At 33.6% G+C, this 117,710-nt stretch overlaps 2 protein-coding genes across 4 annotated transcripts; both read right to left on the bottom strand.

Moving 5' to 3' along the window:
- Positions 1-19,411: 19,411 nt before the first annotated feature.
- On the bottom strand, positions 19,412-109,850 carry LOC134248047 (sacsin-like). 2 transcript variants are annotated; one of them, XM_062730468.1, is made up of 8 exons: positions 109,751-109,850; positions 98,990-99,080; positions 96,632-96,723; positions 45,509-45,616; positions 44,652-44,799; positions 32,712-34,298; positions 21,089-32,073; positions 19,412-20,468 (listed from the first exon to the last, which is right to left on the bottom strand). In XM_062730468.1, the coding sequence occupies exons 2-8, from the start codon at positions 99,015-99,017 to the stop codon at positions 20,172-20,174; spliced, it is 13,245 nt and encodes a 4,414-aa protein (XP_062586452.1). In that variant the 5' UTR covers positions 99,018-99,080; positions 109,751-109,850; the 3' UTR covers positions 19,412-20,171. The 2 variants fall into 2 exon arrangements, with proteins under 2 accessions (XP_062586452.1, XP_062586451.1); XM_062730467.1 differs by lacking the exons at positions 96,632-96,723; positions 98,990-99,080; positions 109,751-109,850 and adding exons at positions 46,710-46,801; positions 48,303-48,386; positions 53,388-53,446.
- Positions 68,500-85,535, bottom strand: LOC134248048 (sacsin-like). 2 transcript variants are annotated; one of them, XM_062730470.1, is made up of 4 exons: positions 84,865-85,535; positions 72,647-83,621; positions 70,906-71,199; positions 68,500-69,064 (listed from the first exon to the last, which is right to left on the bottom strand). In XM_062730470.1, exons 2-3 carry the CDS (start codon positions 82,775-82,777, stop codon positions 70,906-70,908), a joined length of 10,425 nt encoding a protein of 3,474 aa, XP_062586454.1. In that variant the 5' UTR covers positions 82,778-83,621; positions 84,865-85,535; the 3' UTR covers positions 68,500-69,064. The 2 variants fall into 2 exon arrangements, with proteins under 2 accessions (XP_062586454.1, XP_062586453.1); XM_062730469.1 differs by having other exon boundaries at positions 70,910-71,199.
- Positions 109,851-117,710: the final 7,860 nt, after the last annotated feature.

Genomic DNA, 117,710 nt, shown 5'->3' with positions numbered 1-117,710 from the left:
CACCTTTTAGGCAATAAAGGGGTTCTGTAAATGTAAATCAAAAAAAAAAAACAGAAACTTTAAACAAAGCATCATCAAGCTAAAGACGCATAACTTGTACTTACAACTGATGTCCCGAGATCAATGACGACAAAATGACAACCCTATGCTATTTCAGTAAAAGAAACAATGCGTTGCAGAAATGTATCATTCAGCTGTACAATCACTTTCTGGCATGGCTCTTGTAATGCGTGAGCACCATTTTCATGACTTTGAGGAAATCTTTACGCTTCATTCGTCAGACCATTCGTGCAAGCGTCTGAGAGGAAAGAACGGCAACTCTACAGTGGAGATTGCTGTTCGTATCAAATGCAATGGGTGCATTCATTTTTGAAAACAGAAATGTTAGATATAATGTATTTATATTTTATATCTAATTTTGTCAAATTCAATTACATATATATTTTTAACACTTGCCTATTAAAAAATGTCAGAGATAAAGATAGAAATTAAAACAATGATAATTCATCAGGTTTTTGTGTTTGTTAAAATTCGTAGGCACCTGTGAAAAGGCTTTAATTGCAGCACATGCAAATTGTTTTAAAATACAAATCCGCATATTGAGAAAACGACAGTTAGTATGTTATTAGAATACAGAAAACTGCCTGTAACTGGAGAGGAACTAAAGTAAAGGTTACTAGCATATATATTTTTCCGATAAAATAATACATTTTACTTTAGACTTTAATCTTAAATATAAAGATACAATTGAGATGGGCAGTGGATGTGTTGTTCAACAAAATTTCAGAGTTTTCAAAGGAAAAAAAATAGAAAAAATTATCGATTATTGTTCATTATGTTTACTTTTTTTAAAAAAACAAATTCATAATACATTCATAAAAGGGACATTGCCTGACGAAACGATACATCAACTATGAAGATATGCTAATCTATTTTTAATCTCAACCTCTCTGCTATGTTTCAAAAATCAAGTTATTACCATATCACTCGAGCCCTTGATGTAACCGTTTCAAATCTGAGTACATGATAAATATCGATTAACTATTATATAATAATACTAAGGTTTCACAAGAAATGTAGATGATTTTTTCAAGGTATATAAAACAAAAACTCTACTTTAACACAGACATCTAAAAACAAATATTCATATATCATTATTAAAATGGGTCTGCATGTAAAATAACACACAGAAAAGTCATATGTGAATCAAATAAACTCATAAGAATTCTTTTTTAAATCAATACTTCCAGACGGAGAAATAAATGACAAAAATGATAATCTTCAAATAATAATTTTTCCATTCCTAATGGATTTTTATCCTATGAAAATCGTTTACTTAAAAGAGAATGTTTTCTTTTTGAGAATTTTTTCCTGTAGGACGTTTTCCTATAGGATTTGTCTCTCTTATAAGAAAGTGAATTCCCCTTGGAAATTAAATTCTGTCTTGGTATTCTGCAGGAACCCTGAAATATCTCTATGGATTTTCAACTTTTCTTAAGGGACTTTAATTATCCCATGGAAATGCTATTATCAAAGATGGTTTTTTCCCATGGCAGGTAAGATTTACATGAATTTATAAGAAGTTTAGAACTGCGTGAGAGGTGAATTACGACATGGTGAGTGTATATATATGTGTGGTATTTATGTAAATTAAGAGTTTAGAAGTGTGAATTTACCACTTTAAAAGTGAAAGGTTGCAAATGTACATAGCATGATTTGCGTATGCATTTTTAAGATGTAAAGTGTAAATATTAGAAACGTTTTTAAATTAACGTACATTATCGTGGGTAAATCACACAGGCCTCCTAATAAGCATATTGAACTTCATGAAATACATGTATAGCAGGTCTGTGTAGCGTACACACCAAAATCTCACACAAAATGTAAATCCATAACTATACAAAATATATCAATAAACTATATTTTCTAAAGAATTTACTTGTTAAAATAAAGTTTTAAATTGTTATTTAAATTCACATAGTTTAAAAATGATACAACCAATTTTTCAGAATTTCTTTTTTATTTCCGCCTTGAAAATAGATGTGATACTTCACATGAATTAATCTGAATCATCTTTACAAAATTTTAAAGGATGCTTTGAGAGATCGAAATGTGTCAGTGCTTATGCAAAGTTGACCAGAAGCGCCATATTAAACAAGCAAAATAACATCCATATTGTTTGTTTGATTTATAGGGAATTTTAAATAACTGTCTATGTATATGTTTATGTCAAACTAAATGCATGATGCATTCATTATATCCTTGACACTTTACTGTGAAAAAATCTTTTTTTTTCTTTGTTTTGTTAGGAATCTGAAGGCACCCTGTGTGCAGACAGCACATGCAAATTATCAAAAATCGTGCAAAGTCTATACATATATTTTTTTCTGATGATTTTATGTAAAATGATACAATTTAGGTGGATAGGGAATGTGGTGTTCAATAAAATGGTTTTTGTTTTCAATCACGGTTTATATTCACCCTTTTATACTCCCTAGAAGTTTTTATGTCTTTATCCTATATTTGCCTTCCTTTAGAAGTTTTTTGAGAAAAAAGTGCAAAAATGAATAGTTTCAGACGAACGGACAACTAAACAGCTAAACGGACGCTGGACACCGGGTGAACAAAAAAGCAGCTCACATCAGATTTAAAATCAATTGAGCAAAAAAATTATTCTCAATCCCAACTCTCATTAATTTGCCATCTTAAACATAGGTCATAAGAAATTATATAAACTATATTCATAATAATCTATCCTTAGCAAATTCAGAATTTAAAGCTATAGGTTAGATAATAATACTTTCTACAAGACTTCAACTGACATTTATACAGCTCGTTAAGTAACCCCACCTACAGCAGATCAACAATATTATGCTACTACTATATTCCTATGTAGAACTTCGATAGTTCTTGTGGCCCCACTCTACTCCCACGGGTCATGATTTGAACAAACTTGAATCTACACCACAGGAAGATGTTTCCTGATAAGTTTCATTTCTTTCTGTCGGAGTGGTTTTTGAGAAAAAGCTTTTTAAAATGTGCCCCCAAATGTCTACTTTCAATGCGTTACCCTCCCCCTCCCGCCCATGAGAGTAGAAGTGATCATTCAATTGAACAAATTTGAATCCACTTTACCCAAGGGTGCTTTTTAGCAAGTTTGGTTGACATTTTCCTGTAGTTCTAAAGATGAAGTCGAAAATGTAAAGTTTGCAGACAGTCAGACGGACAGAAAGACGGATGCTGGACAAATGTGATCAGGAAAGCTCAATACAGCACAAGTGACCTAAAAGAAATTATTGTTTCCTCCCTGATTGTGCAATCTAAAATTTTATATTTAGAAATTTTTTTTTGAACTATCAATAGGGAGCTTAAGTTTGAAAAGTGAAACTTTTTTAGACGAACTGACAGACAGACTAATGGACGCCAGGCATCGGGTTTTCACAAAAGCTCACTTGAGCTTTCAGTACAAGTAAGGTAAAAAAAATTTATAAAAAATCTTTTCAACTCATCACAACCCTCTTGAATTCTCCGCCTGAAACATGATTAATAAAAATTATATACATGTATCAAAGGCATGTGTTATGAATTATGGTTAGAAAACTCTAAATCCAATGCAAGTGGTTTAATAATTATATTATCTGCAAGAATATAACTAAAATTTAAAAAGCTAGTTTAGTCAGTCTATCTACAGCAGATCCTTCAGCTAATTTTGTTAAACATGTACATTGTAGTTTTCCGAATGTACACAAAATACAAATACAGGTATAACATCACTCTACGTAATCTTAAAACGAACCCCATTCTCTTGAAAAATTAATTTCCTTCGTGTGCATCTTCAAAACATTGTGTAAAAATTTACTAGATGTGGTATATTTCTGTTCACCTTTATACTGTAAATGTAGAACGAAAAAGAAATAAAAACTCTTAACAAAGCATCATCAAGCAATCATCCAGCAAACAAAGCATAACTTGCACTTACACTGATCGATTGCAATCCCAAGATCAAAAGTGACTATACAATGAAAATCCCTCGCTAATTCAATAAAAAAATATGCTGTTCAAGCACAATCTAACATGGCTGTTGTAATGTATTGCAAGATTTCCAAGAATGTCTTTGCAATTGCACCGCTTCAATTATAATTGGGCATGCGTCTGAAGGGTTTAAGAACGGAAATTTTGCAGGGGAGATGTCTGTTTATGTCAAGCTTACTGCATTCATTTTTAAGGCGTAAGATGTAGTCAATTATATTGTTTACACTAAACTCTTAAAACAAAAAGTCATATCGGCAAGGATAAAAATAAAAGAAAATAAAACAATTATAATTTATCGCGCTTTGTGATGTTGACAATCTGAGGCACCCTGTGAACAGACAGCACATGTAAATTGTTTATACATAAATGTGAGAAGTAAAAATATGTACATTCGTCATTTGAATATAGACAGCTGCTTGTTACAGGAAATCACTCCTGTAAAGTCTACATATTTTTTCGATGAAACTATGCATCTACAGGGTGTTTCATAATATATCACACATCTAAATGGGCATAATCTGAATACCGAGTATGATACCAAAAATAACCAAAACACTATAGTAAGCTTATTGATCTAAAATTATGATATTGCAAAGTATTGGGAAAATTATAATACACTATGAAGTAACTTATTATATTATCAGTGATGTCATCATTTCAGCTGTTATTAAAATGGCGTACATCTTGCAGCAAAAATATATTGTAAACTTGAATTATAAAAGCAACATCTTAAATATTGTACAGCGTGTGATGATGAAAATATCCAGACCAGAAATTGCCATCTAGTTTTCATATATAAAGAATAATTAGAAAGTTTGAACTAAATTATATTGTAAAGATGAAAGACAGTTAAATCCAAACTCCCCTACCCCAGCCCTATCCCCCCAAAATCAAGAAGAGATGAGAACATTATCAAAGTGAATCAATCATGGAGAAAACCTCACGAAAGTCAGATCTGAGTTTAGGGACATGGATTGTAACAATACTGGTAAGTGTTTCTAGAAATCTTAAATTTGAATTGAGTGTGTCTGCATATAAGACTTCAGCATTTAAAACCAATTGATGTTCAGAGCCGGTTAAAGTTTGCAAGATTGATTGAAAGGAAGAGCGAAAGAACTATTTTAATGCAACATTAGATAAAAATAGATATTTACTTTGTGGGTTCTAAAAAGCCAGATATAAAACAAGAAATGTCTCAACTATCCTGTGAAACTTACAAAACAGTGGTCAGAATATCTGAGCCTGATCGAGTCTCCTAAGTTATTTGGGTCAATGTCGGGAAAACGCTTGAAGAGTAACATTTAAACATTGGTTGCCATAGTAACTGAAATAGAGAATGTTGGATACTCCTGACTCAAAATGATAATGTTGAATATCTGTTGATTAAAATGATATATAAATGTATACGAGGTTGTCCCAAAATTCCGTAGACAAGCGTTTTTTGTAGGAACCCTATGTCATACATTAATGAAACTTGGTATATAGATTAAACCAACATTATCAAATAAATTTATGGACAAATATGGAGTAACTACACAAATTATTCCATTTTAAAAGACACATTTCGCGTGTTGCAATTAAAATTTGAAATTTAAAATCCTATGGAAAAGTAATTACTACCCTGTATCTTTTGAAAGCCTTTTTGTGTTAATGCTTTGATAAATATGAATTTTATATCGATTTATATACGAAATATTTTTGAAAAATGGCGGCTGCGTTAGCACAGCGAACTGGTCCTTCTTCCAGAAATGTACCAGTCATAAATGTTTGGTAGACTAGGAAACTTTTTCTCCTTTTCTATTAAAAACAGTTAACTAACTAAAATAAAAGAAAAGACTTGTTCGCGAAAATAAATCGTCAAATTACTAAATACCTACTTTACTCCCGGTATTTCACATTTCTAACTATAACCGTTTCGCTTAATTTAAGAATTTGATTCTGGTAATTGCAATATTTTCTCCAAAACTTTGAACCGTTGACATTTGTATTTTTTGACAAATAAATATGTTAGTTGTGTTTACAGTATACTGTATTGTGAAACACCCTGTATATGCTTTTATCTTGAATATAAGGATAATTAGTGGTTCTTAAAAGGAAGATTTTAAAAGATACTTTTCAATGTATTTCATAGTTTTATGTCCTCGCCCTATTTTTGCCTTTTCTTACTTAGATCCCCTATAGAGGAAGCTTGAAACTTTAAAAAGTTGAAAATGTGAATAGTTATTAGAAAAACAGACAGACCAAAAGACGCCGTACCCCGGACGATCAGAGAAGCACAATTTATCTGCGTGAATTGAAAAAAAAATTCTAAAATCCTGCCGCCACCTTTCATGGTTTTCCAATCTAATTTTAAAACATTTGTCATAAAAATTATATTAAAGATTTGCATTATCATATATATGTATGCTTATTAAAGTATACTAGTTATAACACAAACTACGAGACTACATTTGTCATTTAAACAGCTTAATTAGACACTGGCTTCCCGTCAATAGATCCACCACCTAATGCTATTGATCGTATGTTTTCTAAAGCACACAAAATACACACATTACATAACCCTGTGTTATATAATTATCACAAACCTCATATCACTCTCTGTAAAAAAACATTAACTTTCATTATGTACATTATTTTAGATATTAAGTAGTATAAAGTAACTAGTCATGGCATATTTCTTTCCACCTTTAAGGCAATAAAGGGGTTCTGTAAATGTAAATCAAAAAAAAAATTAAACAAAGCATCATCAAGCGAAAGACCCATTATTTGTACTTACAACTGATGTCCCGAGATCAATGAAGACAAAATGACAATCCTATGCTATTTCAGTAAAAGAAACAATGCGTTGCAGAAATGTGTCAGTCAGCTGTACATTCAAGCACTTTCTAGCATGGCACCATTTTTAATATATTCGATCAGTGCATACTATTAGACTCACACAAATTGTTCCGACGAAAATAGTTCGTCGTAGTATTAATAAGTAGATACAACATAATTGTTCATGATAGGAATAATGTTGTGTATGTCATACGTAAAAGAAACCAAAATTAATGTTAATTTTTCCTCCAAAGATCACTTTCCCCACTAAATGCAAATAAAAAAAATTAATATTCCTACGCTTGCTCCCTCCTCAGCTTTTTTTTAACATGTTTGATATAGAGAATATCTAGGTCATTCTTCGGTTGATATTTTTTCACTGATGAATTTGATTATACTGTATCAACAACTGAAGTAAAATCATGTTATTTGTTCGTTAATTATCATAAAGTTTCCTCTTAGAGAAAAAAAAAATCATTCTGTGTGTGAAGTATATTAAATGACGGAATTTTCAATCCCTGAGCAGATTACTGCACCTGTGTAGACAAACTACACACAGGGAGAGTAACAAAAGCCAAACTAGCCGGGGATTTCTAAACTGACAATCGTTTAATTTTTATTACTAGTAATTAGAATTTGTATTAATTCATGTGATCTGATTATGAAAAAAAGTTCTGTCTGCCATCATAACTTCTCTGTTTGCGGGAGTCCGTTTGACAACTCCATCGCACGTGTGTATAGTCCAAGGCTAACTGGTCTTGTGGACATAGGTATGAGTACTGTTTGTTAGCATGGTTAGGAGACTGGATGACCGTAATGCTACGGATCACGAAATTTACACAAGTTCTATAACTAGACGGTGCAGTTTTATTTTTTTTAAACGTCATTAAAAATTTTCACTTTTATGATTTTCAAACATATTATATTCTAATATAAGTACAAATATCTAACATTGGATATTGGGTTTTAACCCATAAAGTAATATTTGTGGCATTTAGAGTTATCTTTTTTTAAGGAAATTGTTACGCTTCATTTGTCAGGCCATTTGTGCAAGTTTCTGAGAGGAAAGAACGGAAACTCTGCAGTGGAGATTGCTGTTCGTATCAAATGCAATGGATGCATTTATTTTTGAAAACAGAAAGGTTAGGTATAATGAGATGTATTTAAATTTTTTTATCTTTTTTTTTTGTCAAATTCAATTATATTGTTAACACTTGCCTATGAAAAAAATATCATAGATAAAGATAGAAATTTAAACAATAATAATTCATTTTTTGTTAAAATTCGATGTGAAAAGACTTTAATTGCAGCACATGCAAATTTATACAAAACTTTTGAGAAATGACAGTTAGTATGTTAGATACAATTGAGTTGGTTAAGGAATGTGGTATTCAACACAATTGGAGTTTTTAACGGAAAAATTATGAAAGTTTTTTTTTAGATCGATTATTGGTCGTTATTTTCACTTTTTTTCAATTTTTTATTTAAAAAAAACAAATTTATGATAATTCATAAAAATGACATTGGCTGACGAGAATTATAAGATCAGTCGATGGACAAGAAAGAACACAAAAATGGAATAAGAACTGGTCACAATTAAACGAAATATCAACTATGGAGATATGCTAATCTTTTTTTTTAAATCTCAACCTCTCTGCTATGTCTCAAAGATCAAGTTCTGCACAGTGCCATAACACTCAAGCCCTTGATATAACCGTTTCAAACTTGAGTACATGATAAACATCGATTAATTATTATGATTATACTAAGGTCTCACAAGAGATGTGGATGATTATTTCAAGGTATATAAAATCAAAACTCTACTTTAACACAGACATCTACAAACAAATATTCAACTATCATTGTTAAAATTGGTCTGCATGTAAGATGGCACACAGAAAAGTCATATGGTAATCAAGGGGATATGGAGATAACGAACAGTATTCAATCTCAAAGTCCATAAAACAATACATAATAAGAGCAGAGCAAACACGGACTCTTTTTGGAGGAGTGATCAATCACACCCGCGGTGTGCTCCTTGTCATGATCAGGAAATAACGGAAAAATCCGTCATCAATTCAGTGTATAAATACAGGGTAATGGACTAACAATTGGTATGAAAAACGTCAGTCAGCATTTGACTCAATGATAAATTGTATTTGCTTACAAGGTCATGGTATCGACCATAGAACATACCAAATGATGACTTTAAACAAGATTGATGATATTCTTATTTCATCAAATTGCTTGTCAATAATATACCTCGTTTATAAAAATTGTTCATACGTAGAGCATTCTCTACCGTATCGAATCAACTGAGATATACATACTGCGATATATATATAATCAAATAAACTCACAAGAATTCTTTTTTAAATCAATACTTCCAAACTGAGAAATAAATGACAAAAATGATTATCTTCAAATAATAACTTTTCCATTCCTAAGGGATTTTTATCCTTTGAAAATCGTTTACTTAAAAGAAAATATTCCTTTTGAGAATTTTACCTGTAGGACGTTTTCCCGTAGGATTTGTTTCTTTTATTAGAAAGTGAATTCCCCTAGGAAATAAAATTATGTCTTGTATTCTGCAGACACTCTAAAATATCTCTCTGGATTTTCAATTTTCCTATAGGCACTTTAAATATCCCATGGGAATTTTATTATCAAAGACGATTTATTTCCCATGGCAGGTACGAATTACATTACATGTGTGTGTGTATATATATATATATATATATATATATATATATATATATATATATATATATATATATATATATATATATATATATATATATATATATGTGGTATTTATGTAACTAAGAATTTGGAAGCGTGAATTTACCACTTTGAAAGTGAAAGGTTGAAAATGTACATAGCATGATTTGCGTATGCGTTTTTAAGATGTAAAGTGTAAACATTAGGAACGTTTTTAAATTAACGTATATTATCGGTGAGTAAATCACACAGGCCTCCCAATAAGCATACTGCACTTCATGAAATACATGTATAGCAAGTCTGTGTAGCGTACACACCAAAATCTCACACAAAACTTAGTTCCATAACTATACAAAGGATATCAATAAACTATATTTTCTGAGGAATTTACTTGTTAAATGTGAAGTTTTAAATTGTTATTTAAATTCAAATAGTTTAAAAATGATGCAACCAATTTTTTTGAAAACAATGAATTTCTATTTTTTTCTCATTTCCGCCTTGAAAATTTAAATTCAAATGATACTTCACATGAATTTCTTTTTTATTTCTGAATCATCTTTACCAAGCTTGCTTTAAAGGATGCTTTGAGAGTTGAAAATATGTCAGTGCTTATGAAAAGTTGAAAATTGTGAAAAACTTACAGACAGCACAACATACAACACACGGCAGGTAGACAAACGACAGATACTGAAAAATTTCGATCTGAAATTTTGATCATTTGAGCTGGTTACAAGTATTAGTTTGTTTGCTTTCTTCGTTATTGTTGCGGTTGTGCACGAATAAATCTCGTGTACACTGACTGCACATTTTATAAATGCATTATTATGAAATAATATTTCCTTAAATATTATGCAAAATGGTTTCAAACCATAGAATATATCCTCAATAGCTGATAAATTACATAACTTTTTTTCAAATTATTGAAATGTAGCTGTAAAGATAAGGGAAGAATTTGTCAAAAATTAAGAACGGATAGAAAAGAATTGGTATCCTGTATTTTTATCACATAATTATCTTTGTTACAATCAATTCTCATGTGATCACGTGCATATGTGTTTCGATTTTATAAAAGAAAAATTAAATCTAAGATGATAAACAGGACAACTCACATTTAACACACTATGCCTTTATGACATCGCAATAGCAGCATCACGCATTTGTGCAGGTTCAATTTGAATTTGATGTTAAAATCTGATTAAATTCAGGTTCCGGTATCATGAAACATCTTGTTAACAATCTGATTAAAATTTTTAACCTTAAATATCAATTGTTTGTAAAATATCCTGATAAAGCATTCTAGAGTAGAAAGGGATTTACCAAGAGAAATTTTCAATATTATTTTTTATTTTATTTTTAATTTTATTACCTAAGCAGAAATTAATTATTAAAGATTGCATTGAAGTCTATGGAAGGAAGGAAGTTTTTAAAGATAAAAAATAAATACTTCAAATATCAAAAAAATGCTTTGGTAAAAAGGTCATTGGGAATATCAATTAGAAATATTATATAATTTTTTTAAAATTAATTTTTATTGAGTAACATCAAAGGGAAATAACTCGTCAAGGGCAGGAAAAGGTCATAAATTAGGACATGTCCACTCTTACCTTCTTATACTAAAAGATGAAAAATTAGTTCTAACTACACTGAGTATTCTACGACGGCGTATTCGTGCCATTTTAACAATGTAGAAATTTTTTTTTATTAAATCCGTTGATTTTTATTACAAGAAACTAATATCGTACGTATTTACTAAATAAGAAATACAATTTTAAATAACATTTGTACGATTTAACAAATATATTGTACCTTTTACTAAATCGTTTGTAATGTTAATAAATCGTTTGTACGATTTACTAAATTAAATCGTACAAACGATTTATTAAATTGTACAAACGATTTATTAAATCGTACAAACGATTTACTAAATTGTACAAACGATTTATTAAATCGTACAAACCATTTACTAAATCGTACAAACGATTTATTAAATCGTACAAACGATTTAGTAAATCGTACAAACGATTTAAAAAAATATTTCTACATTGTTTAAATGGCACGAATACGCCGTCGTAGTATTCAGCCCATACATATCTATTATGCATCCAATTCCATTGAATCCGAGGCTAATATGGATCGGATACCTTTAGTCATTTTTTATATTGTATTAAAAAGTTGTAAGAGTTAAACAAGCCAAAACAAAACAGTTTAACAAAATTGTTTTACAAAAGTGTTGTTCTCTGCGAAATTATCTAATTAGAGCATGTAGAGATAAATTCAATATTTATAAATATTAAATATGTAGGACTCCAAAGTGCGATGGAACTCTAAAGTCCGATGGTCACGCCAAAGTCCGATGGTCTGCGCCAAACCCCGATGGTTTGACACGCCGAAGTCCGATAGTGCGGAAAACAATTAACGTTTATGACGTCATAGTACTACTGCGCAAAAAGGCAATGCCGCGTCATGCCAAAGCTCGATTGTTTAAAATAAATACAAATAAATATTAAATGCAAAGACTAACACTAATCTTTTGGATATAGGTGCGAGACTAACACTTATCAGTCGAAAGATTTGTAACAACCATAAGCTAGGTATCTTGGATGGGTGCAGGACTAATCCAAATCAGTCCAATAGTGTGCGAGGGCTAACCATAAAATCTCTTGGGTGAGTTCGAAGAAACACATTGGTGTTCAAGACCTAACCCAAATCAGTCTAATGATGTACAAGGACTAACCCTAATAGCTCTGGTGGGCGAAAACAATCAGAAAAAGTAAAGTTGTAAGCAGGACAACGCATGACGTCGAACTATTGTGACGTCATAAACGTTGATTGTTCCTTCGCACCATAGCATTTTAGCGTCGCGTGTCTCATAGGAAACGAGCCATCGGACTTTGGCGTGACAATCGGACTTTGGCGTCTGTAAAGACAGCTAGCCATTGGGGTTTGGCGCAGTCCATCGGGGTTTGGCGAGACCATCGGACTTTGGCGTCACCATGGCACTTTAGAGTCTTACAAATATCTTACAGGATATTGAAGATTTGACTTTAAAAGCTTAAGTTCTGTTTCAAGATCTTTGGACCAGACCTCGTTGCTCCTTTTTTAAATAACGATATGCATGTTGCTTACCTAATTTTAATCAGATTGACCGCACAGCAATAATTTAAGTCCGTTAATTTTTATTACAAGAATTCAAACTGATATCGATGTATTATGCTTCAAAGATAAGAAATACAAATTTAATGATAAAAAATACAAATTCAAAGAAAACATTTTGGAAAAAAAAAATGGTATATTTACCTTTATTGGGTTTCTCTCTAACTGTTAGGGTTGGTCCCCACAACTGAAACTCGTGTACACAGACTGCTTAGTTATAACTGCACATCATGTGACATCACCTTACAAATCACGTGATGTCTCCGTAAGCCCGTCAGAAAAAGACTATCCATGTTTGGTAGAATAGATTTAAATTTTCTTTATATTTCATTTAAATTCCTTACAAGTTTAGATAACGAAGTAGGTTTTTTGTCAATATATGTTTAATAGCCTTTACTATTGAATAGGCGCGAAATCAATATTTCTTTGCGTAGGTCTTTCTAAAACAATAATATATTTGCAACGTGCAGATGACCCCAATTCTCCATATTTCACAGATCTTAGTTTGGTGTCCAAGACACAGGTAATCTCTGGCTTTTAATTGAAAAAGGCATTCTGTCTATTTATCAAAGCTACAATTTGTTTTTTGAGTTTTTAGGCCAACTCTCAGAATGAGAGAAAAGTGCAAAAAAACTGTATCACCCTTGTGTTTCTGTCTCTCTGTCTGCTTGTCTGTCTGTCCGTAACAAATGCAAATGCTTGCAAATTTAGCATACGTCTTATACAGACAACCCATAAGTTAGGACCCATTTTTGTGCGACATCGATTCCCTTACCTACTACTAAATACAGGTGGGAGACTTATTTATTTCATTAGAGTGGAATATAACTGGTAAGCATTCAACACAAGTTGGTTCACAATCTTTTTTATTGCATGCTATTGTCAGCCAGGACTGTGAGTAATACATGCAGTTCGTATTAAGTAATTGATTAGCGAGACAGTAAGAAGAGTCGGTAAAACTAATAAATTGAATCTTCTCTTAATCATGTTGGGCACAACCTACCAAATGGTCCTTAATCCCCCGTTTGGTAGACAATCTACCATATCGGTGACGGATTTTACAAACCAAATGGGGAACTTTTTTATTCAATTGCAATTTTTATTAAATTAAATAAAACAAAAGCGCATTCATTTAGGTTTTGGGGAATTTAGTGAACATATTCCTCGCGTAATTAACATAAATCGATCGAATTTCTATGTGCAATTTCTCCGTAACTTCGAAAAAACAATGCCCATAGTTGTCTGCAACAGCCGAAGTTCTTGATCAATCGATCAATAAAAATCTTTGTTGTGTCTTGTTGGATAAAAATTCAATTTTATCTAGTGATTTAACATTTCATGAATTAACTTTCAATCTCTTTTTGGATCTTCATCAATGTTTATCTCCATAAAATCCTTTCAAACACGAGCTCCTCATGCTTTACCGGTATGGTGGGCACTTCCTGCTATAAAGTTAAATTTTTCCAGAGTTGAACGAAATATTTGTTGTCACTTTCTTTTAGGATGAAGTTACTGATTCCATGCGACCTTTTGGGATTTAATATGCATATTACTGGTGAATCCGAAGGACCTGTCTCCACGTCCGACAGTGGGATTCGAACGCGCGACGTAAGGATTGACTCCTTACTTCGCGACTCTAGAGCAGACGCTTTAACCACTGCGCCACGCGGGCGACAATTGACTAATTGAAAATGCTCACAAAGATGTCCCTGAATTTAAAAAAGTAACATGTTTTTACCCATAATATTTCTTCAAACTTCATCTATCATATTATATAGAGAAAATTAGTAAACCTCAAATATATTTTCAGGAATTGCGAATAAAAACACCTGCTATGCATTTTACAATTCAATTTTGATCAATTAACACATTTTAAAAATAAAAATCATAGGTATCCAGGCTTTTGAAGAAATTCAACAATTTTTATACATATAATGTACTTTAATTTCTTTTACTTACTTTGATCATTTTGCAATGCAAAGTACATATAAGGATTCCCCTGTCATTGCAAAGCTCCATAAATTACTTTTAATTTTATATAATGTTAATAAACATTGATATCTATGGTTAGATTAAATGAACATAAATTTCTTGATATATGTAATTTTAAGATGCTTTTATGGGTTAAAAATTTTGACTTTTAATTAGAGTTCTCTGAGAACTTCAAAGAACATTGAAGCATAATGAGAGGTATAGAATGAAAATTGTTGCTGGAAAATATTTAATTTTCAAGCTTCATTTTGAGACTTTTTGAATTAAATTATGAATTAAAGAGTTGTCCTTCCTGGCTGAGGATCGGAGTCCCTTAGAAAGATCATCGATTTGTTTGGTTTGCACTAATTGATTGATTGCCCGGATAATCGAAATAGAAAGCAAACGACATGATGGACAGGTGCATCATCGTTGGAAAAGGATCGATCTATAGAATTTTCTTTTAAAGTAAAAAACGGAGAAATATTGCATTTGTTTACATAAGCTACGTTTTTGTCAAATTTTTTAACGACTCTGCGCAAAAAATTGCACATAGAATTTTTAAATTTTTTCTCCCAGAACACCGATAAATATATATATTTTATTTCAAATGGTTTAAAATTATGAGCAATTTCACTCCACTCCCTGGAATTAAACACAACCAATATTGTACCCCAAATGGTCAGTAAAATTCGTTACCAATATGGTAGCTTGTCTATCAAACGGGGGATAAAGGACCATTTGGTAGGTTTTGCCCAGCCTGTTAATCTTTAATTTTTTAGTTTATCGTTAAAATGATCTAACACGTATAGGATCTAACACGTATGTACTTAGAAAATAACCTACTTTTTATAGAGGATGATCCAAAGTTCAACTTTAATCAATGCGTTTTGTTTAGTTTTTTTACCTTGTAGTCTTTATCTCCCGAAGTTTTACGTAACTATGAATTTAATCGAATACAGTATATGAATTAGGTGATAAAATATCTGGATACTATTGATTGTATGGAAATGAATTACATTCTTCAAGTCTATAAAATAAAATGTATACAAAAATGTACTATCAGTCTCTGTAGAAGAAATTGTACCTCCAAATTGATAGGGGTCTTTCTTACGCCTTAGAGAGTTGTGGTATATTTCACAACAAAAGCTCAAAAGGCTTCTCGAGGAAATGGAAGTGTAAAAACAGACATAACATTTTAATGTAAGACTTTCACCTTTGACACTTTGACCTAAAATCAATAGGGGTCTTCTTTATACTATGGGGAGTTATTTAAAATTGCAATGCAATTATTGCTTATATTCTCGTAATATTGCACAGAAACGAAATTGTAACAGACAGAAATATAGACAGACATACAGTCAGACGGAAATTAAAATCCCACATCTCAGAGATACCGGGGGAAACATAGGTGTCTGTGTTATTTCTACACAAAAATGTTAGACAATAAGCGAAAATAATCAGTGTTGTTTACTTATACTGAGTAATTTTAATCTGTTAATAGATAATCAAAATATGGTTATACGTACAATTCATGTACTGTTTTAAATTCTCTGTGTTCATATTTTGAATTGACTTATCGGGTAAACATATCTCAAAAAAGGTTCTTATGAATTAGAAAGATGCATGCATACATGTACCAACTCAAGAAAGAGTTGGATTTGGATGTTGTTTACATACAAGAGGCCCAAGGGCCTTGAATCGCTCTTCTTATAAATTATACAATCTATCCTAAGACCCAAGATGCATCAACTGACAAAGTTTGATGATTCTTAGCCAGTTAGGGCTGAAAATATTTAATTGTAACCATAAAATAAAATAAGGTCATTGTGTCCTACTTTTTGATTGAAATTTTCTGAGGACACAAAATGCATTAATTGACAAAGATTGATGATTCTAAGCCAATAAGTACTTGAAATATTCAAAATGGGTCACAGTGACCTACTTATTGGTCAGATTCTTCGAAAACCCAAGGTGCATAAACTGACAAAGTTTGACAATTCTAAGTCAATAAGTACCCTAGAATACTTAAATATAGCAATAAACGTCACAATTAGGTCACTGTGACGTATACTTTGATCATCATTCTCCTAGAACCCAAGATGCATCAAATAACAAAGTTTGATGATTTTAAACCAATAAGTACCCGAAATACCTAAATATAGCCATAAAATGACAAAAGTAGGTCACTGTGACCTTCTTTTTGACCTACTTTTTCGTCGACATTATCCGAAAACCCAAGATGTATCTACTGACAAGTTTGATGGTACTAAGCCAATCAGTACCCGAGATATTCAAATGTGGGTTACAGTGACCTACTTTTTGGTCAACATGCTTCAAAAACCAAAGATGCATCAAATGACAAAATTTGATGATTCTAAGCCAATAAGTACCTGAGATACTAAAATATAGCCATAAAATGTCAAAAGTAGGTCAAACCTGTTCTTTGGTCGTTAATCTCCGAAAACTTAAGATGCATCAACTGACAAATTTTAATGATTCTTAGCCAATTAGTACCCTAGATCATAAATCTAGCCATAAAATGTCAAAAGTAGGTCACAGTGACCTACTTTTTGGTCGACATTTTCTGAAGACCAAAGATGCATTAACTGACAAAATTTGATGATCATAGGTCTAATAGTATTCAAAATATGCCTTTTAAACAATTTGAAAACAAATGCCTGCAAAGTTCAAAAAGTAGGTCACAGTGACCTACTTTTTGATAAATATGTTTTACGGCCTCAGCTTACAAGATTTGGTGATTCTAAACCTCTCGGTGTCTGAAATAATGGGATTAAATGTTTTAGGAAAGATCAGCCATAAAATTCAACAAGAGGCCCAGGGGCCACACTAATACCTGAGCACATTTTTCTTCAAGGCATTTCATTTGAACAAACTAAAATCTACATATACTGAGGATGATTCCATATCAATACCCCGGGTACTTGAAAAGAAGATTTTAAAAGGTTTCCCTATATATCCCTATGTAAAACTTGGGTCGGCCATTTTGGCCCCACCCTATCCCCAGGGCCGGGAGTCATGATTTGAAAAAACTTGAATCTACACTACCTGAGGATGATTCCACATGAGTTTCATCTTTCCTGGCCCAGTGGTAATTGAGAAGGATTTTTAAAGATATTTCCTATATATTCCTATGTAAAACTTGGGTCTGCCATTTTGGCCCCATAAAAAATTATGATTTGAACAAACTTGAATCTACATATCTGAGGATGATTCCACATGAGTTTCATCTTTCCTGGCCCAGTGGTTCTGGAGAAGAAGATTTTTAAAAAATTTTCCTATATATTCCTATGTAAAACTTGGGTCGACCATTTTGGCCCCACCCTTGCCCCGGGGGTCATGATTTGAACAAACTTGAATCTGAACTACCTGAGGATGCTTCCACATGAGTTTCATTTTTCCTGGCCCAGCGGTTCTGGAGAAGAAGATTTTTTAAAAATGCCATTAATTTTTAACAAATTCATGATTATCACCCCTTGGAAAAGGGCGTGGCCCTTTTTGAACAAACTTAAATCCCCTTCACCCAAGGATACTTTGTGCCAAGTTTGGTTGAAATTGGCCCAGTGGTTCTTGAGAAGAAGATGAAAATGTGAAAAGTTTACAACAACGACTACGACGACGACAACAACAGCAACGACAGACAACGGACACATATTGATCCGAAATGCTCACTTGAGCCTTCGGCTCAGGTGAGCTAAAAAGTATGTCACGATGACCTACTTTTAAGTTGGTGTTGTTTGTGGACCCAAGATGCACCAACTGACAAAGTTTGATGACCATAGGCCTTCAAGTGTCCAAAATATGCCTCCAAATCAATTTGAAAACACAAGCCCATAAAATCTAAAAAGTAGGTCACCGTGACCTACTTTTGTATTAACACGATGTCAAGTCCTGAGATGCATAACTTACAAGATTTTATGATCCTAGTCTTTATAGTAAGCAAAATATCAACATTTTTAATAAGTGTAAATTTTGGTCAACTTTGAAGTGACCTTGAGACCACGCCCTTTGCCCAAGGGTAATGCCTTCAACAATTTTCACTCTTCAACATATCCTGACCCTTGTATGTAAGATTGGTGAAAATCTGCCTGGTGGTTCTGGAGAAGAAGATTTTTTAGCAACCATTACTTTTGGTTTTATTTTCATGATTATCTCCCCTTGTTTTAGGGTTCAACCCCTAATTTTAGTATAATTTTAGTGTTTTGGTAGCCCTTGGGTCAAGGATACAAGGATGTGACAATAATTGGCCAAGGGGTTCTTGAGTTATGGCCCATATTCTAAAAAGTTAACACATACCGCACGACGCACACCGCACAAATAGCCATAGCATTAGCTCTTTGAGCCTTTGGCTCAAAAGAGCTAATAAAGAGGGGTCTTTTCTTCGGAGTAACAAAATCTGAGGGTTTTTTTTCATAAACGGCACCTTGATTGGCATTTCACATAAAACTGGCAAGTTACCACTTGTGTTTTAGGTCTTCTTTGAACTTAGCTATGTTTTAAAGTCAAAAGTCTTTGGAATATTTAAATCAACTCTGATTATAAGATTCTTCCGTAGATGATACTGAGCAGAACGCACTCAGTCATTATTCAAGTGTGTAGCAAAGGAAACTGGAAAAGATTTATATAATTTATAAAGTTTTATTTATTACAAAATATACATAGGATATCTATAGATAAACGAGGAAAAATTAACATCATTACATTTCTTATTTTACCAAATAAATGATTTTCATCAATCAATTTAATTAAACATATCTAGTACAAACTTATGTTGTTTTGAAAACTATAATTATTTTGTATTTTATCCATGCTTTAAATGGCATAGAATGACTTTTGCCCGATGTCAAAGTTATGTCTTAAAAAATACATATGTACAAAAATTCGAAGAAAAAATATAAACAAAACAATGTTATTTCAAACATACAAAATCTATAAGGCATACTTAGCAATGGTATTTCTTTCAAAGAGAAGCAAATACAAAGAGTTATATACTAAAATGCATACAGTTTACTTATACTAGTAATTTTTTCACTGCATTTTTTTTTTGGAAACATATTTATATTTTCGCGCATATTTCCTACATGTAAATCCTTGAAATTCAATAAAAAAGGTTTAAACTATAGTCTAAAACATCAAAATTATTAAATCTGTACAAACAATCAAACAATTTCATGTACAGAACTTAGTACACGTCCTGGATAAAACAAAAAATAATAACAACTTTCAACACAGATTCATTCCATACACATATTTGGATTTACATTGATTTTTTTGTCCAATATTATATAAAAAATTAAACAGGAAAACATTTATATACATGTACAATTTCACCTAAATACCTGAAATTTTTCTAGATAATATACATCATATACTTCATATAAAACTAACAAAAGAGGGGTCCATCAATATGTTAAAAGAAAAGCACTACATTTTTGCATGCTTACACACGAATCTCATTAAGTATTTGGAATCTTTCTTCGCACAAGTTCCAGAATTTTTCCTGCGAGTTCAACAGCTTGTTCAGCCTGGTTTTGAGTGTAAATGTCAGAGGGAGTGGCCATTCCGTGTCCTCCTGGTACAGCATCTGGATACCGCATCTGGAAATAATTCCCGGTTATTCCCTCCAATTGACAGGCAAGTCCAGATACCTCAGTATCATCAATTCCATAGGAGATTGCAACTAAACTGTGAATGCGCTCTACCTTATCAGCATCAATTTGAAATAACAATGCTTTGAGCGCCTTTTCTGCTGACTACAAAAATGGAAATAAATAAATTTTAGTGCAATTTATAGCCGATAGATAGATTAGATCAAATACATTGTTTACGCAATGTTTATTAATTGCAATGATTAATTGATTTTATGTTGTTTTACGTCCCTCTCGAAAATTTTTCACTCATATGGAGACGCCATCACTTGCCGGTGGAGAGCTACAAATTTTGCCCTATATTCAGCTTTAGTGTAGATTCTAAATTGTGTTCAAATCATGACCCCCGCGGAATCAAACTTTTACGTAGAAATATATAGGAAAAATCTTTGAAGACTCAGGGCCATTGAGCAGTGAGGGATCTTTCTCGTGCCAGCACCTACTACGACACGTGACCTCGGTTTATACGGTTTCATCTGAAGGACCGGTCTCCACGTCCCACAGTGAGATTCGAACCCACGACGTAAGGATTGACGCCTTACTTCGCAACACTTGAGCAGACGCTCTAACCACTGCGCCATGCGGGCGATTCAATTTTAATGAAAAAATGTTCACGTTAAATATCTTACATATACATTTGTAAGCTTATGAAGCATTAAACAAAATTAAGTTAAACAAAAATACATTAACAAAAACAAAATAATGTTGTAAATTAAAAGTTGTACCTGATGGCATTTGTAACATGCCCAGTTGTATGCACCATGCTGCATCTTATCAGTAGAGGAAGCTCGAAGATCAGATTCTGCTTGTCGAAACCACCTCCTTGCCTGTCCCGGTTGAGAACCTCTGGAGTAAAATTGTCTAAAGAAATCACTAGATCCTCCATGAGACTGATAACTGCGCTGGCTTCGTGCATAAGAGGATCCACGATTGTAACAATTTCTTGCAAACGCAGATGTTGGGGTCTGTGAAGAGCTATTGAAACTTTCAAAAACGTCAATGTCTTCTACGGACTGTCCTTCTTCCAGTCTTTTCTTTATGAAATAAATAAAAACTGTTAATTCGTTGAAATACTCCTTGTTTTCTTGATGTTTGTCAGGATGATATTGTAGCACAAGTCGTTTTACAGTTCTTTTAAATTCTTCATCTGACCTCTTATATGCATTTCTAAGAACGTCTCTGATGTAACTCTTGACTTTGTCATTATTCCATTTAAACACTACGGCGCCATCTACAACATCAATGCTCTTTTCGGCACTATCGTTTCTTATAAATTTATATACTTTGGATGCAACCGCTTCAATAGGATCTTCGTTCCCAACATCTATCAGATAACGTATGCTCCATTCATCAGCATTTGGACAACAATCCGAACGATCTGACATAGTTTTCAAAATCCTTGCCAAAATATATACTGGTTCTGTGTCACAAGCGTCATCTTCATCGATAATTGGATCAAACAGTTCGTATGCCACGAATTCCCCTGGTGCAACGTACGTACACGAGTTATCTAAAAGATGGTGAAGAGATATCGGTATTTCTGAGCCAAGTTCTGGCATAAATGTGCGAAATTTTGACAATGTTCCTTCCTCTATCTTTCTTATTTCTAGAATATCCAATTCGTTTTCAATTGCACTAGGATTTTGTATGCATTTCAATACACCTGGTAGATGTATTTGATTATCTTTTAGAGGTTTACCAAGGAATGCATTTATGCTTATTGAAACTTCTGTAGCAATACTGTTTACCCACAACATCAAATCTGTACCCTTGACAACTTTAAAATATATGACTAATTTTGAAACGCCATTTTCGTCACATTCTTCTATTGAAAACAGTAACCTGTTTTTTGAAGTATTTGGCAATGGTTTGTTTTCATACGTCATTACTGTTGTCAATTTTTCAACACAAATGATAAGGACTGATTGGAGTTTTTTCAAATTATCTATTTCATTTTCTCCACAGCTCTTGTTATTATTGTACAGTTCATGCCTAACAAGTCTAAACATGCCAGCAAAAAAGTCAGGACTGTGCAAGAATCTCTGCAGTTTTGTTCCATAATCAGAAGGGGTTATCAATGCTTTACAATCTGATTCTAATTTTTCAATCACAACCTTTGTAAGCAAATGTGGCCTATGTTTCTCTGGTAGTAAAGTTATCTCGAAAACAGGATCCAACACTTCTATATTCAACTCCTTGAACCCCACAAAGAAATCCATATCTGGCATGTTGTCACCAATTCTATCCTCTAAAAGTTTGTGGTCTACGAATACCAAAGAATTACTGCGAATCAAAGTCCCTCTTTTACTGGGTAGATACAAAGTTGGAACCTTCAAATCAACAATTTTCTCTGTTCTGAGTTTCATAAACAGCATTTGTACGGCTCTTTCTGTGCTGAATCTTTCATTAGGTTCCAACACATTACCTTTTGATTTCTTCCATACTTCATACAAGACTTTGGCTAAATGACTGCATTCTAGAGATTTTGCTGCCCCATGCATCTCAAACATTGAATGAAATTGTCCAAAATACAAAGGGGCTTTACACAAGTATGGGGGTATTTCTTCAGATTTGTTGATATCCAACACAACATGTTCAGGTAATGCAAGCATTTTTCTGTCTTTTATGAAAATAAATGGCAATGTTTTCAAATTCTTCTTTGACTTTTCGTTTCCATTACTCTGCAAATATGTGTATATTTTATTCATCATAGTAGTAACGGCCCTCTCAGCTCCATCTTTTTCAGCAAAAAATTCTTCCATTTTATCTTTGAGAGAAGTGAACACAATTTTCATATGATCAAGAACAATATCCATAGACGGTGTTTCACATAGACCCAACTTTCTTGTTGCTATAACCATGTCCGACTTGGTCATCATATTACTCAGATCCTCGGCAATTACATCCATCACCGACCATACTAGAAGTTCATTTTCATTTGTTGTTGAATCACAGAAAGAAACTAGTCTTTTTCCATTTTCAAACTGATGTGCCACTGACAAGTATATTTTTTGCACGCAATGAGGAATAAGAAACTTGATGGTCTGTATCTCTCTGATCAAATAATGACTTTTTAAAAGCTCATTTTCCTCCGAAAAAAGTATCCTCACCATGAGTTTTGAGTTATCCGATACCTTTATTGAGATTCCAGAATTGGATAACTTCTGCAATCGATGTGCAAAGTCCACAAAAATTTTCGGTGTAATCTCATTCTTCATTCCACAATGGACAAGAAAGGATTCCCATTCTTCATCATCAAATGGAGGAAGGGGCAATTCGGATGCATTACAAAGTTCGTTTTCAATTCTGAAAATATCCTTGTGTGGATTAAAAAATTCACATGCACGCGCCAAAGTGCCTGATTCAGTAGGGAGAAAAGCGATTTCTTGTAGTAAATATTCCAACATTTTCAACTGCTGTTTCTCTTTTTTACTTGGATAATAACCAAGTTCTGGTAAAACAATATCCTTGAGAAATTTCAAGTGATGCATAATGGCTGTTGATGGCAAGATTTTGAAATTAGGCAATAAATGATAAATGTAAATTTCCGTCCTCGACAATACTTTGCAACCTAAATACGTCAAGAAATCTTCGGAAAGATTACTCGATCTGATAAACAGAATGTTCCTTTCTGCACCAAACTGAATCATTCCATCATCGGGAATGCCATCAGGCAACACTAGAATGTTGTCTGTTGACAATGTAATATAATTTTTGTCCAGACCAGAATAGAAGGGCAGACATCTAAGTTTGTTTTGACAGTCTTTTCCTTTTTTTAAAGTTCCAATACGCTTGGCAAAAAAATCTAACATTACTGTGCAAGCTTCACTTTCCAACTTCAAATATTTTCTGTTGTTAAACAGACAATCAAGAGTATCCAGAACGCTATCCACTGTTGCTACTAAAGATTTTACTAGTTCAATCACAGGCCGTTCTGCAATAAAGTATCCATGTTTTTTCGATGGCAAGCAGTCCTCGTCAATGACTGGAACATTCAATAACAGCATTGATCCTTGTTCTGGTCCATCAACCTCAGGCATTATTTTCAGAACATGTTTTCCATCTTTAAAAGGATATAGTAAGTGTTCATTATTTCGAAAAACAGGGAGAAGACTGAACTCTCCTAAATGTTTCATGATCCTACCATGCAGTATCACAATTGGAACATCTACATCATTTTGTAGTTTCTCGTTCTCATTGGAAGATGTTTGGTTTTCTAACTTTTTTTTAAAGAGTTGTTCCTTTTCAAGAGAAGCAAGGTTTTCTGCGAGAAAACACCAAAATTTTTTCATCCAGTGTGAATTTAGGATGTTATCTGAATGTTGATTCCAGGACTCCGGTAAACCCCTACAAAATCGCAAGGGAATACTGCGTGAAACACAACTAGCAAAGTCTTCAATTTGCAAATTCCTTACAAAAGGATGAAAAACTTTGTTTTTCAATAAGGAAAATTCTGCCAAATGAACAATTTTGTTCGCAAATGCAGGCAGCAATTCTGGAAATGATGTAATAAAAACAGTGTCTGTATCATTGAACTCATGTATTTGGTGATCTGCTGTTAGAAGAAGAGGAACATGTTCGAATTCAGCAGAGCTCAATTTACTCTCTTTTAAACAGTAATCAAGTAGATACACAACTCCTTCGATGCAACGGAATCTGGTCTCAGAAACATGTATATTTACTTTTTCAATTTTACACTTGTCTATATCACTAGAATCATACGATTTCAAAAACTGTAACACAGAACCTGGGGACACTTTTTGGACCTTGGCACCAACACATTCCATGCTGTCAAATATCCATAATGGTGATTCTATAAGCTTCATCCCAATGTCTTTCAAAACACCTGCTAAAAACTCTGACTGTTTAGAGGCCCAGCTCATGATCTCATTATACTTAAGACCATAAAATATATCGTAATTTTGTCTTTTAAAATCGCTTCTCACCTGGAATTTTATTTCATCAAAGTAAGCAGGAAAAGAACCTGACGCTATAGCCACCCATCTGATTTCCAACGGCTCCTCTTGTATAACCGGTTTATTTGATTTACTTTTTTCCTGTTTGGTATTCATCTCGTTCTCATTCTCATTTCCATCTGCTATTTCCATCTTCTGGTAGTCTCTACGAACAATTGGAAATAAAGAACGGTCGGTTTCTGTAATCTGGTTATATAAAGCTTTTGCTGTAAACTCCCATACCTTGCCTTTTAGAGTTCTCATATAAGGAAATGCTCGATGATATTTGTAAAGTTGTGACCACGGTTTTCTTGAAATTATTTCTGGAAACAATGCAGTTTTTAGATGTTGGAGAGTTGACAGGTAAGTTGGTACAATGACGTTCTCAATCAAGCATTTATTCCACTCTAGTTTGAGATCAGATGATGCCTCATCTGGCCACCAAATATTGCGACGTGCCTCATGATCCAAAGCAAAATGCCCATTGATGTGAACTGGCAAACCTGTAATGAGCGGAAGTGGCAAAAAGCAATATGCTTTAAAATGATTTAAAATCAATGGAGTGATTTTTGTTCCATCTTGATTCTTGTGAAGCGTTTTATTCTTTAGGTTAAATGCAACACCAGAACTTGGTAATAAGGCAAGCCTTTTTTCTCTGTATGCTTTTCTTACACTGTCTGGAATTCTCTTTTCATTCTCAAAACCAAATCCAGCAACAATCAGCCATTCTTGTGTGTATTTGTTGTCAATATCGACTTTTAAACGATACATTATTTCTTTTCTATCTACATCGCATACATATGTTGCATTTTTCTCCATTTGTTTTCGAGTTTCATTTGTGATTTTGTGCAACTCTACTTTCGTCTTTGATTCATCTGTAGCTTCTGCCTTGACAATAAATTCTCGTCTGAGAGTGCCATCTTTTTCCACTGAAGAAACTGAAATTGTCCTAACATGGTTGAGGAATAAAAGACATTCAGCCATTTCTTTTTCAAGATCTCTCAAGAGTGTCTCTAAACCTTCACAAGTAATTTTCCTGTGAGACAGGGATGAGGCATCATTACAGCGTAGTGGAAATCGGAATAAAGTACCTCGTTGTGACTTCCAAATGCTACTATTTTCCAAGTAACCAGGCATAATATCTGTAAATTTTAAACCCACAGTTGTAGATGCATTCTTGAATTTTCGGCCTGGTTTTGTTTGAGATGCATGTGGTATATATCTCAGATGGGGATCTAAAACGCATAGGGTGTCTAAGCCAGTTTTAAAATCTCTTGTAATAAATGAAGGAACATCAGTAAGGTGGTAAACGACATTGAAGCCTACACCATATTGTCCTGTGGATGTTGGATCGTCTGACTTGCTTCCAATTCCTAAGTTCTGAATTCCTTTCAAATCATTCTCGGTAAAAACACTATCATTATAAACACATAATGCCGGTCCTTGCAATTCCTTCCAACTGTCGCTAAAAATGTGCTCAGTACCATGTGATCTAAAATCTTTGATGAAATGGAGCTCTGACGCACCAGCATCGTCAGCATTTTGAAGAAGTTCCTTCAATATACAAGCCTGTGGATATCCGTCCAAAATCCGTTTTATTCGAGTTGTAAGTTCTTCGTGTTGCCCGAATTCGTCACCAAGCTCTTCAGAATCCATTAAGATGCTGTGGTCTCTTTTGGATTTGATTCCTATCACCTTTGCTAATTTAAGTGGTAAATTAATATTTAAAAATCTCATTGATGAGGTTCTTGTAATCCAGTCAAAATCATCAATGCACAAATCATTTACATGACAAAAGAAACCATTTGAATCTGGAAGGTACAGATTTTCTTTTGGAATGCAATCACAATTTTCCAATAGCATTGCAATTCTGCAAACTAAGCCCAAATCCTCTTTAGACATTCTTCTTTCACCATAGTGTTCCTTCATTGTGAATAAAACGTGAATAATATCCTCAGAATCAAATGATTCCCGAACACCAAAGAGTTCCATCAAAGAAAAAAAGCGATCGGCATCCTTTGGTCTTAAACCATAAAAGTGAGGACAGCAATCATGCTTCAAAGAAAAGATGACTTGTTTTGGAAATGCGAATTTCTTTTCAGTAATGATACAACAAAGATCTGAAAAATTCGTCTGAATGAAATCTTTTACGCCTGTTTCCGATATTCGTTGTGCAAAAACCCTATATATTTCATAGCAAATTTCTTCAATATCTTTGTTTTGCGCTCCTTCTGGAACCTTTGTTATTTCAGTAAGTTGATGTTTTAGGGTTTCCAATTCTACATCTTTTTCCTTTCTCACACCAAGTGATTGTAGTGCCCTTTCATAATAATAATACATTTCATATCTACCTATCACAGCTTGTGAAGATCCAACCAGTTTTTGTACCGAAGGAAAATACAAATTGCATGGTTTTTCAAACCAATCAATATTATCTGCATCTTCCACGTGCATTTTACATTTCATTACATGTTGCTGCTTCCCAGTATCACTGTACCATTTTACAGGCCAGTGAACTGGTTTTTTCCCCACTGGTAGAAAAGCAATGACAGATATTTCGTCTAAATTTTCCTTGGTAAAGGTTTCAAATTTCCTATTTATATAGCTTACAATTTCTTTAGATCGGAGCAATGCACACAGTGTACAAAGTTTCGACAAGTTAATAATGTCTAATATTTGTGAATGCAAAAGTTCAAATGGTATATCATATTTCATCATTCCAAGTCCAACAAGAACTTCCAGGTCATCGTCTTTACAAAATTTTTTGTCAGGAAATCGTTCATCATCTGTTTTGAATAATCCAGATACATCACAGTGGGGATGCACTAAGCTCTTAGGCGATTTTTTGGTACCACTTGGACAAGTTGCAATACATTTACTTTCTTTCAATGCTGTAAGAATGACATTATTTCTTGATCTTATTGCGCCCAGAACAACACGGTCATATTTTTCCCCATGGAAAAGAGATACATTTGGCAAGAAGTTTTCAGTTATAAACTTCTCATAAGTAATTACGTGCTTAGAAAAGATTTCACCAAGACAGAGTTCCAATTCTTTATACACGTTATTAGGTATCTCCGTTATGACTCTACTATCTGAGTGGGTTTCCTTCAAAATGTCGATAGCAATTTGATGTAATTCTTTGTCTGCTTTTATATTTGTGTGCAAAAAAACACAATCCTGAAATTTTTTGAATCCAAGATGAGTTTTGAACAAGGGTAATTCACGCTCCACAATGCATCTGTAAAATTCATCCTGAAATGTCTCCCAGAAATACTCCTTACTTTCTTTTGGCCATATTTCATAAAATACATCATCTTCTGTTGTGGTATTTTTCAAAACAATAAGGAGCTCTAGAAGTGCCTCCAACGTTGCATCTGATATCAGAGAGTTATTCCATATTGTTTGTTTTGTATTTTCTTTGTCATCTTCTGTTCTCACCAGTAACCGCTGACGATCAGACGATACAGCAAATGTTCCATTGACATGAAAGGCTAATGAAGTATTGATTGGTAATGGCAAAAAACAAAACATATGGCTTGTATCATAGAATCCATACCTATGAAAATTAGATAAACTTGTACAAAGAAGGCGAGGCAAAAAATTTCCATTCACTATATCCCCTGGAATTGCAACGCTAGATAATGGAAGTGCTCCGTCACTACTTTTCTCTCTGAAGAGTTTTAAAGACTGTTTTCTTCCAAGTGCCCATGAAATTAACCAGTTGGTTTCTTCTTTGGATGCTAAATTTTCAACCCAAGTGTGACCCCAAGAAGAAATTGTTATTTTTGTTCTACATACTAATGCAAAGTGTACGGACTTGTCAAATTTACTACACTGCCTTGAAGCTGCACTTAAAATGTTTTCATTGCTAAGCATTACTGAATTTCCAAAGTTTTCATCCTTTTCGATAGTAAGTATCAGCTCCATATCTTTATCCGGATTTGTACTTCTTTCTCCGACATGAAAGAGTTTAATTTTTTTAACATTCTGAGTGAAGAGGAGCATGTTTCCGCTTGATTTGCAAAACATTTTCATAAGTTTTTCCATTTCCTCTCGAGAGTATTCTTTGGAACTGATTTGACTAGTAAGAGCTTGGTGTTTTGTACGCAAAGGGAATCTAAATATCGTTCCACTATATCCTTTCTTTTCAGAAAACTCTGACGATTTAAATCCAAATACATTTTGAAAAGGCTTAAATTGGTTTTCAAGCTTACGAAGCATGGTTTGATTCAAAAGATTAAGCTTTATCCCTGGACTTCTCTCATGTATAATGGCCTCTCCTAAATATTTTCCATGTGGATCTAAATATACCAAATGATTTCCGCTTGCAAAACTTGGGACATCGGTTAAGTTGTAAACTGCATTAAAACCTAGGCCGAATTTCCCTATCTTTGTAGAGTCCTCTTTCTTTGTTGCTCCGCTAAGTTTTTGAATATTTTGAAAATCACTTGGAGAGAAAACAGCATTGTTGAAAGCCCATAACGCTGGTCCTTGACATCCTTCCATTTTAGGGTCTATGAGGCAACTTCTTGCATCCTTGTTTTTTCTTTCATCATAGAGAAAATACACTTCAGATGCCCCAGCGTCATCCGCATTTTGAATCAGCTCCTTTGGAACAGACAATCCATCTGTGTATCCTTCTTCTAAAAGTCGATTCAAACGCTGGGTTAATGGTTCTGATTGTCCAAATTCTGAGTAGACGTCTTCTGCATCTGACAATGTATATTGTTTTAATGATTTAACACCAAGTTTCTTTGCTATCTCTTTGTCAATCATTGAATGAACAAGACAAATGTTATCGTCTTCTGTGAACGTTCTGCTGAACCAATCTGAATCAGAGTATGCACATTCGTGCGCAAACCGAAAGGTTAGGATAGGTGAATCTTGGCTATGAATTGGTACCAGGATATCCTCCTTAATTTCAGATAATTCCTCTTCTGTAGATTCTGATAGCCTCTTCAAAATTGTCTCAACTTGCTCTATGTCCTGGCGGTCATCAATCGTGACTTCTGCATTCAATTGTTTTTCTTTAATTTTTTCAAGTGTTTCAACGAGCAGATGACAAGATTGTTTTTTATTACAACCTAGTCCAGCAAAAAATTCTTTCAAGCTGCTGTACTCCTTTGGTAATGAAGTGTAATATGGGGCTAAATCTACATCTGCTCTGCTTCGTTCAATGTAAATATCTGCAGCCTTTATAAATCCAAAGTCTGTGAGAACGCATTTTTGAGGAACTGATGAGGCAAAACGTATCCAATTTTCATTAGCTAAATACTGATATACTTCTCTCATTATGTAATTGTATCCCGCGTGCTCATCTTCCCTATAACATTTTGTAGCCAGGCAAAAATGTTCTATGACTGCATTCAACAGAGGTGCCTTATTGGTATCGACAAGTTCCTCCCATTCTTGAGTTGATGTGGGCAGAACTGATCCAGTTATGTATTCAAACTTTGAACTGTAAATCATATCCAAAGAAACTAACTTTTCTTGACTCGAATACCATTCCATTGATGGGGGGTATTTTTCTCCCCTGTCCTGCTTAAATGGCACAATTTTGAACTTGTGAATTGAATTGCAAACTGAATGGAAAAGATTTTGGTCTTGTCGAAAAGTAAACAATAGGGCATTTGACTTTTTCAGTTTGATGACTGGTTCAACATTCACTGAATCAATCAGCTTACATGTTTGCACAACATCATTCCTGAATGCTGAACTGTTTCTATTCTGAAACTGCAAATGCTTCAGCAAGTCCATTTTTTCTGAATCCTCATCTGGAAATTTATGTTCTGTAAGAAAAAGCTGTCGAAGCGTCTGATCATTTCGATCATAAAGTTCATTTGCTGAGTAATGTTTCCCCATTCCATTTCTGATAAATTTGACCGAATTCAAATCGGTTTGAATCTTCCACCAGTTTCTAAGCATTGACTGCCTTTTCAAAACATAAAAACAAAACCTTCGTTTATTTTCTTCACTGAGTGAAATGCGACCTTTTGTAATTTTTTCAAGCGATTCCTGTACACACACTGTGAGATCTACTTTTTCTGATGAAAGTTCAGAGAGAAGTTGCTCTTCTTTTCTTGTGGATGAAATAACCATTACTTTTGGAAACTGAATTGGAAAGTCGTTATCTCCAACGTACACATCACGACACTCCTTCAAGGATTTGTAACCAATTTGACTTGATTTCTGGACACTTGAAAAACATTTGAATAACTTCAGATGCTCTAAATCCGAGATCAATGATTTTGGGAGAGCAACAGGCAAGAATTCTTTGAACCACTCCCTCTCAGCATCAGAACAGGTGTTGTTAAAGGGACTTATACCGTTCTGTATACAACGTTGTAAAAGCTTTCTCTTCCCATCATTTGTACTTTCTTCAACAATTCCCCATCCTGGTGCAAGTAATGGATGATCATGGAAATTCATATCAATTATCCAAATTTTGAATTTTCTCAAGACTTCAACTTGCAAGGCATTTGTGGCAATTTCGCTGATAAATGCATCAGATACTTTTTTGAGTACCCCTGACTCTTTGGTTTTAATAATATTAAGATCACGAACAAGATCCAAAGATGAAGAACAATGGTGTTTTAAATATGACCAAACTTTCTTTAACCAACGTTCTCCAAATATAGCATCGCTATCTTTCAAAAACCCCGGATCTCTGATTCTTTCTGTCTGCTGCTGGATGATCTCATTCAAAAATCGTAAACAGGAATCGACATTCAAGTTGTGGAATGAATATTGTCCTGCAAAATAAAGAAAATATATATTATTTAAACAGTAATTTCGTGATTTCAACATTTCTTCGTTCTTAAACTATATCAGTGAAGTTTTCCAAAGTCGTTTGATTTTAAATACATGTATTAAGCCAATTCTATTTTCTACTTTTCTTTACAGTTGACTTTAACATTTATTAATTTCCCTTTGTCAGCTTAACTCTATATTTTATGACTACAGTATCTAACATTATGTATGTATTTTCATCTTCCATGGCCAATTTTTCTGAAATGCAGATGTGGGACACAATAGTTTAAAGGCAATCGAAGGTTTAAAGTTTTTAAGACAGAACTACAAAGGTACTAAAAATTTTCTTCAAAACGCAAGAGAATGTGATCGGGGAATTTTATAACGAGGTTGAAGATTGTCTTTTCAATGCAACATAAAGAAACAATTTTATATAAAAGACTAATATTTCATTTAATATGTTCAGTAGTATAGATGAACAAAATATTGAAATAATTTGCCCGGTCCCCTGAATTTTAATATTTAGAGTAGGCTGTATGTGTAAAAAAAAAACAACGAGCATTTGATTATATCAACAAAAATGTGAAAGTCAACTTTTGTAATTCTTTTTGGAAAAAGATATTTCTATTATATTGTTTACCTGTTGATGCAAGGGACTCTAAAACTTTTCCAATTTTTGAGATAGTGTCTGTATTCAAAATCAGAAAACTCTCCTTTCCATTCAGAATCTGCAGCTCTTCCTCTTTGCATAAGTAAAAAGTATTTTGAGGCCAATTCCTTTCTATTTGCAAAGTTCCATATTTCCCATTTTGCAGAGGTAGTAACTCTATTCCATCTAAATCTGAAAGACGTCCATCACTACAAATGTAGACAAGAAGATGGCTTTTACTATTGACACCTAATTGTTTGTAAGTAGGGTCTCCTCTAAGAAGATTTCTGGTTTCTTTGGGATTTGTACACTTTAAATGAACATTGCTATCACAATCTCTCCAGTAATAAAAGAGGTCTTCATGTTCTTTCAAAATTACGACCTTTTTTGTACATTTTTGATAAAGTTCTGTGACAATTTTTTTCTCCTCTTCCTGGGTGTTCTCTGCAAAGACGGCAAAATATGCTTCTTTAGTATGAATCCAATTTCTACTCTCAAGACAGGGAATTTGGGACTCAAGTAGATGCTGGTGTATTTTTTCTCCAACACATGCCCAATGACTTCTTACTGTTGACATTCTTGGGATGTGATGATAAAGCATTTCCAGGTATCTCCCCTTCAACTCGGATCCAAACCTATCACTTTGCCACGACTGAAGAAATTCCACGTAAACCACAGGTAAAATTTCTTGTACCACTAGTACATTCCAGAGCATGTCATTTTCTAAATGTGAGTGGCTTATATTTTGATCATGCGATGGCCATTTAAGATGCTGTCTGTTACTGTCAAGAGCAAAGAATCCATTAACGTGAAGAGGTAATCCAGTAGAACTTTCATCTTCAAATGGGAGAGGCAGGAAGCAAAATAACTGACTGCACTGAATAGGTTTGTCAAGTCTGGCTGCAACTCCAATATATGGTCTGTATTTAGATCGCCGATTTCTGATGAGATTTGAAAGCTCTTTATTCATACTTCCTGCATGGAAATATTGAACTATGAACCATACCTGGAGGGTCTCTATTCCATTCATCCTGATCTTGTATGTAACTATACTTTTCAACCATACTGGGTCGCACTGACTGATCCATCTATCATCTTCTGCCATATTTATCTCAATGTCTTTGATTTTTTCCTTATAGCACTGCCTTTCATTTCTAGTTTCCTCTGCACAGCTTTGATCAATAGCAATAGTACACTCAGATTCACAACTATCATTCTCAATTTTGTATATTCCGATTTCTTCAATCGATGTTAAAAACAAGAGCTCAGAGCTCATCTCTTCTTTAAAAGACTTGAACAGATCTTCCACTTTTTCGGGTGAATATGTATTTTCTGACAATTGTGATGGTGATTTTCTAAGGGGAAACCAGAAAAATGTCCCTTTGAACTCCCCATTTCTGGCTGTCTGTTCATTAATTCCAAAGAGATTGTACAATGGTTCGAGTCCCCTTGAACCACACACATTTGAATGCACATAATTTGCTATTGGGGCAATACTGCAAACTTTGTTTGGATCCTGAAGCTCAGACAAGGGGTCGATGAACAGAATTTTGGCTCCACTGATAACACAAATTGTATCTAAAAAGAATTTTTTTTTTTCAAAATTCATGTGTCTTGTTCTCAACCAAACTGAACATTTCAGACATGAGGCCATTGGGCCACATCGCTCACCTGAGCACTAAGGGTATGAAAAAATAGAAAATGGCTTTTTATTGTAAAGTTTAAATCAAAAAGTAGTCCCATGACCAACCATGGTTTTGCTATTTTTTAGAAAATGATTTTAAAGAATTGTCCTATATATATATCTTTAAAAACTTTGGTCGGCCATTTTGGCCCCGCCCTACCCCTGGGGGTCATGATTTAAACAAATTTGAATCTACACTACTTGAGCATGATTCCATATAAATATGATGAATAATGGCTTTGTAATTCTTGAGAAGATCTTTAAAGAATTTTCCTATATATTTCTATGTAAAACTTTGGTCGGCCATTGTGGCCCCTCCCTACCCCCGGTGGTCATAATATGAACAAACTTGAATCTACACTACCTGAGAATGTTTCCATATAAGTATGATCAATTATGGCTTTGTTATTCTTGAGAAGAAGATTTTAAAAAAAATTTCATATACATTTCTATGTAAAACTTTGATTGGCCATTGTGGCCCCGCCCTACACCCAGGGGTCATGATTTGAACAAGCTTGAATCTACAATACCTGATGATGGTTCCCCATAAGTTTCATTTTCCTGGCACAGTGGTTCTTGAGAATATAGCACCAAATTTTCATTTATTCCCAATTACCTCCCCTTGAATGAGGGTGTGGCCCTTCATTTGAACAAACTTGAATCCCTTTCACCCAAGAATGCTTTATTGCAAGTTTGGTTGAAATTGGACCAGTGGTTCTTGAGAAGGAGTCAAAAATGTGAAAGTTTACAGACAGACAGCTAGACAGACAGATGGACGCCGGACAAAATGTGATTAGCCTTCGGCTCAGGTGAGCCAAAAAGTGGATTCTATGTGGGTTAATATACTTGTAGCCCTCTGCTCCTTAAAAGTAATTGGACTCTCGGCTCCATTACTTTTAAGGAATGGAGCTCTACTCATACATTAACCCTTACAAAGTGTATGCATGCCAGCATTAAAAAAAATTTAATTTTTAGTGAAAAGTATCATAAGTGGGAATATGTAAAAATTGGTTAAAATATATATAATTCTGATGCAAAAAGTTCAAATGGAATTGCTACCTTATAAAATACTCAAATTGTGAATATCAGGGAGAGCATTTAATGTGTACGTGTACAATAAAGAAAATGCCTGAATACATGAAAAGTTTTTGCCCTTGGAAAAATTTTTAAATATTGAATAATTGAAAAAAATATAAATTATACATTTTTATAATTCTTTGGGACTTTTACTTTACAATTATTTGCATTACACCTTTTGAAGAGCATTTGTCCCAAAGATATTGTTTTAAGAGGTGCATTGACACAGATTTGAAGTTAATATTTTCTCAAATTTTCTGTATATTATTATGACTTTTATATTGCAATAGCATTTTACAATTATACCTCTATTGATAATACTTGAATTAGATTGGCTGGAAAGAAAACTTTCAAACACAACGACTCCAAATGGTAGTTTTCTGAGCAAAAACGACCTTGGAAAAATTGCAAGTGGTATATAATGACCCGGTCATTATACATGTGATTAATGACTGCTAAATAATGAACTCTTATTAATAATCAAAAATTCCTTTTTGAGTGAAGTTAATGCATAAAATAATAATTATTCGAGAAAAACAACACGTTTTTAAAATTTTGCATGGTTTGTGTTGCATTACCATACAGAATACAGTAAAATTTTATCGTTAACTTAAATGGTTTACTCATTTCAAAAATATTGTTACAATTCAGTTCAATGGAATGTAGAAGCCATTCTTAGGCCTTTTAAAAAGTTGAATTCTGTGTTAGATTTTGACTGTCACAGTAGAGGAAAAGTAATCGCTAGTTATAACAAGGTATTTTGCTATCAACCAAATATTGTTTTAATCGGTAAATCATGATGCAAAAACTTACACGACTTGCAGTCGTCAATGTAAACAACTTCACTATATGAAGCGTAACGAATCCCGATCCCGATCAAAGAAAGAATTGATTACAGTTGGAGATTCATACTTTTCAATATATATCGGTATAATAAAACAATCGATTACCCCTTGTGAGTTCAACATGGTGAAATAAGGACCCTCAACCTGGCCCACTCGATGACCTGCCCTGACCTCGGCCACTACCCAGCCTCGATCAGGTCAGGTCACCTCGTGGGCCAGGTCTCGGGTCCTTATTTCACCATATTGACCACAAAAGGGGTAATTAATTGTATAATAATAAATATCTCATTTCATCTTGAAGTTCTAGTAACTTCAAATTTCTGGTCAAATTTGATTGACATGTGCATGCACTTTCACAAATTATAATTTTATTCTTAATACCCAAGAAAATGACAATTTTGTTGTGCATTAATGAACAAGAGGCCTACGGGCCTTATAGGTCACCTGAGTATCGTGCAACAACTTTCAAACAATTAAAATTGGTTCGTGTTTTAAGGATTTCCATCCCTAATGGGACCTAATTCCCTACCCTTAATTGTCTGTCAAGTACATAATACACTGATATTATATTAAAGCATTTTATAGCGGAAAAGGATTGCTCGCGAGAAAGTTTTAAAAATGTCATTAATTAAGCAGTAGTTAATTAAAAAAGACTGCATTGAAGTCTATGGGGGAAAGTGGTTTTTTTTTCAAAATAAAAATTCAAATAATTTGAATACCAATAAATCCTGCGGTGGAAAGATGCATTTAAACATTAACAAATAGGCCCATAGAAATAAAAACAATTTTTTTAGGAAAAATTTTTTTAATTGTTTTTTTTATTAAAAGCTTAAAAATAGTAGTCCCATGACCAATTTCAAGGTTTGCTATTCATAAATTTTAAAGAATTTTCCCATATATATTTATATGTAAAACTTTGAAATATGATTTGAACAAACTTGAATCTACAATGCCTACATGCTCATATTATGTCAATTATGGCTTTGCATTCTTGATTTTTAAAGAATTTTCCTATATATTTCTATGTAAAACTTTGGTCCCATTAGGGATTGAATACAAACTTAAACACTAGAGGCTTCATATAAATTCACAATTCACAATTTTGAAAGAACCATTTTTATCATATATTATAAAACTTTGCATGCTTATTTATTTACCTAATACCCAGATGGGGTCATGATTGAACAAACTTGAATCTTCACTACCTGAGGATGTTTCCCCTTAAGTTTCATCTTTCCTGGCACAGTGGTTCTTGAGAAGAAGATTTTTAAAGCATGCCACCAAATTTTCATTAATTCCCAATTATCTCCCCTTGAGTGAGGGCTTGACCCTTTATTTGTACAAACTTGAATCCCATTTACCCAAGGATACTTTGTGGCAAGTTTGGTTGAAAGAGCGGATTTCAAAGTCAAAATGTGAAAAGTTTACAGACAGACATTTTCAGAAATTAAAAACCCCTACAAAATGTATCATAAGTCAGTGCTCAGCCTTCTGTATCAGGTGAGCTAAAAATAAGGAATGACAATTAAAAACAATTTTTTTACCTGCTAAATTTTTTTAATTTATTTTTTTTATTAATTAAAAAAATGGGGGATAACTCTTACCAGAATTCAAGGTCATAAATTAGGACACATCCCATTATACATAATAATAGTAATAAATGGGAAATATGTCTAAAAAAAACTGAGTATTCAATGCCTACATATCAGTTATGTATTCAACTTCACTGAATTTGTTCCCATTAGGGATTGAATACCTTAAACCAGAGGCCATGAAATTCACAATTCACAATTTTGAAAGAGGCACCATTGCTTATCATAATTATAAACTTAGCATGCTTACTCTATTTACCTAATACCCAGATGTAGATCAGAGTAACAAAGAGAAAACGCTGAGTGACTTCCACTTTATAACCAGTTGTGCACCTCATCCCAAAGGAACCACCAACCCTGGGTACACATATTTCGAAATTTTGCAAATTTTATCATAAAATGATTGATCAATACTAAAGAGCAGATTTCAAAGCATTAATTTATTTTCAGACTATATGAACCACCCCCCACCCCACCCCCCCTGCCCGACCAGTGGGCATATTAAAAAAATAACCATTTTGCTAGATGCACCTTTCTTCATCATAAATATAACTAGAACTGTCCAAACGGGACAAAATACCCCCCGCTGGATTTTTCAGAGCTACGTTTTTCCATAATAAAGATATGTATCAAACACGAATTATGAAATTTTTCTAACAGTGACCTTGAACTTCCCCAAATGACCTTGGGTCAAGGTCATGACACACCCTTGGGTCATGGGCAATCTTTGTGTGATATGAGAACCTACCAAGTTTATCCATAAGAAAGATATGGACCGGACAGGAATTATGAAATTTTTCTTCCAGTGACCTTGAACTTCCCCAAATGACCTTGGGTCAAGATCATGACACACCATTGGGTCATGGGCAATCTTTGTGTTAAATGAGAACCTACCAAGTTTATCCATAAGAAAGATATGGACCAGACACAAATTATGAAATTTTTCTTCCAGTGACCTTGAACTTTCCCAAATGACCTTGGGTCAAGGTCATGACACACCCTTGCATCATGGGCAATCTTATTGTGAAATGAGAACCTACCAAGTTTATCCATAAAAATATGTATCAAACATGAATTTTGTAATTTTTCTTCCAGTGACCTTGAACTTCCCCAAATGACCTTAGGTCAAGGTCATGACACACCCTTGGGTCATGGGCAATCTTTGTGTGAAATGAGAATCTACCAAGTTTATCCATAAGAAAGATATGGACCGGACACGAATTATGAAATTTTTCTTCGTGACCTTGAACTTCCCCAAATGACCTTGGGTCAAGGTCATGACACACCCTTGGGTCATGGGCAATCTTAGTGTGGAGTATTTGTCTTGTAAGAAAGATATGGACCGGACACGATTGCAATATAGACGGACAGACGGACAGACAGACAGACAGACAGACAGACGGACAAGGTGGTTCCTATATACACCCCCCAAACTTCATTTGCGGGGGGTATAATTATATACTTCGATCATTGGCATAAAACCCAGGAGCAAAGGAAAAGATTTTCAAAGAATTAATGCATTTTCACTATATAATCAATAGAGCCCCGCCCTAATACCAGAACCCCTGATCCTGGAGCCATAAAATTTACAATTTTGGAAGAGGCACTCTTTCTTAACATAACTATTAACTTAATTAGTTTATTTAATACCCAGAAGCAGAGTAAAAGATTTTCAAAGAATTAATGCATTTCACTATCTGATCAATAGAGCCCCGCCCTAACACCATTACCCCTCACCCTGGGTCCATAAAATTCACAATTTTGGAAGTGGCACTCTTGCTCATCAAAACTATGTGTTTAATTAGTTCATTTAATACCCAGAAGCAGAGAAGAAGATTAAAGAATAAATGCATTTTCACTATATGATCAATAGAGCCCCACATAAAATTCACAATTTTGGTAGAGGAACTCTTGCTCAACATAACTATGTACTTAGTTAGTTTACTTAATACCCAAGAGCAGAGAAGAAGATTTTCAAAGAAATAATGCATTTTCACTATATAATCTATATAGCCCGCCCTAGCACAAAAAACCCTGACCCTGGGGCCACGAATTTCACAATTTTTGTAGAGGACTCAATGCTCATTATATTCATGCCAATAGTTTGCCTGCTTGATGTCCAGGAGTAAAGAAGAAGATTTTTAAAGATTGCAATAATTTTGGTGGTTTTGGCCCCATCCCTCAGGCCCCAGGGGGGCGGGGACCAAAAAATTCACAATTTTTGTTCCCCTTCACCCATTAATGCTGTATACCAAATTTGGTTGAAATTGGTTCAGTGGTTTCAGAGAAGAAGCTGAAAATGTTCAAATGTTAACACAGGACGGACGACGAACGATGGACGACGGACAAAAACAGATAGCAATAGGTCACCTGAGTTACTCAGGTGACCTAGAAATATTTAAAACTATAATTCAGAGAACTCAGACTTGATATTTTCGAAATTAAAAACCCCTCACTAGTATCATAAGTCTGTGCTCAGTGTTCTGTATGGAGTTTAATTAACAAACTGAATACACCCATCGATGAAACATAAACTGGTTTTGTAAACAGGGCATGAGCTCTGTAGTTGTTAATTATTTATTTATTATGAGCATGGACTGACAATACACTTTGAGCATGTTTTCCTTTCAAACATTTTTGCTCTGAATTTTTAAGATTATAGCTAAGAAATAAATATCAGAGATTCACAACTCCGCCATAAGCATGTTAACTTTGTTTAACAAAATATGTGACGGTTTTGGTACTATCCTAAGCATAACTCTTTATATGAGGGTTGTCCCGTAAAATCTGGGACAAGTTGTCTAGTGTGAAAAATAAACATCACTGCGTTCTGAAATTTTCATTATTATTAAGTACTTATTTTAGTAATATACATAGCAAATTTCAGATAAATATATATAAACAAATTATGAGATTTTATATATATTGTAAAACCTTAATCGCATGGATATAACGTCAAAGTGCCTAAAACAGCGTCATGTTTTATCATTGCTGAAAATGAAGTTGGATGAGTCCAACTTAATTTTAGGAATTTCTTTGATACACATTCTTTAGTCTCCATAAAGAGTCGAAGAACCAATTGGTATCCTCATGCGATCTTCTGAAGATTTATTAGTAAGTTACAGACAATTTTCTCACCATCATTCACCTAAGAGAAAATCTCATATCGGCGGTCTACTGTGACACCGTCTTTTGCTATTACATTAGGAGTTTGTCAGTATGTTTTGTACTCCCCAGGGACTCGATCAAAAAAGTCTTCGCTAAGAAAACTCCCATTTCATTTGTATACTTAAGATATGGTGATATTTTTATAATCTTTTATCTTCTATGGTCATTTCATGTCACTAAAGGTCTCATTACAACATCGAAATAAAACTGAACTGCATGCTCTCCGGTGCGCCGTAACGTCATAAAACATCGCCATTTTTTTTGTGTGTTGTGTGTAACCACTTTCCATTTCGAATGCTCGAGAAACTGCCAAAAGTTAACAAAATGCCTTAAAATTTTTACAAAGACTACAAAATTGATTGTGGAATTGAATTAGGATAATTTTAATTCAAATCATATGTATTTAAACTTTTATTATGAATTCAAACTTGTGTAATCTTTAATAAAACCTTGGTATTTTGACCATGCGCCATAGGACAATACCCCGTACATATTCAAGCATAATAAAATCTTTATTTTTGCCTATATTTTATGAAAAAAATTATCATGCACATAAATATGATAAATAAAAATTTACTGAAATTTTCAGCTTAGTGCGCCCATTACTTTTCGAGAAAAATGTTTTGTCCACAATTTTATGGGACAACCCTCGTATGTCTTGTATTTCATTAAAAGTAGAATTAATATTAATATTACCATATTTGGATGTATGCTTTGTAAAGTTTTAATGATCTTTAAAAGCAAATTAGGAAAATAAAAAAGGTTAATGATCAACAGTCAGCTAAACTGTGGCAATAGGGTCCACCAAGAGTCACCTGTTGTAATTGTGGATTTTCTCCTTTTTTATTGTGTTACATACAAACATTCAAAACAAGAGGCCCATGGGCCACATTGCTCACCTGAGGAATGTAGCTAGGAAAAAGGCAGAAGGCAGAAAAGTTTTAACCTAATAGTGGTCTGAACCAATCATTTAAGGGGAGAGGGTATGATATGAACAAACTTGACATTAACTACTTGACATTAAACTCTACATTAACTAAGGATGCTTGCATATTTCTTTGACTACCTGTGGCTCTATTGCCCTTTACATTTGAACTTACAATGTGGCCCGGCCCTACCCCCAGGGGTCATGACTTGAAAAAAACTTCAATCTACACTACCTGAGAATGCTTCCATTTGAATATGGCTAATCATGGCTTTGGCATTCTTCAAAAGAAGATTTTTGAACAAACTTGAATCTACACTACCTGAGGATGCTTGCACATAAATATGATCATGGCTTTGCTATTCGTGAGAAGAAGATTTTTTTAATTTTCTATGTATTTCAATGTAAAATTTTGATCTGCCATTCTGCCCCCCCCCCTACCCCTTGGGGTCATGATTTGAACAAAATTGAATCTAAACTACGTGAGGGTGCTTCCATATAGATATGATTAATCATGCCTAAATTAATTGCTATTCTTGAAAAGAAGATTTTAAAAAAATTTTTTTTTATATATTTCTATGTAAAACTTTGATCTGCCATTGTGGCCTGCCCTATACTCAGGGGTCATGATTAAAGAACAAACCTTAATCTCCACTTCCTGAGGATGGTTCCATATAAATATGAACATTCATCTTTGCTATCCCTGTATATTTCTATGTAAAACTTTGATCGGCCTTTGTGGCCCAGCTCTACCTCCAGGGCTCATGATTTGAACGAACTTGAATCTACACTACTTGAGGATGCTTCCCTATAAGTTTCATCTTTCTTGGCACAGTGGTTCTTGAGAAAAAGATTTTTTAAAACATTTCACCAAAGAACTATATGCGGTATATTGCATATACTTGCCTCCACAAAAGTCAAATTTTGAAAACTTCCTGAAATGTGCTGAATTCAATAAATTGTAAGAGTAATATAAATTAACAGAACATATTATAGTTTCAAAGCAGTTTATTCACAATTTTAGATTTAAAGTATGACGTCACAAACTAGTCCGATTTTATAACCTTTTTCAGAAAGAGGACAAAATGGACAAAATTTCATCAATTTTAGCTTTAAAATTTATAGAGCCCTGTATATTTCATTGATATTATCATTCTACACATTATATCAAAATATTTGTGATCCTGAACACACATGCGCTCGGTGACTTTTACTCAAAATATCGACGAAATATGTACATTTTTCTGTAGAATTCATTAAAAACTGAAAATTACGTCATGTTTGTGACGTCATTACGTACATATGACGTCATTACTTATGGAAATATTCAGTGCTTTGAAGTCAGCATATACTCCCCTGTTTAAGAACTTAATTAAATATACCTCCATCAAAGTTTGATTTAGGGGGCAAATATTGGTTATTACCGAATAAAGTTCTTTTCACTATTTCTTAATTATCTTCCCTTAAATAAGGGTGTGGCCCTTCATTTGAACAAACTTGAATCCCATTCACCTAAGGATACTTTGTGCCAAGTTTGGTTGAAACTGGTATAGAGGTTCTTGAGAAAAAGTCAAAAATGTGAAAAGTTAACGACGACGACAGACAACGGACAAATTTTGATCAGAAAACCTCACAAGAGCCTTTGGCTCAAGTGAGCTAGAAATAATATATTGATAATTTGTTAATATAAATTTTAAAATCACTTTGTAATCCCTGATAATTTTAAAGCTTCATGTGATTTCAGTTGCAGGAGATTTGAAAAATTAAACAATAGGGAATGCGAGATCAAACGAATCTCTGCTATTTATACATGTATCTCTGATTATAGTTTGAATATTTTTCATTAATACACAACAAAATTGCCACTTTTAGTATGTTTTAGTATTTTGTTGATGCCACTATAGGTGCCTGTTTCCATTAAATTGTATTCTGACACTTCTCATTCTATATGATACTAATTTAAGTAATCAGGTACTAAATAAATGTATAAACATTTCCAGACATACAAATGTGTTGGGACAATTTGGAAGGATTTTTTCATATGTAACTTATTTTAGATAAACACTTCATCTCATTATTTTTAAGAGATTAATAAAACATTAGGCATAGTCATAAAATATGTTTGACAAATATTTTAAAATCAATTACCAAGCATAATAACCAAGATTTAACTTCAACATAGTTATTCAGTTAGAATGAAGAGTTATTGCCCTTTAAACAGAGTGCAATGTATGATAATAGAATGATTCTTTAACATTATGTTGAATATTTTGTGTATTATATTTATGTCTTCAAAGTTAAAAATATATATGTTTTGAGATGATATATTAAATAACTTGGCTTATGTATTTATGGTATTTGCAAGTCTTTCTTTTTTTTAAAACTTTTAATTAATCATAGGGTTATATTGAAATTACAATCTATAATTATAAACATTAATGAACCCTAACAGTGTCTTTGTCCAATACATGTCAGCATTGACTTCTGTGATTTTGATTCATTAATTTTCCATTTGCCATTTTACTGTACCTGCATGTATTTCTTTTTTCAAGTACAGTGCACATTGGAACTAATAATTTATATTTTAAGAATACATGCCAATTTTCTTGTTTTTTTTTCTATAGACATGATGCACTTCACCTGTTATGTGAAATACGGACTTGAATCCAATCCCAAACTTCCCAACTTTAAGTGGATCGTCTTGTTTGTTGCTCTTCCTGACCATAGTGATTCCTTCCCAGTCACCCTCTTCAAAGATTGAGTCATTGTAAAAGCATAGAGCAGGGCCCTGAAACATGTACAGATAAACCAGTGCAAGTATCATTGAATAAAATGAAGTTAAAGCACATGGGCTATTTTGGCCATTAATTATACATTTTTTTTTAAATTACGAGATGACTGAACTAAATAATATTCAGCGTTTAATTATTCATGCAATGAAACAAACTTCTCTGTTTGCACTCTGTAAAGCTTGGACTAGATGATTTCTGGAGAAAAATGTTTGGAAAAGAGTTCAAAGCAATATATTTACATTTGCAAATGTTTTCCTTTATATAACACTACCGAAAGCAATGCGTATCTATAACTGTATAAATACAGGTACATGGTCAAGAGGTCATAGATGTGCGTATGGATAAACGTTCGAGTCATTTTTCAGTGACATCATAAAGGGTCGACGCACATTGAGTTGATTACATATATACCGTTGGGTTTGAAAAATAATGCATTTCACACGTTAAAAGTCACAATCAGGCAAATATAAAGTATGAATAAGTCACAAATGTAAATATAAGTAATAAGGTATCATTTTAAAACATCTATCGGGCTATAAATACGGGTTGGTACGAGATTAAATTCATCATAAAGCCCTTCGGTCTTTATGGAATTTAATCTCATGACTAACCCGTATTTATATCCTGATAAATGTTAAAAAATGATACCTTATTTCTTAAAAATTTCTACTGATATTACTGCCATGATTCAAAGTTTAGACTCACAGACAGATACCGCCTATATGGATCTGGTAGATTGTCTGATTTGGACGAGGGACAAAACCCCATTTTGACCACATGGGCACCAGCATCCTCTGCATTTTGTAACAGCTCCTACAAAAGTGAAGCTTATTACTGTAATTAAAGGAATAAAATTCACAAAATTTTACTGACACTCAAAATTATATTTTCAAGAAAATTTAAATCAAACAGGTTGAGTAAGAAGTAATTGTTTTAAAATTACTAAAATCTGCATGTATACAATCATGTAGTTTATGCTAAAAATTAAATTCAGCAATATTTATCTTAGCTAGTGTATACATTAGTGTTCAATAATTTTACAAAATGTGTATCAGTGTATTCCTCCATATAAAGTTTTAGCATGGCAATCACTTCATTGGATCAGTGATACACAGGAGATATAGTCTGTTATATAGAGTATATACATGTATGGTATATGAGAAGAGCCAATTCTGGCCCCCTAAAAATCAACATTTTAGAATGACATTCAGATATGTTTGATATTTATTTTGTAGAAGAGATTATGTTAGAAATATTTCCAATATAATTATATTTTTCACATATATATACACTCACAAGCTGTAAATGACATGAGAAATAATAGTAATTTTTGCTATCCAACAAAAAGCCAAAAATATGCCTTTTTCTTGTTAATTTTCTTATGGGAAACAAAGAGCGCAGTGTAGAACATACATAATTTTTCTGTCACTAATTAGTATTGGATAGATACATCTTTGGTAAAAATATAAAGCTTGTTCTAGGCTGCGCTCTATATTTTCTGGAAGAAAAACTGCTTGTAAATAAGTCGTTCTACACAAAATATGTTAAAATGGCGGGAAAACATGATTTGTATGATGTCATATTTCTAAAATAATGGCATTTTGATCAAAATGAAAATGACCAATAAATGTCGCATATATTGCTGCACAAATTAAAGCTATAAATAAAGTAAAATTAAGATATTCATTTTAAGGGGCCAATTAAGATACTTATTATATGTTACTCTTTAAATTTGTGTTCATAATAATTTAAATATATGCACAATTATGTTTGTCTTTTAAGGTAGACATAAAATAATATGTTCATCTAGATCGAATTACCGGTATTACTTTAACTTGAAGTAAATAAATTAACCTTTGGAATAAAATGCAATAAAATTATCACTTTGCGTGTCTCTCTCTCTTACCTTGATGATTTGCTCATTATCGGGATACTCGTGAAGTATACTCTGCAGCTCGTCGAGAAGGGTGTTCCGCTTGAATGCATGGTGCTGCATTCCTATGATGCATAGATTAAGAAATCAAAATTAGAGAAACAACTTAATAAATATGAATGTAAAAACTGTCGGCATTTAATTATTTTCCAAAGATGATTATATATATAAATTGTGCACACAAAATAAATATCTTCATTAACGTACACATTTATGGTTTTTTTAATGATTGGTTTCAGGCAGACAACTTTGTCATAAATGAAATGATTTTGTTTGTTTGTTTGCATGTTGTTAAAGTCCCTCTTGGGGAATTTTATGCGTCTGGGGATCGATCTGGGAAATACATGTCTGCTACATGTATATTGTTTTTATCCTGTCTGTTGTCAACTTTAACCTTCACCATAACTTTTGAGCCATGCGAGATAGAGACTTCATAATTAGTATGCATACTTCACTAATTAGGCTCTTTCAAATGATAACAGATCAATGACCTTGTGACTTTGACTGTGACCTATATGCTAAAAATATCTTTTCAAACTTTTGCCATTAACTTAATTTGAACCATAGGTTATAGAGACTTCATATTTAGTATGCATATTCCACTCATTATGTTCATTCAAATGATGTCAAGGTCAATGACCATGTGACCTTGACTGTGATCTATATGCTAAAAATAGTTTTTTTTTAACTTTGTTTCCACAGAGCGCATTAGTGGTTCATGTGATACACATCTTATTCACTATGGAGATGCCATCACTTGTCCTATACTCGGCACTGAGACAAGAAACCTTGGTTTAGCCCGTCTCATTCGAAGGACTGGTCACCAAGTCCCAGACAGCTGGATTCTAACCGAAACATATTTAAGGATCAACTCCTTCCTTCACAACTCTAGATAAGACACTCTAACCACTATGTCATGCCAGAATGAAGTTTCCTTTATAAGTTTCATCTTTTTTGACCAAGTAAATTTTAATAAGATTTTTTAATTATACTACCAAATTTTCAATAAAGCTTAATCTTCTCCCTTTAAAAGTAAGAGCGGCCCTTCTTTTAAACAATCTTGAATCTCCTTTACTTAAGATTTCTTTCTGGCAGCCACAAGGTTGGTTGAATTATTTTGGTTTAGTGGTTCTGACTAAAAGTCAAAAATGTTAAAGAGTTGACATCTAAATTGATGGTCAGATGCATACAGGTATGGACAGCTAGAGGGACAGATGGAAAAATGCAATGAGAAAAACTCAAGCTTTCTGAATCAGCTTATGCAGCTGAGCTAAAAAAGTTCATAGAAACTTAATTTTTTATCAATGCTTTATACATGTAAACTCTTCAACCAAAAGAGCCAAAAAACTACTCCCTGCCATAACTTTAAAAATCCAACACTGAATAATTTAAACAATTAAATTTAATTTAATATCAATCTAAAGTGGCTTTAAGATAAATATCAACAAAACTGACATTAAAATTACTAAAATTATATTATTAAAATGTTCATAAAAAAATTATTATGTCCTCAATTAGAACAATTCAATTTTGATTACAAGATTATTGATCTAAAATTCAAAATACCTGGCACATCAGATCCAATTGATGCCATAATCAGCTTTTTCTAGCAACTTCTCAGTTCTAGCAGTACAGCTTCAACATCCATCTCTATTAAAATTTATAGAAAGAGTCAAGTTTTAAACAATTCATTTTTCATTCAGTGAAACTGACTCAATTTATGGATAGCCTGAAACTGTTCAAAACAAGAGGCCCAGGGGCCACAGCGCTCACCTGAGCACATCGGCTAGGAAAAAGCACATATCAGATCAGAACTGAAAGTTTACTGAAGTGGGAAGGGGGGGCTTGAATTTTAACCCCCCAGGGATTCATGATTTAAACAAACTAGAATCTACACCCATACGAAAGTTCGAGGCACGGTTAAGGCACGGAATCCACACGAGTTTTTAAACAACGGCAGGGGTTTTGCATGTCCAAGACATGGACACGGCTTTTGAGTCTGAAAGTGAGGAATCCCCGCTAACAGAAACCCTGCGGAGGCACGGAATCCATGTCCCTAGGAGACGTTTTTAACTTGGGCGGGTTTTTCTTTAAACTATTTATTTATATCTCACGGTTTTTAACCGAGCATGCTCAATCATAACTTCCTTTATCTGAATATTGAATTGGAGGGATTCATGGTCATGAGCTAAGAATGTGTCTTTTTTACTCTAGTTAAAGGATATTAAACTAATAGATGTCAGTTGGAGTTGTATTTATGTCAGTCTTGGAGGATTTCCTCACTTTTAAACTAAATACAGTAAGTCTAAGATAGAATAAATATTAGTTCATTTTCAATTTTCATGATCTCTCTGTATTTGCAATGTTGATATTGAACATGATGAAACACTGCATCTCTGTTTATTTGAATGACTTTTAAGTTGTACTCTCACCTATTAATCCCCAAATATTTTATGTACCATCACTGTGCTACAAAAAGGTTTATTTAAATTCTTTCTCAGATTGACCAACCTAAGATGAAATTACAATTCCAAGAATTGTATATTATGAATTAAATTCTTAATTAACCAGAAGTCTCTGTTGAGACTGTAGCTCTACTGGTTTATACTTAAAACAAAGGTCTTTTATAGAAAAGTAGCAGTTGTGACTTGAGACTTCAAAACAGGAATCAATAGAAAAATGATCCTTGACACTCAACAAAATAAAAACTGATGCACAGAATTATTGTTGTGTGCCAAGTTATATTAAAATCAGACCAAAACTAAAGGAGGAGTAGCATTTGAGAGAATTTCACAAAAATTTCTATTTTTAGCAACCATGGCAACACTGTTCATCAAAATCAAAAACTGATGCACAGAATTATGTATCTTAGTGTAGTCTACTTGTGTGCCACATTATATTGAAATCAGAACAAAACTGGTGGAGGCCATAATAAAATAAAATTTCACAGAAATTTCTATTTTTAGTAACCATGGCAACACTGTTCATCTAAATCAAAAACCGATGCACAGAATTATGTATCTTAGTTTAATCTACTTGTGTGCCAACTTATATTGAAATCGGACCAAAACTGTAAGAGGAGTAGCATTTTGAAAGAAGTTCACAGAAATTTCTATTTTTAGTAACCATGGCAACACTGTTCATCAAAATCAAAAACCGATGCACAGAATTATGTATCTTACTGTAGTCTACGTCTACTTGTGTGCCAAGTTATATTGAAATCAGACCAAAACTGTAAGAGGAGTAGCATTTTGAAAGAAGTTCACAGAAATTTCTATTTTTAGTAACCATGGCAACACCATACATAGAAATCAAAAACCGATGCACAGAAGTATGTATCTTAGTGTAGTCTACTTGTGTGCCAAGTTATATTGAAATCGGACTAAAACTCTAATAGAAGCAGCATTTTGAAAAATTGTTTACAGACAGACAGACAGACGGACAGCTAGACAGACGGACAAACGACGGACGCATTACTATCACATAAGCTCTTCTGGTCTCTGACCAGTAGAGCCAAAAACTAGTATCTGATTGTAACTGATAAAGCAATCTGAATCTTTAGCAGAAAATAAATCAGGACACATTCATATAAGATGTTCAACTTTTCAAATTCTAAAGCTAAGCATAATGATAATGTAAAGCATTCTGAAGTTTGGTTTCAGTCACCATTTTGGCATCCACAAGCAGTTACATCAGGAGATTCTCTACAGGCCCTGACCTAGATCTAGACAAAAGCACAGATCCCGTGACTCCATATATAGTATGTCACACGGCTTTTTTGACACGGGTTTCCAAAAATTCTGTCTCCATATATGGAAAAGGACACGGGTTTCAGACACGGGTTTACAGAATCCGTGAGTCCATATATGGAAACAAGCACGGCTTTCTGACATGGATTTTGTAAAATCGTGTGATCTCATTTAAAAAATTCGGCCAATATCCCGTGCCGTGTCCGTGCCTCAACCCCTTTCAGGCACGACTTTCCGTACATACTTTACATAGGAGCAGGAATTTTATAAGCACGGGTTTCTGGAACGGAATCCGTGCCTGAGCCGTGTCCAAGCCACCCGGACTGTTTTGTACGGGGACTCACTACCTGAGGATGATTCCATATAAATATTACTAATCATAGCTTTGAAGTACTTGAAAAGAAGATTTTAAAAGGTTTCCCTATATATCCCTATGTAAAACTTGGGTCAGCCATTTTGGCCCCACCCTAGTCCCAGGGGTCATGATTTGAACAAATCTGAATCTACACTACATGAGGATAATTTTACATGAGTTTCATCTTTTCTGGCCCAGTGGTTCTTGAGATAAGGAGATTTTAAGATTTTTAATTCTTATATCTTCCTATGTGAAACTTGGGTCGGCCATTTTTGCCCCACCCTAGCCCCTGGGGTCATGATTTGAACAAACTTGAATCTACAATACCAGAGAATGATTCCAAATTAGTTTCATCTTTCCTGGCCCAGTGGTTCTTGAGAAGAAGATTTTTAAAGATTTTTATATATCTTCCTATCTAAAACTTGGGCCAGCCATTTTTTCCCCATCCTAGCCCCTCACAGGGGTCATGATTTGAACAAACTTGAATCTACACTACCTGAGGATGATTCCACATGAATTTCAACTTTCCTGGCCCAGTGGTTCTTGAGAAGATTTTTAAAGATTTTTCCTATATAATCCTATGTAAAACTTGGGCCGGCCATTTTGGCCCCACCCTAGCCCCAGGGGTCATGGTTTTAACAAACTTGAATCTACACTACCTGAGAATGACTCCAAATGAGTTTCATCTTTCCTGGCCCAGTGGTTCTTGAGAAAATTTTTGAAAAATGCCATTAATTTTTCTCTAATTCATAATTAGGTCATAATAAAAATATTTCTAGATTCTCATCCCCACCCGCCCTGATTTTATACCCCCGCCTCAATTTTTTTTTATTTCTGTTTTTCTTCATCTTAATTCTGATCGGGATCGGTTTTCATCTACCATTCTACTTTCGTTTTAAATCCAGCAAAGTCAACATGATTTTGACGGCTGAAAAGATGGTATAAATTGCTGTAATATATAAGTATATATTTTAAACAAGGGTCATTGGTTGAAAAAGATTGGTGAAGATGTGAAGTAGGATATAATTGAACCTTTACTATGAGGTTTATTCGGGTATTGTAGATAAAATTACATCGATTGACCAGGTCACTAAACATCTGCAAAATTTAAAAAATAAAAATTATAAAATAAAAGCCGCCCGCCCACCTCGATTTTTAAAAAAATTCGGATGAGAATCTAGCAATTTATTATGCCATGGCCTTATCTCCCCTTGGAAAAAGGTGTGGCCCTTCATTTGAACAAACTTGAATCCCCTTTACCCAATGATGCTTTGTGGCAAGTTTGGTTGAAATTAGCCCAGCGGTTCTTGAGAAGAAGTCGAAAATGTGAAAAGTTAACAACAACGATGACGACGACAAAGTCGATAGACAACGGACAAATTGTGATCAGAAAAGCTCACTTGAGCCTTTGGCTCAGGTGAGCTAAAAAGTTAAATACAATGCATTAAATAAATTCCCTTCCTAAATGCCTGAGATACCATCACCTTGTAGCCTGCTGCTATGTACTACATGTACATGTACATGTGTATAATTATGCAATGTCATCAAAAAAGTATACTGTGTCATAAATTGTAACATACATGTACATGTATGTGCCAGAGAGTCTGTCCACTTAAAACTAATTTTATTGATTTTAATGTATCTATCTCATAATTTCAGACAATTGAGAGAATAGTTTTAAAAAAAATAACAAGAAAAATACCAAAATTTTTTGGAATTGTGGGTCAAGATTTTTAAACCAACATTTACTAAAAAAAAATCCCAATTAAAATTTTGGCTCTAAATTTACATTAATAAAATACATGTAGGTATGAAGATTAAGTTCAAGTACTAAAGTAAATGACTACCCCCCACCCCCACACCCAAAGCCACCCTAACTCCCGCCCCAGCAGAATAGGATTTTTCACATTTCAGAGATAGCCTATGTGTTAATCTTTTTTTTTTTGGGGGGGGGGGGCAAGAAATTTCTGTTTGATTTTTTTACAGGTGTGAATCCCCTCCTCCCAACCAACACCCCCCCCCCCCTCGAATATATTCCCGACATTTCTGTCCTACACGCATTCTGAATCTAAATTATCATCAATTATAAGAACTTTTAATTACTCTAAATACTATAGACTTCAATATTTTTCTTTTAATAAACAGGCTTTTTGACATAATTAAGGTACAGAATAAAGTAGCCCTCTGCTTGAGAACATTCGGACAGAACCGAATTTTATCAAGCAGAGAGCTACAGTTCTGCAGCTAGCTTTTTTTGCCTATCTCCTTACAATTTGCACGTTCATACGCTCGTCTTTAGTGTTCGGTCATGCAGAACTTACCTTTTCCCTGGTTTTACTGGATGAATTTTGTTTTAAAATGATATAATACGCTTGACCGGCTTGCATCATTCACAAGTCGGAAAACTGCATTTCGTTCAACATTGATCTAAGGCCTACTTGAATGTGCACCTGACAGCAAACATTTGTAGACCGTACATGTGTTATAATAATTTACAGACTGATCAGCCTTATTAGTATAAAAGAAGTAAATAGGTTCAAAATTTACCCGGATGAATTGAATCGTTCCTTCTCTTTCTTCCTTCAGTCATTGTGTGAGGTACAGTCCACAATGTAAAATGCGTGCTTTGATCAGCCAATATATTTTTAACTCCTTAGTCATGTGACTTTTTTTTCTCGATAACAGAAGCAAAAGTAGACTGAGTTCGGCCTACTTGTCATTTATATTTTCTGAAAATAACTTGGAGTTACCCTATATGGAAAATTTGTTTATCATGTTTACACCAATATATCACAAAGGTCGAATCAAACTTTTTTTTTTTAATTGAAGAAAAAAATACTTGTATATATATAAAGATATGAATTACCTGCAATTTGTAATTTGCATTCAGTCAGTGTTATATAAATGGCAGATCTTTTGATTGCATACAGAATGCAAGATTTATATAAATTTTCTTATCGACAAACTTTGCACTCGATCTGCAATAGGTCCCTACCTGTGCTTTTCTGCGGAAACTAATTGGAATCTTTTTTCAGCATGGTTGAAAAGATCTAGACGCTCTGTAGATCAGTGTAGATCATTGAAGCAATATTAATATTTGCTATTCGATTTTGGTTTTAATTAAATGTCTACATATAATTATAACATTCAAAACTCTACTCAAATTAAAGCTGCTAAAAATTGTTTAAAAAAAAAAGTCAATCCAACAAGCCGTGTTCGAGGGAAAAAGACATCGGTGCTTTGGCATTTTCTTATTTGAAAAATATCATTAAAAAATGACCCATTTGAATATTTATATTCATTTATAATCCCTATAATATAGTGAACATTTTTGATGAATTTATAAAATAAGCATTAGGTACTTTACCCATTAGAAGAAGGTGCTTCTATTATAGTTAAGATTGAAAGGAATGTAGTAGTTATGGAGTCGGACATAAAAGTTTTGTCATTGAAAAATGTTTAAATTATAGATAGGCACACAGGCGCTGATCCAGGGGGGAGGGGGTCCAACTCGGTCAAAAAAAAATTCCAAACCTAAATTTCTTGACAAGCGAAAAAAAACTCATTTTCCAAAGTGAATAATCTATTTGGGGGGGGGGGGTTAAACTCGTTGACATTAAAAGTTTCATACCTATTACCAATTTCACATAGAACTGCGTTTCCACGAAGGGGTCAAAGGTCAGTTTTACTTGGTTTTTATACATTTTTTTTATAACTGCAAAATTCCAGAAGGGGGCTGGACCCCCCTCTAGATCCACGTCTGGGCTTGCCTGATTCTTCTCCAATCCAAGTATACATGTACATGTATATACAGTGTACAACCATCCCACCTCTAAGTCTTTGTTTTAATAAATAAATACCAAAACATGTATATATGAGCTATCCTAAATTGTTATTGAAAATAATAAATAAATCTTGGTAATAAAATGGTTATTCTCTTATCATTTTGACATCACCCTTCTAAAACATGATACATGTATGTTTTATCCCTTACGTGGGACGCATCCAAAATATTTTTTTTCAATAAATTTTTTTGATTTTCTCAATAAAATATGTATAATTCAGAATTTAAAATAAATATTTATCGAATCACAGGCCAATTTTTAATCGATTTTGTAATGTTTTTAAAAAGTTGATCTTATCAATCTTGGCAAGTTCAATTGTGTCGATATCTCCGAAGACAATCTCGTGAGGTGCATGTGTACACATTGCCCTTGTTATCTAACAGAATGTGATTAATTACTAGATGAAAATTAAAACGAAAATACAACGACTTTTTGAAAGTCACATAAATTCTTTCCATATCTATATCTGTTTACCATGTGTACACACACTTCCAATTATCGCTTAAATTCGCTAATTTAATCTAATCTCTTCGTCATGAATAAGTAAACATGTACATAGACCCAGAGAGACAGAGAGAGAGAGAGAGAGAGAGAGAGGGAGAGAGAGAGAGAAAGACTGTCTGCGACACCGCAACTTCTAGGGTCTTTTCGACTAGAGGTAAGAAAAAAACCAAAGATCGAGGCTTCGTAGATCATTCTTGGTTGATCGTGAGAAAGGATTCAGTGCTCTCGAACAAATATTAAAAGTGAAAGAATATTAAAAGTCAACTAGCTATAGAGCTTTATAATAAATTATATATTTAAAATTTTTATTTATCTGTTCATATCAACCTGAACATTCTCAATTATATATTGATCAGAGGCGTCGGACCTGGGGGGCTGGGGGACTAATCCTCCCCACATTTTTTTTTCAAAGATAGACATACATGTAATATAAAGACACTTTAACAAAAAAATTGCAAATTTGTTTATAAAATGTATCCCTGCTTCACAATGTCTGGGAGAAAATGATTCATTGTCAATATTCATGGGATTTATCCCATTTGAACAAATTCATTGGAGGAAAAAAAATCCCAATGGGAGAAAATATACCATCTGACATTTTTTTCTCCCTTGGGAGAATGGTGGGATAGTTAGTTGGACTGAAAATCCCACCATTCACCCATATGCATGGGACTCATAAGTTTAGGACTTCATATTTATAGAGGAGGAATTGTTTTTGAGTTCAGTCACAGGTGCTTGAGGACAGGACCCCCCCCCCCCAATATAGACCCCCGGGCCTGTTAGACTTTTTTCACATAAATTATATGGATGACACATTTGTGATATAATCTATCCTATCAATTAAGAAAATTTGCTTAAACTTTAAGTTACATTTTATAAAAATATCTACCCTCTCTCTATATAAGTTGATTTTTATATAGAGAATGTTGGGTAGATTTAATAGAACGTTTGTTTTAGGTAATTTTTCGATTTGCTGGTATAGATATTAACACAAATATGGCAATGAAAGATTTTTTAAGAAAAAAAAAATCGAAAAAGCACAAGGGTCTATATTGAAGGGGGGGGGGGTTCCTGTCCTCAAGAACCTGTGAGTTCAGCATATGAGATAAAAGGATACTACTAAGAAATCCCACCAAGTGATGGAGATACATTTCATAGTTGAAAAGGAAGACAATTATAGTATATTTATTTTCCTGAATCAGCATATGAATGATTAATAGGTATACATGTAAATGCATAAAGACTACACAATCTTTTCTAAAAAAAAAAAATAGAAATAAACACTGTATAATATTATACATGTACATTTACTGACTGAGTTCGAAGACAACAAGCTTTTTGTCGGACCCAAAAACCGAAGTGTCTACCTGAGGCCGTTAGGCCGAAGGCAGACACTTTGGTTCGAGGGTCCGACAAAACGCACTTTGCCCTCGAACTCAGTCAATAAATGTTTTGTTACACTTTCATTTAATCTTAAATGTATTTTGTACTGTCTTTCATGATGTAACATTAGGTCCATAACCGTTGAACACCAACGAATGCAAATGAGACTAAGCTCCGCCCGTTATGTGACGTAAGCGGTAAGCGGTACACCGAGACCGCGGTCCAACATCTCACTCAGCGGTCAAACGTCGTTTGTTTTATTTTATCTTTATTGCCCGCTCAGCAAAACATTAAAAATGTTATACCTTTTTCGTATAGATTTGTATAGGAACACATTTTTTTGAAGGTATAATTAGAAACGTTAGACTTTTTTTTCGTATAGATTTTTAAAGGACAAATTCTAAAGGTTACTGGTATAACAATATAGTACATGTATGCTGGGACAGAAAACTACAGTATTAAATTACCTGATCGTATGAATCCTTGAATTTCTTTCTGCTATTTTGTTTTAGTTTGCTGTCGAGTTGGTTACTATACAAAAAATTATTGAATTGGTCAGCCAATAAATTTTAACTCCTTTGTCATGTGACAACATTTTTTTTTCTTGGTAACAGAAGCAAAAGTAGATTTCTATTGTGCATGCTTGTCGTTCATGTTTTTTTTTTTTTACAACTTGAGTAGTCCGGTAAAAACTTTTATAACTTCCTTTTAAACAAACGAAAACCATTTCTGTTATCCTAATCAGCGCTTTTTATCAATAGTAAAAGGTTACTTCAAACTTTAAAATACCAGACGAATAATCTATGTTTACTGATTATGTACCAGAATAGATCTCATTCTGTATTTGTATGAGGGGTCTTTGAAAGCACACAGCATGCAGGCTTTATATTAATTTTCTTATCGATTAAAAAAAATCTATTCATTCTTTAAGTTGTACTTCGAGTTGTACTTTAGTCAGTAAATTCATGCTGCAAGTTACATATACGTGCGCCAAGTTAATTCTTATTATGTCAAAAGTGGATTCATGAAGTGTTTTTTTTTCTTCATGCAGAAGCAGTGTTTGATTTTCGATTAAAATTTCTACGTTATAATTGTTTTAGGATATCCGATTCTCAGCCAGAAAGGATAACTCCATAAATTAATATAATAATGCATCAAAATGAAGCTTGAAAATGATTTCTTTTTATGCAACAATTTTCATTTTATTCATCTTTATAAGATTCAAGGTTTTTGGAAGTCTTAGAAAAGGTCTTATGAAAGTTGACATTTGTACCCTATAAAAGAAAAAAATAATACAGTTTTAGAGAAATAGGATTTTCTTGAATCCAGCCTAAAATATCAATGCTTATTAGCATGATATGAAATGAGAGGTGATTTGTGGTGTCTTGTAATTATAGCAAAAGCCTTTTACACTATGTATTATAGAATAAATGACGGAAAATAGAAGACAAAAATACAAATAAATAAAAAAAAAAATAATGACAATTTCTCTGAATGCCTGGATACCTATCGTTTGTTAACCTAAAATATATTTGTTGATCAATTTGCAATTAGAAAATGCATTGCTAATATTCCAATTCGCTTTTTCTGCAAAAATATTGGAGATTTGACAATTTTCCCTATATAATATGATTAACTTGAATCTTTAACTTTAAAGAAATACTGTGGATAAATTTACAGAGCTTTGTGGATTCAGAGATGCTTTTATGATTATTTTTTATTACTGCTAATTTTATAAACCTGAGAATCGGACTATCTTAAGTTCAAGACTTCACTCAAAATCGGAAGATTTTTTTTTAAATCTTTTTTAATGTATTGATAATTCCTACCAGAAATCTTATCACATTATAATTTATAATAAAAACAAGTAAGTTTCATCCGTCAAGGAACTGCCGTTTTATTCGATGGGAGTGGTCAGATTATGGAAATTATATGTCCTTTAAAAAAATAAAATGTTCCTTTTTGGCAAGGGGAAAAGTGAGTCTTTTCTTGTCTGTTGCTACTACATCATTACCACATTTCCCTACGAAATTGCGTTTCCATTTTGGTCATTATTTGTTTGTTTGTTTGTTTATTTATTTAATCAGTGAATAATCAAAAATGTATCCAAGTAAATCTTGAAAATAAATTAAATGTCCTTTACTGGCATAAAAAAAAGTTTTAAAAAAACGAAACAAAAACACAAAATCCCCCCCCCCCCAAAAAAAAAAAATAGATGCTAAATGTTCTTGCTAAGCAAGAAAAGAAAAATAACCCCCTTTACCATGTTTACGGTGTGATGCAAAACTATTCGAAATCTAACTAGATACTAGAGTTGTCTTTTTAAGGTCACATTCGTTCTTACTTTGATAGATTTTTTTATGTGTGTTTGGTTAGCATACAACTTTTAACGAACATGCATCTTTTTTATATATTTTTATTATTTTCATTTAAATGTCACAGTTCACTATAATTTTCCAATAAACTAGTTGAAATACATTGAATTTACATGCAACTGTGTCTCGGGACAAGCCCTTCGTAGGACGATATACTAGTATATCATTTTTAACGATATCTAACGTTCTATCCTCAATAGTAAATGTACATCAAGAGACTAAATTTTTCATAATAAGTGACCAATTTTTCTTAAAATTTATATATATCAGTGACCTTATGCGTGTTACATCATCCATATACGCTCCAAAAATTTGAAAACATATTGGAATCGTGACATAAGTAGTTTACATATAAATTTAGTTTCTTTTTTTTTTCCGTTGGAAACAACCTTCAAAGGCATCCTTATATTTTTTTTCCCGAAATTCCGACAATCAACCCATGGTTTCCACAATGGTTCCTAAATGGGGAAAAAACATTTATAAAATTTACTAATCTCCACCTATTTTCCATCTTAGGAAACTTATAAGTTGTGGAACCTTATCACTTACATGTATTTCCCCATTGAAATTAGTCAGGCATCTTTATATAAAAAAAATTGATTTGACTCTAATTTCCCTGATAAGATTTGACACTAGATCTTCCGCTGTTAGTGAAATAAAATATTGCAGTAAATATAATTGCAATGTAGATTGATAGACCAGAGATAAAAATCTGTATTGATTGTTCTCCCCCTTGTGATCTTGGTGACCTCTCCTCGCGTGTCACAGGTGGGGACACATGTCGCGAAGACACCTGCTTAGAACTGTGTATTGGGTTGTGTATTTTTTGTATATTCTGTGTGATTTGAGAGGCTCTTTTTACTTATAGGAAACAAAGGGTTGTCCTCTAGCGATACATACGTTTAGTCTCCACAAACTCAGAGTTAATCCATATGGCAATTGCTGGTCATCGATTTGAAAAATATTGATAAAATGAGCTATAATTATTAATATTAAAAATTAATTTTTATAGATGTTTGAAGAGAAGAATTAAAAATAGGTTCCAATTCTCATTATTTTTTATTGTAATGAAAAAAAATTCGCATGTGCACAATTTGCCTAAAATATTTTTTTTTTAAATGACAGAGAGTATGAAATTTTGATAAAGGCTAGTTTCATTTTTTTTTAATTTTTCAGATGTAATACTTTATTAATATGTCACAGAACAATATTTTATTAGCAGAAAGGTAAAGGATCCTCTGGATACGGAGCACGGGGGGGGGGGGGGGGGGGGGGGGGGTGTCGATCCCAAGAAGCTGTGACACCAGGCCATTGAAAGATAATAGTTAACATTTTTGATAGACGTTTGCAGTGAAAAATGCATTCTAATACATTTTTAAGACCAAAAAAAATTATCACGAACACGAGGAACAACCGTTACGTAATATTTGAATCTCAAATGTAGCTTGAGTTATCTTTCTTCTTTCAAGCTTAGGTAATTTACATACGAAATGCATTATTAGTCTAAATTTTAGAAACACGATTTATAGCTTACTTGACCCCCCCCCCCCCATCCACATGGAAAATAAACTGGTCATTCTTTTATCATTTTGACTTCTTCAAAACTATGAAAATATTATCATAATACAATATAATATTTTTCTGAAAGGTTCAATATCAAAAGAAATGTAATGCATAATTGTAGAAACATTTTGCGTATATCAAGAATTTTCAGTGTGTCACAGTCTATTAATTAATTAGTTGCTGACAAAATTAATGTTGTTTATTGAAATTAATCCATTACTGACTTGTGATGTTGTTTGAGAAAATGACTACCTTTGTTTAAATTATAGTTGTAGAACTTTTGTCTTATCCCTTTGAATTTCTCAATAAAATGTTTTATTCAAAACTCAAAAGAAATATATATCGAATCACATACCAATTTTTAATCGAATTTGCAATGTAGGTCTAACACTTTTTAAAAAGTCGCTTAATTGTTTTATCAATCTTGGCAGGTTCAACTCATTTATTGTATTGATAGCTCAGGACAATCTCGTGAGGTACATGTGTACACATTGCCCTTAAATTGTTATCTAATGGAATGTGATTAATTGCTAGATGAAAATTAAAACGAAAATACGACTTTTTGAAAGTCACTTTAATTATTTCGAAATCGAATATCTGTTAACCCTGACAGTGTGTACACACACTTTTCGATTTATTATATCGCTTTATTATAATCTAATCTCTTCTTCATAAATAATCATAGGAGAGAGAGAGAGAGAGAGAGAGAGTGTGTGTGTGTGTGTGTGTGTCTGTGACACAGTAACGAAGAACTAAATCAATCGCAACTTCTCGGGTCTATACGACTAACGAGGGGGGAGGGAGGACGAAGCTCGAGGCTTGGTAGATTGTGATAAAGTGTTCAGCTCTTTCAAAAAATTATTAAAGTGACACCGTGACGTTCAAAGGGGTTAATTGACAAACGTAGAATTTTTGCATGACCGTAGTAAATTTTGTTCAATTTCTAACAGTATTAACTATAGGTTTTCAGAAAATTACAGATTTCAGAACGTAAGAAATCTATTTTTATGGAGTGAAAATAATTTCAGTAAGCCCCATTACGAAAATATTGCTTTACTTCTTCCTCTCTATTGTACGCGTGCGCAGAAAAGTTGAATAAGTTACCATATGTAGTTACCATGGTTTCTATTACCTAAGAATGAATGTAAGTAATTTGATGCAATATTTAAATTTTTCCAAAGTTCATAGAACATATTTTTCACCTTAGCATGCTCCAGTAGAATGTTGTGTACAATTTTAATTTGAGCTAAAAAAAAAAAACAAAAAACAAAAAAAAAAAACAAACAAACAAATACAAAAAAAAACAAGTGCCGTGACCTTGGCATACACGAAAACAATGAACAGTAGATATTAAAAGCCTTTTTTTTTGCACTCATATTGTGTAGTCTTTTCTTGCTTAGCAGTGCAGTTTTATTGTCACATCTTCGCTCACATCTTCGCTTTATAATCATAATTTTCATATTCATAAGCCTATCTCTGTATGCTTTAAATATCTTAAAGCCGTTTAACCCGAAACAGGCACATATTATCCTACACAATAAAAGTACGTCATTACATAGATAATATATAAAAATACGATTTACGATAAAAATGAAGGAGCTAAAATATTGTCCGAGTACAGGTAATATATGTACTCAATCGCAACTTCTCGGGCCTTTCCGACTAGCGGAAAAACGACCTCGAATGTATATGGTAGCCGCCATGACAACCCTCCTTTTTCATGATCTTGGAAATAAATGCATGGAGACCTTTTATCTGTGGAATATGGAGTTTAACTTTATTTAGTGTAATGATATTACCTAATAGTAATAATATATTACTTATAGAAGGGACTTCTAACTCCCCCTATCCTACATTTGACTTAACAGGAAATGTATAAATTTTTAACAGCCGGCGATGTTAATACATTCGAGGTTGTTTTTCCGATCTCTGACGGAAAGACCCGACATGATGCGATTGTATATGTACTTTGTTGTGAAAAAATGCTCGGGCTTGTTCTTCATGAGATAAACATGTAAGCGATAGATTTAATTTTTCGAAGGTGATTTCACGCAATATCAACAATGATCAACATGGATTATTTTTTGTGTGACCTAACAAAAATTATTTTTTAACTTTTGAATTTTGATATCTTTTAAAGGAAAAAGACGTTGGGGATATAATTTGACAAAAGTTGAAACAATTTATGGACAATTATTTTTCAAGAAGAAAAACTAATATATATTTTTAGCGATTAGAATCGGACCAAGCGACTTTAAAAGAAACACGATCATGATTTTGACTGATTGCGCTACTTTAAGGTTGGTCCATACTTTCAGAATTTTCTGTCAAACTCTTTATTTTTTGATTTGAAAATCTTGAATAAGTCATAATCTAACTAAAACACCCATAAAAAAACACATCTTTGCAGGTTAATTTTCATTCAACATGTCTCGGAGTATATACTTCTAAAAATGCAACAGCAAAAATTCAACATATAGAAATGTAACATCATATTTTATTTAGCTATGTACCAAATCACTTCCAATTATTGTTAAAACTTAAGAAAATAATAAATATTCATTTGTCAAGAAAATAATTGAAATTTCTATTTGAAAACACTAAAAAATTGATGTTGATTCTGTCAAAATTTTTCAAAGAAAAAGCTCAAAATATCTTTATTTTGAATATTTCTCAAAATCTTATATGTTTATATGCTATTTTTTCTTCACAATTATTTGGAGTTATATCTTAGGTTAGCAAAAAATCATACTTTATTATGGTTGACCAGAAAATTTTTACAAAACAGCCTTTTGAACACCTATACCCCCATTTTTGGAATATCTATTTTTTCAATCGTTCTTCGCAAAACATTTTAATAAGTAAATTTAAAAAGATGATATAGGCTAAAAATTAAAGATAAATAGATCTCAAGTTAGTTTGTTTAAAAAAATAAAAAAGCTTTAGGTCCATAAAGGCAATTAAGAATTCTCTGTCTGTGTATATACTAAATTACATATAGATCCTATGGACAGAGTGCAAAGTGGTTATTCCTATAAATAATGTACATTAAATGCTTTGTGTGCACAATGACACTATAATAAACAAATATATACTTGCTAAATTATTTTTAATCATCCAAAAGATTTTTTTTTCAATAGATAAGGATAATCAAAATTTTATATTGGTGTGTAAAATTAAAACCGGATCCGTAAAAGTGTGGGCCTGCCTTAAAGCCGCTTTATCCGAAACAGGCACATATTATCTTACACAATAAAGTACGTCATTACAAAGATAATATATAAAAATAAATTATAAGATTGATTTAATAGTTTATTACAACAATCTTTACAAGGAAAACTTGGATCAAAAACTTTACTGACAAACAGAAGTTCCGGAACTTTAGATCTGTTGTGAAGTCACCTTGGAAAAAAAAATTATCGGTTCATGCGCGGATCTAGAGGGGGGGGGTCAAGACCCCCCTGGAATTTACCAGGATAAAAATGTATATAGTAAAAAAAGAAAAAAGTTACCATGGACCCCCCTTGGAAAACGCAGACCCCCCTTGATAAACGCGAATATGTGTGAAATGGGTATGAAAAGTTAAAGATTTGAGGCAATAGAAGTCACGCACCCCACCCCCACCTCACCCCCACAAAATATGTTTTTGACGTTTGGGGCGAGTTTTACTTTTTTTTTCTTGTCAAGAAATTTCTGGGATTGGATTTTTTTTACTGAGGTGGACCTCCCCCCCCCCCCCCCCCCCCCCCCTTGGAAAAAATTTCTAGATGCGCGCCTGCGGTTATATCTAATTATAAAGATAATTCAAACCCGAGTATTTTTTCCATTAGTAGAAGCCTAAGTCATTATATATCTTTTAAAAATTAAGAAATTAATTAAATACAATCCATATAGTAATTTTTATATTAATATGCATGCATATTTAAAGAATAAAGGAAAATCGTATATTTTTAAGTTTTTTTATGAAGTTTATGAAGGCTGAAATTTTGTCCGTGTACAGGTACATGTATATAAGTACTTTGTTATGAAAAAAATGCTCGGGTTTGTTCTTTGTGAGATGTAAGCGATAAATTTAATTTTTCGAAGGTGAATACACGCGATATCCACATTGATTATTTTTTGTGTGACCTAACAAAAATTATTTTTTTAACTTTTAAATTATGTTATCTTTTAAAAGAAAAAGATTTTGGGGATATAATTTGACAAAAATTGAAACAATTTAAGGACAATTATTTTTCAAGAAGACAAGGAAGTTGCCCAAACTCAGAAATCCTATTTCTTGGGGAGGGGGGGGGGGGGTAGTGGCAAACTTTTTTCAAGGCCAACTTCCCTTCACTTTCAATTTTTTTTTTTGGCATACAATACTACATTTCCTTTATATCACTATATACTGTGGGTAGAAGTGCGAGGGGGGGGGGGGCAACCAACCTTTCAATGAACATTTTCTTTAAGAAAGGTAATGTTGGGGGAAGGACGGACAGGCCATATTGCTACGTCCCTGAATGCAATTATAAAAACACACAATTAATTAATCTTAGCAATATCAGTAATCTCTCTGTGGCCTCACCCTACCACAAGGGATCATGAGTTAAACTTGCATACACATATACGTGCAAGAATCTTCACTTTTCTATCAATATGAAAAATTGTGGCTTTGTTTTTCTTGATGTTTTTTTTTTTTTTTTTTTTTTTTTTTTTTTAATTTTAAAATTTACAAATCTGATGATGCTTCAATATCAATATGAACAATTATGATTGGTTATTCTTGAGGAAGTTTTTTTTTATTCCCTATAAATTTGACCCTCATTTGTGGCCTTCCCCTACCCTGGGAAGTCATTTGAATATGCTAGTACATATCTGAGGATGCTTTAATATAAATATGACTAACCCTTCCCTGGATCGAGGTCATGAATTGCAAATATTTGAATATGCACTATCTGAGGATGCTTTCATATCAATATGACTAACACTAACCATGAGTTGTCCTTCTTGAAAAAAGATTTTTAAGATTTTCCCTACGTATATAACTTTACCCCCCCCCCCCTTCATTGTGGCCATACTCTACTCCTGAGGTTTAAGATTTGAGCAACATAGAATCTACACTATCTGGGGGTGCTTCCATATCAATATGTCTGATCATGCTTGCTTTTGTTATTCTTAGTAAGAAGATATATTTTAAATTTTTTCCCATATATTTTTATGTAAATTTTTGACCCCCTTATTAATCGTGGCCCCCTTCTACTCTTGAAGGTAATGATTTGAATTTGATTGTACACTATCTGAGGATATCGATGCTCAGTTTGATTATGTTTCATTGTGCCTTTTTTTCTTGGGAAGGATTTCAAAGATTTTCCTGATATATTCATATGTAAAATTTTGATCATTTATTGTGGTCCCATCATACCCAATGGATATTTTTTAATAAATTGAAATCTTCACTTTGTAATAAAGGTTTTAAACATTTTCAACTTTTCTTTTCAAATGGTTCTTGAAAATAAGTTCTATAAAGATGACACCAACTTTTCATTAATTCGTTATTATCTCCTCCTTGGAATAGGTCATGGTCCTTCATTTGAACAAACCTGAATTCCCGTCACCTATGGATGCCTCGTGGCACGTTTGGTTGAAATTGGGCCAATGATTCTTGAGAAAATTCTTTTTTTTTCTATTCTGACACTTTTTCCTACCAAATTTAAAATGTAGTAGATACACAATTTTGATAATTGATGCACATGAACACATAAACAGATTTAAAATTAAAATCACATTTTAATTGTCTTCATTTTAAACAATAAGATTCTTTGTAATAAAAGCTACTAACAGGATTTTAAGGTACATTATTCTTATTATCATAATTAAATTATATTCAATGTATGAACTTCCTGTATTCTTAAAAACTAAATCTGGAACAAAAGATATTCATTGTCATGTAAGTCTACTTAAACCTCAAAATTTTGTTGCAATGATTGCTAAGAAATCATACAATATATCATAAAATTGTTTCCACGTGCACGTAAATGTTAACAAAGTGGAAACGTGGGAGAATATACTATAAATTATCTAATTAGACGCATATAATCATTGACATAATCAGGATAACCAACAATCCCATGAACTCAACACTTCAAAGAATTATTCCATAGCAAAATTAAACACTGAAACGTTAGTTGTACATGTAATCATAACAAATCAGTACACTTAAAATACTATATTTTCAGCACTGAATATTATAGTATCTCCTTTATTTCTTAATTAAAGTCATCTTTTTTTTCAGCCATTAAATACGACGAAGCATAAAACCAAGATTTCTTGATCACTGGCTCATTATTGAAACGTTCAATGGCGTACATATCAATAATAAAGACGAGACAAGGTGTTGGTGTCAAAAATTATTATTGCTGCGGTATTTGCGTGATTTCGTAACTTTAAAACAATTCACTATATGAAAACAATGAAAATAGTGATTAAAAAATTACATTTTTCAAATAATTATAATTTTTGAACTAAATTCTACTTCAAAAGTTAATTTATACAAAATCTACAACTGTATATTAAAACAATAATGTAAACAAATATAAACAATAGCGTGTTTTTCTTTGTTTGCAACTTTTAGAATCTGAGTTGCTATTGCAAAAAAAGTTAATAATCAAGTTTTATTTTTGTTTTAAAAATGGTGGTACTCTTATGCAGATTATGATTTTTTTTTCTTCGACAACTGCAATGCATTAATTCCCGTTAAATAACAACATAAAAAGCATTTTATTTTTAATTAAAATGGTGCAAAAAAAAAAACACACACACACAACATTTTAAGGATAATCTTGAAGTACTAATAATTCCAAATAATAAAAATACCTTACAAATAAATTATATAAACATAACATATGGCCTTGTATGAATATATGATAGGTTATGCGCATACATGCATGTGATTTTATGAATGCAATAAAGAAACTAGAGCAAAGCTCGTTGCAAAGCAACGAGTAGGTCTTCCGTCCTGTTTGACCGGAAGTAGCATTAATTTTTATCAAAAATGAGAAATAACGCCTAAAAATGGTTTGAATCCTTTAACGCTTTGTTAATTAATGCAAAAATAAGCAATTTTTTGCTACTTCCGGTTTGACCGGAAGTGACGACAACGGACGAAAAAATTATTTTTTTGCTTCTAGAGACATTTGTTACCAAAAAACTTGTCAAGAACTTCAAAAATACGCATTTTTCGACTACGTCCGGTTTGGCCGGAAGTGACGACGCCGGACATTTTCTGACGACTTCAAAAGATTAAGCTAGTCATTTTGAACAACTTTGCTTCTTTGACGTATTACAAATTCTCAATACGTTTTGAGATATAAAGAAAAAACTGTTGGCCCCTCTAGGCCCTTAAATTTAGGAGCCAGCCGTTTTTTCGAGATATCATTTGAAAGATCTTTAAATTCTGCACTTCTTTTGTTCTATACGTTTTCACAAAATATTTTCAGGTAAAAAGATATCGAAGAAAAGGTGTGAGAAATTTTGAAATTTGTGATAGGTCTATTTTCGGGCCATAGCGAGCGCCGCTGAGCGTCACTTCCGGTAAATTTGATATACCTGATGCACCTCTCCAGACATAGCCTCAAAGTTTGAAGTTTCTATCTAGAGCCGTTTTTCGGGAAAATTGTGGACAAAATGACCCGTAAAAATCAGAAAATCGACGATATCTCTAGACCGGAAGTGACGTCATCGAAACGGAAAAAAACGCATAAGGTTCAAGTGATGTTCCATACGTCCTTAAAGTTTCATAAGATTTTGTTCAGCCGTTTTCGAGAAATCGCGTGCACAAAATCGGTAAGAAAAAAAAATAATAATAAAAGTGAAAAAGAAACCGAAGAAAAACAATAAGGTCTTCCGCTGAAGACGGAAGACCTTAAAAATACTTACAGTAATGAAGAATTCTCATAACAAAATTCAATATAACAAAAAAAAAGATTTTTTTATGAAAACTCAATTAAAGAAAGTATTAGATAACACAGTATGTACAAAAATATATATAGGTACTACAAAGAAACATTTCATTATAATATAAATGGAAAATAAAGTGAATACTTATGGATATTTAATAATATTTGCATCACAATTTATTCAAAGGTTTCAATGTTTCCCAACCTTCTCTTAATCTTACCTCCTTTACATTTGAATGTAAAATACATGTAACTAGCTTTATTTACACATAAAATTTTAACAAAATGATCATTAAATCTCAGTGTTTACTGTCAAATCTTGAAAAATATGTTCATTAGTAAGTATAAAATTTGATGTACGAGTATATACACACAGATAAATGAAATTTTATAAAAATGGACCTTAGAATCTTTTCTTGAATCTATTCACAAGATGTATATTTATCTAATTTTAAACGGACAACCTCCACTTACAAACCAAAACTCAATGCAAAGCATTTTATTTTTTCTCTCTGTTAATTTTCGTATGAATACACAAGGCACAACTGAAAATATTCACTTTCTCTCTTGATCGGCATACATGGTCCCTTTTTATATCCAATCTGCCATGTTAGGTTCTGCAAATAAAAATAGAAACCAAACAAATTTAAGCATTGGATTTCTTGAGATAGGTAGAAATATTGATAGTAGTAAAGACCAGTTTGAAAAAAAATGTTCACAACATGATTATAAACGACAAGGATGATTTCGCTAGTGTTGATGAGTTCGGCGAAAATAAACGTAAAGGAATTTCGGATAAAGAATTTAATGGTTTTATGGTGGTTTATAAATACTTAAATCAAGGAACCAAACGGATGCTTAATGGTTATATCTCTCTCCCGAGAAAGACGGAATGAATATAACAACTTTCGAGACAACATCTATAATAATTGTTTTGATAAAGTCTTATTCCTGATGATTTTTTTATAGAGGTTTGCCAACATTTATTTTGTTATGTAAAATGGAAATGATTATTATACATTAAATAAACTAGTATATAATCGAGAGAGTAGGTTTATTAAATTTACACTATACTCACGCAATCTGGGTACACTTATTTTTTACTACCGAGCCTTTAAATACCATCAAAAAGAAAATAAAATAGTGAGTATTACACTTTAACATTTGTCATAACTTTGAATTTGAATAAATAAGGCTTTCATATTTCACATGTACATTACCAATGGCAAGACCTTTTCAAATATACAATGAATTTTGACCTCTTTACTTTAAAGTATGACCTACTTTTCAACCATTTTAACTCTACTTTAAATTGGTCTTAACTTTTGAAAGAAAAAGATATTTTTTGAGTTATATATTACACATGTACATTACATGAGAATAGGCGTCACTGTATATTGTGAATATTTACCCTGTGACCATAATCTTGACGTATAACATATATTTCTTATCTCTTTAAAGTTGTTTCCTTATAATTTTTGATTGAGTAGAGATAATGCTTTCATATTTCACAAATGCGTTACTTGAAACAAGGTGTTTCCGGGATGCTTTGATTTTTTATCCCTTGATCTTCATGTTTGACACAATTTTTCAAAAATAAATAACTTTGATGATTTTTTTTAATGACCTATGATAGGGCGTTAATTTTTGACACAATATGTTATTAACAATGGTAACATGTCCACTAAAACACCGAAAGCAGGGAACAAAATTTCATGTTTATTAAAATGAATGCCTTCGGTTTTAGATGTTTCATTTAGGGAATAACTGTCTTCTTTTTCAATTTCATGACGCCTTCGGCGTTTATCCAAATTATTTCGAAAATCAAAAAATCGGACAGTTATTCCTTATATTTACATGGTACGTATTGATTCCGCCAATCCATGTGCTAAAAGCCCCGCTTCTTGTCTCTATTTGTCCCGTCCTGCAAGTGATTTTTTTAACCGCCCCCTATCGATGAACCAGTACATTCATGGAGAAATCAGGTACATTAACTTTTACTACATTAACTTTTTGTAATTTTATCTTGAACAAAGACATTGGAAATGTAAATATGTACAAGTATCAATAGCGGTTGAAGTTGGACCATATAGGAGGAGGAACTAAAAGGTTATAGTACGGCATTATAAAGTTATAATCTATTATAAACTTACAAAGCAATTGTTCAAATTTATTCGACTTATATTACCTAGATAATTTCTTCATATCTATTACTATCATTAGTACATGAACGTAAAGAAGGAAATATTTGCTCTCTCTCTCTCTTTTTTTTTTTTTTTTTTTTTTTTGCCTTCGTATTGAACGTATACAGAACTGGAAGTTAATTGAAACATAAGATAAGGAATATTTTTTGCCTATTTAAAACAAAGACATTTTGGTTCATCATGTCAAAATAAAAAAAAATAATGAAATGTGTACTGGATACCCCGATCATAAACATACAATGTTTGTTTATTACCTACTGAACACTTGGTATCCTTTGCCGAATGGTCTGTAAGATTTCACTTGCATATTCTATTGCCTTGGTTGCTTTATCACTTGTGTACAGGTCTGAGGGTATGCATCCCCCAGGTACAGCATCAGGATAACGCATCTGAAAATAGCCCCCTGTAATACTTTCTAAACGGCCAACAAGGCCCGACAAATTAACATCTTCTGTTAGATAAGCTAAAGAAGATAGATTGTGTGTGTTGAGAGCTACTTTGTTGGCGTCTATCTGGTATAGCAAGGCTTTCAAAGCTTTTTCAACCGCCTGAAAAACATTAAAATGAATTATTTTGAATCTCTTCAAATATGACTTTTTAAAGCATTTCTGAAATGAATTTCACGACGTCAAATCATTGCAATAAAGCATTTATTACAAAACACATCAACAATCTTATTCAAGAGTAAGCATTCCAAAACAAAATTGTTTTGGTTGGAATCTGCAAAATCAAAATGAACATTACACTTAAACATACATGTACGAGGGGTGTTAGAAAAGTTCGCGGACAAGTTCTATTGTGAGCGCGCTATTTCCACGAAACCGGTCAAACTTTCCAGATAAGATCTTAACCTATATTCCAATAAATATACAAAAATTTGGTGCATTGCGGTGATCATTGAAAAATATACGACTTTTTTATTTTGATAAATCTTGCTTCACGGAGCATGCTCCATTTTAGCACGTTTACGTTACAGAGACTCTTTATCAAAATAAAAAATTTCACAATTGTAGCGCAAAGAGATTTTTGATATTTTACCTATCGCTAAAATATTCGTGAAACGTCACTTGGAGAAATTTTGAATTAAATTGGAGGGTATATGATTGTTTTATAGCCATTTATAAATGATCAACACTTAAGAACACAGCCAAAAAATCGGAACGTCATTGAGCGTCATGAAGCACTGCACTAGTAAAAATTATGTGTAGACAATAAAAAGGCTAAAAAGAGATTAAAACTTTCAAGATGATGCCGGGAATTTCCTACACACACAAAGGAAAAAAGTTTTCAAATGGTTGTGACTTCATAGAAATGGAAGGATTAATATTTTGAATGATTAACTCCATCGATACTTCAGTACCCTCTTATCGCATGGACGTTGTGCCTATATGGTTTTGCATAGTTTTCATACCTGATCAATTTACTGCATAGACGTTTTTAAAGATGTCAAAAATATCCGAATCGATACAATCCGAATTAGTACAAAAGACATTATAGTAGAAAGGTAACATGTCTTGATATAGATATTCAATTTTAAAGTAGAAAAAAGATAAGAAAAATCTGAAGAAAGGGAAGATTTATAGAACTGCGACAAGGCACAAAGGATTGTAATCTGGTTGTCACGTCACCTTACGTCAAGGGATTGCTCCGTGAGTCCTATGACCTCATAGTAAAAATCGTCGTAAATTTTCAAGATTTTAGTAAATGTACCTGATTTTTTACATACTTATAAACAAAATGCAGGAATTTGTTCAGACAAAGGTCATAATTCACAGTACACAATAGATTTTCCGTAATTCAATGTGTCCGCGAACTTTTCTAACACCCCTCGTATAAGCTATATAATTAATAACTTTGTGCACAATATGAAAATGGAAAAGTTTTGACAATTCTGCTAGTCTTTCTAAAAAAAATTATACAAATGATAGATTATCTAATGTTTATTGAAACAATTTACAAAATTATTTTTATTCAAGGTAAGGTTGTATATCTTACCTGATGGCATTTATAACAGGTCCAGTTGTATGCATTTGGTCCATTCAGGTCTGTAAAAGCAGCTTTAAAATCAATATCAGCTTGTTTAAACCACCTCTTGGCTTGGCCAGGCTGGGAGCCTCTCTCATTAAAAGCAGTAAAGAATGGCGCATCTTTCCTCTCTGTTGAGCCAGAATAATCTAAGTGATTTTTAGCATATTCATTAACACGAGTATCACAAATGACCCAAAAGCATGTAATTGGATAAATAACCTCCGGATTGAAAGAATCAAAAATGTCTTTGTCGTCAACTGGTTCGCCTTTTTTGAGCGTTTCTTCAATGAAGTGTATAAACTTATTTAGTTGAACATAATAGTCCTTATTCTCAGCATAGTTTTTAGGATGATGCTGCAAAATTAGTCTTTTCATTGTTCTGTCGAACTCTGATTTTGATTTTTTAAAGGCTTTTCTCATAACGTCTCTGATGTATACTTTAACATTGTCTATATTCCATTTTAATACCTTGGCGCCATCGACTTCTTCAGGATTTTCGTCAATGTTTTCCTGTCTTACAAACTTGTACACTCTAGATGCTTCGGCAACAAGTGCTTTTTCACTGCCGACATCAATTTTGTATTTCATATCCCAAGCATCGGCATTCAGCCCATGTGAACCATGTTGCGTAAGAAGCCCTACAATCCTTGCTAAAATATACACAGGTGTGTCTTCATTTTTTGGTTCTTCTTCATCAATAATAGGATCATACACTTCGTATGCCACATATGTTCCTATCTCTATATATGTGCACGAATTGTTCAGAAGGTGATGCAAAGATAAAGAAATCTCTGCTCCTAAATCTGGCATGAAAGGCAAAATTGTCAAAGCCCGTCCAACATCTATTGCCATGATTTCTAGATTTGTTAGTTCATCTTCTATCTTGCATGGATTCTTAATACATTTTAACACATCTGTTAAGTACGTTTCATTCTTTTTCAAAGGGTCTCCAAGGTAAATGTTCAACATTGCTGATAATTTCCTATCGATGTCAAAGATCAAATCTGCAATATCTACTTCATGATTTACTTTAAAATATATTCGTAACTCAACAGAGTTTCCTGCATCGTCCTTTATTTCCTCGCTAAATACTTTCTTTTGTTTTTCTGTATTTGGTAGTATAGATTCATTGTACATCAATACTGTTTCAAGTGTCTCTAACTGGAAGACAGTCACGCGTTGCAGCTTTTGAAAAATTTCAGTTTGCTTGGCCTCACTAAAACTTTTTCCATTCTTATACAGTTCGTCTCTGACAAGTCTAATTACACCAAAATAACATTTATCGCTTCTCAAAAAATTCTGTAATGTACGAGCATGTTCTGTAAATGCAGCTGATTGTGTGCATCCTCTGTTCATTTCTTCATTGAAAATCTTGGACATCAATTTAGGTCGATGACTCTCCGGAAGGAGATTGATTTCGCCCAAAGGATCTAACACATCCATTCCCAACTCATCAAATCCAACAAAGAATTCTAAATCAGGTAAACTCCTTCCTATTCGTCCTTCAATTAGAACGTCATCTATAAATACCATTTTGTCACTCTGTATTAAATTGTGACGTTTGCTTGGAAAATATAATACAGACTCAATTTTGATTTGTTCTTCCTTCTTAAGTTTACTAAACAAATATTGCACAGTCTTCTTTGTTTTAAGTATTTCATTCGGTTCCAACTCATTTCCTTCAGTTTCCTGATATATTTCATACAAAACATTCACAAGGTGTTGACAGAGAAGAGTATCTGCTGCTCCACAGTCACGAAAAAGCGAATGGAACTGTCCATAGAAAACCGGTGCTTTGCACAAGTAGGGTAAAATTTCTTCCTCGTCATTTATATCAAGAATTACACGTTGTGGAAGACTTAATATCTCCCTCTTCTTGATAAAAACAAATGGAACCGTTTTAAGCAATGCAAAATATTCATCAGTTCCATGTTTTTGTAAAAATTCATAAACACTGAACATGACGTTTGAAACTGCTTTCTCGTTTCTGTTGTCCATTAAGAGCTGTGGCAATTGATCTTTTATTGAAAAACATATGTTTGTTACGTGGTTAACAACATTTTTAACTGGAGGCAAATCAATTATTTCCAACATCCTCTTTGCTAATACTTGTTCATCGCGAGATAAATATCTTAGTGCATCAAAGGTCTCCTCGGATATGATTCCCATTACCGACCAAATTAGTTTGTCACAAGTAGGAATAGCTGAATTCCGAAAGCAAATCAATTTATTACAATTGTTATATTGTTCTACTATTTGAGTGTACACTTTTGACACCTTGTAAGGACAAATGAAACGAACATGTTTCAGGTCGTTCACAAATGACCAATTTTTCAGCAAATCTGTGCGATTAAGAAACAAATCTCTGACAAGATACCTAGAATTCTTTAGTACAATTGAAGTGACACCATTCAAATCTCCTAAATTTTGCAATCGTATAGCAAACTCTAAAAATATTTCAGGTGTGAATTCATTTTTCATTCCACAATGTATTAGGAAATTTTCCCATTCAGGATTGTCAAATGGTTTTGAGGGTAATTCTGAGGATAAGCAAAGGCAATTTTCTAGCTTAAATATATCCTTACTAGGGTTAAAAAAATCACATGCACGTGCATACCGACCACTCTCTGTCGGTAAGAAGGGAATTTTACGCAACAGACCATCTAAATGGGTTAGTTGACGTTGTGCATTTAAGCAGTTAGAGTATTCCAGAGAATGAATAACAATATCCTTTATATACCTTAAATGAAACATGACCGTTTCAGGTGGCAATCTTTGAAAATTTGGAAGCAAGACCTGAATATAAAAAGAGACGTCAGTTACTACTTTACAGCCAACAAACTGGTAGAGCTGAGTTAAACTTTGATCTTCCTCAATGAACGTCGTATTCATTGTTTTACTCCATTCCACAAGTCCATATTTCGGGACGTCCTCTGGTAAAATAATGACAGTTTTCCTTTGGACGCTTACACATTGCTGATATATGTCACTGTAGTAGAGCGGAAGAGCTGCGAGTTTGTCTCTAGATCCTGGACTTTCTTTGAGAGTCTCGAGATTCTGGGCAAAATATTTCATTATAGCCTTACATGAATCATTACACTGTGTACATAACCTTGCTAAATTACAAAAAACGCAGTTTAAAATATCTTCCACATTTGCGATTGTTGCAGCCAATGTTTGTAAAATCTTAGATACAATATGACAATTGTTGAACCCATCTTGATCTTTGTAAGTCGGCAAACATGTATTGTCCAAAAGTGGTAAATTAAGCTCTATCAAAGCTTTTTGCTCAATCGCATTTTGTCCAAACATGAGCAATAATACCCGTTTTCCATGTTTCAATGGAAAAAGAAAATGATTTTTCCCTTCGTTTTGTTTGATGATTGCAGGGACCAAATACCACCTTTCAAACAATTGCAACACTTTTGAAGAAAACATTTGAAACCACTCTCGCTCTGAGTTTGTCTTTTTTTCCCTGATTTGCTCATCAAAGATGAAATCTTGAAATTTTTGGGCTATAAAAAACCAGAAAAGCTTAATCCATCTGACGTTTGGAATGCTTTTTGATTCAGGATTCCACGATTGCTCAGTGCATGCTCTACAAGATGGTGAGATGTTTTGTTGAAGAAGTTCTGAAAAATCAGAAACATCTAATTCCTTAATTATTTTTTGTAAAGCTGAATGACTCTTCAGTATGCGCATTTGTCCAACATCAGCAATCAGATTAGCTGATCTTGGAAGAAGTTCAGGAAAGTCTATCAAATAGATGACTCTTTCATTTCTGAATTCACGAAGGAGCCCATCAGCAGTAATGAGTAATGGAACATGTTCAAAGTCCTCGGCTTTTAAATCTTTATCCCGTACACAATACGACAGAAGAGACTGTGTAACGTTTTTATGCTTCATTCTTGTTTGTTTGACAGGAATATTTACCTTTTCAATTTTACACTTGTACTGTGCATCTGTTTTATATGTTTTCAAAAAATTGAGCACAGCTTTTGGAGACACGATCTGTACACCGTCTATTCCTGCATCTTTCATGCTACTAAAAACCCAAAGTGGTGTTTCAATAAGCAACATTCCGAGATTTTTCAAGCTTTGAGCAAGAAATTCAGAATCTTTCGAGCATGACTCATTTAATTTCTTACTGCTTTTACCGTATGTAAAATAATATCCTTCAGCTGCATGATCTTGTCTTAATGGCCACTTTATTCCATCAAAGAAGGCAGTTTGAAGTGTTGTCCATGTTACTTCGAATTGCTGATCGTGCATACGTATATTTATATCAGATTTACTCTTGTCTGGGGATTGGTTTTCCAAATCTGTTTTTACCGAACTTTCATCTGAACATTCAATATTTAGATCTTCCCGGCGAACAATGGGAAAGAATTTGCAATTGTGTTGACCCACATACCTATACAACTCTGTAGAGGTATACTGCCAAATTTTATCTTTCAGTAATTTCATTGATGGAAAAACTTTATGAAACTTGTCTAATTGATCCCAAGGTTGGTCTGATAAAGACTCTGGGAAAAGCAGGTTTCTCAAATGTTCAATAGCTAATGCATACGTCGGAACAATGACTTCTTTAATCAAGGTTTTATTCCAAATTATCTTCAAATCTGTGTGCTGAGAATCTGGCCACCATATACCATGCCGGGCTTCATGATCTAAAACGAAATGTCCATTTAAATGAACTGTAAGCCCTGTCTGAACAGGTAAAGGTAGAAAGCAATACGCTCTAAATTCCGATATTTCCTTGTGTACATGGAGCTTTCTGTCGTATTGTACTGGTACCATGTTTTCCATATTGATGGCAATTCCTGAAGTAGGTAACAAAGCAAGTCTTCTCTCTCTGTAAGCCTCTTTTATAATTTCAGGAATCTTAGTTTTGTCCTGAAAACCAACTCCAGTGACAATCAACCAATTTTGGAAAAGCTGTTCATTCACATTTATTTTTAAATAATATTCGACTTCTTTTCTCTCCATGGAACAAATCAGAGTTGTGTCTTTCTTCATTTGTTGTCTGATATTTGCAATAGCATGACATAAGTAAGATTTAATTGATGATATCAGTTTTGTTTTCGAAGAAACGCTAAACTCTTTCGACAGAATTCCTTCCATATTAATAGACGAAACCGTTATGCACCTAACATTGTGCAGAAACAACAGACATTCAGCCATGTCCTCTTTCAATTCGTCTAGTAGACTCTCGATATCCTCGCATGATATCAATTTTGAGGACAACAACGACTCTCTATTGGAGCGTAAAGGAAAACGAAATAATGTTCCACGGGAAGATGTCCATAACTCACTTCCATACAAGTAACATGACATAATGTCCTTATACTTGGCATTCTTCGAAAAATTTTTAAATTTCCTTCCTGGCTTTTCCATTGTTGAACGTTGAATGTACTTGCAATGTGGGTCTAAGATACACAAAGTATCTTGAGAAGTTCTCTGATCTCTTGATAAAAAGGACGGTACATCTGTCAAATGATACACAACATTAAATCCAACTCCATATTGTCCCGTTAATGTTGGATCATTTCCCTTGCTTCCAATTCCCAAATTCTGTATTCCTTCAAAATCCTTATCTGTGAACACACTGTCGTTAAAAACACACAATGCTGGGCCTTGTAATTCTTTCCAGTTCTCACTAAATACATAGTCACATTTATGCGTACGAAAGTCTTTTATAAAATGCATTTCAGTTGCCCCTGCATCGTCTGCGTTTTGAAGAAGTTCTTTCATGATATTATTTTCTGGATACCCATCGAGAATCCTGTTTATACGATTTGTCAAATCCTCATGCTGTCCAAATGCATCCCCAAATTCCTCTGACTCCTCAAAGATATTCTGCTCTCGTTTAGATTTTACTCCTACAAGTTTTGCAACTTTAATTGTAATTTCTGTATTTAGAAATTTCATTGATTCTGTCCTTGGAAGCCAAGCACAATCATCTAAGCACAATTCGTTTACATGAATAAAGTATCCATTTACATCTGGAAGATAAAGATTATCATTTGACAACAAGTCAAAATTTTCCAAAAGGTTAGCTATTCTGCAAACCAAGCGTAATTTGTTTCTTGGTAATTTTTTTCCACTGTGATTTTCTTTGATGCAAAGAAGGACATCTACAATATCGTCGGGATCAACAAAGTTCCGCACACCAAGGACTTTCATTAACTCGAGAAAATTGTGTGCAAGTCTCGATTTCAAACCAAAGAAAAAGGGACTGCAATCTTGTGGTAAATAAAATACCACCTGATTAGGAAATGCAAATGTTTTTTCCGTCAGAACACAGGGTAAATTTGACAAATTATCACGGATGAAAGTTTTAACGTCTGGTTCTGTAACTCTTCCCTGAAGAACAGTATAGATATCAAAGCATATGTCTTCTACAATCTTATTTGCAGCATTTTCTATTTTATTTGTAATTTCTGTGAGCTGATGTTTCAGGGTTTCCAATTCGACATATGTCTCGGATTTTACTCCAAGAGCCTTTACTTCTCTTACATATGACTTGAATATATCATATCTACCGAGAACTATTTTTGTACATCCTACTAAACGTTCACATGTGGGTAGGAACATATTGCAAGGACATTCAAACGATATAGGTTCTTCTTTTCCTTTCTCAGAATGAATAGCGCACTTCTCTTTATTGCTTTTTCCTTTCGAGACTTTATGGTGCCATTTTACAGGCCAACCATCAGGTTTTTCTTTCACTGGTAGAAAAGACGTGTTAGATAATTTTTTTGTAGTTTTCTGTGGTACTTGAGGAAAAAACCTATGAACATATTTTATTATATGCATCGATCGCTGTAATGCACATTCTCCGCACTGTTTTGACAGCTCACTAACATCTCCTGCTTGAGATTCGCAAAGGTCCCATGGTATTTCATTTTTCATCATTCCAAGACTTACTAATACTTCAAGATCATCCTCCCTGTAAAATATTTTTGCTGGAAATCGCTCATCTTGTATAACAAATAGTCCAGATAGAGATGAATGGGGGTGAATAAGATTTTTAGGTGCCCGTCTCACACCATTCGGGGGCGTTTTAATGCAGTCTGTCTTCTGAATTGCAGTTAGAATATTCTTATTTTTTGATCTAATTGCCTGTAGTACAATTTTATCATACTTCGTCCCACGGTACATTAAAATGTTTGGCAAAAAATAGTCTATGAAAAACTTCTCGTATGTTACAACATGCTTTTCGAAAAACACATCTAGATGATTCTCTAATTCTTTGTACACATCTCTGGGTATTTCTGTTAAAGTTTTACCATCCATTGGGCTTTTCCTCAAAATTTCCGAAGCTGCCTGTTTTAAATGTTTGTCTTCTTCCATTTCCCAGTGCAGAAATATACATTCTTGAAATCTTTTCCAGCCACAGTATGTCTTAAACAATGGTAAGTCGCGAACAACAATTGCTTTGTAAAATTTAAGCTTGAAATGCTGCAAAAGTGTATCACAAGATTGCGTTGGCCACAGGGCAAAATACGAATAACTTTCTGACGAGTGATCCTTCAGTAATAACAACAGACTGATAAAGGCTTCTAAAGTGGCATCAGTGACTAGACTGTAATTCCATATTGTTTGTTTTGTGCTGTCTTTATCATCTTCTGTTTGGTTTAAAAGTCTTTGACGATCTGAGGAAATTGCAAAACTTCCATTAATATGAAAATTCATTCCATTTGGGATAGGCAATGGCAAGAAACAAAATAAATGTCCTAACTCATAGAAGCCATATCTGTGAAAATCTCCATGAAGTTTAAAAGGTGTTATTTGGCCATTCTTTATTTCTACAGGAACTGCAACACTAGAAATGGGAAAAGCCCCATCACTTCTGTTTTCCTTGAAAAGCCTTAATGACTGGTTATGTCCTAAAGCCCATGTTATTACCCAGTAAGTGTTTTCTGTAAATGAATTTTTTTTGTCAAGCCAAAAATGTCCTGTGCTTGCGACCGTGACATTAGTTAAAGAGAAAGCAACAAAACTAGGATTACTATCCACATTGCAACAGTATCGAGAAGCAGCAGCTAAAATATTCATATCATGCTGCTCCAACTGACTTTCTTCCTTTTTTTGAACTGTCATTATCAATTTCATTTCTTCCCCAGGATTTATACTGTTTTTTGCGTTATGAAATATTTTAATTGTTTTTACATTCTGGGTGAAAAGGATCATATTTCCACATGATTTACAGAACAACTTTATTAGTCTGACCATTTCTTCTTTTGAATATTCCTTCCTTTTTATTTTACTTGTACGCGCTTGTTGCTTTGTACGCAGAGGGAATCTGAAAAGTGTTCCTTTGTAAGGTCGGTCTTCCGAAAACACTGATGATTTAAACCCAAAAACATTTTCATATGGTTTGAACTGATCTTCAAATTTATAAAGCATTGTTTTATTGTAAAGATTCAGCTTAATTCCTGGACTTTTCTCATTCACTATCGCTTCTCCCAAATATTTTCCATGTGGATCTAAATACACCATGTATTTTCCACTCACAAAACTTGGAACATCTGTTAGATTATAAACTGCATTGAAGCCTAGTCCAAACTTTCCAATTTTTGTTGTATCTTCTTTTTTGGTGGCACCATTCAGTTTTTGAATATTTTGAAAGTCACTTGGAGAGAAAGCAGCATTGTTATAAGCCCACAGTGCTGGCCCTTGACATCCTTTCATTCCTGGGTCTAAAAGACAGTTTCTTGCACCTTCATTTTCTCTTTCGTCATAGAGAAAATATACTTCAGATGCCCCAGCGTCGTCAGCATTTTGAATCAATTCTTTTGGAACAGATAAACCGTCCGTGTATCCTTCCTCCAAAAGACGATTTAAGCGTTGAGTCAATGGCTCTGATTGTCCGAATTCTGAAATAATTTCTTCTGCATCTGATAATGCGAATTTTCTCAATGACTTAACACCGAGTTTTTTTGCAATGTTTTTGTCAATCTTGGAATGAATCAGACAAATCTTAGTTTCATTTGTAAATGTTCCGCTGTACCAATTTGAATCAGTGTATGCACATTCATGTGCTTTCCTGAATGACAGGCATTGTGAGGCCTCATTGTGGATTGGTACAATGATATCATCTCTTATTTTAGACAAGTCTTCCTCTGAAAACTCAGATAATCTGCACAAAATTTTTTGAACTTTATCAAAGTCTTCATTTACACCTTGCAAATCTTCTATGCCAGATTGCTTTTCTCTAATTTTCTCTAGAGCCTTAATTAGCAGATAGTTAGATTGCTTTTTTTCACAACCTATAGCCTCAAAAAATCCTTCAAATGTGCTTAATTCTTTAGGAATCGGAATGTAATATGGGTCAAGGTTTAAATCAGTTGAATTGCGTTCTATGAAGACATCTTTGATCCTCACAAATCCAAGCTCCGTAAATATGCATTTTTCTGGCAGTAATGAAACAAAAGTAGATACTGTTTTTGTGGCTAGAAATTGATACACGTTTCTCGTTATATAACAGTACTCAACATGCTCATCCTTGTGGTAATCTTCAATTATATTGTTTAAATGCATCAAAACGTCTTCCAGTAAAGGTTCTCGAGGTAAATGAACCAAGTATTCCCAAGCTTTTGCAGGCAGTGGTAGAACTGATCCAATAATACACTCATACTTTGAACTATAAACCATTTCAAACGAAACAAATTTCTCTTTACTTGAGTACCACTTCATTTTCTTTGGGTAGAATTGATCCCCATTCTCTCTACATGGGATTATTTTGCATCCAAGTATTGAATTGTAAACATGTATAAAAAGGCTTTGGTTTTGTTGAAATACATAGAATAGGGCGTTTGACTTTCTCATTCTTAACGTGTTGTCAGTCATTTTTGAATCAATTTGTTGACATGTTTGCACAACATCACTTTGAAATGCTTGACTTTCTTGACTCTGAAATTGCAAATGACTTAGCAAATCCATTTGAGTTTTGTCTTCCTCAGGAAATTTGTCTTCTGAAATAAAAAGCTCTCGTAGAAATTTATTATTTGGATCATACAATTCATTTGCCGAGCAAAGTTTTCCTGCTTTGTTTTTGATAAAGCTGATTGAATTTAAATCCTTTTGAATCATCGACCAATTTGTAAAATTGGTTGCTTTTCTAAAACATAAAAGCAGAATTTTCGTTTATGTTCATCGTTCAACGAATGAAATCCTTGCATAATTTTGTCGATGCATTTCTGTACACACATACTTAGATCCACTTTATTTGCATTTAGCTCTGACAGAAGTTTTACTTCTTTTGTTGTTAATGGTAAAATCATAACAGAAGGGAACTGAATTGGTAAGTCCATTTCTCCAACATACATATCACTACATTCCTTCAAAGACGTGTATCCAATTTGACTTGAAAGGTAAATACTAGAAAAACACTTGAAGATTTTCAGATGTTGTAACTTCGGGATTAACGATTCTGGAATGGAAACAGGTAAAAATTCTTTGAACCACTCCCTTTCTGCGACGGAACAATACAAGTTGAATGAACCAATGCCATTCTTTAAACACTGCTGCAATAGATTACCCTTCCCATAATCAGTACATTCTACTACAATTCCTTTTCCTGGTAAAAACAAAAGATGGTCATGATATGATTCATCAATGACCCAAATTTTGAAATGTGCAAGGACTTTTATGTGAAACATATCCATACCGACTCCACTTATAAATGAATCAGATATTTTCTTTAACTTTTCCGATTCTCTTGTCTTGATCAAATTGAGATCTCTTACATGTTCCAATGATAACGGGCAATTATCTTTCAGATAGTCCCACACCTTCTTTAACCAGCATTCTTCAAAAATAACATTGGTTTCCTTTACTAATATAGGATCTCCAGTTTTCTCTTTTTGTAGATTAATAAGCTTCTTTAGAAGGTGTACAAAGTTGTTGGAACACAATCTTTGAAATGAATAGTATCCTGAAAAATAACAGAATAATGTATAAAAAGTAAATCAAAACAACAATGCATAAGAGTAATTTTTGAAAATACTGTATATTCACCAACCAAAATTATAAATTTAACCAGAAGTCTGTAACGAGACTGTAGCTCTACTGGTTTGTACTTGTAACAAAGGAAGAGAAAAGTAGCCATTTGGACTTAAAACTTTGCAACAGCAATAAATTTAATAATGATCTTTGATTAAGTCTCTTTTGGTGGCAACTTGTATACCAAATTAAATTGAAATCAGACCAAAACTGTGGTAGAAATAGCATTTTGAAAGTATTTCTCAGAAATTTCTATTTTTAGCTACCATAGCAACACCATTCATTGAAATCAAAAACCGACGCACTAAATTATGTATCTTAGAGTAGTCAAGAACAAAACTGTGGTAGAAATAGCATTTTGAAAGTATTTCTTAGAAATTTCTATTTTTAGTAACCATGGCAACACCGTTCATTGAAATCAAAAACCGACGCACTAAATTATGTATCTTAGAGTAGTCAAGACCAAAACCGTGGTAGAAGTAGCATTTTGAAAGTATTTCTTAGAAATTTCTATTTTTAGTAACCATGGCAACACCATTCATCGAAATTAAAAACCGATGCAATAAATTATGTATCTTGGTGTAATCTACTTGTGTGCAAAGTTATATTGAAATCAGACCAAAACTGTAGGAGGAGTACCGATTTAAAGGAATTTCACAGAAATTTCTATTTTTAGTAAACATGGAAACACCGCTCATCGAAATCAAAAACCGATGCACTAAATTATGTATCTTTGTGTAGTCTACTTGTGTGCCAAGTTACATTGAAATTACATCAAAACTGTAGGAGGAGGAACTTTTTAAAAAATAATCACCGAAATTTCTATTTTTAGTAACCATGGCAACACCTATCATCAAAATAATAAAAACCATGCACTAAAGTGTGCATCTTAGTGAAGTGTACTTGTGTGCCAAGCTATATTGAAATCAGACCAAAACTGTAGGAGGAGTAGCATTTTGAAAAATTGTTTACAGACAGACATACGGACGAACGACGGACACTTTACTATCGCATAAGCTTTTCTGGTCTCTGACCAGTAGAGCTAAAAAAAAATTTAAATACTTTAATGATGTGTTAAAGGGAATTTAAAAATTCTTAGTTTCAAGAATACTTCTAAATGCTATTTAAAAGTGCTAAAGAAATATATACGTGTATGAATATGTGCCCATGCTTACCTGAACTGGCTAGGTTTTTCAGCACTTTTCCAACTTCTGTTGTGGTAGATGTGTTTAAAATCAAAAAACTCTCTTGACCAATGAGAATTTCTAGCTCTAATTGTTCACAAAGGTAAAAGGTTTTTTGGGGCCCTTTTCTTTTTCCTTGCAAAGTTTCGTACATCCCATTTTGAAGTGGTAATAACTCTATTCCACTTAAATCTGAAACTACTCCATCACTGCATGTGTAGATTAACAGGTGCCCTTTACCTCTGTCACATAGAATCTCTTTATATCTTGGGTCTCTTTTGAGGAGATTTCTGGTTTCTTGAGGACTTGTACTTTTCACAATGTGGTTGATATGAAGGCTTCTCCAGTAATAAAATAGGTCCTCATGACCATTCAGAGCAATGATTTTATTTGTACATCTTTCAAAAAGATCTTTGACGGTATTTTGTACATCCTGATGTGTGTTTGTTGCAAAGAGAACAAAATATGCATCAGTAGTGAACACCCATTTTCGACTTTCAAGACATGGAATTTGCGATTGGAGAAGATGGCCGTGCATGATTTTTCCAATACATGCCAAATGATTCTTTATTACAGAAATCCTTGGAATATAGTGATAGAACATTTTCAAATACTTCTCAACCAACTCAAAACCAAAGGAATCGTCTCGCCACGACCTTAAAAACTCCCAGTAAACAATAGGTAAAATAGTTGTACCATTAGACTATTCCATAGCATTTCACCCTGGATGTGTGATTGGCTTGCTTCCTGATCACACGAAGGCCATTTTAAATGTTGTCGGTTACTATCGAGGGCAAAAAATCCATTGATATGAACAGGCAATCCAGTAGGACTTTCTTCCTGAAAAGGAAGAGGTAGGAAGCAAAACAGCTGACCATATTGAATTGGTTCGTCAAGTCTGGCTGCAACTCCAATATATGGTCTGTATGTTGATCGCCGATTTCGGATTAGATTTGAAAGCTCTTTATGCATACTTCCTGCATGGAAATATTGGACTATGAACCATACTTGCTCCATCTCTAGATCATCCATCTTGATCTTGTATGTTATCATATTTTTCATCCATACTGGTTCACATTGACAAATCCATCTATCATCTTCTGCCATATTGACTTCTATGTCTCTGATTTTTTCCTTGTAGCACTGTCTTTCATTTCTAATTTTCTCTACACAGCTTTGATCAATAGCAATTGTACATTCAGATTCACAACAGTTACTATCATTCTTAATTTTGTATATTCCGATTTCTTCAATAGAGGTTAAAAACAAGAGCTCAGAGCTCATCTCTTCTTTAAAAGACTTGAACAGATCCTTAACTTTTTCGGGTGAATATGTATTCTCTGACAATTTTGATGGTGCTTTTCTAAGGGGAAACCAGAAAAATGTCCCTTTGAACTTTCCATTCCTGGCTGTCGCTTTATTAATGCCAAACAGATTGTACAATGGTTCGAGTCCCCTTGAACCACACACATTTGGATGAACATAATATGATATTGGAGCAATACTGCAAACTTTGTTTGAATCCTGAAGCTCAGACAAGGGGTCAATGAACAATATTTTGGCTCCACTGATAACACATACCGTATCTGAAAAGAATGTCAAATACAGGTATATGTTCAATACCAAAACACAGATAAAATCATACTTAATTGTATAATGTTCAATCTTTAAAAACAAGAGGCCCGTGGGCCACATTTGCTCACCTGAGAAGCTTTGACCATTTTGTTCTTTACCACATTTCCCCCTTGTAATACATATTGCGACCCCACCCTACCCATAGATCATAATTTAGACATTTTGAAATCTACACTACCCCAAAATGCTTCCATGTGCACATAAGTTTCAGCTTTTCTGGCCCAGTAGTTCTTCAGAAGAAGATTTTCAAAGATTTTTCCTCTATTTTTCTATGTAAAACTTTGATTCCCCATTGTGGCCCCACCCTACTCCCAGGGGTCATGATTTGAACACTAAAAAATCTACACTACGCAAGGATGCTTCCACATAAGTTTCAGCTTTTCTGGCCCAGTGGTTCTTGAGAAGAAGATTTTCAAAGATTTTTCCTATATATTTCTATGTAAAATTTTAATTCCATATTGTGGCCCCGCCCTACCCCCTGGGGTCATGATTTAAACAATTTGGAAAATACACTACCCCAAAATGCTTCAACATAAGTTTCAGCTTTTCTTTTCCAGTGGTTCTTGAGAAGAAGATTTTCAAAGACTTTTCTAATATAGTTAAATGTAAAACTTTGATTCCCCATTATGGCCCCACCCTACCACCGGGGGTCATGATTTGAACAATTTAGAATCTACACTACCCCGAGATACTTCCACATAAGTTTCAGTTTTTCTGGACCAGTGGTTCTTGAGAAGATTTTCAAAGATTTTTCCTATATATTTTTATGTAAAACTTTGATTTCCCATTGTGGCCCCGCCCTACCCCCGTGGGTCATGATTTGAACAATTTAAAATCTACACTACCCCAGGATGCTTCCACATAAGTTTCAGCTTTTCTGGCCCAGTGGTTCTTGAAAAGAAAATTTTTAATGACCCCACCCTATTTTTGTCTTTTCTTGATTATCTCCCCTTGTGAGGGGATTTGTCCCTTCATTTTAACAATTTAAATTGTACAAATGCTTTGTGCCAAATTTGGTTAAAATTGGCCCAGTGGTTCTTGAGAAGAAGTCGAAAATGTGAAAAGTTTACAGACGGACAGACGGACGGACGACGGACAAAATGTGATCAGAAAGGCTCACTTGAGCCTTCGGCTCAGGTGAGCTAACAAAACAACATGTATTTGTGAAATACTAATGCCCCTTATGGCAACTATTGGCGAAGGTTGAAGTTTCACAAATGCATGTCAAACTCAGAGGTCAATATCAAAAGGTCAAAATTATTGGTATTAAGAGGAAAGAGTGAAATATGAAAACCCTTGTATACGAAATGTCAGAATTAATGGACAAGGTAAAAGGTTTTTTATATGATCATTAAAAAAAAGTGGGTCAAACACTAACGCCAAGGTTTAATCATTAATACCAAATTATTTATACCAATTGAAAAATCTTGATAGACATTTTAAGTAAGAAAGCCCGAGCACCAACTGAACGTTTGGCCAAGGTAAATGTTGGGGGGGGGGGGGGGGGTACAAAGTTCAATGTAAAGAGGTCAGATTTGGTGGTACTCAAAGAAAGATCTTGTCACAAGGAATACACATGTGAACAAAATGCCCATGGGCCTTATAAGTCACCTGAGTATTATGTAACAACTTTACAACAATTTAATTAAACCAGAGGTCATGAAATTCATAATTTTAAAGAGGCACCATTGCTTATCATTATTATAAACTTAGCATGCTTGCTCTATTTAAATTATACCCAGAGGTAGATCAGAGTAACAAAGAGACAATGCACTTCCACTTTATAACCAGTTGTGCGAACCATTCCAAAGGAACTACTGATCCTGGGGCCACATTTTTCAAAATTTTGAGATTTTTATCACAAAATGGTTGATTAATACCAAAGAGCAGATTTCAAAGCATTAATCTATTTTCAGACTATGTAACACATACACTCTCCAGATACCCCTGACCAAGGAGGCATAAAAATAACCATTTTGCTTCATCATAAATATATATACTCATTGGCATAAAACCAAGAAGCAAAGGAAAATATTTTCAAAGAATTAATGTATTAATGTTAATTATATAATCATTCCTTACACCAAATGGCAAAACCCTGTCCCTGGGGCCATCAAATTTGGTTGAGGCACTCTTTCTCGTTATAACTATATACTTAGATTAGATTATTTAGTTCCCAGGAGCAGAGAAGACGATTTTCAAAGAATTTATGCATTTTCACTCTATAATCAATAAAGCCCCGTCCTAACACAAGAACCCCTGACCCTGGGACCATAAAATTCACAATTTTGGAAAAGGCACTCTTGATCATCATAACTATGTACTTAGTTAGTTTATTTAATACCCAGGAGCAGAGAAGAAGGGTTTTTTTAAGAATTGATGCATTTTCACTATATAATCTATATAGCCCTGCCCTAGCACTAGAACCCCTGACATTGGGGTCATGAATTTTACAATTTTGGTTGTGGACTCAATGCTCATTACATTCATGCCAACAGTTGCCTGCTTGATGTCCAGGAGTAAAGAAGATTTTTAACGATTGTACTAATTTTAGTGGTTTTTGCCCTCCTCCCCTCAGGCCCCAGGGTGCTGGAGACCATAAAATTTACAATTTTTGTTTCCCTTTAGCTATAAATGCTGTATACCAAACTTGGTTGAAATTGGTTCCGTGGTTTCAGTGAAGAAGCTGAAAATGTCCAAATGTTAATACACGACACACGACGCCTGACGAAAATGGATAGCAATAGGTCACCTGAGTGACTCGGGTGACCTAAAAATGAAAGTCATAGCCCCTTCCAATCATAAGTTATGGAAAAGGTTAAGGTTTTTGCTGACGAACAAACAAACATTTTAATTCCTGGCTAGTTTTTAAAGGTTGATATGCTTGTTAACACTAGTGCTCAGTGATATGAGAACATTATAAGCTGTGTGTGTGTGTGGAGGGCCCATAATTTCACTCTAGTTTATGGATTCTTTACCATTCATTTTAAATGCAGTGTCTCGAATAGCCCTTGTTTTCCAGCTTCTCATAATGAAACTATGTGATGCAAAGTGGTCACATAAACTGTAACCAATTTGTTAAAGATTCAATCATGTAAGAAAGTCAATCTTAATGCCATATGATTTCTATATTGTACGTTATAGAGCTCAGGACATTTATTGAACAACCCTCGTATATCCTTGGTTTTCCGCACATTTTTAAACACTTGCAGATATTGAGCTGATTTTTGGGATGCAAGTATATCTTGAAGTTTTGCATTTCGTTCTGCTTCAACAATGTTTTGCAATTTTTTCTTCAATTTTTAAGGTTTTCTAATTTTTTTTATTTATAATATTTATCATTGTTCAATTGATCCATAGTAATTCTCGGCTTTTATTTATATTATTTTCTTTATCAAGTGCAGAGAACTGAAAGCATTTTGATGCTGGGTTTTTTTGTTTTTGTTTTTATTTTTTTGCAATTCATTTGCTTGTTGATTAAATGCTAGCAATGCAATGGTAATTATCTTGATCATTTTATTCCTTACCGGTAATGTGATATACGGACTTGAATCCAATCCCAAACTTCCCAACTTTAAGTGGATCGTCTTGTTTGTTGCTCTTCCTAACCATTGTGATTCCTTCCCAGTCACCCTCCTCAAAGATCGAGTCATTGTAAAAGCATAGAGCAGGGCCCTGAAACATATACAAATTTAAATACAATTATTAACATATCAATTGAGACTGATGGGCTATTCTGGTTATTCAAAATGTATACTTAAAAATCTTCAACATTTTTACTGTATACAGAAAAAAGTATATTTAAACAAAGACGAAATTTATTTTTTTTACTGCAATTTAAAACTCGACTTACAGATAGATACCGCCTGTACGGATCGGGTAAGTGGGCAGATCTGGATGAAGGACAAAAACCCATTTTAACCACACGGGCGCCAGCATCCTCTGCATTTTGTAACAGCTCCTAAATGTAACTTACTATTTCACAATCAATAAACTTCATTCACTTCTTTCAAGAGGCCTCGGGCCTTGAGCCGTGTAGGTCACCTGAGTATCTTGCAACAACTTTAAAATAATTTAGTTTGGTTTATGTTTTAGAGGTCCGTGTTTGCTCTCCTCTCACACGCTGTATTGTGTATTGTTTTATGGACTTTGATATTGATTCCTATTTGTTATCCCCATATCCTTCATTTAGCCTGAGCCATGAAATTTACAATTTAGGAAGAGGTTCCATTGCTCGTTATAACTGTAACAATATTAGAGTATGTCAATTGAATATAGCTAAATATAGATCCTATTCATTCATGTACATTAGCGGCCTCGGTAAAATTGTGTATTTTATATATAGCGCCTAAGCGGCCCAGTTTAGACGTTGCCGCCATTGTTGTTAACATGCTATGTGCTTACCTACTTGAATAAACGCTATTACACTCCACATGAAGACTTATACAGATATTGATACATGGTGTCAGAAGTAAAGTGAGTACCGAACTTCGTTTTAATTAACGGGATTGTGTGTTAATTCACAGTGAATAATTGTTTCGGGAGTGCAAACGTGCTGGACCGAATTTCCTCGACAAGTACGTCCATGACCCACGCTAGTGCAAATTATACGAGTTGCAGCGAATGAGCAGTGAACCCAGTGACTTTAGCGAATATATCAGATATCTTTATGGAATGGCGGATCAAGTAGCAGCACCGGCATCGGTAATGCAGAGCCACATACCGCTCCCGCCAAAGTTGGAGTTAGCGGGAAACGTTGCACAACACTGGAAAAGCTGGAAACAGCTTTGGGACTCGTATGTCATAGTGACGGGACTTTCAGAGAAAACCAATGCCTACCAGGTTGCGACTTTTGTTACATGTATAGGCCCTGAAGGCCTCGAGGTCTACAACGGACTTCCATTTAAAGACGAAAATGAAAGGAATGACCCAGCAACCATATTAAAACTCATGGAGGAGTACTGCGTAGGGAAAACAAACACGATATATGAGAGATATGTTTTCAACAACAAGCATCAAGAAACGGGAGAGACAATCGATTCCTATGTCACAAAGTTGAGAAAGCTCTCACTGACCTGTGAGTTTGGTCAGTTAGCCGACCAGATGATTCGTGACAGAATAGTGTGTGGAATCAAGGACAACACTATAAGAAAAAAACTCTTACAAGAATCTGGACTGTCACTTCAAAAATGTGTGGACATCTGTAGGGCAGCAGAAAAAACCGCCGCACAAGTTAAGACTATGAATCCTTAGGAGGAAATACACACATTGAAAAAATCAACCAAACACAGAAACGGTGTGAAGCATAAGGATCATAAAGGAGGAGGAATACACCCTAAACCACAAAATACAAAGATTCGTACATGTTGTTACTGCGGTCAGCAGCATTCCAGAGATAAGCAATCATGTCCAGCATGGGGCAAAACCTGTGGAAAGTGTGGAAAGAAAAACCATTTTAAGGCAGTGTGCCGACAGCGAGATAAGAGAGTGAACTTCCTGGATAAGTATGAGCAATGTTATTCCGATGAGGAAATCCTTACAGTAGAACAGATCTTTGCTACCAGCGCTTTGGAAACCCGAGAAAACTGTTTGCTCAAATGAACATTAATTTTCAGCCGAAACCTGTAAAATTCCAAATTGACTGTGGGGCCACCTGTAATGTGATTACAGATGACCTTGTACCGACAAACGTGAAGATACAGAAGGGTCATCACACATTGAAAGTTTACAATGGACAGCAAATGAAGACTTCCGGCAGTTGTACTTTGACCCTCACTAATCCAAGAAACGGGGAAACATTCAAAGAGAACTTTGTCATTGTGAACAGTGGTTTACACCCTATTTTGGGCTCAAGCACAAGTCAGCGAATGAACTTGATCTTAGTCCAACATGACAATATTATGACTATTGAGTTCCCCAACACAAACAATCACCTTGATATGGACACCATAACGAAGAATTATGGAGACATCTTTACAGGAAATGGATGCTTTAAAGGACCTGTGCATCTAGAAATAGACGAGACTGTCCCACCCGTGAAACTTCCTTTACGCCGTGTCCCAGTTGCAATTAAGCCACTTTTGCAACAAGAGCTGAAAAGACTAGAAGGATTACAGGTCATTCAAGCCGTCAACAAACCTACAGACTGGGTATCTAGCCTACTAGCATTCAAGAAGGCGAATGGAAAATTACGCATCTGCATTGACCCGAAACCTTTGAACAAGGCGCTCCGTCGGAGTCATTACCCTCTTCCTGTGATTGAAGACGTTTTACCTGATCTAGCCAAGGCTCGCGTTTTCACGGTGTGCGATGTAAAGAATGGCTTCTGGCATGTGGAGCTTGATGAGCAGTCCAGCTACCTTACAACTTTTGAGACTCCGTTTGGACGCTATCGCTGGCGCCGCTTACCCTTTGGCATCTCTCCAGCGCCTGAGATTTTCCAGCATCGTTTGGAACTAGCCATACAGAACTTAACTGGAGTCAAAGCTATTGCGGATGATATCCTTATCTATGGAGAAGGAGACAGTGATGTAGAAGCCATACGTGATCACAACCAGAAACTTGTCAGCTTTCTGAATAGATGCCGCGAGCATGGAATCAAGTTGAACAAAGACAAGTTTAAACTGCGATTAAAGGAAATGCCATATATTGGACATGTTCTAACCCCCGATGGACTCAAGCCTGACCCTCGCAAAGTACAGGCTATTATTGAATTTGAAACCCCAAAGGATGTTGCGTGTGTGCAGAGGTTCTTAGGACTTGTGAACTATCTGTCCAAGTTCATGGACAAATTGAGTGATATGTGTGAACCAATTCGTTCCCTTGTCCACCGAGAGATAGTTTGGCAATGGACACACGAGCAGGAAGAAGCATTTCGTAAAATTAAAGAGACAATATCGCGAACACCAGTACTACGATACTTTGACTCGAAAGAAGAAACCACACTACAGTGTGACGCATCAAGCACAGGACTTGGCGCATCCCTCTTACAGAAAGGACAACCAGTCGCTTATGCCAGCAGAGCATTGACGCCTACCGAACAACATTATGCGCAGATTGAGAAGGAGCTGTTAGCTGTCGTATTCGGAATGGAGCGATTCAACCAATACACTTACGGCCGCAAAGTACTTGTGGAGAGCGACCACAAACCCCTGGAAATTATACACAAGAAACCATTGGCTTCAGCTCCAAAGCGTCTACAACGTATGTTTTTACGACTGCAGAAATATGACATGGAGATCACGTACAAGCCTGGCGAAGAAATGTATGTGGCAGATGCACTGTCGAGAGCGCATCCCAAGAAACAGACTACAGAACTCTGCACCGAGGAAGTATTCAAAGTATTTGAGGATGTCAACATGGTAGAATACTTACCTACAGTGTATTTCGCAAGCAAGTATGTTAAAGATACAGCAGACCAGTGACAAAACGCATGACTTACTTAAGCAGACTATTCTAGAAGGATGGCCAAAGAACATGGAAAGTGCGCCAGTGGAGATGCATCCATACTTTCATGTGCAAGACGAACTATCCGTCCAGGATGGTATTGTGTACCGTGGAACCCTTTGCGTCATACCGAAAGCATTACGTGCTGAGATTATGGGAAAGCTTCATCAATCACATATTGGAGCTGAAGGATGCCTTCGTAGAGCTCGAGAGTGCGTATACTGGCCAAACATGAACTCCGAGATCAAAGATCTTGTATCAAAGTGTGAAACGTGCCGAACTTATGAGCCATCACAGCAAAAAGAAACTCTCATCTCGCATGAGATTCCAAACCGCCCATGGTCTGTTGTAGGAGTAGATCTCTTCCAATCACCTGTAAGTGATGACCAATACCTCATCTCAGTAGACTACTACAGCAATTTCTTCGAAATTGACAGACTGGAGTCTACCACTTCAGCCACCGTAATCAGCAAGTTAAAACAGCATTTTGCTAGACACGGAATACCTGACAAAGTCATCAGTGATAATGGTCCCCAATTTACCTCCCAGCAGTTTGAAAACTTCAAAGTCAAGTGGGAATTCGACCATAAAACATCTAGTCCGGCATACCCTAAGTCAAATGGAAAAGCGGAAAATGCCGTAAAATCCGCAAAGCAGCTTATGAGAAAAGCAAAGCACAGTGGACAAGACCCATGGCTTGCAGTACTTGACTTCAGAAATACGCCAACACAAGGGATCGGAGAAAGTCCAAGCCAGCGACTAATGAACCGTAGAACAAAAACATTGATGCCACAGAAAGAAACATTGCTATCTCCATGTGGTAAAAAAGATAACATCAAGAAAATCAGGAAGGAAAAGGACAGACAAGCTCGCTATTACAACCGCACAGCAAAAGATTTGCGAGAGTTACATCATGGTGACACAGTGCGCATGAAGCCTACACAACTAAGGGAAAAGGAGTGGAAGAAAGGAACAATCATCGGCAAAGAGGGAATAAGATCGTACAACGTTCAAACACAAGACGGTACCTATAGGAGAAACCGCTCTCACCTGAAGGCCACGTGTGAGAAACCAAATGACTTCAGCATTATTCCTGACTACATAACTCCGAACGAACAGTCAGGTGATAATTCCAGACAGACTGCGCCGTGTGGGAACTGCCCGAGACCTAGTTCAGAAACCACTGAAAGTGTTCGATCTCTACCGGACAAACCGTTAGTCGTTCCGAGCGGTGATGTGCCACTGAAGCCCGATGAACCGCGAACCACTCGTTCTGGACACATTGTTAAGACGCCACAATATTTAGAGAACTATGTGCATGCGGTGTATTATGTATAATGAACTGTTTCAGTATTATTTTCATAGACTAGTCAGTTTGTAATATTGTTGTGTTCGAAATTGCATTATACTTTGATCTCATTCTTGTTTTTAGTCCTTAGGTCCCTGATAGGATTTTTGTTTCTTCCTTCAAAAAAAGGGAGATGTAACAATATTAGAGTATGTCAATTGAATATAGCTAAATATAGATCCTATTCATTCTTATGTACATTAGCGGCCTCAGTAAAATTGTGTATTTTATATATAGCGCCTAAGCGGCCCAGTTTAGACGTTGCCGCCATTGTTGTTAACATGCTATGTGCTTACTTACTTGAATAAACGCTATTACACTCCACATGAAGACTTATACAGATATTGATACAATAACTATACAAATAGTCTGCTTACAGGGGATGATAAAAAATGCATTTCCACTTAATAATCAGTAGTGCCCCCCCCAACCCAACCCAACCCCCCCCCCCCGGAACCACTGATCCGGGGCCATAAGTTCTCCAATTTTTGAAAACGCACTTCTGCTAACATCAATGGTTTATTTTCATACCAAAAAAACAAATTTCAAAGCATTAATTGATTCTCAGTATATAATAGGGCCCCGCCCTAACACCAGAACCTTGAACCAGGGAAGAATTTTGGAAGATCATTACTATGTACATAGTTCATTGAATTAATACTCATGCAGGACCAGCATAGTTTTTTTTTTAAATAATACACGTTCACTATACACGTACATGTACATGTATATTCTACATATCCCCGCCCTAACACAAGAACCCCTGAACCAGGGGCCATGAATTTCAAAATTTCGGTACAGTGTTCAAATGCTCTTTACAATCATGCCAACAGATTGAATGCTTGCATGATGTCGAAGAGTAGAGAAGAATAATTTTAAAAATAGCACTTATTCTTTTCTGGCCTCATCCCTAAGGTCCAAGGGGGACAAAGGCCATGAAATAAACATTTTTTCCCTTCACGATCAGAGATGCTATATGCCAAAACGGGTTGAAATTGGTTGAGTGGTTTTATAGACGAAGCTGAAAATGTAAAAATGTTATGGCACGACGGACGATGGACGCCGACAAAAACAGATAGCAATAGGTCACCTGAATGACCTAATAATAATTAAATCAGACAGTCATAGAAGCTCAATTAAACTTTTCACGCATTCAGTCGCAATTTTGATTTTAAAAAATAAAAAAGTCAGTAACATTAAACCAGTTATGAGAGAATATTCTTATCGAGGTCTGTAACTGGAGGGTTCTTTCCTTAAATTATATTTCAGTTGTAACAATCCCTTCTGGACATATGTACTAGTAATAAAGTAGTATATATATTATCTTACCTTGATGATTTGCTCATTATCTGGATACTCGTGAAGTATACTCTGTAGATCATCGAGAAGGGTGTTTCGAATCATACCATGGTGCTGCATTCCTAAGATGTATGATTTTATGGAACACAAAAATAATTACAGCGAAATATATAAATAATGACATCTATATACCTTCCAGTTCAAACAGTTAACAACAACAGCATGGATTACGCTCTTGTAGCATGAACTATCTAACAATGGTTATAGTGAAGATTTCTTGTGTGTTAGGTAAATGATTCAATTTCTTTTTAATATTACACATATTACCAAAAACATTTTGCTTCGAGTGCCCTGAACAGATAGCCAAACTTACTGAGCTATCTCCGCTACACATGTATAGATGATTTTAAAAGGACAAAGAAGCACCGCATTCACACATTTGGATTTTTTTTTTTTTGGAGGGGGGGGGGAGGATGTCATTTTTCGTGGTCTCTGGGCCTTCTCTCCATTTTTTAAAAAGGTGTATTCGTTTCTTTGAATTAAAATACACACAAATAACGTTTCAAAATCAAGGAGAGAAGACCCAGAGATATGAAAAATTTAGAAAAACGTGTTTTAAAATGTATCATTCTGTACCAAATGTCTGATTTGGCCAATTTTCAAGTTATTTTTTTAGCAAATCAAAGTTTATTTTCGGGAAAATATTTTCCTTTCCTGTTGCACAGGAACCCGATAAATTTAAAAAAAATGTTAAAATTTCATGTGACGTGTCAATAACATTTTCACTTTTCAATTACGCCCAGATTCCTGCCGAATGCCGATCAAAAGCGCCCTCGTTCTTTGTGGTAAAAGTGTGTCAAACTCCATGGTTAATGTAACGAGGTCAAATTTGGTGGTACCGATGAAAAGTTTTGTTACACGGAATATATCTGTGAAATACTAATATTAAAAAAGCCATAGCCCCGCCCATTCAGAAGTTATGGCCAATTGCAATGTTCAAGTTTCTACGGACACACAGACAAACAGTCAGACGGACGGACAGTACAAAAACTATATACATGTACCGAATTATGTCAAAACTGTCTAAAGCTGGAAAGACTGTTGCCAAATGAGATTAAAATATAATTTGATTTGATCTTTCGCCTATCTGGTATCTACATATGTAAAGGGAGAGGGGCATACAGACATTTTATATTAATACATTTTATAGCTTTTTAAACTATAAACCGCTAAAACTTTTACCCTTATAGCCATTTGACTTCACAAAATTGAAAGTGAACATTTAAAATATGAAAATACATGTATAAAGATATGAAACAGCAACTGTGTCTATAAAATTTGGAGATTCTTTTTAAAGTACAAATGAGATTAATTATATAAATGAGTAAAATATCATATCATAAAATAATTTCATTATTAAATGTATTTAAACCAATGCAGATATAATACAGCTTGCCTTTCATAAATTAACATTGGTGAATGCAATCATCATCAAGGCATGACCTTAACCTTAAAACCTATTTACAATCATTCCTTAATTATATGGGTAACTTCAAAATTAACAACTCTTGCAGACAGAGGTATAAATCTATCTCAATATGACTGACAGAGATCATCTTCAAGAAAGTATTTATTACATAATTTTATAGATAACAAATGGACCCTTTTACCGGCAACTGGATGGGACCACCGATGCAACTGGGACGACAGACGGCAAAGTTGTTTTTTTTTTCGCTATGAAAGAGACCAAATTGATATCATTTTTTGACTACTCATATCATTCATATACTTTCCTTTGGTGCTTTCCCATTTTGATCATACATGTCCCATAAACTACCGGTATTTTTCTGTTGAAAATAAAATTATGAAATCTTATGAAAACAACATAAGAAACAGAATAAAGATAAATTTCAATCGTTGTTCAACAAAAATGGTTTATGGTATGATCAAAACTGGAAACCACCAAACTAAAGTAAATGAATATGATAAAAAGTCAAAAATATGATGTTAATTAGGTCTCTGTCAAAGCGAAAAACAAGTTTGCTGTCTGTAGTCCCAGTTGCCGGTAATAGGGTGTGAAATGGAACATACATTCTCATATAAACTTTGAAATCGTCCCACCTCCCCCACCCCACTTCAGCTGCAAACAGGATGACATAAGGAATCAATCTCAGTATCAAAATAATAACTATATTCAACCAATATATTTTGAACTAACGTTAAATTGGAAATTATATCATTTTTTGAAAAAGGTTACATGCACTAGTAGCCTAGTTAGTATCATAGGTATTATTTAAAAAGAAGAAAATCTTCGCTTGGAAGAATGACAGACGGACAGGCAGACTATTTTACCTTCAAGGTTAATATGCAGATTATGTATTTACATACCTGGCACTTCCGATCTTCTTGATGCCATAGTGAGCTTTTGTAATCAAATGCAGGGTTGTGGTACCATTGAAACATCCATTTTTGTCAAACACTTAAATGTAAAAGAAACCTTCATTGATTCATCTAATTGAAATGTACAACTATTTATTAGCTATTATAAAACCCGAATTACTGTTACTTTATCTTTTTGTACATTTACGTGCAGTTTTCTGAGGTTAAGCAACAGAACTCGAAACTTCAGATTATATATATGTATTTTCAGATGATAAAACGAAATTGACTTGTCTTTACGACAAATTCTGCGAAGTTTTTCCCCCGAGGTTGTCGGAAATATTCCTAGAAGGTAGTATACGTATAACGCTAAGGAAAGCTAGATCTCGAGAATACTTTTATGTGTAGATTAGACAATAAATTAAAAAAAAATATGTATCCTGATCTTGACTTATCTGGTATTGCCAAAGTTAATTGCAGAGCGTATCTTTTTGTATGACAAAACGAAATTGTTATAGTAAAGTATATCTTCAGCAGTTTTCCCGACCGTGAAATCGAGCATGCGTATTGAAACAAGAGGCCCATGGGCCACATCGCTCACCTGAGTAACTTGGGTGATGCAGTTCTTTACCAGATTCCCCCTCTTGCTATTGTCCTATCATGCCCCACTACCCCCTTACCTTTTATGATTTTAAAACTTTAGAATCTACACTACCCCAGGATGCTTCCACATAATTTTCAGCTTTCCGGACCCAGTGGTTCTTGAGGAGAAGATTTTTAAAGATTTGTTCTATATATTTCTATGTAAAACTTGGAATTCCCTATTGTGGCCCCACCCTACCCCAAGGGGTCATGATTTTAACAATTTAACATCTACACTACCCAAGGATGCTTCTACATAAGTTTCAGCTTTAATGGCCCAGTGGTTCTTGAGATAAATTTTTTTAAAGATTTGTTCTATATATTTATATGTTAAACTTGGATTCCCTATTGTGGCTCCGCCCTACCCCCGGGGGTCATGATTTAACAATTTAATATCTACATTACCTAAGAATGCTTCCACATAAGTTTCAGCTTTCCTGGCTTAGTGGTTCTTGAGAAGAAGATTTTTAAAGATATGTTCTATATATTTCTATGTAAAACTTTGATTCCCTATTGTGGCCCCGCCCTACCCCCGGGGGTCATGATTGCAACAATTTAATATCTTCACTACACAAGGATGCTTCCACATAAGTTCCAGCTTTCCTGGCCCAGTGGTTCTTGAGAAGAAGATTTATAAAGATTTCTTCTATATATATTTCTATGTAAAATTGGAATCCCTATTGTGGCCCCACCCTACCCCAAGGGGTCATGATTTTAACAATTTAATATCTTCAGTACCCAAGGATGCTTCTACATAAGTTTCAGCTTTCCTGGCCCAGTGGTTCTTGAGAAGAAGATTTTGAAAGATTTGTTCTATATATTTCTCTGTAAAACTTGGATTCCCTATTGTGGCTCCGTCCTACCCCCGGGGGTCATGATTTTAGCAATTTAATATCTACACTACCCAAAGATGCTTCCACATAAGTTTCAGCTTTAATGGCCCAGTGGTTCTTGAGAAGAAGATTTTGAAAGATTTGTTCCATATATTTCTATGTAAAACTTTGATTCCCTATTGTGGCCCCGCCCTACCCCCGGGGGTCCCGATTGCAACAATTTAATATTTTCACTACCCAGGGATGCTTCCACATAAGTTTCAGCTTTCCTGGCCTAGTGGTTCTTGAGAAGAAGATTTATAAAGATTTCTTCTATATATATTTCTATGTAAAACTTGGAATCCCTATTGTGGCCCCACCCTACCCCAAGGGGTCATGATTTTAACAATTTAATATCTTCACTACCCAAGGATGCTTCCACATTAGTTTCAGCTTTCCCGGCCCAGTGGTTCTTGAGAAGAAGATGTTGAAAGATTTGTTCTATACATTTCTATGTAAAACTTTGATTCCCTATTGTGGCCCCGCCCTACCCCCAGGGGTCATGATTTTAACAATTTAATATCTACACTACCCAAAGATGCTTCCACATAAGTTTCAGCTTTAATGGCCCAGTGGTTCTTGAGAAGAAGATTTTGAAAGATTTGTTCTATATATTTCTATGTAAAACTTTGATTCCCTATTGTGGCCCCGCCCTTCCTCCGGGGGTCTCGATTTGAACAATTTAGAATTTACACTATACAAGGATGCTTCTACATAAGTTTCAGCTTTCCTGGCTCAGTGGTTCTTGAGAAGAAGATTTTTAAAGATTTGTTCTATATATTTCTATGTAAAACTTGGATTCCCTATTGTGGGCCCGCCCTATCCCCGGGGGTCATGATTTTAACAATTTAATATCTACACTACCCAAAGATGCTTCCACATAAGTTTCAGATTTAATGGCCCAGTGGTTCTTGAGGAGAAGATTTTTAAAGATTTGTTCTATATATTTCTCTGTAAAACTTGGATTCCCTATTGTGGCCTCGCCCTAGCCCCGGGGGTCATGATTTTAACAATTTAATATCTACACTACCCAAGGATGCTTCCACATAAGTTTCAATTTTCCTGGCCCAGTGGTTCTTGAGAAGAAGATTTTTAAAGATTTGTTCTATATATTTCTATGTAAAACTTGGATTCCCTATTGTGGGCCCGCCCTATCCCCGGGGGTCATGATTTTAACAATTTAATATCTACACTACCCAAAGATGCTTCCACATAAGTTTCAGATTTAATGGCCCAGTGGTTCTTGAGAAGAAGATTTTTTAGTGACCCACCCTATTTTTTTCTTTTCTTGATTGTCTCCCCTTGTAAGGGGACTTGGCTCTTCATTTTAACAATTTAAACTCCCCTTTACCCAAGAATGCTTTGTACCAAGTTTGGTTATAATTGGCCCATTGGTTCTTGAGAAGAAGTCGAAAATGTGAAGAGTTTACAGACGGACGGACAGACGGACAGCTAGACGGACGGACGACGGAAAAAATGTGATCAGAAAAGCTCACTTGAGCCTTCGGCTCAGGTGAGCTAAAAATATTAACTAACGAATTCGCTACCGCTAGAGAACGTCAGCAACAAGAGGCCGATGAGCCACAACGTTCACCTGAGTCACTATGGTTCAGCGGTTCTTCATCAGCGGATTTCTTGACTTACAAGTACTTTATAATTTGAGTGGTATTAATTAATCTATTCTTGAGTGGAGGAGGCATAATTGTTTTGAACATATTTTATTGTATAAACAAAGGGATTGGAAACAAGTTCTTTCAACTTACGACTTCCTCTCCTTGAATATAACTTTATGACATTTCATTAAAATACATGTAGTACATAGAAATATATATACAAAAGAGATACAATGAAATATTTGTTCAGTAATATAACGATTTAAAAACTACAGGATTCGTCTATAAATTCATGCACAGCAGCAAAAATTATGTGTTTGTTTCTACAGGCAAATTTACATCACCACATAATAACAGATTTGTATCAATATTGACTAATTCGTCAAATAAAAATAAGCGATAAAAAAGATTATTCCTAGCGTTTGAATAATTTTTGCAGGCAAGAAAAGAAATGATAAACATCTCCATACTTTCCACATGAACATGAACATGATAAAGGGCTATTGATAATATTTCTTTTATGTGAATCATAGTTAAAGTAATATAGTTGTGTCTAATATGATGATTTATTTAGTTGATGACTTTGTGTATTAGTCAGATGCGTAATCCGGAAATTTTGTCCGGAATTTTTTTAACATACCCTGTTTCACCCTGAACTTACAATATCCACACTTCCTTTTTCTATCAATGCTGATGACCAGCAGACGGTTTAGAAATTCAGAGCTAAAATTGTTTAAAATAATGGTTAAGTAAAGGATAAAGTGTAAGTTATTTTGAAAAATCAGTAATATTAAACGCTTTAGAATACATTTGAAGCCTGGAACGCTTTCGATGGCTTCATATTTTTTGGATGTTCGGAGATTATTTGGAGACAAAGTGCAGCATGCTCTAAAGGTTAATGCATGTGTCGGAACTAACATTATTCAGTTGTGTATTCATACCTATCTTGAAATAACAAACTTAATTTTTAAACAAACTGTGTAAGCATGTCGCTTATAAGGACAAGATGGAGAGAGAGAGAATATAAGACATGTCGGAGAAGAGGCCCAGTCTAAGTTTGATCCGGAGGAATAAATCTGCGGCGGAAATAGGAAATAGGCGCCGGAATGGCGACTTAAAATTCCAGCCAATCAACAGGTACAAATAATATTCTGTCAAAGGACGGGGCACCGATAAATTCAATTAACATTGGGCCATTATGTAAACAAGACGTTCAGATATAGAATCGTTGAAGAAAAATATTTTGAATTGTTGCTATAGTACTAAAATATTCAAATATCTAAGACTCATCCAGTTAGCGGTTTTTCTATTTTAGGTAATGATCGCCAAATGCTAAGCAAACCTAAGATTACACTAAAAAATAAAAATCAAAGTACTGAGACAGTACGGGGTCAAAATCAACTTCCTGCCAGGTTTTATTTTATGACATCAAGTTTTTTATTTAACTTGAAGTGGAAATTTCAAAAAAATGAATTAATAAATTAATTACTTAAAAATAATAATAAAAAATAATAATAAATAAAAAATTGTCAAGAAACCTTTTTGAGAGTCAGATTTTAACAGGTTCAAATCAATACATTTCAGGAAGTAAACAATGTGTCTATACATGTAATGCTATAGGAGGGTTGTTTGTTTACTTGTGTGATTTACAATTAATATATTTTTAGTTTGAAGTTGGTTGGGGTTTTTTTTCAAAATGCTTCATGAATTTGAGTAAAATGTGCATATCACTTTCTTCGGTTTGATCCAAAATGTTTGTATATTTTGATCAGAACAATTTCTGCAATATTTCATCTAGCGAAAGTTTGATTCATGTGTTCTTGGCAGAGCTTCCGTTTTGAAGCCTTGACTGACAGTAAACTAGAGAGGTAAGTAACATCGTCTAAAAATCACAACAATTAAAAGGAAAAGATGCATGTATACCCCCTTTTTCATACATTTAAACATCAGTTACTAAAATGCATGCAAGATGAACTTGTTGGGGCCGGTAAGTCATTTATGATGAATTCTGAAAATTTAGTTTAGTGGTAGATATATACAGAATTGGTGGTCATGTAAATGGTGTGGGTTGAAAATAGACCACTAATACAGGAATTCTATGGGTAAACAAATAGCATGCATTTAATTTTGAGAGGGTTTATTTGAGGAAACCATGCTCATTCATGAACAATTGTGTAAAAAGTGGGGTTTAGATCATGCCATGTTTAGTGGACCTGTCTCTGTAGCAAATAAAATATTACAGGGATTCATTCATGGAATTAAATACTAGTAACACAGGTCCGATAATCTTTGTTTTCTAAAGATGAAAATTTGCTTTGGGCTTCTAAGGCAATGCCCAAATTATGAGCCATATGATAAGTCAGTACAGTTAGGGAATGTTGATATTAAAAGGGCATTTCAGTTACTACCAATATACCCTGGGGACTGAAGTAAGGATTTAGATCTAAGGATTCATAGTATTTTGACAAGACTAGTGCTTACCCATTGGAGGTTCCATTTAGCTTTCAATTTTTTGAAAATTTTTCAACATTATAAATATTACAGAGGATTATAACAAATTTTTATAAATGTGGTTTGAGTATCATTGAGACGTACACTCTTTGTCAATTTTATCTTTGAGGGTAGGAGGGGATCTTGCAAAAACTGACATTATTCCAGGATGTGTGCAATGATTTTCGAGTTTCTTTCAGCACTTAAGATGAAACACAAGGACAAATTATTTACTCGTTTAGTATTCCTAGGGCTGGAAAAGTGACACAGTGCTTAAAGTTGTAAGGATAGCTAGGGACAAGATAAGGAAACTCAGGGGTCTGCTTTGTATACTAATTGAAATGTCAACGTTTGAGATGAGAGCAATGGAATCATTTTATAGTAAGAAAGCTCAAGACATTTTCTTTCCAAAGACTATTAAGGTTAGTAGGATTAGGTCATCATTAGGCATATATATTTCAAGAGTGGATGGAAAAAAACAACCATAAACATGTTTTTGATGTACATCTTCCAGATAAATAAAAAAGATCGATTGCAGCACGATATTGTTCAATGGAGTAACCCATTACCTACCGTGTGATAAAAGTAAATTTTAAACAAAAAGCTGCAATGGGTAGCTGCTTATGACACATTCAAAAACTACAGTAACTGAATCGACTATTTGTTTGCATGACTAAGAAATTTTGGATATAATGCATAGTTCAAAAAGTTAACAAAAAAATAATAGAAAGTATAACACAAACACAAAATAAACAGGAAAAACAAATGGAAAGTGAATATGTACATAGAGATATCGTAAATAATAATATGCTGTACACTTTTGTAATAAAAGAACACAGAAATTGTGTAATTGTGTTGAAAAGGTTTAAAGTTGTGGGAAAACTGTAAAGATACACATTAGTAAAAATGGTATCTTCACAAAAACAAGCTAAGGAGTGCAAATACAAAGTAACCAAAATGTATATGGGTCATTCTCAAAAAATGTCCAGATTTCAGTGATACAAGTTTTCTGGTAAATATTTTAATAAAATAAAAACTTTTTTGTGCTCATGAACTTAACAATGATCTAAAATTAAGATAACAGATTTAAAGTACGATTAAAAATTGATATAAATACTGAAAAAATCCTTCAACATGAGTTAAATTAAAGAAAATTGCTTGTGATTTCGCCGAGGGTGTATTTTCAACCCTCCTTATTGAGACAGTAAATATAATTTGGGAGTATAAAATACCTTTAATGTATTGTAAATACTTAACATTGTTTAAAAACATGCTAAAAGGTGACTGAAAAAAGTAAGAATATAATTTTTAAAGCAATAAACGTTAAAAAAAACTTTGTGATTTTCGCCGTGTCCTTGGAGTAACCAAGACATGAAAGTTATCTGTAACAGTTATTTTTCTTGAAGGAACTCTTCAGCATCAGCCGCCTTTTAAAGATATTGTACCCGCCAAAATATAAAAAGACACAAAACATGTGTGTTTCACCCCGTAGACACAATATTTGGTTTCAGTTGAGTTTGGTTGAGAGAGTAATTTATTTTTAGGTCCTTGGAGTTACTTAAATAATGTGAAGATAAATTAATATATAATGTTTGAGATGCATTGAGCGATTTTGAAGTGAAATACACATGATGTAGGAAATGTGCTCTATCTTTTTAAGTCAGTCATAGCTTTTATACTTGTAAGTTTTGATGTAGTAATTCCCTAGCGTTACTGTCCATTTTGTTATTGTAGGAAAAGTTACTCGAAGGACGTATTTAATTACTCTATGGACAAACTGTACAAAAACTTCAATATTTACAATTTAAAAATTAAATATAATGTGTAAAGTTTACCGAAAATAGTATATCAATAATATTTGTATCATCTGATCATATGTTTTACATATAATATTTTATACATGCTACAAATTCATTCAGTAAATGATATGTGTAACACAAAGGACAAATTTGGTAACTCTATGGACGTCAAAATGATGAAACATTTTCATTATTAATATACTCTTGTAGTTATTCTTGCTTCAGCGGTAGAGTACAGAGAATTATTTATTTTGAGTAAATTGAAATATCAAAATTTCTTATGAAATACATCTTTACCCCTTTTTAACCCTATAATACTTAACTATGGTAACATTATAGACAAATTCAGTTACACAAGGGACACGACAAGCGTTTAAGATAGAAAAATGAAATAAAAATACCACGTATGAAGTCGTAATTGTGTTCAATGTATAAAAGAAAACAATTGTGGGGAGATGGTACAATTTGAGTTACAATAAATATAATGAAGTCCTTAAAAATGAGATGGTTAAAGTGGTAACTCCAGGGAAGTATAGGAACACAAGGGAATAAAATAAAAATCCAGGATTTTATGATATATGACATTTCTTACTCTGAAACCTGTTGATTCTATGTTAAGTTCTCTCGATGAAGATATTGGAAGGACAAAACATTTCAAAAGTTGCAAAAAAGAGACAGACAGACAAGTGAAAGATCAAAGGAATCCAGACACCTTCAAAGTAAAGTCAGATATAGAACATTTGACTATTCTAGCATGGAATGTGTATATCTGACGATGAAATAGTTACAAATTTTTCATCACTATCAAAAGCGATATCAAAAGATTATATTTCAGAGGAACAATGCATCTGTCACCAATCATGAATTTTTGTTTGAAAGTAGATGAGGATACTCTTCATGCAGATTTGTCTAATTGATTTTCCCCATAAAGGTTGGAAATTGTTTGTAAACCTTACACTATAGAAGTATTTTAAAACTTTTGGAATGAAGTCAGAACGCTGAAGTAAGAGTTGACATTATATTAGAGGCAGTACTTAATATGGATCTCTATCTTTCCCAGCATATCTTGAAATTTATTTCAAACAACAAATAGGCATTAGGCAAAGGTATATTCTTTATGCAGCTGATCAAAACTTAATATAAAATCAAATAATTTATAAAAAAGGAAGGGCAGACAAAAGAGTACATATGAAGAGAAACTAGAGCAACCAGAGTTCCTGAAAAAAAAAATGAATAAAAATACTGAAAACACTGAGACCCTGGAAAAGAAACCAGATAAAAATGCTAAAACACTGGAAAAGAGATAATCAGAACTTCATGTATGATCAAAGCAGTAATGAAAATAAACAAAACTAAATTTGACCAAAAACTGTAGAAGATGAATATTCGTACAACATAGGTGATGTTTTGGTTATAATTTGTCCTCCACATCCTGTAGGTAGGAAATATTAAATAGATAACCCAGTTTGGAAGGAGGCTGTATGTAAAACAAAACAAATAAAATGAGATGTCCTTTGTGTTATCTTTTGTCTTTGGTGTTACAACTTCTTTTTGGACATACAAATACTTGTACATGCACCGATCAATGATTCTAGGTCCTATGATAGTAATCCTGCATTATTCATGCATAACTTATTTTTATTTTTTGTTGATGTTTCCGTATCTTTATAATTGGACAATTATGTCTATGTTGTTACTTTTTAATCATTGGTGTTACTAGTCGGACTCCAAATGTAAAAAGAAATGAAATATCAAGCAATTTTTTTCTTAAAATCATATACTTTCATTAACATCTATTAGATAATGCCATTGTTGTGTTTTTTGCGGGGGAAGGGAAACAGATTTATTATTTATTCTTAAGGTTTTAACAAAACGTCCTTTGTGTTACTTTTAAGTCCTTTGTGTTATGAATATGTCCTTGGTGTAACTCAACCATTTTTCCTGAATTTATTTTCTAAATCTTTCTACAATTTTATCAAACTTGCTACATAATCCTGTAGTCTTCTAATACAAAGTATAAGCACAAAGCCAGTATTCCATGCTGAGGTAAAATGACATATGCTTAAGATATATATGTAAGAATAATCAAATTTTATAATTTCAACAACTTTCAGCTTCATGTCATCTGAAATTTCTTTCTTAAGAACCCTCAGTTTGTTTTGATAGAATATTTTTGATCAAGATGTTGAGATTATGATTCTAGAAACCTTAATTTTTTGTTAGTTATTATTTTATTGCGATTTTTAAGTAAGTAACACCATGGACGTTTATTGCTGGATGCACCTACTTAAAATGGATTTTATAGTAAATGTTGATAGAATTCTTAGTGTTTCAACATTTTTTACGCATCTCTGATGTTTCATTACTAACATAAAACAAGTATTTAGTTCTCAGGATTTATTTTCTCTAAATTCTCTTGATGGAATCTGGACAAAATTTGAGAATGACCCATATACAGAATTGATTAAACAATAGATGCAAATAATGCATAGGTATATATAGGGAATTGAGAAGTTGTGGATAATGTTGATATAATCTGGATCATAAAAAAGAAAATAGATTAGATTGTAGCTTTTGTTATGATTGACATTTAATTTTTAAGGTCATATTGAAATACTTGTCAGAAATGGTTGAAAGTTTGTCATTTGAGGATTTTGAGGGAAAAACACCTACACTGCCTCCTGAATTTCATAATTTATAATTTGAGCAAACTTGAATCTACACTTAGTATATTATTAGCATATTTCTTTGACAAATATACTGCAAAAGAAGATTTGAAAAAAGTCCCTGTTAGTTTTATCATCTATTGTGGCCCCCCTACCCCCCCCCGGGGGGGGGGGGGTGATTTGAAAAACCCTGAATCTACACTACATGTACGCCAGAAGGCTTCTATGAAAATAGGACCAATCATGGCTCTGTTCTTGTTGAGAAACTTTTGAAAGATTTTTCCTGTGTATTCCAATGAATATGAATTAGATTGAGATTTATTTAACATGTACAGTATAAAATGCTTTAAGCAGAAAAAAATATTTTAAACGAATCGCTTTATAATCGTAAAAGTAGTCTTTCGGAGTCAATTAGTCTAGTTTCGAAAATGAATTTTCCATTCCTTCAGGATTTTTAACTTAAAAAGAAATACAAGCTAAAATCTTTTACAAACTGAAGATACATTTCTGAGTTGACAAGGAAGACAACTATAGCATATCTATATTCCTGATTCAGCATATAAATAATTAATTCTTAATGCATAAAGACACAATCTTTTCTAACAAATAGAAATATTAAGCACCATATTATATAATATGCAGTTAAAGCAGAAATCATAATGCAGTATTTGTTTAAACTCAGAATTACCTGATCGTATGAATCGTTGAACTTCTTCCTTCTATTTTGTTTTTGCTAGGTATTGACTTGGTTACTCTACAAAAAATGATTGAATTCAGAATTGATCAGCCAATAAATTTAAACTCCTTTGTCATGTGACAACAATTTTTTTTTCTTGGTAACAGAAGCAAAAGTAGATGTCTATTGTTCCTGCTTGTCGTGTATGTTTTTTAAAAACAACTTGAGTAGTCCAGTAAAGACTTTTATAGCTTCCTTCAAACGAAAACCATTTCTGTTTTCTTTAAACAGTGCTTTTTATCAATAATATTAAATAATACCAGACGAATAATCTATCATGTCTACTGAGTATGTACCAGAACAGATCTCATTCTGTTTTTGTAAGACGGGTCTTTGACGGCACACGGCATACAGGCTTTATATTAATTTTCTTATCGATTAAAAAAAATCAATCCATTCTCTGAGCCGTCCTTTGATCAGTACATTCATTCTGCAATCACATAAAAAAAAATATACGTGCGCTAAGGTTATTCTGATTATGTCAAAAGTGGATTCAAAAGGGGCATTTTATTCACGCAGTAGCAGTGTTTGATTTTCGGTTAAATTTCCACGATAATTGTTAAGTTCAAGACTTTACTCAATATCGGAAGTCTGTCTGTCTGTCTGTCTGTCTGTCTGTCTGTCTGTCTGTTTGTTTGTTTGTTTGTTTGTCCCATTTATTTTTTATTTTTAGTTTTGTATTGATAATTCCTACCAGAAATTATATCACATTATAATTTATAATAAGATAAGTAAGTTTGATCCGTCAACAAACTGCCGTTTTAATTATTCGAAGGGAGTGGTCAGATTATGGAAATTATCTGTCCTTAAACATGTTTAAAAATAAAAGAATGTTCCTTACTGGCAAGGGAAGAAGTGAGTCTTTTCTTGCCTGTTACTGCTACCCCCATCATTAACACATTCCCCCGCGAAATTGTGTTTCCATTTTGGTCAATTTTGGTTTGTTTGTTTGTTTAATCAGTAATTAATAAAATTAAAAATCTGTCCATTGAAATCTTGAAAATAAATTAAATGTCCTTTACTGGCATAAAAGTAAAAAAATCTGAGTTTCAAAAAAAATGAAAGAAAAAACCCATAAATTAAACATACCATCTATTGATGCCAAATGTTCTCTTTAAGTAAGAAAAGAAAAATAACCCCCTTTACGGTGTGTCGCAAAACTATTCGAAATCTAACTGGAGTTGTCGTTCTTAGGTCACAGTCGAGATCTTCTTATGTGTTTGGCTAGCATACAACTTTTAATGAACATCTTTTGTGTTTTTTATTATTTTCATTTAAATGTCACAGTTCACTAATATTCCAATAGTACTAGTTAGAATAATCCAACTGTGTCTCAGGACAAGCCCTTCGTAGTACGATAATTTTCATTTTTAAAACAATAGAACGTTCTATCTATGTATGTGCGTGTACATCAAGACACTGAATTTTTTATAAATTTTTTTTATTATTATCATTGACCAGTTTTTCTTAAAAATAATATCTGTCAGTGACCTTATGCGTGTTACCAACTTCTTTTTGTGTCGCCTGTAGAGCGTCTGTCTGTCACATCTTACACGTATACAACCGCGGGATTCCCAAAATTTGGAGACATATTGGAATCGTGGCATCAGTATTTTCATATGTATTTAGTTTCTTTTTTTCCCTTGGAAAGAAGCTTCAAAGGTTTCCCTATATTTTTTCCGGAAATGTCTGACAGTCAACCCGTGGTTTCCACCATGGTTCCCAAATGGGAAAACTTTAAAAATAAACATTTTTAAAATTACTAATCACCTATTTTCCATTTTAGGAAATTTGTAAGTTGTGGAATCTTATCACTTATTTCCCCGTTGACATTATTAATAGTCAGGCATTTTGGAAACCTTTCTAAAAAATTTGATTTGACTCTAATTTACCCTTATAAGATTTAACACTCTAGATCTTCCGCTGTTGGTGTGTAATTCTGCATTAGAAAATGGATGTGGTGATTGTGGTCGTAAACCGAAATGAATTGTTAATTAAATTTCAAATTCAATATATTTTTAATATTTTTCACTTTCAGTAAAACTAATATAAATGCACTTGCACTTATTGCAATAGAGGTATTGGAATTAACGGGAAGAGTAACTTTTTTTTTTTTAATAAATTGCAGAAATTATAATTGCAATGTGTACACGTCTACGTCTACTGGACATTTCGGATAAAAATCTGTCATTGTGCTGCCCCTTGTGATCGTGGGCACCTCTCCTCACGTGTCACAGGTGGGGACACGTGTCGCAAAGACACCTGCTACTGTGTTTGTGTATATTTTGTATATTCTGTGTGATTTGAGAGGCTCTTTTAAATAACAGAAAACAAAGGGACTGACTTCAACCGTTTACATAACAAGTCTCCACAAACTCAGGGTTAATTCAGGTGGCAATTGCTGGTCATCGATTTTAAAAATACTGATAAAATGAGCTATAATTATCAATATTACATTTAATTTTCATAGATGTTTAAAGAGAAGAATTAGATTAAGCTTCTAATTCTTATAACTATTTGAAATGAAAAAAAAATCGCAAGCGCGCAGTTTGTCATAGAATATTTTTTTTAATTAATAACAGGGGTATGAAAATTTGATAAAAGGCTTGTTTTAGCTTAAATTTGGGATTTTTCAGTTGTAATACAGTGTACTTTGTGAATGTCATAGAAAACTATAAAAATGTTATTTACAAAAAAGCAAAGGATGCGGTATGGTATTCCGGGGGGGGGGGGGGTACCAGGAACCTAGTTGTAGACCTCTTCATCACGGGTGCAATATATTTTTGGTAAGATTTTTGATAGACGTTTGCAATGAAAAGTGCAATATAATATTGATTTTAAGAAACAAATCATCACTAGTACATGTGCATCAATTTAAGGTCATTGGCAAGGCAGGGTTTCCGGAGAAAAAAGGTATAATACATAGGTTTTCCCATTTACAAAATAAAGTCAAGTTTCAAGTTTTTATTTAAGACAAGTCACTGAGAGTGATCTCCCATAAATAAAGCGTTTAAACAGAGGTAAAGTAAACAAAAGCACATGTATTAATTAAAGGATAGAATCAACTATAATGGTAGAAAGAAAAGCAATGATAACTTTGTTATACATTGTGTAAACTAAAAGGGCAGACAGTCATCAGGTCGTCATTTACATGTACCATAGTTATAATTATACAAAGATGCGACATGTGCTGAAAGTGGCGAAAGCTTGGCTGGTAACCGGATATGAGAACAGTTCTATGGGTTATGTAGAGGAGGCACCGTTTTATAGTACATGTAGTAACTACGAATAAAAGTTTTAATAAACCCATGCAAATATATTTATGACAATTTGTTTCCAATAACGTAAATTACATGATAGAAACTCTTGATCATTGTGAATAATAATTAGATGTTAAGGGGAGTAATTCAAAATTAACTAACAGTGCTGGAATTTCTGTGTCTTGTTTCTATATTTTGCATTTTCAGCCAAAATATATAAATGTCATCGGATATAAGGATACAGCAATGTATTTTATTTAAAACGTCTATGACATAAATGGGTTTTAGATAAATCGTATGGTTAAAAATTATGTAGGTCCTTTTTATCAACATTTTACATAGGAAATGCATTGACTCTGATTGAGAATTGTGAAAGCATTGATTCGACAAAATCTAAAAAGGAAGGCTGGCTTGGTGGGTTAAATGAACCAGAATTAAATATATTTGGTACCATTAAACATGTTCAACAATTCTTGAAAATTTCTAAACTAAAGCCAGAAACCTTGCCAATGTCCTTAAAACACGGGGAACAACCGTTACGTCATATTTGAATCTCAGATATTGGTTGAGTTGTCTTTCTTCTTTTGTTTGAACTGGAGACTTTAAATTTTAGAAAACACATTTTATTGCTTCATGATATAAAATGCATTGTTTTAAACTACATGTGTAAATTGTACATACGATACACAGTCAGTCGTAAATTATCAAATCTGACCTATAAGAATAATAGACGATTCTTCCTCCATGACATAAATTAGAATATTGTCACAGATGAACATTTATCTTGCATTGGACGTTTTCACAACTTTACTTTAATTTGTAATCTTTGAAGTTGACATTCCTCGTGTGACTTATAGAGGACTACGAAACAGGATATCCATTTACACGGTCATAACTAACATATCAAAAACCTGGTCTATTTTGGGCTTAATACTTTCATTTTTGTTACTATTTTTGCGTTTGTAAATATTTAAGCTTCCTTAAATCTGAAGTATACTCATGTTCAAGTAGAAATTATCAACAATAATGAAATAACTTGATATTAAGTGTAAACTTGAAAATGAAGAGCATTAACAATGGGGATTTGATTTATAATTGGGTCTGAGTTTAAAAAATTAAAATCTTTCAGCCGTCTCATGTGTACATATCTTGTTACATATGCAGTCAAAGAAAACAGACCAAGAAACGGCCGACGAGCTTGTCTAGGTAATTATTTAGGAAGTAAGGATCATTGGTTAAAATGCACATATCACTCAGTGTCATTTTATTTTAGAATTCTCTCTCTCTCTCTCTCTCTCTCTCTCTCTCTCTCAAACACACAATTTTAAATTACATTAATTTTAAATTTTGATTCATTGTGATATAAAACAAACTTATTCTCCAAGTTTGTGGATAGTCAGTCGAATTTAAATCCATGTGAAGGCTTTCGAATTGGTATGCCAAAAGATGAAAGGAGCGGATCATCACACACCCATGTACATGCATAGCCAGTAAAGGTGACAGATAAAAACGCGACAATACTTACATTTGTTAAGTTATTTGGAAGCCATTAGGATGGAAAATTCATTAATAGGAATTCATCAAGATATAGTGTCTTAACTTCTTTATTATGAGGATCTTCCAATGTGCACACCGGCAAACGTTTAAACTGTTAACATGCATAAAATGTTTCATACTTGTACATTTATGTAATATCATAAATTGCAAATCTTATAATAAAATGTTTTCAGATAGATCTTTAATTTTAAAAGAAAATAAATCACGTACTGTGATGCGCATCTTTGTCTCAAAACGTTGAAGCGGGATTTCTTCTCTGTGATATTTTTGATAGTGTTGCGTCAGAAATTCTTTCATCTTAAATTCATTTAATTTTACATGTATAATGGAGATTTTAAAATCAAATTCGTGTAAAGTAACAGAAAAGAGATGGATGTGTTAAAATTTAAAATGCAATATCTTTTTTTTAAATCAACTCATATTAACATGTAATAAAGTATTTGGACTTCAATCTGATGGGAGTTATAAACGTTAGTGTTTGATGTTTGATTTATTTTTATGTTTTATTTATCATAACATATCAAAAAAACTTCCCAAAATCTTTCTTCATAAAAAAAAACTTGAAATAAGAATGATAAAGAAATTAAGCCCGTTTTTTTCCCCTAACAAATCTACTTTTACTTCGGGAATTTCCCTTATCAATTTTTTTTTTAAAGAACGGATACTGCAAATTTTAATTTTTTTAATTTTGTAAACGATAAATTTGTTTATAAATGCTTGCAATACATTCTTGTAGAATTTGAAAGAAAAATAAATTAAATTAAAAGGCACATTAGTATTGCATGCATTTTACTTTTTTTTTTTTATTTCTTTGATATACTTTTATATACAAATAAAATTGTATTTATTATACACATGTACTTATATATAAATCCTTCCCTTATCACCGATTTGATACCAGTCCATTCAAAATTTGATTTTTTTCATGTTTATTCCTATAAAGTGACACACATTTCAATTGAATTTTGATTCTTGAATGCACCCACGTTGAAAAAAATGACTGAAAATGTCAGGAACGAGATTGAATGATCTACTTTTTCTTCACTGTCCTGCGTTATTCAGCATTTTTCATCACATTTAATTAAAATTTAAAGAAAAAAGAGAGAGAAAAAGAGAAATGTAAGAATTCTTAAAATTATTTCAAAAAGAAAGGGCACCAGAGTGGCAATAAAGCTAGACATAATATGACCACAAGATCCGAAGATAAAATGTTTTATTTTTTTTAATAACAAGGAAATAAAAGAACGAAATTCTTGTTCATCAGACGTGAAATCCAGCCATCAAAGAACAGATATTTAATGATACTTCTTCAAATCTTTTAATCCACAAGATCACAAATACGAGGTTTTGAAATTATGCAACCCACCTATACTGCAGGCAAAACTGACTGGAACAAAATTAGGTGTTGGTTTTCTAGTATCATACTGCATTTGTATATGTTGTCATCCCCCACAAATTACTTGATTAAAAACCCTCTTTATCAAGGATAATTTGATCTCAAGATTGTACGATTCAGCGGTTGTTTGCACCACATCGAATTTCAACTCAAATTAATTTGTAATCGGTCCACTTCTTTTAATTAATTTTATGTACTTACATGTAGTTATAATTATTAAAGAGGGTGTTGCAATTCTTTTATTATTTTCCCTAAATGTATAGCAGATTAAAAGAAGATTTTTTATGTTGCAGAAACTCATATTAAAGCCGCTTCATCCGAAACAGGCACATATTATCTTAAACAATAAAAGTATTTCATTACATAGATAATATATAAAAATTAATTATAAGATTGATTTAATAGTTTATTACAACAATCCTTACATGGAAAACATAGACCAAAAACCTTGTTGACAAACAGCAGTTCTTGACGGGAAACTTTTATCGGTTATATCTAATTATGAAGAGAATTCAAACCCGAGTATTTTTTTTCCATTAGTAGAATCCTAAGTCATGATATATCTTTTAAAAATTAAGAAATTAATTGAATATAATCCACAGTAATTTTTATATTAATATGCATATTTACGGAAAAAAGGAAAATCAGATATTTTTAAAGATTTTTTAAAAAGGGAGTTTAGTAACGAGGGCTAGAATATTGCCCGTGTACACTTCGTTGTGGAAAAAATGCTCGGGTTTGTTCTTCATGAGTTATACATGTAAGCGATAAATTTAATTTTTAGAAGGTGATTTCGGTCACGCAATGTCAACAAATGTCAACAAAGGATTATTTTTTGTGTGACCTAACAAAAATTATTTTTTTAACTTTTGAATTTTGATATCTTTAAAAAGAAAAAGACTTTGGGGATATAATTTGACAAAAGTTGAAATAATTTATGGACAATTATTTTTCAAAAAGAAAAACGAATATATATTTTTAGCGATTAGAATCGGACCAAGCGGCTTTAACTTTTTTTTCAAATGCATCAATATACAAAACACAACGAGAAACAATATTTGGAAGCTGCGTATTGACTTCCAATTTGCCATTGAAGTTTAGTCTCACGGCAAAATATATCAGATTTTCCGTTTTTTGAATGAATCCCCATTGTTCCGAAAAAATGCCTCCTTGAAACAAAATAATTTTGATATATACACAAAGAGGCAGGGATTTTCTTCAAAACTGCCATTTCCGATTTTTGTTTCAAAGATGCACATTTCTGAAAAACGCAAAAATTGAATAAAAATTATTCTACAAACGAATGCAAAGTGTGTACATTAAATAACACTTAGAAACCATATTGTCCGAAATGGTCTAGTGGATATGCTGGTTGGTTACCAACTCGTACATTTACCAGAGAATGGGTTCGAGTCCTGGAATGGATCATTTTTGCATATATTTTTTCTAATTTATTTTCCATATGTAATGGTAGTGCAATGAAATTATATATTTTTTTGAAAGAGAGAGAATGTCAAGAAGTTAATTGAGTAATAACTATATGCAGGATAAAATTGTTTTCCTTGATATGCTGTGACTTAAAACTAATACTTTATTTAGTTTTGTCTTGGAAAATACAGTTACTGTATTGTTTAAATAATTTATTTTTTACCTACTGTAGTTATTGCAATTTTGAATAATTCTGGTCTCTTAGTTATTA

The sequence above is a fragment of the Saccostrea cucullata genome, unplaced genomic scaffold (genome assembly GCF_032062105.1).
Source record: "Saccostrea cucullata isolate Sc308-1 unplaced genomic scaffold, CSIRO_AGI_Scuc_v1 ctg502, whole genome shotgun sequence".
Lineage (NCBI taxonomy): Eukaryota > Metazoa > Mollusca > Bivalvia > Ostreida > Ostreidae > Saccostrea > Saccostrea cuccullata.
Note: the sequence above shows the minus strand (reverse complement) of the source record. Positions and strands in the feature narration are given on the sequence as shown.

Bases quoted from the DNA above. Each gene is read 5' to 3' on its own strand.
- LOC134248048 (XM_062730469.1), bottom strand. From the start codon at position 82,777: ATGATTCAAAAGGATTTAAATTCAATCAGCTTTATCAAAAACAAAGCA. The intron at 71,200-72,646 runs GTAAGATATACA...AATGTTTTTCAG, and splicing joins CCTGTTATAAATGCCATCAG to GCGGTTGAAAAAGCTTTGAA.
- LOC134248047 (XM_062730468.1), bottom strand. From the start codon at position 99,017: ATGGCATCAAGAAGATCGGAAGTGCCAG. The intron at 45,617-96,631 runs GTAAGATAATAT...TCACTTTTGTAG, and splicing joins ATAATGAGCAAATCATCAAG to GAGCTGTTACAAAATGCAGA. The intron at 34,299-44,651 runs GTGAAGTGCATC...AATTCTTTTTAG, and splicing joins GTCCGTATTTCACATAACAG to ATACAATTTGTGTTATCAGT.